The sequence below is a fragment of the Platichthys flesus genome, chromosome 16 (assembly GCF_949316205.1).
Source record: "Platichthys flesus chromosome 16, fPlaFle2.1, whole genome shotgun sequence".
NCBI lineage: Eukaryota > Metazoa > Chordata > Actinopteri > Pleuronectiformes > Pleuronectidae > Platichthys > Platichthys flesus.
The window spans coordinates 18,566,950-18,676,217 of NC_084960.1; the positions used below are offsets into that span (position 1 = coordinate 18,566,950).

At 41.2% G+C, this 109,268-nt stretch overlaps 6 protein-coding genes across 7 annotated transcripts in view; 2 read left to right on the forward strand and 4 right to left on the reverse strand.

Moving 5' to 3' along the window:
• LOC133971439 (pyruvate dehydrogenase (acetyl-transferring) kinase isozyme 2, mitochondrial-like) overlaps positions 1 to 1,416 on the reverse strand; it is a 9,291-nt gene extending 7,875 nt beyond the window's left edge. The window contains exons 1-2 of the mRNA XM_062408792.1: positions 1,161 to 1,416; positions 283 to 424 (exon numbers count right to left, since the gene is read on the reverse strand). Of these exons, the coding sequence (XP_062264776.1) occupies positions 283 to 424; positions 1,161 to 1,290 (272 nt within the window). The 5' untranslated portion in view covers positions 1,291 to 1,416. The remainder of the gene's footprint in view (positions 1 to 282; positions 425 to 1,160) is intronic.
• A 14,088-nt stretch (positions 1,417 to 15,504) lies between these two features.
• LOC133971434 (TANK-binding kinase 1-binding protein 1-like) lies at positions 15,505 to 35,209 on the forward strand. The gene is made up of 13 exons (XM_062408787.1): positions 15,505 to 15,613; positions 23,153 to 23,387; positions 23,543 to 23,674; positions 25,491 to 25,595; positions 25,722 to 25,872; positions 26,841 to 27,034; positions 27,800 to 27,867; positions 27,972 to 28,078; positions 29,178 to 29,368; positions 29,476 to 29,763; positions 31,298 to 31,378; positions 31,458 to 31,676; positions 33,150 to 35,209. Exons 2-13 carry the CDS (start codon positions 23,160 to 23,162, stop codon positions 33,276 to 33,278), a joined length of 1,893 nt encoding a protein of 630 aa, XP_062264771.1. The 5' UTR covers positions 15,505 to 15,613; positions 23,153 to 23,159; the 3' UTR covers positions 33,279 to 35,209.
• Positions 35,210 to 36,532: 1,323 nt separating this feature from the next.
• LOC133971433 (oxysterol-binding protein-related protein 7-like) lies at positions 36,533 to 54,854 on the reverse strand. The gene is made up of 23 exons (XM_062408786.1): positions 54,643 to 54,854; positions 51,052 to 51,268; positions 49,710 to 49,853; positions 49,553 to 49,606; positions 49,293 to 49,406; positions 47,027 to 47,194; positions 45,674 to 45,815; positions 45,424 to 45,542; positions 45,084 to 45,173; positions 44,818 to 44,974; positions 44,087 to 44,220; positions 43,100 to 43,192; positions 42,481 to 42,661; positions 41,060 to 41,134; positions 40,314 to 40,528; positions 40,085 to 40,222; positions 39,931 to 39,994; positions 39,754 to 39,832; positions 39,513 to 39,657; positions 39,253 to 39,403; positions 38,531 to 38,657; positions 38,081 to 38,203; positions 36,533 to 37,524 (listed from the first exon to the last, which is right to left on the reverse strand). Exons 2-23 carry the CDS (start codon positions 51,214 to 51,216, stop codon positions 37,416 to 37,418), a joined length of 2,787 nt encoding a protein of 928 aa, XP_062264770.1. The 5' UTR covers positions 51,217 to 51,268; positions 54,643 to 54,854; the 3' UTR covers positions 36,533 to 37,415.
• Positions 54,855 to 62,656: 7,802 nt separating this feature from the next.
• Positions 62,657 to 74,699, forward strand: LOC133971432 (NACHT, LRR and PYD domains-containing protein 12-like). Of its 2 annotated transcripts, XM_062408783.1 has the most exons (9): positions 62,657 to 62,766; positions 65,797 to 66,105; positions 68,487 to 70,356; positions 70,483 to 70,656; positions 71,455 to 71,628; positions 72,043 to 72,216; positions 73,024 to 73,197; positions 73,299 to 73,345; positions 73,694 to 74,699. In XM_062408783.1, exons 2-9 carry the CDS (start codon positions 65,826 to 65,828, stop codon positions 74,293 to 74,295), a joined length of 3,495 nt encoding a protein of 1,164 aa, XP_062264767.1. In that variant the 5' UTR covers positions 62,657 to 62,766; positions 65,797 to 65,825; the 3' UTR covers positions 74,296 to 74,699. The 2 variants fall into 2 exon arrangements, with proteins under 2 accessions (XP_062264767.1, XP_062264768.1); XM_062408784.1 differs by lacking the exon at positions 62,657 to 62,766 and having other exon boundaries at positions 65,602 to 66,105.
• Positions 74,700 to 75,624: 925 nt separating this feature from the next.
• On the reverse strand, positions 75,625 to 85,645 carry ube2z (ubiquitin-conjugating enzyme E2Z). The gene is made up of 7 exons (XM_062408793.1): positions 84,771 to 85,645; positions 84,146 to 84,218; positions 80,933 to 81,120; positions 80,685 to 80,796; positions 80,413 to 80,525; positions 79,336 to 79,426; positions 75,625 to 78,865 (listed from the first exon to the last, which is right to left on the reverse strand). The coding sequence occupies exons 1-7, from the start codon at positions 85,226 to 85,228 to the stop codon at positions 78,683 to 78,685; spliced, it is 1,218 nt and encodes a 405-aa protein (XP_062264777.1). The 5' UTR covers positions 85,229 to 85,645; the 3' UTR covers positions 75,625 to 78,682.
• A 4,867-nt stretch (positions 85,646 to 90,512) lies between these two features.
• atp5mc1 (ATP synthase membrane subunit c locus 1) lies at positions 90,513 to 95,922 on the reverse strand. The gene is made up of 5 exons (XM_062408327.1): positions 95,770 to 95,922; positions 94,303 to 94,350; positions 92,785 to 92,865; positions 92,424 to 92,602; positions 90,513 to 90,960 (listed from the first exon to the last, which is right to left on the reverse strand). Exons 2-5 carry the CDS (start codon positions 94,339 to 94,341, stop codon positions 90,846 to 90,848), a joined length of 414 nt encoding a protein of 137 aa, XP_062264311.1. The 5' UTR covers positions 94,342 to 94,350; positions 95,770 to 95,922; the 3' UTR covers positions 90,513 to 90,845.
• Between the last annotated feature and the right edge of the window lie 13,346 nt (positions 95,923 to 109,268).

A 109,268-nucleotide genomic window follows, 5' to 3' on the forward strand; every position in this document is an offset into this window, starting at 1 on the left:
TTTGCTCAAACATGACAATATCAAAGTGTGCAAAGTTACATTAAAGTATTAAAACCAATAATTCAAATGTGTTTTCAATGTTTTTTAGTGATCTCCTTTTGGAAAGACAAAAGGAAGCATCAAGTAACAGTATTTTCAGAAATATGAACTGGGAGTTCTTTCCAGGACAGCAGGGACACATCAGGTCTGTCAGTAAACAAGTCAGTAAAACCTTTGCTGTTCAATCAAGTGTTCTCCTAAACATTTAGGGCCAGCGCTCAGTAGTAAGTTGCTGTTTCTCACCAGGTCTGGACCAGCTGGACGGAGGGCGTGGCCAGCAGCCGGTTGGGCAGCAGGTTGATCTCCTTCATGATGTTGGACAAACGAACAGGTAGCTCCTGGCGAAGGAAAACAAACGACGTGCGCTCACAGGCATTGGTTGAACCTGAAGGGAAGAGACGAGCGGGATAAGAAACAGGGGTAAAAGTTATGACTGGTTTACATAACGATTTGATTCACATTCATCTAGAATCATGAGGTTTGCAAAAGTTGCATGAATGAAACTGTGCATTCAAGAGACAGGCTGCTAAACAAAGAGCTGAGTCCATGCTCCATGAATTTTGTTTTTTATGTAGCCAGTTATGTAACTATTAATAGTTACAAACTTGCAAATACGGGTGGCAAAACTGTTATAAGATACAAAAAAACAACATGACTTCGCCTCACAAATCCTCACATGCATCATCATTGTTTTCACTGTCTACTGCATTAACACAAGCAACGTTCATTGTTTCTAACTGCAAACATCATCATTGGACATTAGGGAGGTCACATCTGAACTGAATCCTTCAGCTTAACTGAAATGATAATGAAATCAAGCCAAGGAGACACATTAAGAATCATATAACAGGACGGCTCTTCCTGCTGATAACCTGTTGAAGTCTGTGCCCCCTACTGCACCACTGAGATTGTAGCTTAAAGATGCAACTGAACTTCAGAGTTTCTCAACAAATCTTTCCTCAATCATATTATCATTTTGTTTTAAATTGTAACAAGGACTATCTCTATTAGGCGCACTTTATTGTATCTCTTTTATATTAAATGCACTATTATATCAGCATTTCAACTTGAGTAGAATCAATCCAATGAAGGTAGGTGGGTGAAAGATGGGTCACACTCACCAAAGTCCAAGAACTGCTTCATTGACAGAGGAGATGGGGAGAACTTGGAGAAGTGGTCTATGTGTTTGGGCACGTTGGCCAGAGCTGCAGCCTTCACCACAGAGCGCAGCAGCTTCATCCTGCTGGCCATCCTCAAACAGATGGATTATCAGAAACAACAGGGGCAAAAGAAAACAGGTTGTGAAATCCTCTGGAGTGAGACGACTTCGTTGACAGTCACTGAGACGATCCCTTACGAGCTGCTGCTGTTCCGCACGAGATTCTTATTTAACACACGACGTCAGCCAATGGCGAGGCGCTGTGGGCGGCGGCCGGCCAATGGGATTCGAGCACTCCCGTCCGCGCTCTCTGCAGGAAGATAGTAAACAAGACGTGACCCCGCCACACAGATTTTTACATAACATCCATTCTGAAAGATAAACAGCCCAGTCAATGACATGTCGCCATGTGTGCTGTCATCACATCGACACATGATAAGCGTAGAAGCACAAACACTGGATGTGACTCTGTTATTACTTAGTACAAGTACACAATCCACATAACAACAACACCGTGTCCGGTGGCTGAAAGTACTAGACAAAAGAGCTGTTCATCTGGCTTTCAGCTGTGATGGCAAAAACAACTGGATCAAAAATACACTGAAAAAAGTCCATGATGTAGATCGCATTGTTGAATAAATTAAATATTTGACATTATACACACATTTGTTAAACAGATGTGGATCATTTATGAACATTTAAAGATTTGATTTACTGTTTAAATGTTGAATATATTTAAGTTCCTTACGTTAAACCAACATGACTTTGTATGTCAATATACAGTTTTTGATATGTTCAGTATATTTAATAATATACATTTAACATAATAATTGAAAACTACAAACAGTGTTGCCCTGTTACATATATTAAGGCTTATACACAAAGTGGACAATCTTAACACATTTTGAGTTTTTATGACAACTGAAGTCAACCACATGTTCGCTATCATGTTTGGAAGAGGAGGGTTTGGTGAGGGGTATTCAGCTGCAGCATGCATTTCCACCACTAGATGTCACTGTAGATTTCATGGGCTACTTTGTTCTGGGCTGATTGCTGTAAAATGGTGGCAGTGGCAGTTAGGGTTTGGCAACAAGACTTTAACCGGTATATTTTAAATCCATCATTCTTGCTGATTGTGGACCTATGCTGTCGATGTCTGTTCACCCAGATCTGTTTACCTAGGCTCATGCAAACTGGGTTTGACACGAGGTCAGCAGCCGTGCTTGGGTTGACTTATTTCCTCTTACCTGCGACGTTGGTTCTTAAATAAATCTACCATCATGATTTTATAGTGCAGCTTTAGTTTGCAGTATAAGATGTAACAGAAAGGTACGGATTCAACAGTTTAATGTTTCATAATCACTATTTATTTCACAACCCTAGAAATAATGCATATTTGGGAACATTACAAATATACAGAATACCAGGCTAACTGGTAATCACAAAGGACCTGGATTTATGTAGCAACGTTTCTAGTCTTAAAGACCACTCAAAGCACTTGAATTGTATTCACCCATTTACGCACATATTTAGCTCTTCTGCTGCACTTTTCTATCCTACATCATTCACACAGAGCCATCAGGGGAAACTTGGGGTTCAGAGTCCTGACCAAAGATGCTGAAATTGTGCATCCTACAGGCAGAAGTCCAACAGTGTATTCGCTCTGCCCACGTGAAGTCATTTTCCCATCCAGTAAAAATGTTGACGAATGAACTATCGTGAGGCAGCAGAGAGTGATTGTACAACACAATCTCCCACTAGCAAATGAAACAACAGAACAAAATCTTTCCATCACAGTTCTTACATCTGAACATTATAGAGGGAGGAGCTACTGGGAAGCCTTCTTTCTGATTGTAAGGTTTTTTTCTTACATTCTGATCTTATTGTAGGAGTTAGAGTGTATTGGATTTGCTTGTGTTATTGAATCTTTCCGGACTTAATTAATAAAATCAGTTTGATGAAATCACAAAATGTGGTTTTCTGAAGTTTGAGGAAAACATTCATACTTAGTCGGCACTAAAATGAGAAAAAAATGTCTCTTATTCTCTTATTTAGTCTCATCTCTTAGATGAGACTAAAATATCCAGTCCATTCAAAATGGACAAAAAATTAAACATGAGGTAATTTAATCACATTTATCACAGTCTCATTAGTTAATCTAATTAATCTAATAAGGTCATAGCAAGGACGCACGGCCATCAGAAGTGAATTGGTCATTTTTTTACATTATTATGTGACCCTGAATCAATTAAACAACATTTCCTCAAAATCTCAGGTATGTTTGAAAAATAACATGACATGTGTCACACCATCAGAAACTATTTTCACAACTGTTATCAAACGTCTGTGACTAACATTAAGTGAATGTCGCAGGATCCAAAAGTACCTTCACCACAACCTGAAATATAATCTTTGCTTGTGTCAGTACCGTTTATGTTACACATGTATTATCTCAAAGGTTGAAGAGAAGTGTTTCATGTTTGTTTATTTTTTTTCAATATTTTCAGAAATGAGTAGTGATGTGAACAAAAAGGTGCTGAGGACATAACATAAGGACACATGTATTATTGTGTGAATTGGACATATTTTCAAAATTGTAACTGATCTCTTTAGATCAACAGTTGAGTCACTTCATGGAACTTGAACTCACCCAGTGGAAAGTGTCTGTGTGTGTTTGTGTGGAGTCCCTGGCAGTGATCCAAACTGAAATGCATTCCTCCCCCTTGTGACCTTCTTACGCTTCCACACTGTAAACAGGCTATTTTTGGGGATGCTGAAGTGACAGGGGAAAGTTTCACAAACAGGCAGATGAAAACCTTCAACAGTAGCTACAGCTGTGGAGGTATGGTTTTACTCAGAGGGGAAAAGTTCGACATCACCTAAAACCACAAATCACTGGAATTCACTTCTTCTCGTAACCTGATATCTTCATCAAATATAACAGAACTTTACTTATTTGTCTGATGTGTTTCCCAAATAATAATCATGATGATGAGTCAACCTGTTTTCAGAAAGACAGCAAATATGTATCTAATGGTGATCCACATAAACTGATATTAATTGTATGAAGCTGATGTTATCATGATGATATTTTACACTCAGAGCTGCAATTAGAAAAACGCATGCAGGAAACACTTGTGGCAGAGAGCAACAACAGGTCATCAGTCACAGCAGGACTGTTTCCAGGCATAGAAGGCAGACACTTCACTCCAGGAAAAGCAGGAGTCAGGGCAAGATAGTTTCCGCGCCCAGATAGTTGATCTTCCTCTCAAGCGGCAAGGTCAGTTCAGGTGACTGCTGCAGTGGAGACAGAATAGCTTCATATGTTATTAACAGTTGGTGTAAAACCACGGTTTAGAAGGCTAATGTGGTATATTTACCGTTTACTGCCATCAGCGAAATACACTTCTACTGAAGTTTAAAGGCATCTGTTTTTTTATGCAAACAACATTAACAACAGTTATTTTCAATTGGACACTTGTATGCCCTGGATATGTGACATGAAAAATGTGTAAACGTCCCAGAAGCGGCTTTAGTGTTAGCATTGCTCTGTTTCTCCCATAGATAGCAGTGTTGTGTTTTACACAGTAACTTCCTAACCTGCTGCGGCTCACCAACTCAGTATAGATTATTATAAATCAGCAACAATTGTTGATTTTGACTAAAGCACCATATGTATTTCATCTTCAGGTGTCTGGTATAATAATGGGGCAAAATCTGTGATATTATTAAACTCTGGTTTTTTCATCCCCATTTCCTAGAAAGACAGAAATTGAGGGAATCCACACAGATAATACAAAGTATATTAATTTTAATAATTCGAATAATTTCTAAAACATGTGCTTTCCTGACATTTATTTACATATTTTACTACATAAAGATTAAGATTAAGATATGTTTATTTATACCAAACACATGCACAACACACTCATGCAATGGTAGGTAAATTTAACCTCTTCATTTAACCCATCTGTGTGGTGCAGGACACACAGAGCAGTGAACGACCATGTACAGCGCTCGGGGAGCAAATGTTGGGGGAGTAAGGTGCCTTGCTCAGGGGCACTAGACAGGGTAGGGAGACTCTTGGATTTTTGGACAGATCAATCAAGGTTCGTCTTTTGTTGTCTCTCCGTGGAGTCGAACCAGAGACGAACCAGAGACCTTCTCTGCCCATAGTCCAAGTTTCTGCCACTAGACCACCGCCTCTCCTGTCACTAACTTTGGTTTTTTCCTCCTCACACACTCGCTCTCTCTCTCTGTGGTCTGTGAAGAGTAGCGAAGAACACTCCAATGAGTCACCATCACAACAAATGTTATGTATGACTTTTACAGAATGGCTGGGCTCAGTACTCAGGACCAGGTGAGGAACTTGGATTAAAGCTACTGCTCTCTTTCCATTAGAAGGACCCAGTTTATTCAGGCATTTGATTCTGGTGGCTGTTGGGTTGCTCCAGTCCATGTCCCAATATAATCACAATCTCAAGTGATTATACTTTTTTTTTACATATCATTTGGCCCCGGAACCCCATTGGACCACCCAGCAAGACCGGGAGGATGTGGTTTGGAGAGCAACGTGTGGGCTACCCTGCTTTACCTAATTCAACTTTGTACTGACCAGTTCAGACCAACTTTAAATGTGTGTCCGTGTGAGGTAATTCTGTCAAACTCTAATGAAAATTTGGTAACAAAGCAGTTGGGTTATTTGCTTTTTTCCATGATTTTTAATAAGAAGGGTCAGGGTACTGTAAATAATGGTCAGGTGCTCACTTGGTGCAATGAGGCAACAGATGAAAGATGGTTTATCAAGGACTCCTGACTGAAACTCAGATTCATTGTGAGATAATAAGACTACGATACGGGATCACACAGTCTACGGCATGATGGGTATGCGCAGAGCACGCTGCGCATCCCTGCCGACAGTTCTCCCTCAGACAGGTCCATCTATCTAATAGATACTTCCACGATGCTTCAGTAAGAATATCAAGAATAACTTAAGAAATTAATATATCCAGAAACACCATGTCTGTCTATTTACCTTATTACATACAGCAACCTAACATCTAGTTGAATACTTGAGCTGCCCCTGCACTACAAAGTAGAGGAGCTGGAGCTAGATAATTATCTGAAGTAAATTATCAGATAAACAGCAGATGAACTGGTTTCACAGCTGAATGATTTGTTATCAAGTTATGTTCAGGGACTTTTAAATATGGTTAAGTGTTTTCTGCTTCCAAACACTTACCAACCTCCACCAAACATGAAGCTGCTGCTGACTGTCTGTCTGACCTGGGCTCTGCTCTACACAGGAAAGTGACTTTCTCTGGGCATCTGATTTGTCTTACGCTGTTGTCTGTATCCACACAGAATAATTCTTTTGAAGTGTCATAGGAGTGGTAATTTGTTAGAAAAAGCCATTCACTGTTCAATCATGCATCTTTTTTCCACCTGAATCAACTATAAAGGAATTTCATTAACGTGTACTCCAAAAGGCAATAGATTAAACATCTGTGAAAATATGATAAACACAGTACTACTTTGCTACAGTAACACTACTGTACTGTACCTCTATCACCTCATGTACCTCGATTATGATTTGACTCACAAAATGATACAATCAGCATCTTCAAATTCAAATTCAAATGTTGAGGTTTAGTTCTATTTTTATGATGTTTATATATATTTTCTGTCATTTGAACACAGTGTAGGGTTTTGGGGGATGTTTTATTTGTTAGTGATAATTATTAGCAGTCCTACTACAATTGTTTGCCCGTGATAATTTGATTCAGGTTTAGATACATATGACTTTTCATGACCAGCTTAAATTTCTGATGATAAATTGAGATTCTTTGATGCAAGAAGGGTGGTTCAATATTTCCTGAGTTTTAAATGAAAAAAAAAAGTACTTGGTACATGCAATACACAGATATGTGCAATACAAGTGAAAATGAACATGCCATGGAACACATGTCCATGTGTGTGAGATGGTGGAAGCTTAAACGTATTATTCTCTATCTGTACTGAAATGAAACACAAATGCTGTTTTCTTTGCATTCAAGCTGAGTCACTGCACTGCCATGTGTGTACAAATGAAAAGTGTTCCAACACAACCTCTGTCCAGTGTCCTGCCACAAGGTTAATGTTCCAAACTATCACTTCAGGTGGGTGCCAGTAATCTAATCTATAGTACTGTGAGTCAAGTGCTTTTACATGAGCATAGTTAAAGGTGTATAGTCTGCCATGTGGCACCACCATGTTTCTCCAATAGCCTACAACAGAAAACCCCAATACCTGCCGAAGGGAAGGGCCTTGCAGGTTTTTCTGTGACCCGAGACCCACTCTAGGGGACAGGTGAGTGGAGGGGTAATGAGTTGGTTGCATCTGCCACTAAATCCTAAACAAGCTTTTAATGAAGTATCAGTCAAACCGAATCAATAATTCAATCTGCTTGTAATGAGATAAAGTAGGTTATTGTTACAGGAGTGACTGAATCAGTTAAACCATTAACATTTTGTTTATTTACCATTCCCATATTTTGTATTTCTTCCCTCCAGTGAGGGGAGCCGGTCATCCGCTACTGTGACAGTGAATAAACAGTGTTCTTCCCTGCTGTCCTGCTTCACTCCGCTCGGCGTTGAGACTGAATGGTCAGTGAACCTCGGCTACTCACGGGAGGCCCACACTCAGATTTGCTGCTTGACCAAGAACTGCAACTCCGAGACGCTGCCCATTAAGATTTAATCCAACTCTTATAAAAGGTCATAAAGCAATTCTGTAAAACCTTTATCACTTGCATTTCCAAGCCCAGGGCAAGTTTAAATGTGTCACAAATGCACTTATTTGATATGTGTCTGAGATTGAGAGAAGACACCAGTATTGTTGCCTATGGAGCAGGTGACAGGGTTTGGTTAGCCTAGCTTAGCACAAAGACTTTAAGGAAGGGAAAAAGCTATCATGTGTCTCATAAGCTGAAAAATGTTTCGACACAAAACTCACACCCTTGTTTTGTCTACCTTGTTGTTGGGGTTTGTTTTGAGTCTGCCTCCACCTGCTCCCTATTATTATGCCAAGCTAGGCTTAGGAACTCAGTTGTGTTTAACACAGACTTGACATGGATATCACAATCATTCTTTCAGTGAGCTTTTAAGCAACAGTTCAACATTGTTAGGAATAGACTTTCACAAGAGTTAGATGTGAAGGTTATGAAACTATTATTTATAGCCATTTGGTGTAGTTTAGCCTAAAGACTGTAAACAGGGTAAACGCAACATTTCATTATTTGGACCTGAGCTCGGCAGAGACCTTCCCCTACCCTGCCTCTTATTGGTTTAGTCTAATCTTCACTAATCCAAACCAATCATCTTTCTTCATTAAAAATAAAGTGGAACAGTTGCCTGCCTCTTTCCAAAGATGACAAAATCTACATATCAACTCCTCTAAAGCTCAGCACTTTTTATTGCATTTGTTTAATCTGTACAAAACTCATTGTGTGCTAGACCAGTGTCTTCTTATGTTTCTTATTGGGAGTACTACAGGAAGTTACTACTTCCTGGAGCTTTACAGGCACCGGAGTCTGGATTTTATAAAGCTCAAAAATGTGGTTAAGGATGTAAAAAGAAACATTATTTTTCTGAATACAGGTTTTGATTATTAGCCATAATAATGTAAGTAACCAAGGTAGACTTACCACAGGCAACCACATCGACAAACAACGTTATATGCTCCTGTAAAAGCCACAAGTCTGTACGATATCAACTGCATTTGAATAGTTTTTTTCAAGATGTTAAGAAGAAGGAGTACATTACCCTTAAATCTTTAGGTGTGATAGTGACATCGCTGATTGGTGGAAATCACTGTTGCCATGGAAATGTTTACCAAAACTGCGAAATTATGTTGGCTAGGATTGGTTACAATCAGGTATGATTGGATCGTAACTACGCTCCGTTGCTATAATATACATTGTATTAGACATTGTATATGTATAAGATACAAACAACACTATATTGAAACAAATTCAAGAAGAAGTGCTGGAAGTTACTGGTAAGGGATTAGCAACGGCTTATGGGATGCGTAGTTCCTTCAAATAATTTATTTCCGTTTTCTGATATGTTTTAATAAAATCGTTTATGGTCAGGATTCATCTGGTCAGCCTGGTTCCAGATTAGCTAAAATATCAAGGGAGAGAATTATGGAGAATCTAATCAGAACTTGAGCTATTCTAAAAGTGGAAGGTCCCTGTTGCGCTCTGTTGGCTTTGGACAAAGACAGGTCTCACATATAGTTACACTGCAGAGGTTCTTTTTACCAGTGAGGCGGAGTCTAGTGCTGCCACAGTGACGATTCAGTAAAGTCCATTCAGCTTGGGGTCTGGTTTTCTTACATGTACTAAAGACGTGCACTTTAAACATTTCTCCACTTTTTTTTTCTCCTCTTACATATTTCCAGCTCCCAGTTCTTTCATGAATGGGAAGGTGTGTCCGGTCTGTGCGAGCTCAGCTGACAGCTCGGCGGGGACCTGCAACAAAACATTGAACTGTGTGGGAGCTGAAGACAGCTGCTTCAATGGCAACAGTGAGTTCCTGCAGTAAAATGATGGTACAGTGATGCGTTTGGTAAAGTGGCCACTGATGTCCAAGCTAGAAACAGCAAACTTGAGCCTACCACGATAAAACATGTAATACACAAGCAACTAAAATAGATTCCACTTTGAGTATTAGATTCTATGATTGACCATGATTTCACATAACAGTGTATGGGAAATACACACATTCTAATTGGTCACTAGGTTATAAAAACACAGGACAATAACTTCCTCTATATCTGTTTTTCACAAAGAAAGCAAGGAAATCTATAATAACTACTGAAAATCCCATACTCGATAATGACATTTAAATACCACTGCACTGAAAGGAGGCCGAGGTCCTATTCATTCAAACTATTACTTTTTACTTAAAAGGGTTAATACTGAGTGTAAAATGAAACATGTAAAATAATAATAATAATCATAATTTACTAATTTAATTTACAACATGTCTCATTGGGCGAAGCCACGCTGCAATTTGCCTCGCCCACATGAAACAAATGTTTAATCGCCTCCTGGCTAGCATCGGAAGTGAGCATCCTAAAAGGATGTTTCGGAAATCACACACCTCGAAATGACCACGTGCAAATTGAAGAGAGGAAAATTCTAAACAAATCCAGACACATGGTTTTCAATGCAGAATTTTGCCATGCTGTAATTTCCGTGATATCTAAATGTGACCATTAAGTGCACAGTAGTGGTTTAAATGTCTTGATTAGATATTCTGTAGCTTATGTGATTGAAATGACTGTGCCTAATAGCATGACACTTTGAAAATGTCATACCCTTCTTTTCTCTCCACGTTTCTACACTGCAACTTCTGATGAAGGAAGAAATTCAGATAAAAGAGAAAGTTTAAACTATATGCTTCTATATCGCTCCAACGATAATTGTGATGCAATGCAACACAAAATAATGTTAATAGTTACAGGACTGTAGCCCTTTTATCAGCTTGCATGCTATCATGGTACCTTGTTTTGATCTAATGCACTTATCATTCATTCTTATATGTGTTTTATTTCTTCCTTTCTCATGTCCTTTCTCTGCAGCTACAGAGAACATGCTGCTGCTTGGCTGTGTAACCAGATACCTCTGCAGCCCAGGGGCTGCTATCTTGGCCATGCTTGCTAATTACCCCAGTATCACATGTGGAGCACCATGGAGAGTCAGCATCAGCGCTATGCTGTTGACCTTTGCTCTTACATTGCATAAAATCCTTGTTTAATTAATACATGTGCTCACACACACACACACACACACCCATACAGGAGGCAACCGCTACCTGAAATGCAGAAATAAAAAATATTGTTTTTTTTCTGAAAATATTTGTCTCTGCACTGAACACAATGGATGACAAAGATATTGTCTCAGACAATATCTTCTTAGATATTGTCTCAGACATCCCCTGTGCAACAACTCGTGTGAAAATGACCATACAGGGTACTCTCAGAACTACTACAAAACTAAAACTGTGCATTATTACCTGCAGCAGAAGAGGCTATGTGTTCATCTGCGTTTGTTAGTTAGCAGCATTATGAATCGGGTCGTTGTGGCTGAGTGCGAGAGAGGTCTTCCTTCCCCATTTGCATGCCGAAGTCTCCTTCGGTAAGATGCTGAACCATAGGGAAAAAGTAATGCCTCTAGATGCCCTGTATGAATGTGTGGTGTGTGTGTGAATGGGTGAATGGCAAGCTCTTTGAAAGGTCATCAGGACTAGAAAAGTGCTATAAATAAATAAAAAACATAAACCACTAGAGCTTTTTCTTCAATCTAGCCGTTTAATAATTTCTTGACTTGTGTGGGAACCATATCGATCAGCAGCTTTTAGAAGCTCGGCTCTAAACAACCCGGCATGACCGTACTCACAACATACTGCATTTCTCCAGTTATTTATTCACTATTTTATTTTTTCATGGTGTAAAACAGGTGGTTGCTGTTGTGGGTTGACTCAGCACTAAGCACACAACACAGAGATTTGATTCTCCACGTCCAGCCATGCCGCCACCTTTAAACACTGAGTGATTCACTAACTGCTGCACAAATTACTCCTTAGGCACAGCTGGGGGTGCTCTCCTGAGCCACCTCCACAGCCACCCTCATTCTTTATATGAAATTGGAACATTGATTCAAACGTTGGGAGGACAAGTTCACATTCGAACTGTAATGGCCGTCTCGAATTCAAAATATTCACTCTACAAGCGCATCAGACTGTCTGAAGTAATTTGCCTCAAGACACCACAGCGGGCGGTCGCTGTCGGCTGGACCTCTTGCCTCTCAGTGAAGTAAGCCAGTAATGGTATGTTGTTTTGATATGAAAATGGAGGACGCTAGAAAGCAAAGACGCCCTGATCGGACATTTACGACAGAAAAGTATCTGAGAAGCCGTGTCTGGAAGTATTTTGGTTTCTACACTGTAGAGGGGAAAGTACAGAGCTTAGGTTATGCCTGTTTGTCCACTTTGGACTATTTAATCTGTTGGCTCACTTCTTCGCTTTCCACCCAAGTGATGCAGCGGAGGAGGCACAACTGACAAGCAGAGTAAGGTCAGGTGTCAATGTCAGCCAATCATTGGCGGCGTGCACCCATGAAGGTCAATCAAACGCAACAGATTCATGTGACAGGTGCACAGACTGAAGAGTGGAAGATAAGTTCTCATGTTAGAGAAAGAATATTAGCTTGCATAGACAGCTCCTGGTCTTGACTCAGTAGTCTTTGGGCAGACGTGCATTGGGCAGGTACGGTGGCCCTGAGAGCTCAATTAACAGCAACTTAAGAAAACACATGCAAGTTGACAAAACACATGCAAGTTGACAAAACACAAGCAAAGTAAGAAAACATCTTCATCAATTTCACAACACAACGGAAGAGTTTCCGGAGGACAACTCTTCCGTTGTGTTGTCGCCTCTATTTGCTGCGCGTTCGTCTATTTGCAGCGCGTGTGTCTATTTGCTGCGCGTGTGTCTATTTGCAGTGCGTTTCTGTAATGTGTTGTGTTGTGTTGTGAAATTGATGAAGATGTTTTCTTACTTTGCTTGTGTTTTGTCAACTTGCATGTGTTTTGTCAACTTGCATGTGTTTTCTTAAGTTGCTGTTCGTTGAGCTCTCAGGGCCACCGTAGGCAGACATAGAGTCTGTCCTTGCCACTTGAAGCAGAAACCAAGCAGCCAAATTGCATCATACAGTCTGCCCGGGGCAATGTTTGGTAATTTGGGCTGTCATGGATAAAAAATCTGGAAGAAGACAGAAAAGACTGAGCTTGTGAGAGGTAATACTACACAGTAGGTAATCAAGTTTTGTTTATGTTTTGGCAGGAAATTATCTCCACACACAGACGAGTGTTAAAATCTATGGTGGATCTGTTATATAACTGTAAAATTGAGTGTAATGCCAATTAGTCCTCAGGGTGGCGCCAGGTACAAGGTTTACCAACTCCATGTTCATACAAAAGCCTCTCTTGTAACAGAACCGGTTAGGTCACAGTCACTGTAAACCACTACGTGCTGGTGTACACAGCATGATCGTCTCCCACACTCACTCAAAACCACAAATACCGCAAACCAGATTGAATTTTACAATAATGTAAATGACAAAACATCTATTTTCAATAAGTGTATCACCGAGAAACAGTCTTAGTACATATGCTTTAAAATGAACCTCTTTATACAGTAATTCTCTTATTTTACCAAATCAAATGTTTGGTTACTATACTATTTAGCAAATTAAGGCCCAATCCCATTTCACCCTTTGGCCCTACCCCTTGTTTTCGAGGGTTATCTTGCCCCTTGAAACAGTCACATGGGGGAGTCGTTGAAATCTCCCCCTATGAATTGGGACAGCCCTTCAAGAAGCTGTTACATCATCAGTAGTCTGTGCGAGAACGCGACACGTCATCAGTGGTCGATGCGAAAATACGCGATCGTAACAGTGACCATAAAACATTGAAATTATATTAAACTAAAATATTACAGTTATTATCTTAATTTTTAAAACTGTATTAATGGAGAATATACTCCCACCTTGCCGGTTATCGCAAGGCATTCTAGGTTTGTAGTGAGGGTTTGAGAAATGTCCGTTTGGAGGGCTATAGAGCCCCACCCCTGAGCCCTACCACTCAGTCCCAACAGGTATTGGAACACACTACCCCCACACGTGAATGCGCAAAAGGAAGGGGAAGAAATTAGGGGTAGGGCCGATGGGTGAAATAGGATCCGGCCTAATTGTTTAAGTTTTTGATTTTTGATTAAAATAGAAATGAAAAAGTTATATATGTATATATAGTTATATAATAAATCCCTCTTTTTTGGCAAATCATCAACATGTCACGCCACAGTCACACCGTTTGATGGAAATCATATACACCCAGGTAGTTCATATTTCCATCATGTTGAGATGACATTCACAGAACTTGAGGTTGATCTAATTAAAGCACTGCGACAAGGATAAACGCTTCACTTCCTGCGTCTGTCATGCATCGCTGGATTACGCTCACTAATCACGCATTACGGTCCACCCCATCAAGTTAGACCCCTAGTCAAAACTTTATCTAAATCGAAATTAGTTTGAAAGTGAGTCTTACCTCCTTTTGGCAGTAGGTGTTGCTATCACTATACTAGACTAATAGATCTGTTCGGGTAAAAAAAAACTATTTTCTCTCTTCTGATCGTATACATCTTTCATCTTTGCATCTAAGACATCAAAGGATTCTACCATAATGACACTGTGACATTAAAGCAAACTGGCAACCGACAAATGTCCCTACATTCAGGCGGGTGCTGTTGTTAAACAATTGTAATTTGAGGGAGACTGAAGCATGAACACTGACGTTACAGTTCATGAACTTTTGACACAGTTACACATGGTTGAAATCAATGATGAGGAGGAATACTTCCAAATGTAAGATTTTTTAAAAACAAGACATTTCCTGTTGCTACCAGGGGGCGCTGTGATTTTTAGTCATAATTTCTGTGTAGATGTCATCAGGTTGGGACTCTTGTCTTACATGTCTAGTTTGGAGTCGATTGCACCATTTATGTCTGAAATACAGAACATCGTGTTTTGATGGCGTGAAATCAAACTTTGACGCCATGCCACGATCACACCGTGTGATGAAAATTCGAAATTCAAGGTAAATCTCCCTCTTGTTGTGATGACACTCATGTCCATATGAAGTTGATCTGACGAAAATCCTGGGGCAAGTGCGTCAAAGATTTTTTTTTTCAAACGGCCAAAATGGCCATTAAATCCAAAATGGCGGGCTTCCTGTTGCGTTTTTCCCATTGCACTGCAAGACTTCATGATACACCTGGGCTTAAATTTTTGTGAAGATCGGTGAAAGCTATCTGAGGGCCTTCCCTTAGATGGCGCTGTTGAATCATTTTGCCACGCCCATTTCAAATTACTCCAGAATACAATTACTTATTAAGGGTTTTTTGAATTTCCTGCAAACTTGGTAAGATTTTGATCATGTCTAGGTCCTGAAAAAGCCCAAAAGGGAAATACAAATCCTTAGAAATACAATAGAGCCTCCCACCGTAGGTGCTCTGGCCTAATAATTGTGGCAGCATGCTATTGACCCGAGTTTAAAATAGATGTTTAAAAAGGTATTTCCTCAGTGATTTTATAATAGCGCTCAATGAAGAACAGAACCAATGTGAGCTGCTCTCCTGCTGATGAAAATCATCTCCTCCCCCCTCCCCCTCCCCTTATGGTCAAACGAGGGGAGGGGGCGCACTCACACACGCACACACACATTCACGGCAGCATCCACTGCTGATGTCAGACTCCAGTCATGTCGACCCTCGTCAGCACCATCATCTCCATGGTTTTTGTACTGAGATGTAAGTAAACCGGCTTCATCCGTCGTTTGTGTCCCTTCCTTAAACTTCGGACTGTGTGTGTGAGCGTGTATGTGTGTGTCTGTGTGTTCGCATGCTCTCTGCCACATTATAGGCAGGTTTACCGGTGAGAATCAGATGTCAGTGTTTCTAAGCGGGTCAGGATGGGACTGTTTGCGCAGGGATTGGATGGTGACGGGGGGAAGAGGCTCGGCAGTGACGCTGTAATGACCTGTTAAATCATTACAGTCATGCCTGGCCTGTGTGCAGGAGACCACAGATAGACAGAACCGACAGGGACACTGCACTGAGGACAAATTCCTCCGAACTCATCCGTCCCACAGACGCGCTGTGTGGGGACATGGCAGGGAGAGATGGATGCGCAGCCTGGTTTCAGTGTGCGTGTCCCGGTTTGGGGACCTGACTGTAACATGCAGAATGAGGACATGTTGTTTTCCCTCAGTGGATCGACCGAAAGCATGGATGCACGTGTTGAGTTCAGGTGTTGTCGGATTTTTTGAACACGTCTGAGCAATACAGTGATTTTCTGGAGCCATTATAACTCCTTGTTTATTACACACTGACGAAAAAAAAACATATGTTGTTCAGCAGAATATTATTTTCATTTTGTGGGTTAAAGGCATGTTTGAGGACTATAGTAACTGGTATGTTAAATGATCTTCACATACTGGTTTGTATGCTGGGCTGCTAGGGAAATAAAATAAAACAGCCATGTACAGTCTGCTGTGTGCAATGTGCTTAAAGGTGACGGGATACATCCACAATACACTTACACAGAGAAAGAGCTGTATGTCACAGTGCCTTCTAGTGGTAAACCCAGTCAATCTTATTTACTTGTGTTCCAGCTGACCCACCAATCTATTAACACCTTATTACCCAGGCTGTAACATGTAGAACATAATCAATAATTAATATATCAACAATATTAGATTTATTTATTTGTTTATAAGTTACACACCCAAGTGCTCAGATCAATAATAAGAACAATTTAACCTATACTGCTCTTGTGTATGGGACATGACCTAACAACAGCATAACACAGCTCTCTCTTTTGTAGTGTTTAGCTCCGCCTGCAGTTGTAGTGATTCAAGCAATGAAGTAGAATATTCACAGTTCATAGCCTAATACGCCGTTTTAAGTATATAAATGGATGTTCCCCATTCATAAACTGTCAGTGGCAGTTTGGGGATTCGTATCTTGCCCAGACACTTCAGAACGCAGACATGAAAAAAGAACTACAGACCTTCAGGTTGGTCTTTACCTCCAAGGCCACAGTCACCCTCCATCCAGCCTAAAAAAAAATGCAGTGGTCAAAGTTTTATTCACAATTAAGGTGTAGTGATTGAATTACAGCATCCACTCATGCATTGCATATTGGGCTGCTGACACAAAGTCTTGCATGCTAGATCATTTTAAATAAACAATCATTAATTTGATCATAACACGACGTATAATAAATTCCCTTCATACTAAGCACTGGTGCATCACAGTGTGAAAATACCTCTGTTCTGTATTAGGGTTAGTAGCCCATTTATTTTACTTATTTACAATAAGTAGAATTTTTCTTGGAACCCAGTGTATTTTCTGTGTAGCCTACAAATAGTGAAGGGAATGAACAGAGCTTTTAGCAGAGGGAAGAGTTGGTTAGGTATGTCTCATAAAAACAAATCTATAGTTGCTCAAAAGTCAAGTGCTAATATTGTTCATGCAATTTAACCTCAAACTAAAATCTTGTTTTGGTGCTACGTTGCATTTAATAGGAATTTTATAGACTTTCTCTCAGCACCTCCGACTCTGCATTTCACCAGATGAAGTTCTTTCCCCCAACTGCATCAGCAATACCTTTGATTTTCAAGAGGATGACTGAAACTTATTAGGCCTTACCTGCTGTTTCTTCTCTGCACACTGCATCTGAAAACCTAAAACTAGCTGGTGGTGGGTGGTCCGCTCAGTCATTCTCTACAGCAGCTGGATAAGGTCCAACAGGGCAAAAAGCATCACAGAGCTTTGCTTCACATGTGGTTGGCGGTAGCAGTGGCACTTCTTGTTTCAGAAGGTAGAGGGAGATCAAGGGGCTTGAAGAGCAAATGCTTCAAACTGGTATTTGTGTGTACGTGTGGGAGGAGAGGGCAGAGGATGCCCTACACCGTTTGTATCCAGTACCTGACTACAAATACAGAAAGTAAAGTAAGGAACAAAAATATGTTTGTTAGCCGTGATACAGTTTGGCTCATTCTTGCAGAAAGCATTTAATCAACTTCTGTCAACTTTCTTAATGTTTGTACAAACTAAAAGTTGAATTGAAACATTCCAACTGAAATCCAACAGCGGCTTCTGTTTCATGTCACATATCCAATATACGTGTTTGAAGTTTGCTCCCATCAGCCCCAATAACTTCCTCCTAATTCCACAAATGTCTGTATACCTCTGTCCATGTGGAACATATATATACCGTTCAACTTATCTGCTTGACGCTTGGCATGTGTATTGTTAACTGCCCCAGGTGCAGTGTCAGTGCGATTTAGACACAACACGTTCAATATTACAATTTTTGAATAAACAGACGAATAATCTTATTCATATTTGAATCATAACTGCCAGGTCATTTTTTTGTAATTTGATTATCTGTATTTTACCTGAACAGGCTGAGATACAGACACATAGCAGAGGTGCTGATCCTTGCATGCAATGTACGAGAAACAATAACAGCAGTTGAGTCAGTTACTCAAACTTAAATACAAGCCACACACATTAACAGTAATAAATGAATTGAGTTGCATTTTATGAAAAACAATGACTGTAAATATTTATTGAAGATGAACCAGGTAGGATGACCTCAAAGTTTTCTAACTTCACTCTGGTATACATACTGTTTATAAAAAGCTCTGCACACAACAACCAGCACGCAAACAAAACAAATTACAGTATATTGTACAACTGTTTGATGACAATGGAATAATTCTGATGTAGCTGAAGAGCATTAACACAGGACAAGGAATCTGACAGGTTTACAACGGGCTCTGCACTAGTACAACCAATGGCTCCTGCATGAGATGGTTCTAAGACAAAACACACATTAGTCTGTTCCAAAAGGTTAATATTTAGAAGGTTTACGATCAGCCAACACATGTCAGATGATTGACATGGACTTGTATCGCAAGGGGAAATTAATACAGTTAGTGTTCTCAGGATAAATATGTGTGCACATTTTGTACATGTAGGAAACGTCACATGTACAATGACGCTGTAGTAGCACAGAAAGTTCTCCTAGCGACCTCATTTCCATTGACTCTCCCACTCTTTTCTCTCTATCCCTCTCCACCTCTCTCTCTCTCTTTCTCTCTCAGTCTTTCATGTCATATTATGTCATCATCCTAATGCCCTCTCTCATATCTCTCTGTGTCTGAGCCTCTTATTTTATGTTGTCCTCTTTGTCTCTCTCTTTGTGGAGGGTATGTTAACCCAATGAATAATAATAATAATAATTGTATTGTATTTATTCCTCAGGATAATGAGCCCATAGATAAATGTAAAAACTAAGATATTGTAATGACTATTGTAAAATGACAGTCTGAAATTGTGAATAGGGTATTTAACAAACCTAAAAGATAAAAAGAATGGAAATAGCTAGATATAGTTAAATTGAAAAGAAGTAGACGGTTGGTCCTGCTGAATTATGTGGACACCAGAGGTGTGGCAGGGTCAGTGTACAGTCCATGAGCACACTAGGAAGCAGAGGGATTTCCCTGTGCTTCTGCTTGGTTGAAGTTCATGTGCTGTGGTTACTGATGTCCGGATGTTGAAGAGCAGTATAATCCCTTGATGAAGACGTTTGTATAATTGCATCAATCTAAAAGGCTCATTCTAATTGACCTCATGTTGCACGTCATATCATTTCAAAGCCGTAGGGACATACAGAGCAACATAATAAATTATATTGCTATATAATCAATGACTTTAATGCTTTAACCATGTAACATTTTATATTTTCATGCAGATTTGAACCCATCAGGAGAGTTTGATTTAATGTACTTACTCTACTGTGTGTGTATGTGTTTGTGTGTGTGTGTGTGTGTGTGTGCGTGTGTGTGTGTGTGTGTGTGTGTCCCACACACATTGAATTAGCCCTTAGCTGTGCTCAGAGATATGGTGCCATGACCTTAGGGACTGTCTGTTTTGTCATCTCTTCTCACTTTGCTTTTATCATAACCAGGCAGCTTTCTTTCTTTCTTTAACTTAATTGGGCCTTGGTGTAGGTAGACGCTCTATTGTCACTCTGTGACTGGGAGACAGTGGTGAATCATCAGATTCTCCCACGATAACGAACAGGTCTGGATTCAGCCTCACATCTCTCTTTCCCTCACCTTACACAAATCCTCAATGAAGGTCATGAAGGAATACAGTGAGTCTCTCAGTGTGGTATGGTCCAGCTGACAGTTTATGTAACAGCAGACCATCAGAGGATGTGACACCATTCTGAACTCGCTGCTGTTCTTTCCAGTGAGGTTTGTTGAAATCAGCTGAAATCAGCCTCATACACATAAATTATTATGTGAGCTGTTGTCCTGGCTCCAAGCTCTAAAATATATCATAATGAAACATAATAAATAAACCATTACAGTAGGAGATGTTTAGTTCCTGAGCATGGTTTGGTGAGGCAGGTCCTCTTACCTGGACAAACTGTTACTGAGCTCCTCAACATTTTCAGTGTTCATTTCAGAGAGGACAGGCTATCAGGATATAACCCTGATTCAATGTTTGTTCAGTGGTTGTCCTCTGAACATATCCAGATTCATCTGCAATCACTACATTTCTGAATTTTATTCTATTGTTGATTATGTCCATATCAGTTTCTTGTCAGCAGTTGAAGTCCTTCCATTTCTGGGGAGGGAAGTGCTACCTCCAGAAGCACAAACACCAAATTACACACAAATGTTCCATGTATAATAAGCTACTACTAAAATATGTTGTATAACTATTGATTATCTAGACATTTCTGCCAACTGATAATTCAGAATGTTGGATTTGGCTGCAGACCAGCCTCTCTCACTGATAAACGATATGATGAACAACATGATCAGTTCTGTTTCCTCTCTCATCAGGGACTATACCACTCTGAGTCTTGCTCCTCTTAGACATATACCCATCCTTTTACTGGTCACTCTCCTTCCACTTCCAGTCATTTCTCTGTGCCTGACCATGTTCAAATAGAAGAACTATTTCCAATACGGATGAAATTAAAATCAGCTTAACTGGGAATCTGCTGTGTTTGTCCTTTTCAGTTTTTTCCTGTTTTCTAGATGCATAGTTTAGTCCACACTGACTGCTGTTGTGCTGACTGTGTCACATGGTTAAAACATATACTCATTGTAAAGTAATGTGAGTTGGTATATTCTGGGCGTAATGCATGTTTCATTCATGCTCTAAGATGAATTTAGCTGAGCTCATGTGTGGTCTTGATTTCCATAATTTGTGCACAGGCAGCAAATTAATGTTAAATTTTATGTGGCTTAAGAAACCCAAGCTGACAGCGGATGCTGTACTAGCAGCTTGAAGTGCAGACAAACACAGTAGGTCTGCATATGTACATACAGCATACGTTCTGCATATAGTTAATGCTGTAAATTGTTGGATTCTACATGTCCCACGATGCATCTGGATGGTGTCTTTCATCAGACCATCTCTAAACATCTATTCCAAACCTCACCTGTGGTCTGTTATCAAGGCTTTATTTTTATTTTTTATATTTTATGTATCAAATCCCCCCTGAGCTGTAAAGAAAATATTTTATCAAACCAGCTGAGTATTACTCCTCGTGATGAGTTAGCTTTCAATTAATGAGTAAAATTGGTGGAGTGCCCCTTTAATTCAGGAACAAATTGTGGTTTTTCCCCTGAGTAGAATCTTTCTCCATTTTTTTTTTTTTACCGGAATCTCTTTGATGGATTTTGAGAATTTCTGCTGTTGGACATAATTATTAATCATGATCAACTAGAAACTGTTTGTTAAAAGTGGTTAACTATCTAACTAAGTTTGGAAACACAATCTTAGATGACGAACACAGTAAATTAAAGCAAATGCAAAATTTTGCATTGTGCATCAACGAAGATGTCTTCACTTCACATGCTGATGATGAGGCAAATCACTGGGTTTTGTGTTTGACTGCCAGGGATTGTGGGTAATGCGAACCGTCAGTCCATTAATAAATGAAACAACCATATGAAAAAGACATATGGCCCCTCTCTGATCTGCCCTTGGCTGACACACAGTATGTGCAAGGAAAAGGCAATCGAGCGAGTTTAAGTGAACCCAGTCGAAAAGTACGAGGGAGATAATAGTAGTATGTGGGCCGAATGTGTGTGTGTGGGTGTGTGCTTGTATGTATGTGTGTTTGTGTGTGTCTGTGTGTGTGTGTGCTTGCATGTGTGGGAGACAGCGTGTGGGCTGTAAGAGGGGGAGTTAAGTAACTGTGGAGAGATGTGAGACCTCTCTTCCTCTCTGCCACTGCACATGTCTTTAGGCTCTGCACACATGCACACACACACACTCACACACTGCTGCTGCTGAATCACATCAGCTTTTCTATTCGTTTATGTTGTACCATGCTGTGTTCTTAACTAGAACCTTGGGTGTCTGTCCGGATGTTTCAGATGATTTCATAGGTTTTTTCCTTTTTTTGTGGCATTGTGGCACCGGCCAGTTTCCTGCTGACGAACACACCCACAATGTGCAGACGTCAGCCTTGTAAAAATCACATTGCCTCTTTGTTAAGACAGCTTATTGTGCACATTCTCAGTATTGAGAAATGTTGCTGAAAGCCAGTCAAAACGCTAACACTATTAAAAGTAGAGTGTTAAGTAAAGTGTTAATAAACTGTTATCAGTTATTACTCACTCAATTGATAAAAGTTAGGATTCCAGTGCTTGTTGCTTTTCTTTTTTTTTCAACTATCTTCAAAGTTCCATTTAAACAGCTCCAAATCCACCAAACTCACAAGACACGTTTTTTGTATTTGAACAGAGAAGAAGCGGCCAGCATCCTTTATTCGATCCTCTCTCCTATTAAGAAACATGTAACTGCTAAATTAACGAATCGCCAACTGGGCTGTGGTTAATTTTTTGGTAGAATCTGCCACCTAATCTGCACGATCATCATTTCCCAGACCAGTCTACCCACTGAGCACAGAGAGACCTCCCTGATATATAACCAAGTATCGTTTCAACCCAGAGCAATGTCATACAAACATCCCCTACATCAACTCTGGACCAAAACACATCACTCTTTGCTGCTCATTAGGATTATTATTGTTAGTGCACAATAGTAACTCAAATGGACAGAGAAGAACTTATTAACCTTTTAATTGTCACAACAAACACACACACGCACGTACACACTTTCTGCTGTCAGCTCTGGTCAGGACATGCAGATTGACAGAGTGAGCTTGTGATGAGTCTCTCCAAAGTCCAGTCCAATATCTCACTGGATTTTCAAACCACACCTCCTTCTTTTCCTCCCTTACAGCTAACTGATGATGGATCTATACGGCAGAGGAGAGCTGGGGCTGCTGGGCGGAGGGGAGAGCCTGAGAGATGACATGGGCGGATCTGGGATCAGCTGGTCGGCTAATCGACTGTCAGAGGACATGTACCCATCATCAGGATTGGCCTTGGCCGCAGCCTATCATGACATTAAGACCCGGCTGGCCAGTCTGGAGAGGGAGAACAGCAGCATCAAGAGGAAGCTCAAACACTATGAGGTGACGGTGGAGAGCGGCCGCAGAGAACACGCACACAGAGCTTCCACCCAGATTTAAATGTACAACAAAGAATACAAATTAGGAGGATGAAGAATTTTTTACAGTTTGAATGAATTCTTTCCTGAAAACTCTTCTTCTCCTCTTATCTCTTCCAGTTTCCCATGATCAGTGAATTTGGAGAGGAGAGGATAGTGTGTTATTCTCGTGAGCCCATCATCAAGGATGCCAGTGACATTCAATCAGAGACCACTAACCTACAACAGAGGATCAACTCTCTCACTCAGGAGGTACGAATTAATATTATCATTGCAACCACTAGTTAGAGTGGATCTCATTGTTTCTCTCATAAATTGCACAAGTTATATAAATACTCTTAGTTCAGTGACAGTTGCTCAATAGAGATATGTAGTAGGTTAAAGGTCAAAGGTCACTGTGACCGAGGGCTGCACGATTATGGCCAAAATCATAATCACGATTAGTTTGATCAATATTGAGATCAGAATTATTTATCACGATTATTCAGTAATTTTAGGGACAACAAATGAACAAGAACACTGCTTCCACTTCCATTGTTGTGATACATTCCAGCTAATGTACACGTCTTTGCATCAAAATAAAACTTATACCGTTCTTATTCACCTGAAGCACAAAAGGCTGAGGCTAACTAAAAATAAATATGCCATCACAGAATGCAACCAGATGAAAACAATTCAGGCCTACAAAGCAAAAACAAGGTGTTATTGATAAATTATACTGTAACTGTTATAGTATTAATTTATCACCCTTAAGCATCATAATCTCACCTCAAGGCTTCATTTTAAAAGAAAGCTACAGTTATTGTTACTTGGCAAATTATTTAATGGACACATGTCTTTGGCCAAAGGAAATGCGATTGCATCCGTTATTTCAGTGTGTCTTTGGGAGGTGGATGGATACGCTGTCGCGCTATGCATGGTTGCTGTTGTGGTTTTCTGGGTTGACGTTGGACATGGACAGAGATTCAGTGAGGTAACGTTAGCTTTGGCCTTAATGCATTCGTCCTACTGTGGTTTGTGGTGATTTTTCAGGTGGTTGAACAAGTTAGTTGTATTGCTATAATAATAATGTAATAATAATGCGCCGCAGACACAACTCTAACGCACTCGGAGCATATGCTTTGTTTTCGTTAAATCCAAAAAACTTCCAGACAACGGATGATGATCCTTTTCGAGGGACTAGCTGCTCACCTTCTACTCCTGACATTTGATTTACCTTTCACACGACACCCGCAACCGTCTGCTCATTGTTCTGTCTCTCTCCTCTTCTAATAATACCGGAGTGGACTGCAGACAGAACTTTTTTTGAGGCTGCCGCTGCAGGCTGCGTGCATGACACCTCCCATCTCGTTCTCCCTCTGGTGGTTGGCTGACTTTTAGTTGAGAAAGGGCTTGATTTGATATGTAGCAGAGCACGCATTTTAAACGTCAATATCGTTGACGATCATGCTCATTTAATTTTGGCAGCCAAAATCGTGATCTCGATTAAAATTCGATTAATTTTGCAGCCCTACTGTGACCTAACATCCATGCCATTCTTGTGAATGTGATGTATCAGGGGCGGCTCGAGGAAATTTCATTACGTCTGGAACAAACGTTATCTCGGACTCAAAGACAAACTGATTAAATCTTGGTGGTTGAAGCATAAAGGTTCAAGTCAATGTGCACTAACAAACCCTAACTCAAGAAATCACATGCCAGTTGTGAAAAAAGTTCCCTTAAATGTCGCTGTGCTCATACCAAAAGCAGAGTGATGGCATTACATACAGGGTCAATGCAAAGACACGGATAAACGTGAATCGCAATAGTCCCAGAAGAAACACAAGCAGCCAGCTGATCGTTGTGAGAACTCAATTTCACATTTTCTGTAGGTCTTTTACTAAAGGGTGGATTATTCAAAAGTTGGAGGTCATTTTTTTGTGCATCAAAGTTGAGGTGGGTTTAAAAACTGCGGCATCTCCTCATCTGACTTTCTTGTCCTCTGATGTTTGACGCTGATGTTTTCATTGGTGGGGTTATGGTTTGAGTCTGAAATAATGTGTCTATGCTGACTGTTTACCTCTCTAAGCTTCAGAAGAGTAAGGACAGAGAGGAGAGGCTGGAGGAAGTCATCCAGGCATACGAGAAGATTCACTTGGAGAAGAGCAATGTCCAGAGAGACCTAGACAAAATGGTACACACACACACACACACACACATACACACACAGTCATGTTATTTGTTAGATAGAGCATTTTATGCCATCGTATAGCAGTTGTGGTGCCACATGTGCATAAGTGTGTGTGTGTGTGTCCCTCAGACAACTCTAGCGGAGCAGCATGTAGAGCGGATCTGCAGCTTGGAGTCGGCTCTTAGACAGAGACAGACCTCCCTTCAGAAACTCGGCACTCAAATCCGCAGCAAAGAGGCACGTCAGTCTCAACACCACGCCAGCCTGGGTGTACCCAGAGGTGAGTTCTATCTGGAGAGAGAGAACACTACAACCAATCAGATATGGAAAAGTAGGAGGAATAATGCAATTATGTAGTACTACTCGTATAATTAAGTATAAGTATTAGAGAGCCAGTCATAATAGTTGGCGATTACCAGACAATTATTAAGTGCTCATATCACTAGTTAAAGAAGCAGGACTTGATTCAACTGCTGCCTTGATCTCACCACTGAAGCTGTTTTGAAACAACCCCGGAGAATTGTGTCCAGACTTTCTCCAGAGGTTTCCTTTCACACATGAATAACGCAGCAGGAGATTCTCCTCCCAGCCGCGTTCACAACAACACAGAACTCTCCGGAGCATTCAGGTGAGGGGTGGTGCAGCAGGCAGAGACAGGGTGTCACTTGTTTGTGTATACAGCACATCTGAACAAACATTGGCCCTCATCACCTAAAGCTTCCTTTGTATCTTTGTCTTCTACATTTATGGCTCCGCTTTGTCATGCAGACATATTTGTTTTCTTCATTTTTGCATTTGTTGCGTGTTAGAAGCGTCATACACCCTCCCACCTGCTCACGGTGAATCCTGTGGAGGATCTCCTGCTGTGTTCTAACATCAGCTCCTCCAGACTCTCTTCGCCCGGCCCCCTATAAAGTCTTCAGGCTCTTACTGATTGGTCTCCTGTCACTGGCAGATGTTATCAATTACATCCAGCTTGCAGATTTAGCTAAAATCTCAATGAGGTGGTTCAAATTCTATCTCTGGTTTATACATTTGCCAAGTTAACAGTTACCCTGACATTAAGTAGATAAAATAAGATTTGACCCTAAATGTGGTAAAATGTATCATTAGCTACAGTTCAGTCATAACTACTAATTAATGATTGCAAACTCCTCATATATAAAATGACTGTACTCATGATTTAGGCATTGGCGGTCTCCAGCTTACTGGTGTCATTGTACTTGAGAGCTGTTTGGTTTTTATCAGAGGGCCGCGGGCCGACGCTGCAGAGCTCCCGTAGTCTGGATGCCCTGTCCGACCTGAAACTGCAGCGACTGGAGGCAGAGCTGGATGGGGCAAGGCACCATGCCGAGGGAGCCTGTCAGAGGGAGAAGGAGTTGAGGGTTGAGCTTCAGAGGCTGCAGCAGGAGGCATCTCAGCTGCAGGAAGCACAAAGACAGGTACAGCTGATAGGCGTGATACACGAGTCACCGTCTTCCATATCTCTGCAAATGGAATTTCATTGTCTGCATAATTTGACTGATATCCAATAAGTTGAGCATATAGGTTCTTGATCCTGAGAGTACTGTCGTTCTTTGATTTAACACTCAGGGTTTAATGTTGGATATATTTTATTTTATTAACAACATTTTAGATACATTTTACAAGAAGAAAGAGCTGCTATCAGTAGATGGTTGCAAAGGAGAGTGGCAGAAACTTGTACTATGGGCAGAAAAGGTCTCTGGTTCCGACTCCACGGAGAAAAAACAAAAAGACGAACCTGGATTGATCTGTCCAAAAATCCAAGAGCATTCTCCCTGCCCTGTCTAGTGCCCCTGAGCAAGGCACCTTACTCCCCCAACATCTGCTCCCCGGGGGCCGTACATGGTTGCTCACTGCTCTGTGTGTCCTGCACCAGATGGGTTAAAAGCAGAGGTTAAATTTCCCTGCAATTGCATGAGTGTGCCTGTGCATGTCTGTGGATGTGTTTGGGACAAATAAATGTATCTTAATCGTATCTTAAGTTGTCATAGAGGTGGATGAGCTGGTTGGCCATCAGTGTGGTAATTGTCCCGTTTGGGCTCCAATTTACAGATATAACAATTAATGTAATAGCTCTATGGAGAATTTAAAGCTTGGCCACATGTAGGAGACAAATAAGAATATCTTCCATGTATTGTTCAGTGCTGCCGCCCTAACCACCGCTCTGGGTCTGTCCCTCTCAGTCACAGGAGTTGCCCCCACACTGTGAGCACTGTGACGTAGAATGGATAAAGAAAGCTGGAGATGAACAGTGAGTCTTGTTTCTGACAAAAATATATTTTTGGAAGTGCTTGTCAGTTTGTCATTTATATGTATTTACTGTAATCATTCAATCCCTCTCTCTGTGTGCTGCAGGGTGAACCTTGCGTTAGCCTACACTGAGCTAACAGAGGAGTTGGGTCGGGTTCGCAGTCTGGCTGCAAAACAGAGTGACCTGCTACGCCACGTCTCCCAAGAGCCTGGTAGGTCACCTGACTAGGATACAGGTTCAGGGACGTCACTATGCATTTTGCATACAATTCAAGTTGGTCAAAACATTTTTGGACCAAAATCGAACCAGAAAGGTCACATATTCAAATGTTGGTGTTGCTGGTTAAAACAAAGAAATGTCAACACTGGTTGTGTCAAATGATAAACACATGGAGGGAGTTTGGAAAGTGTGTGTATTTCTGTTTGGATTAGCTTCACCACAGCATGTAGCCAGCGAAGCCATGTCAAAGTCAAGTGTTACATCGTCTCTAGGATGCTGGATGTCAGTCAGAGGGGTAGCCTACTGACAGGAAATATTTACATACTAAGTGCTGCTATTACACAAAATTCATAATTTTGGCAGTGCATTGAAATGGTCATGATGATTTATGATGATCTAATAGATATCAACAACATTTTAAACTCAAACAGAGAAGATTTCAATCCAAACAGAGAAAGGACAGCAGCTTCTGCACAAGGCGACAACACTGAAGTCAAGTATGAAAACTGAATGGATGGAAGGAGAGAGCGGACGGGGACGAGAGAGATGTAGCCCATGACCAGTTGATCATAGCTGATAGTGATAAAATAAATTGAGACTACAGCCATTTCATACAAGAGGAAGGTAAATACAGTAATCAACCAATGTGATGGCTGTTGAACCTCTTTTACACCAAGCAGGTCCATGTGGGTTAATGAAACTTGGCGATTTACTCCTTTGCCATTGTGGAGGAGTTGTCCTCTCAATTTGTTCCCTGGTCAGTCGTGTTCAACGTCACAAACACACAATCAACTGAGTCACTCTTTCACCTGTACACACATCACTTACAAGATTAGAGTTATGCAGACTTACATTAGTCACTCGTTGCCATGTGTTGTAAGATATTGTGGAAATAAAGCGAGGCATCTTTCCACTTCTAAGTGTTCATGTTACAAGGGATCTCTCATGGAGTCATTCCCTCCCAGCTTTGCTATGGAGAGATCTCTTAAAACTGAGGGCATCTGAAACAGGGAGAGGGGTGCCAGGGGGTGTGGTAATGAGATGAAAGCTGAATGTGTTTCCCATTCTCTCTTTTTCTCTTAATCCGTCAGGCTCTCGTCCTCCCGCAACTCCGCAGCGTCTCTCCCCCACCTCCCCCCAGCGCCCCTCACTCTCCCCTGAGAGGCTTCTGCCCACCCCGTCTCCTCCACTCTCCCTATGCGACAGCCCCGTCTCTCACTTTCAGCAGCCAACCAGCAGCCGCCTACGAGCAAAGTTCCAAGGTCGCCGCAGTTACTCGGAGGTGAGTCATTTGTGGGGTAATTGGACTTGGATTTATAATAACATTGTAATGAAATGGATTATTGCATCGTGGAGTCACTTGAACATTTGACAATCTCCTGTTCCCAGGTGTCCGACACATCAGCCATCCACAGGCCCTCAGCACGCTTGATGAGGGACCCGGTTTCCACTCTCCCCAAGCCCAGGCCACTGCTGGGCGAGACACGAGGCTACGGCCAAAACAAACATCAGCTCCGCACCGCCTTGCTGGGCCTCGTCAGACCAGCCTCAGCTCATGGAGGGGAGAGGGGGGGAGGAGGGGGAGGAGGGGGAGGAGGAGAGAGAGGTGGGGGCAGCAGTTTGACCAGCAGTCCTCATCACTGTGCACTGGACCTGGGATTTCCAAGGGCTGCTGAGGTGAGACATTTGGCTTGATTGAGTGAGTGACACCCTTATTGTGACAAACCTTATACAGCCCCCATCATTACTTTTAGTAAATGACTTACTACAAGAAGGAAAGACTTCCGTGAAGTTGAAAGAGTTCAGGGTGAAAAATTAAGACAAGTAGATTGATTATCAGGAAATGTGCTACAGATGTTGAGGTTCCTGTCAGGATGAATTCAATTACATTTGGTGCTCCTCAATATTTCCTCGAGCACTACCCTCTGCCCAAATGTTCAATCTGTCTACTGGGGCAGCATGGTGATATAGCTATGTCTTCAAAAATGATCTTGGTTCGAATCCTGGTCGGGTCGGGTCGTTCTGTGTGGTGTTTGCATGTCCTCCATGTGTCTGTGTGTGTGTTGTCTCTGGATATTCTGCCCTCCCACACTCCAAAGACATGCAGATTGAGGTTAGGTTGACTGCAGACACTAATTTGAGTGAACGTATGAATGTGAGTGGTAGTTTCTCTCTGTATGTTGGCCCTGTGGCCTGTCCAGGGTGTCCCCCCCACACACACACACACACCTCTCACCCAGTGTCAGCTGGGATTGGCCCAAGGACTACCACAACCCTTAAATGATTAGCAGTATAGATAGGTGGATGATTTTGGTCTATATCAAAATAAAATCTAAGTAATTCCTTGCTCTTTGTGGGAACTAGTGCGTTTCTTTTGTAATATTCTAAGCTCTTGACCTGATTTAAGTGCTTTAAGATAATGTATGTTGGGATTTGGGTTAGAGTTGAATGGCAGCATGCTAACATGCCATATTAAGATGGTGAAAATGGTAAACAGTATGTTTATACAGAAGTTTTTATTTATTTTCTTAATTATGTTTGAACCTGACTTAAGTCTGACACAATTGATGTAAGCTGAAGCATGTCCAGTTACCTTCTCATGCAGTTACAATGTGGCCATTGTTTTAGAAAGGTGCTGGGTAGATGGCCTTTCACCCAAATAGCCTTTCGAACGTTTAATGCCTGTGGATTTTTTAATGATTTGTCTGAACCTAGTACGACCCATTGGTTTCCATCGTACCCTGTCGGGTCTTGTTGGTCTGGAGTCAGGGATCCACCCACTATACCATGTGCAGGATGGGCTTGGGCACACTACTGAATGAAGGTTATCCACATTTACAAGGTGTCCATAGCCCAATACAAAGTTATTAGATTGACGATGGTAAAACAGAGGAAAATAAATCCGGAGCATACAAATACACTGAGGATGGCAAATAAAATATAAAATTTGATATCACCTCTTATGTAGATAGTTTGATTCTCCTCAGACCTAAATGTGGTGTATAGATTTGAATTTCATAGAGTAAGAAAAGCAAAGTACCAGTACAGAAGCTGAAGTTCACTTTCAACATGTTCTTTTTTCTGATAACTAATGTACAATAATGTACAATATGTGATTCATTTTGCGGGCTGTTGAAAGCATCACACAAATTTCTCTAATAGAAAGTAAAGAGTAATCATGCTGCTCTGCTTTACTTCTTCTTTCATTCAGGGTCATCACTTCTGTCGCCTTGATGACCCACCTGAACCCACCCCACTGGTGACACCTCCACAGTCCTCTGATGATGAAGAGGTGACAACAAAGGATGTTTGTGACTTTTAAGCTGAGTTATTTATTGTTAAAACTGTGTTTGTGTTGTGTACCATCACAGGATGTTTGTGCATATCTGTCGCCGGCTTCCAGCCCACCTCGGACTCTTGGGATTCTCTCATCATCACCAAGAGAACAGCCCCTACACCCCTCGTTCCCGTCTCCAAGGAAACAGCCCCATCATCCCTCCTTCTCTGCCCCCGAGGGCCCTGCCACCCTCTCCTGCCATCTGCCTCCCTATATGAACACAGAACATGCTCAGTCATGGCCTTCTATTAACGTGAGTAGAAGCAAGGATTACACTTAGCAGCACCTAGTGGGGAAAACGGGTCATTGCCGCAGCCAAAAGAGGATCAATAAAAAAATGATACACAACTTAATCATTAGAACTTCATCATCATTATCTAAGACCACCACCCTGTAGCATTCGCTTCCATAATGTTACAATGCTTCGAGAGGCCAGTCAAGTGTCAGAAAGCTCAAGCCTTTGACCAGCACCCACGTGTGTACGTGCTCAGTGATCGCTCCACTGATACAAATGTGGGGAGTAAGAAGAGTTATGTCCACATGGTTTCCAATATGTGTTCATAGTGATCCAGAGAAATTAAGACATGGGGTAGATTTAATATTACTCCGAATAATCCCAGATCGAGTTGAACCTGTCCTCTACTCAGCAGAGATTGGCGACTGGGTCAAAAGCTGAATTACATAGCTTTTATTTTGAAAAGTTGTAAACTCGGGTCTGATGATTGTGTCGATGGCTCAACAGACCTCTGCGATGTCCCACATGCAATGTATTAAAAAATAAAAGCAGTTCAGTAAATCATTCAAACTTAGAGATATGACACACCGGTGTCCAGTTGTAAAGCAAATGAACAGGAAGGCATTAACACAAAGTTTTACGACTTTTCTCTGCACCTTAGATCGTCTTCTCTAGGCACCTTAGCACACAAACAATTAGAAGTGACGGTAAAGAACAGTTGGAGGCGAACTCACTAATGACAAGGAATATTTCTTTAGTAGCTCCAGAGCTTTACCACATGACAAGAAAACAGGCAGGTTTACAACGAGCGCTGCACAAGTTAATGAGAAGGTCACATTGAGCCGTCGCTTTAACCCCTTACTGCCTGAATTAATTTCCAATTATAGAAAATACAATTATTTGTGTTTTTGGCTGTCATAAAGATGCCAAAATAGAGTTGAGATTGTTAATTTCAATATAACATTTACAGTAGATATAAAATTAAGCTATGAGGCAAATTAGCGGCATTAGGCATAATTAGGGTTAGGTTTAGGGTTAGGGTATAACCTTAATTTAACAAATTTTCCAGTCTCTTGTATGTAGATTGATGCTGCTTTTGACTGAAATTGAATAAAAACATATGTTTCTGTTTAATCATTGCTGTTCCATCATCATAGTATTTAAATACAGCTTAATACCTCAAAATAAGTTTGCTGCACAGTCCCAAGGGGCTAGTATGTATTTTCCATTTCGACCACTAGATGGTGGCAGAGTGCTTCCAATACCTTCCTAGGTATGCGTAGTATTTGCACCATCAGGCACAATCGTCACCTCGGCGGCATTAAGACCGGAATGGGGTTTGAGGCAAATTCGCGACATACGTCTACAAGGGGTTAAAAGACAGATCAAACTAAGCAGAGTCACATTCTCCATATTTGTTGATTCGATTTGGGGATTTCACTCTCTCTTCAGGATCAGTGGTTTCACACCTGTGTCTTCCTCTGTCTGCAGCTCTGGATGGAGTCGGAGGAGAGCGCTGTTCGCAGCTGCCCTTTGTGTCAGCTGACCTTCCCAACTGGTTACCCTGATGACGCCCTCATAAAACACATCGACTCACACTTAGAGAACAGCAAGATCTGACTTGTTGTTTTTTCGTCTCCACCTGATTTCCCCAGAGTCGATCTTGACTGATTTGAACACGGTAAAGATTTGGCGAGCCTGCATGCTTCTTTCAGGGCTCCCAGTCAAACTTCTACATGGAGACGGAGCAAGTCGGTTTTTCTACACTCCAGACTCTTCATCTTTGTTCACCAGACATACCTGTATTGCCTAATCTCTCACAAAGCACCACATCACTGTTCTTTATCAAATGGTGTTTTGTTTCTCCTTTCATAACCAAACTCTGCATTTGTACACAACTGAGTGCTGAGGAAATAGCAGGTATAGAAAAGACAGTACCTTATATCTTATTGCTAGATTCCACGACGCAGACAAAAGCTGCTGATGGTGTGAAAGAAAAACTGTATGGTGGTCTGAGAGCAGCTGTGGACACATGTAAGGTCACCTGTTGCTTTCATGTCCCAGAATGCATCAGAGCACCTGGATATCCCCTCTCACGTTGTCTTGAAGGATTCAAATTAAGATTTAGTGAAGATTTCTGGATCCAAAGTGAACTATTTAATGAGGTGAAGAGTTAGATAGTAGAAAGTTGTTTGAGTTTGTTGAAGATGGGATGACAGAATATAAGCACCATGTGATCTGGAAAAGACATAAGGGCAGTTTAAACAGCTATATAAGTCTGGACGCTGATGACAGTTCATGGGGCTATAGGCTGGAGTTTCAAAGCAAAGTATGTGTCAAGTAAACTGAGTGAAATGCTCCAAAGGTAAAAATGTGATTCATAGAAAAAACATCATGTACTGCCATCCTTCTGGTCTGGTGTGGTGATGAAAGTGCCTTGCTCAAAGATCAATTCCAACTCACAATCATGTGTTGAATGATGGATGAGACAAGGCCTTTCAAGTTTCTCATGATTATTACTAACTGTCCAGAATTCCTATTTCTAATAATATAGTACAAGTAAGAATAATTCTTGTTTCTCATTTCTATAATGGCAAAGGGAAAAAAATAGGCGTGGTTTCCTGTTTTTAATCACATTTTTACACTAGAAATATTCCACATACGCGACTTTACCCACAGGGTTCCTGATGAACTGAAGCTACAGAATAGAGCAACTAAATGAAGCAAACCAAAAAAAAATAATCTCTTCGTTTTTACACAGTGAGTCAATCCAGGGACAGCAGAGATTAAACATCTGGCTCTTGGTGGATTTGCATTGTCATCAAGCAAGGGTTCACTGCCTTGCTTCAGGGCACTTCACCAGAGCTCTAATCCGTGGGTGGACGTCCACTGGCTGCTGGGAAATCCAGCTGGAGGGATTCTGAGTTCTCCCTCGCACGCTGAGATTTTCAAAGCTAACAGAGAACTATGGGAGAACAGAGCTGGCTCTAGATCAGCCTCTGAGGGAATACAACCTCCTCATTTTATCCTAACCGTCGCTCGGAAATCATCAACATCAAGCTGCCATGTTGATCTGTGTGTGTGGTGTTGTTAGCGTACATATAATACACTTTCACAACCTGTGTAGCTCAGATAATATCAAACTTTGCGTTATTCGACACCATCACCTGCAAAGCTCAAACTGCTGGCCACTGTCATTTTCAAACAAGGGATCAATCCTTCAAGATGCTCGACCTGAGACTTTCAGGTTTGGTTCATCCAAAGAATAAATAAACCCCCGGTGGTATTAAGCCATGAAGATACAGTAGTTTTGTTTTATATAATGAAATAGTCCAAATTGAAGTTTTGTTTTCCAGCTTGTACCTGAGCTTGTAACTGCATCACATAGCATTAAGTCAATGGCTCTAGCTATTTCTGGCTAATTGTGCTAATGAAAACAATGTGATACAGCTGAAAGCCCCAGAAACTGCTGGTACGTGGATTTCAGCAAGGATGGATTTTGTCAGATGTCTACTGAAGATCAAGAATAAACTTTCACGTTGGTTTAACCTGTTTTGACTTATGTCATATTTTTCCTCTGCTCCATTATAAATGGGACTAGATGCTACTAGAGGTTGGTGAGAAAATGTAGCTGTGTAAATTTGCATGATCTCAGATTCTCTGCTCTGTTTGAATGCTGCCATTAGCGTCAGTGTGCTGATCTACAACCTTCTGCATGCAGCAATCATTACGAGTTGTTCTGAAAATATGGACTTGGCACATTTGATTTTAACTGCAGATGCACTAGTGTATATGGTTACATAATGTGCAATTTTACATTAATTGAATTAATATATACAGGCCTACTAGGTAGGGCTAAAATACGTTTTGCGGAGAGATGTCACTTTAGCCTCTTCATTACTTTTGTTTTAGTTTGCTTCTACTGTCCCAGTGGATTCTTAGCCATGTTATTATTGTACTGAACTTAAATTGTTAAGTTTTTTGTCAACAAAGTGGTGTCCTTAACATCAGACCCACCTCTACAGCTTGCTGCTAGGAAGATTAAGATTAAGATACATTTATTGAATCCCAAACACATGCACAATCACACGACATGCAGAGTAGGGAAATTTGTCCCATCTGGTGAACGTCACAGGACACACAGAGCAGTGGGCAGCCATGCACATCGCGAGGGGGGGGGGGGGGCGATCTTATTGTACAGACGATCCAGGTTTGGCTACCTAGGCTCCTGGGTACACTTTGATTTCTTAAACTTTCAGTAATGCTAAAGGAATAAAAGACGGTGTTATTGAAGTTTTCTTGATGCTGGTGAAATCAGAACTCAGGCAACAGCTGATGTCTTACAGAGGTTTTAATGTAGACTTGATGCATCAAGGAGACCAGAGGGTGAAAAAATATACAAACGCTTACACCGTTTCATGAGCAATTGTCACCTCCAAGTCTGAAGATGTCTCCCCCATAGGCTACATATATCTTGCATCACCCATTCTAACAGCACATCCATGAATTGCTAGAATTGCTGTCACTCTATGTTACATGTAGGTGTTCGCCTCCTATTGATTAGCTAAGTCTAAAGTATGCATAACTAAATCCCATTGTGTCCTTACGTCTTGCCACCGGTGAAATAGCAAAGAGTTGAAGTTGGTACCTCTGTCTGAATTAGATATGAAAATCCCCAAGCATATACAATACAATGTGAGTTCTATTTTGATGATCTGTGGAATTTAGACACTATTCGTGAGTACATAATAATAATCAGATTGCAATCTAAATGTAAATTTATACAATTACCTTTTTACAACTATATTGAATTCGTCCAGATTCTACTTAAAATGATTTACAGAATGTGAAGATTATTTGAACAAGAAACAATGTTGATTATGGGATTTTTTATTTGAAACAAAACCAAAGAAAAAAATATTTGATTAAACAGTAGTCTCTTTTCCTTATTAAAATCCATTGTTGAAACATCAATAAAAAATATATTTCATTGCATCAACTAAGAAAAGTTAGCTGTCAAATTTATGTAACCGTTGTGCCAGAACAAATCAGAGAATAAAATACGCACCATTTTTACAAATCAATAGGAGTTTACACATTAAGACTCACTGAAAAAAGTAGCAGGACAGCACCAGTTCACCTATTACATACACCACAAGCACCCGATTAGTCCTCCCCGTGTGCTGAAGTCCTCAGTAGGAAAATATGCATCGGAATTTATTTCTGAACTCTGTCATACAAAAAGAGCCCGACTACTATTTTTATAGAAATGTTAAAAAACAAATAAAATAGTATAACAAACTATGGTATTTTCCCCACAGATATGATACATGAACTTTACATGATGATAGGCCTCATCAGTCCTGAGAGGGAAACTCAACAATTTTACCAACATTTTTCTGGAGGACAGTGATTACATTTTACAGTGGATTGTTAAGATTTGATTTTCAATTGTGAATGATCATAGTTACTGTTATTGCTATAGGCAGGCGAAAGGCTGCAAAGACATCCGGCAAATTCAGAATCAGTCTTCATTTGTTCCACTGCGGCACCTCACCTCAATGAGAGGTTGACGGATGCATTCTAACATCCCTCCCCTCCACACCATTCACTTTACAGTATATTCAGGCATTTATTACTGGACTTACATGAACACAAATGGTTGTTTTTACCAATAGAGGGCTGCTTTCCCAAATTCATCTTCTCATTTTAGCTCCTGGTGGGTTTGACTGAGCCTCACATAACAGGTGCAGTATCCTACCACAGGTCCAGGTTCTCCATGTTGGAGAAACCTGGGTCTTTGCGGAGCTTCCAGTAGGTACCGTTGTACACCCACGCTTCTCTGCCGGCCTTATCAAGAGTTTTCCTGGAAAACGAAAAAAATGAAATCACTACCATTTCTTACTCAGCTGGTCAAAAAGTAACGTTAAACCTTCCAAAAGGAGTAGTTTGAGTCATATCTGTACAGCAGGGGGGTTCAGTTAAATTCAGAGAGGTCCAGATAGAACTTTCCCTGAAGGTAACTTCCAGAGCATGATGAAGTCCAACTGGGGTGCAATATATTAAAATATTAGATGTATCAACTTAGGTGTGTCAACAACTTGAAATAATATTTTGACATTATTTATTGTCAGTTTTCTTACTTAATTGGAGTTATAAGAAATAAGTTATTTTCTCATGTTAAAAATAAAATGCATACGATTAATAAGTAAAGGTGTAATTTAAGTCTCTTATTTTTGTTGAATTTTCAATTAAGTCTCAACCCATTTTCTAGCTTAAACATATCTTAACAAGTGAAAATCTTTGAAGCCCACACTTTTCTTTACCAGGATAATGACGATGAGGCACCTTTTAGTTGTGTCTAATGTACACCGGTTTCATTCGAAAATTTTCATCCAGTGTTAAAAAGCATTGCGGCTCACCTGAAAAACTTGGGGATGTGCTCCTCCCCCTTCTTCTCCATTTCCTTCCTCCTCTCCCGCTGCTTCTCCTCCACCTCATCCTTCTTTTTATCTGCTTTGGCCGTTTCCCCATTCTCCAGAAGCCTGATGAAGAGAAACAGGAGTTAAATGGTGAGTGGGCCGACTGTATTTATATTCTTAGCATTTAATCAAGTGTTACACATCCAGTCACACACATGTTCATGCACAAATTAACTAACACACACTTGCACACAGATAGTACATCATTGGGGCAATTTGGGGTTCAGTACTTTACCCAAGCACACTTCTACATGCAAACTGTAGGAGATTCCAATTTACTGTATTACCCGCTCTACCTCTGGAGCAAAAGCCTCCACATAATTAAACTCTGCAACATGAAGATAGGACAGCAAAACATTTCTCTTGTTAAACAAGCACAAAATACTTTACCTCTGGTCTGGTCTGAAGCGTGTGTCGGTGGGTGGAAGAACAGCCTTCAGCTCAGGTGTTAGTTCGTTTAGCTCTCTGGCGTAATGTGAGAAGCCATAAAACTGGGCGTGATCATCAGGTTGCACATCTAAACAGGAAAGAACTTTGTCAATATCAAGAACTCAACCGCTGGACAATGTGGAGAAACCCACCATTTCAACTAGTATAGGTAAATTCTTTCTGTATCTTTGTATGACAAGATATTCTAAAAATGAACGGTTTAGGGAGGAAAGGATGTCCGCTCAGTGTCTGTAGAGCTCTTGATCTTTGACATTTGAGTTGACTAGATTGCTTGCACATGAAGGTGTCCTTGAATTATGTATCACGACTATAGCACCCATAGTCAAATTTATCATGACAAGTTTCCGAACATAATTTTTTACACTTCACATGACGTAACCAAGGAGAAATCAGAGTCCTTTCACTGTTATTTTTAAAACGTTTTTTGATGAACGTGGGTGTAACCACGCGAAAAATGAAAAGGGTTTGATGCAAAGAAACTTAAGTAGATGGTGTGGCCAGTGGCCGAATTTTGTAGTCAGTGTTTGCCTGAACACTGAAAAAACGATTATCCTGACAACCCTACCAAACACCTTACTAAGACTATTTACATACATCACTGTAGACAAGTCAAAAGCTGAATTTTTCAGGGCATTTACATGTTTACACAGGACTCTACTCACTGGGCTTCCAGATGCACGCTGGTGTAGGAAGGGTGTCGCAGAAGATGCCTTCATGCCAGAGGCCTCCAAAGCGATGGACCACCTCTCCAGCCTTGTCCAGAACCACACCTTGCACCTCGTTCTTACTGTTTTCTGAGCTCCAGTATCGAGACTAGAATATAAAAAGGGTCAGAGTGGTTAAACAGAGGAACAGGAACAGTCCATGTGCAGGATTTTGACTTTTCACTGATTAAGCAGCGAGAGTAGGCGGGTATCCTGACCTTGACAAAGGTGATCTTGCAGGTGCAGACGTCGCTCTTTGTGTTTTTGATGACCACCTCACCATAGTGTTCCAACCAGCGCTGCTGACTCAGGACATTGTGGATACATGTCACTACCTTGTTCCATTCATAGTGATCCCCATACCTTCACACACAAAACAAGTCAATCAATCAATAATGTCTATTTTCATTTCTCTACTGTATTTTGTGACTGTTTTTGTTAAAGGAGACAGTGGCTCACTTGGGCAGGGCAACGTTGACCAGTGCGCTAGAGATGACTTCCATTGATTTCCCCCAAAACTTGTTCTTCCATCTCTGATCTAAGAACAGACAGACCAACAGAAACTAACAGTGTTAGGTTTAACGGTGGTCACACAGAATAGGTGGATTAAGCACTTATCACACACACTGCTCCTACCTTGCCAGAAAGTGAAGTTTTCTGAATCAGCGTGGCAGGCAGAGATGGGTGGGTGATGGGAGACCTGTAAACAACACACATGCATACATCTTGTTCTAAACCCAAATGGTAAAGATTTTGTCAACATATTTTTTCCTCCCTTCCTGGTGGTTACCTGCTCGCTGATGTAATGGAAGCCTCGTTCTTCTCTGTGACTCTCATACGTTTCTCCTAGAACAGGATTGAAGGGTTTGTAATGATTCCTCCAGGACGCCCAGGCGTAGCCAGAGATGGAGAATGTTGCCACGTAAACCTGTTAACATACAGATCATTAGTAAAGTTAGCAATGAATTCAACTCCTTCACGGATCCAGCTGATTAGTGATCTTAGCAAACCAAACCCACCATTCGCTCATAAGGATCGTCAATGCTGTTGGCGATGTCTAGCAGCTCTGAGTACTCAAGCTCTTCACTGACTCTCTGCAACAGAGACAGTGGCTCATTTAGAGCGACCGGCATGGAGACTCTGGACAGGTCCTTGCCAATGTTGTTGTACAGGATGGTCATGATTCCAATTTGGCTGTTGTCTGCTCCTGGGGCAGGGAGGGTGGTGCGACGACCTGGACAACACAAACCAGTACAATTCAAGGAAATTTAAGATGTTAAAATGCTTCATGAGTCAAAAATGCATAGACAACAATTTTTTTATAATAGATATAAAAAAATTAATTTGAGGTTGAGAAAGAAAAAATACCAATATATTGAAACTATTACACTGAAATGTGTGTTCGTATATATATATTATATATCACTTACAGCAAACCGTATATGTCTAAATACATTTGTTTCTGAGGCTACACAGTTGAATGTTAAATACATAATTGAAGGGTAGGGAAAAGTTTGATGTATGCTTTAATGTTTCCATCAGGAAGCAGTGTGACTCATGACCAACACAGTTAAAGTAAGTGAGTCATGCTTGCAGATTAAGAAAGTAATAGCATTTTGTCTTCCTCCAATTAATGTTTTCAACTTGAATCTTCAAACTTCACCAAACATAGTAGTCTATTATTACAATAACTAAGACATGAGACTTGAAATCACTAAAACTGTAAATGATATGGTCCAAGTATAGTGTGAGTAGGTGGTGTTACCAGTATCGGTGGGCGCTTGGCTGGATCCGTTAGAGGCGTTGTTCAGACTGTCTCTGTAATTGAGGGTGGCAGCGGCTGGAAAAGGAGGAGGAGAGTCATTCATTCCATTCAATGTCCATCTTATGTCTTGCTGTTAAGAAAAAGTTGTGGTTGTGCAGGATTATTTCTGCACAAGAAAAAATTATTTATTTTTTTTTGTGTTAAAGAGAACGTGGAACAGTCTATTTTAGTTCTATACAGATTTAAGTGTGTAGTAATTTATAAAAAAAACAACAAAAAAACATTTATTGCTGTTACTGGCATGTGCGTTTGATCTGCGCCAATTTGATATTACGTCGCTGACCACATCATGCGGTTGGTTGGTTGGAGAGGAGGCATAACAACAACAGAAGAGAGGGCGTGTTTTGACCGGTAATTAGTGGAAAATATGTCAGAAGACTAGACCGAGAGGGATTTTGAGGAGATAAGTAGAAACTCGATGGAGTATTCATTAGAGCCTGTGAGAAGGAGGGAGAGAGTGCAGACACCCAACTCCATTTTAATTGGAGGAGCAGCAATCGGTGTCCACAGGAGCCCTGAGGGTGGGAGCTAATACAACCATGTAACGCCAGCAACATTTCTCAATTTGAAGCTACTTTTACATTTACTTTAAACCACAGATTTGGAGGTTATATTACCGAGTATGACACTGATTAAGGTGATTGTACCCTTTGTTTAACACTAAGCTAATGCTAGTAGGCCCTGATGTTCACAAGCTCAGACTTCTGCTTAGATGAATACAAATTAAAAAATTAAGAGTTGTGGTTATGTATTCCTTTGTGATTTATTCCTTTGTGATGTATGCAATGCTTATACTACATAACATTATTTGATATTGGGTAGTTATTATATTACATGTCACTTGGTAGATGCTTTTTCCAAATGACTTAAAATGAGTGCATTCAACATGGGGTCATTTAGGGGTTCAGTAACTTGCCCAAGGACACTTCGGCATGCAGATGGGGAAGAACCACCAAACTTTCTGGAGGACAACCACGCTATCCCTCAGCCGCCCCTATTAATAACTTTCAAAATGTTTTATTCATGTGATCAAAATATATGTTTAATAAATGTATATATTGCCGGTTAAGCTACACATAAGTACATAAAGTAATTGATATTGTATCCAGCAACATAAAATGCCTGTTATTATATTTCTGTTATATATATATATATATATATATATATAATTCTGGAAAAACAAATTCTGTAAAATAAGTACATTTCCGTTACTTTAAGTACTCATCCAGTGCTAGCAGAATATACAGATATTCTTGTGGCTTCAGCTTTACTATCAATATCTCTAAGGATTTTTAGAGCAGGATCCCCCTTTAAAATGATGCTAAATACATTAAGTGATTCATTTCCAATTTAACACTCACTGTGTCCCTCTTCCGGCTCAGAGTTGGTGGTGGTGGTGATGTCACTTAGGCCAGACTCATCCGAAGCCTCAGCCTCTGAAGAGCTCTCGCACACGATCACTTCACTGGCATCAAAATACTCTGCCATAGATTCGGCCACTGAGGGCGCACGTTGAACGTGACGACCCATAGATGGTGTCCTCTGTTGGGGGGAGCAGAGGAGGAGGGCGGGAGCAATGAGTGGAAGAGGATCAACACACTTATTTTTCTGCAGTGTGCAAAGTACAAAGAGGAGAAAGATCACCAGCCAACAGGCATGTGAGGAGACCCGTCATCAGACATAATCAGCTCCCACACACAATTAGATAATAACGGTACAACCCACCAAACGTCAACAGACTTTAGTGCAAGTGTGTAAACCACTACCCAATCATACGAACCACATGACAACTCATTCATTTGAATTGGCTTGTAGCAGATGTGCTCTGTTGTGATATGCTCTGGGATCATGTCAACAGTTTGCCCATAATTTTGAGACAAACATAAGACATGCAAGGTAAGGATGAATGCAGATGGCCGAATTGCCATACACAAAGGGACAAACTGACTTTCACATACAAAAGCACAACGCAGTACACACCTGGTCTGGACGGACTGTGCAGAAGGATTCTTCAGTAGAGTCAGAGGACAGGGAAAGCGAATGGACTTTGGTCAGATGTGACTGTATGTCAAGCTACAGATGAGCATGGACATGCACACATACAGAGCAGCCATGCAGGACACAAGAAGAGGAAGCAGAGAAATTTAGAAACATGCAGACTCCACATCACGTAGTGTAGCGCAACGTGTCACTATTGTCTACATGTTTATGCGGCCGGAGGATGAAACTACATCCTTTTATGTAATTCAATTATATTATTCCATCTAATCCACCCCTTCTAATAAACACTAATTACTTTATCTACAAGCTCAGTGCAGAGAAGAAAACAGGAATTTAAGTGACTTGTAAGCTGTTGCGTGCGTTGCTCAAAGTGAGAATGCAGGTCGACAGGCTGCTACCAAGCAACGAAGCAAAGCTCAAAGTCACAACAACACGCTAAAACACACAGCGCTATGCAGCACAGTAAGAAAGAAGACAGGCAGTGGAGATGAAACCTCACATAACAGCAAACTACTAAAACTGTTACCAAGCAGCGACAGTTTGACAGCAGGTATTAACACGCCCATCGACTGATGCAACTGCTCAATTTCAGTATGTGAAAGCGATTCTTCTATTGAAGTCTTTGTGTGTGGAAAGAGGGAGAGAAAGACTTGAGGTGTGTTCTGTCAGGTCAAACCTGTGACAACTTGTGTCTATCCTGTCTAGATACAGCCCAAACCTGCTAAACAGTTTCACACAGCACCTCTCCTACACACCGTGAGGGCCTGGCCCTAGCTGTCTTTTGCAGGTAGATACTAATATTTTGCGCAGGTATCGGTGTTTCCATTAGGAGATTCCAGCAGGGTAAGTGAACTGACACAAAATCGTATTAATTCATGTCATTCTGTTGTCGTCATTGGACGGTTTGAGTTTGTTTGTAGGTATCCCAATCTTGTCCGTGTTTGTGTGTATGTTTGTTTGTGTTACCTCTGACAGTGTGCTGCACAGTGTGGCAAGCTGGTGGGAGGTGTTCTGCCTCAGGTCAGGGCTGGTCCAAGCCTGCCTCAGTCTCTCTCTTTCCAAGGATAAAACATCATGAATGTTCCTGAGAGATGAATGAACTGCAGCAAAGATAAAACACTTTAGAAAAAAACCTTCAGAATATTACAACTTTATTTTCAATCTCAGATTTTGTCTTGCATTGTAATTTTACTCTTCCCTTAAGATTGTGATGCGTTAAAACGATTTAAAACAATTACTATTAAGATCAAACAGAAATGTAGAGCCTATTTAGCTCATTCTTTCACCAATAACAGATTTTGTCAGCCACTTAATGCAATTCGGTGGGAAACATTGGTCATTGACAGGTTGTGTAAATTAATTAAGTTAACTTACTGAATGTTCATGGGTATGCATTTCGTAGCTCCAACTAAAAACTAACATTTCTCCTTTCTTGGCCAAAAAGTGATGACAGATCTAGAAACATTTTTATTGGAACCTATATTAAAACTTAAACTACTTGCAAATACTAATAGAGATTCAATAAGGTATTGACAGAGCCGTACCTGATCAGTGTCTAAACTTGACAGATGTTTCTCTTAATCAATTTTTTTTTTTTATTGGATTTCAGAACAATCAAGTAGTAAATGCATTGACTATCAAACACTAACTCAAACTTATTCAAAGAAAGAGATATGTTCGAAGTCAGGAGTCTGTACCCCTTCGGGAGACAGTGCAGATGTCCTGGTGGAGTTTCTTGGCCTCGGGGGAAGTGACCTGAGGGTTGGACAACTGAGAGTAGACATGGTTTGGGATAGACTGAACCGATGCTCCCAAACCAGAGCTGGGATTGGTGCTCAGGTGGCTGGAAGTGAACTGTAAGCACAAGAAGAGGAAGAGGTGGACTCAACGTATTAACAAAAACACTGACATGATTCAATCATAACAAGAGCACATAAGGTTAAAGTAATGAAGTCAGTCTTACCATTCCCCCCATGGCTTCAACACGGGACAAAGTCCTGGAGTGACCAAACCCCTTAACAGTCTTCTTCTTGGGTTTTTCCAGGGAAAGATTCTGAAACGAAAGACCAAGACTGTTAAAGCCTCTTTCAAAGAAAATTAAATAAACCACAGTTATTCTGTTGCTGAATATGTATTCTTTTACTGACGAATTAATATCCCCCTGGAAGATCAGTAATGTGTTATCCTATACAGGGCATTGTTGTCAGCTGTTTCATAAACAATCTTGGGTGAGACATGCGTCAAATAATCTGACCCTGTTGTTACTTTTCCAGTGAGGTAGTCTAAGGAACCACAACACTCACCTGCATGCTGATTCGCATCTCCAGGTCTGAGTTAGTGACTGGCAGGCCTCCTTCCAGCCAATGGAGTCGCTGGATTAGCTGAGCCAGTTCGGTCAGTTCTGTCTGACAGCGAGCCAGGTCTAACAGAAAGAAGGTTAGAATGTCAGATTAGAGATCAAGCAAAAACGCATTCAAAGATTTGCTTCTGTTACGTTCATCCGTCACTAAGTAAAGCTTCCATATGAGGATCAGGATTTCTGGTGGCTCTCACCATTAGTGGTTGAATCAATGTTGTGGGTCTGCTCCAGCCATGCTGACACCTTGTTTGTCAATGCTGGGTGGGAGGCCATAGCAGGTGCGGGGCTTCCCATCTCCGTTTGGTACACTGAGGCTGAGCTGGCATAGTGAGGAGGCTGGAAAATTACACCCATCACAATTTCAGCTGCGATAAAAACCAATGACTGCTGTCTAGATTCTTCAATTTGATATGAATTTGAGTTACTTGGTGTATTAAGAATGCAAATCTCTTCACCTAATGAACTGCGACACTGGCACACGTGTGCAAGGTATAATGAAATTTGTACCATCTTATAATTGATAATTAAAAAGAATGAAATAAGCGTTTAGAATGAAATAACAAGGGAGATAAACTTTGGATATTAAAATACAGTCCCTTAAAAGTAGGGTTGTTAAGTTCTATGTTGTTTTTGAAACACTTAAGTTGAATTCCTCTTCACGTACGTATTGCCATCAATAAATAGTCATCTGAAAACAAAGTATCTTCGGCCATCACAGACCTGTAATAAAGTCCAAATGAAATGATTGGTTAGTGTACCCATTTGTCACCAACCAACCTGCCTTCACCCCGTTTGTGTTTTCACAAGCCAGAGACACATACACCAATGAAGCAGAGATAATACCCAGAAGCCTGTGATTGAGTCACAGAAAAGTCTGCCTCTAGCTTTTGTCAGACGGAACATGTTCATTTATTTTGGGGGAGTAACTTTGAGATGGGAGGGGATGGGATGTATTGGTTGTATTTTTTCAAAATGTAGTCAGCTCTGGATAGCTTTTGTGGGATGAACAACCCTATCTTCAAGTACAACTATTTAGGTTGAATGCATGAGATTATAAAATGTGTAAATGGAGCAGCTTCCTCAAATTTGGCTGAGCTGTGTTCAATGATAATCGTATCCACTACGGGTATAACGGTTAACAAATCACAGTTCGGATGTACCTCGGTTCGGTACATTTTTGGTACAGTAGAAAAATAAATTACGGTGATTTTTTTTATTTCTCTTTATTAAACCCTGGTTAACTTTGGCTACATCTTTCTTACCCAAGTGATTCAAAAAAGAAAATCGATTGTGCTACCAACGACATATCTGAATGCAATGTCGGCAAATGTCTTTTGTACGATCCACTTGTGTTGTCCGTAGTCATTATAGCGACAGTAAACTGAAGTGTTCCCACACAGCGGACTTTAATGAGGGAGGGTCTTCACACTACCGTTTGTCCTTTTGTCACTTAACTTAAAAATCTCAAATCTTACCATAAGAGGAATAATCATCAGGAATATGTTTTGTTCAATTTTGCATTAACTGCAGCAGGAATCTCTACTTACTGTTGATCTGCTTTTCTGGGCAAAGGTGGCCATGCCTGGGAGGGTACTCTGGCCCATGGAGAGAGCATGAAGAACGCCATGATGGACACTCATCGCCTCGGTTTTCCTAAATACACGATGGGCGCACAGCTTGGTCAACCAGATATAGAAGATATCGTGGGTCTTTGCCTAACAGAAAGAGGAGAGAATAAAGGAGGTTATACATGAATTAAAAAGAGGGGGAACAAGAAGAAAGTAATACACCTTTGTTTATATCAGATGAAACAGATAATGATCATTTAATTTCTTCATTTGGATCTTTAATACATATAGAAGGGATACAACATATGCAGATATGTAACATCAAGACCAGCTGCAGCATTTGCATGCCTTTCCCTTCAGAGCCAGATTAGACAAAGACATTGTCATTCGTGGAAATATTTGCTGGAACGGCGATATATGGTTTGTTATTCTTAAGTGCTCTGAGCCTCCCAAATTTTTTTGAAGTGGGGTTTCAGATGACTCTGAAGTGACAAAGTGTGCCTGGTGTTTTGGCATTGAGATAACTACACATTAGGGCTGCTCGATTATGGAAAAAAATCATAATCCCGATTATTTTGGACAATATCAAAATCATATTTAAACGATTATTAATATGTGCCCTTATTCTGAAGTCTATGCTTTATTTTTTTAATCACTTCCGGTTCCGGTAAACACCGATGACGGCTGCATGTCTTATTCATCCGTGAAACCAGGATATCGGTGCCTGGGGACTCAAACGCTTAATGATGGCAACACTCTCTGACCGACTGACCAGCACGGAGAAATGCGGGTCCGGTCTGAACAGCCAGGCGGGAGCACGCTTGAGAATAGCGGTGCGCGGCAAGGTCTCTACATGGTCTGCTGCTGTCCCTGCTTTTCCACTGTTTTTTTCACCGACGATCACCAGACACACAACTCGCCTCCTTCACTTTACTGCTGCTTGAGAGTGAGGGACAGTCAGCTGGGCCGCTGAATGCTTTGGGGGAAGGACTGAATTGCGCATGCGCGTCTCTTTTGGAAAAAAAAGTCAAATAATCGTTTCAACTCGATTATAGTAGTATGGAGATCGTTTGACCCAATAATCGTAATCACGATAAAATTTCGATTAATCGAGCAACCCTACTACACATTGTTTAATACCAGTGTTAATTTTGGCAGCTATTTTTGATTTAGTCTTAGTCTTTTGATGAAAATGCATATTAGTTTTAGTCACATTTAGTCATTTTTATCCTTCTTAGTTTTAGTGTAGTTTTTCGTTTAACGAAAACTCAGAACATTTTAGTCTTGTTTAGTCGACGAAAACTATTCCATTTTAGTCTAGTTTTAGTCACATTTAATAGCCACATTAAACTCCTTTTCTATAAAAACATATAGCTGCAGCCGAATAAGGAGAGCAGGTCAGACTGGAGGCGGACACAGATACTGCAGCTTGGTAGAAACCAACTGCAGCTTCTGCTCTGATCAAGAAGCTGCGGCGCTGATCTCTGATCAGCTGAGACCAGAGAAACTCTGTGTTTTCACTGTTTCCATAGTTAAGAAGCAGTCAGTCACTGCTCTAATCTCACTGTGTCTCTCTGAGCGAATGCGCAGGGCGGAGCTACGGACCGGAGCGCTATCTGGGAGGACACACACACAGACACACACACAGACTCACTCGCCCGCTCCTGATACTTCATGACGGCCTGATACTGATGATGGTTTAAAAATTATTGTGACTTATTCAACCACAAACAAAAATCATGTTTCTGCTTCAACTTTGCAAGAGGATGAAGTAACCGCTGCTCGCTCCACCTTGTACACAACACAATAAAAGACGCACAAAGAAGCTGAAAATTATATATGACTCGTCCGAGATTGGGGCAAGATCTGGCCTAAATTGTACAGTGTAAGCCAAGCTAAAGAGGGTTAGGTCAACTATACGTACTCTGAGCTTGCCGGCTTTCATTAAATTCTGGGCAAAGCAATGATTTACAATTAAACTAAATGTTTAAGCTATCAAATGTTATTCTTCATGACCGCCTCAGAGGATAAGAAAAAAAATATATATATTTTAACACTGCAATTCTGTCCGCTGTTCAAGGTGTTTGTATTCTTGCTTAGGTAACAGAGTGCGTTTACATTTGGCGGCTTAGATCTTAATTGTTTAACTTATGAGGCTCATAAGTTAAACAGTTTTGGAAATTGCATTAAACTGCTTTGTGCGTCCCTAAACATAATGTGACCATGTCTGCAGTGTGTAGGTTACCTTGACATGGTAAAGGTTGTCTCCAGCATCCAGGTCTATGCGTTTTGACTTCTTGTTAATGGACATAACAGCCAGACTGACGTCAAGGGAGCCATGGAGCTTCCCTCTTTGAATCTAAAACACAATAACAATGCTTGTTTTATACATTCCCTTTTTACCCATCAAACTAATTTACATTAATCTGAGGCCACACTGGAATTATTGTATTAACACAAGAGCTCAAGTTTGTGGGCCAGGAAGGTTCAGCTCTTTTTACTTACATCTTGCTGTGCTTTTGAGTACTTGAGAATTCCTTTCTCTAAAAGGAAGTATCTCTGAAAAGGGCGATCACAGTGAGATGTTAGAAAATAAAAGAGCAGACATGATTCAGTGCAATATTGACTTAACAAAACAGAAACCTGCACATGCTGTGCTCACCTTGTGCCAGCCTTTGAGTGGGTACTTCCTCCTCTTCATCAAGTAGCCCTCACAAATCCCAGGGATAGCAGGTTCCATAGAGGAGCCGGAAACTAGACCCAGATCCAGGGGCTGCATATCTTCCATCACCTCCCAGTTACGTGACTAACAGACAGAAATCGTAAAATAAACCATGTTCACGAAAGACACATATTCTGAGACGAAGGAATTCGATGAATCACATTTAACCACGTTCACGAAAGACACATTCTGAGACAAAGGAATTCGATGAATCACATTTAACTCATCAGAGCCGGGCTGATGGACAACGTGTTTGGACGAACATTAATGCCAAGCAAAGTGATCACTAAAACCCTAACACTATCAGAATTTTCATAGCCACAGTTTACTATTTTCAATTTCCTGCAATGCTTTTCCAATGTCGCGAAAAATCTACAGATAGGGCTGGGATAACATATCGAAATCATCAATAACATAATATATCAATTGTGTGTCAAGGCATGGTAAGGCGGGAGGTTTTTCACATTCAAAGCATGGATTCGCCTGTAGAGCAAGCTGAAGCCAAACAATATCGCCCACAATCATCTATAGCAGGGGTCCGGCTAAATCATAATGTCTAACTATTCAGTGCGATATACATTTAAGTAGCCTAGTAGTTGTATCAATATCTGCATGTACTAAATACCTGACTGTCGAATCAAATTAATTCAGTACGATTCAAAAACTGACAATATTTAATGTCATGTATGATTGCAGATATGTATAATATTCTCTCATTAACTAAATAAAAGTAAGGCTGCATGTTCAGATAAAGGGCTTTATTTCAGAAAAATAAAATAATCCTGTCTGTCTCTCTCCCTTTGTTTTGTCTACCTGTATCGCTATCTTTCTTTTTCTTTCTACCGCCTTTTCATGTTTAACTTGCCTCTAACTCTCATCTGTCTGCAGTGTCACAATGTTAACTGCCTGGAATGTAAAGACTTTAGTGATCCTTTTTTTAACTTGAAAAGAGTTGATGAAAAGAGAAAATGATAAGAGAAATTAAGTATTCCTGTGAAAAAAGTTCTGAGTCAGTTTGTTTTTTTACATGTTATTTGATAAATTCATTATGACTGATAAAAAAAATACATAGATTAATCAAAGAATTAATAGCTAGATGAATCGATAGGTGCATCGATGGGTAAACAATATTGAAGTTTGATTAGATATGAGCCAGTCTCTTATAATGTTTTACATTTTAGGAACAAAAAGACAACTCAAATACAGGAAACAATGAATGTGAAGGTGCCAAAATAGTGTAAAATACAATAAAATATTTGTTTTCCCTCTTTAGAGTGGTTACCTGCTTGGATTGCTTGGAGGAGCCAGTGCTGCTGCTCCGTGAGTGGGCAGGTTTAAACGTGCTGGCGGGGGACTTGTCGAGGCTGATCACAGACTGGCTACTGTCCAGTCTGAGGGGGCACACCTGAGGGTCCATTGATGTAACGTGAAAAGGAAGTCGCTGCATCGAAACGAAGGATCTTCAGGGCAGGAAGCGTCTCATGGCAAAGTACATGGGTCTGCACAGAACAACAAGTTACAGTGATGAATCAATCATGAAGTAAAACAATCCATAATGATCTGTAACTGTTGAGACTATGCTGATAATGTTATTAGCCATCTTGTGTAACAGTACATATACAGAGTAGTGTTGTCACGATACCAAAACTATGACTTTGATAATATACCTGCCAAAATATCACGATACCCGATACGATACCACAAACACGATACTATACCACAAATACGATACTGGTTTATCTGATAGTAATAAATAAAACATCTGTAAGGTTCCCTTTTTTTACCAGCCTGTTCCTGCCCAGCTTTTTGGACACTTAACAAATGGCATTCATATTACTATTAGCCTACAGGTCCACATAAGTGAAATTGTAGGCTATTTTGCATGTATAGCGTTTTCTTTCTTAAATTTCTTTCTTAATTGTTAATTGAGTTTAATTTTGACAATGAACTGGGCTACGTTCTTGCAGCCAAATTGAAAGCTAGATCAACGTCTTAAATGACAATACATGCAACAGGGCAAGAACACATTCAAGTGACTGGGGTGTAACTTTTTTAAGTGCGCAAAAACACACACGCGTAACGTGAAGGAACGTCACGCTAATTTGTCAAATCAGCATCGTATCAGGCCAGCATGATAAAACCAGGAGCCGTGACAAATTAACGTGACGTTCCCTCACGTTACAGCTGCAGGGCAGCGGCCCTGGCTCCGGAGAAAGAATGACTTTTTTACTGCTCCGCCATTAAAGATATGCGGACGTCAAAGCATTAGTTGCGCCTAACATGCACCCTCCCGGTCGCACGCCCCACCTTTTATGTCTCCGCCCGGTCGCACCACATTATTTCTAGATTTCACTCCGCGCATCTTTCTTTTCAATAATCCGAGGATGTGAGAGCTGGCAGCCCCGCCCCTCGCAGCGTGCATGGGTAGAGTGACAGAGTGACAGGGAGCGGAACAGCAAGTGAGCTCTTATTGCTACTATTTCAATGAAGTACCGGTACTAAAAATATGCAAAACCGTATCGTTTTTAACGTAAGGATACCGCGGTACCTTTCTAGTACCGGTACACCGTGCACTAATACAGAGTTAAATATAAATAAATGAAGATATGACTGAGCTCAACGGTTCCAGAAGTTAAATGTAGTCCATTTTCTGAATAGAGATTTGAATTATTAGCTATAATATTGTGACCACCCCTAGTAGTACAAGCTGCATAATTGTGTAAAACATTTATATAGTGCTGTAGAAGCCACAAGTCGTACGATATCAACTGTGCTCTAATAAAAAGGGGTTGTATTAGTCAAAGGGAAGAACAACACTACCCAAAAGCCTCATGTCTGGATCATCAGCATTACATAACGCATAACCGTGCTACAGTTTTTAGAGACGGAATCCAAAGGGGTGAAAATCACAAGTCGTATACTGGAGAGTAGTGTTACTGAGGGCAATTTTGTGGGTTGGCAATAGTTAATGACAGGTCGTTTAAATTTTTTTTACTTTTCAGTTTTTGTACCTTTGACTTTTTTCACTTCTAATATTTGTTTCCTTGCAAATTCATAACCTCATCCTTAGTTCCCGGCTTAACCCTTTTTTACAAGGAGTTTCTGAAATTTAAAAAACATAGATTAATCGAAAAAATGTGTTAGTTATAGATAATAAAATACAAATCGATAGGTGCAGTACTATTTAGGACAATTCTCTTTAAACTAAAAAATGGATAAAAAATAAAAAAAAAGGGTAAGCCTGTGAATACTTTTTGGTGTGCTCCAATTTGTTGGTACAGACACGTGTTTTTATTTTTTGTACTTCCATGTTCACGGGCCATTTTCAGCACATGAGGGCCTTCATCCTGACAGATATGGTAACAAGTGGGACTAAGAGCACCTCGATGGCGCCCTTGAGTCTCAACAATCGACATCACGGCTATGCAGCAGCATGGGACTTACAAATACTTTAAAATCTGTGAAAATGGTGAGAGAACAGAAAATGTTATAATTTCTATGTCGCATGGCATGATGTTCTACTTTCAGATGTGAAAGTAAAACGTCAATTCATAAGTCTTAAAATTTCAGGGCCAAGTAAGCCAAGCAGCCGGCAGATACTTTGGCAGCCAACAATGGCGGTCACATGTTGCGATAGTCATTTCCGTTGAGTGCTCAAGTGTTTTTGAACAGCACTACCCCATCGGAATTCAGGCAGTGTGCTGATCAGTACACAGTGTACTACACGTGAACGCAATGACTGCTGGGAGATACAGTAACAGTCAAAATATTTTTGGAATATATTTCTTGTAATTTCTCTGCACTCTGCCATAAATGTCCCCTATAATATATTCCTTCTTATCTGTTTTAATCAAATTGTTTTTTTGTATCTTGTCCTTCCCAGCTCAACGCTGTTAAATAAATATTTCAATCGATGCAAATGTCAAGGTATTAAACCATTCCATTTGTCAGAAAACTGAGACCCTTTTACTTTAATACCTTATTCAGCTTGTATTGGGTTTCATGATTTAAACAAAGTCTGTTAAACTGAAAGGATAATTGAGTTTACAAGATAAGGCTTGTAACTTCAAATGTAAGATACATTTGTAAAAGTAAAGTAAAAAACTACCTAAAATCTTCATGGTTATTTAGGAAGTCACCAAACAAACACAATGATGAAATAGGATAAGCATTGCTCATTGCAAATCTAGTGGCTCTTCCTGCTCCACTGGAAAAATAAATAAGCAACACACCACCCCCCCCCAACTGCTGGTATTCACGTGTCTCATTCAGCAGGTGACGATGGACTGTAAGAGGAAGAGTTTGCAGTTGACAATCCAGTTAAAGTTTTGAGCAGCCTGACCAGATTGTGGAAGCAGTTTGATATTAATGGCAGGAGGCAGTTACCACACAATCACAGGTTGTGTTTACAGAAAAACTGAGATGGTCCACTTCCGTTTAGCTGCTACTCCTGAACCAAACATCAACTGGGTTCTTCATGACTGCACTATCAAATGTCTTCCAGAGTGCAAAAGCTAAACTGCAGCCCTGAGCTACAATTGAAAAAATGTGTACATTACAAATGTATACAAATACTGTTGCAAACATTTGTCCACCTTCACAGATTTTATTATATCATAAATAATTTTTAGCAAGTAAATTGTCATTCTGGTCAACCTGGGTTAAAACTTAAATAAATTTACTGACATTTTAACATTTCATTTATCATGTGCCATATAACCCAGCCTTACTTTGAGTATTAATTAAAAAGTGCACAAGAGCAAGTAGTAATAGTGAAGACAACGTAAATAACCTCTATCACATGAAACCAAGCAATAAGGCATCAGCAGTTGAAATCAGAAGTCTTTGTAGCACAGTAACAAAAGAAACACACCTCTGATGGCCTGATGTCTCAACACGCCACTTCACCAATGGTTCCCATGAGATCACTTCAGCTTCCGCTCAAGAATTGCAAAGCTGTAAAATTCCTCAAAGTTCCTTGTCGGAGAAAATATTCCACAGTGGGATTGTTTTCTCCTTGTACGTCTCCTTCAGTATCTCAGTGTCCTTTGTAAAACTCTGCTCAGCTCTTCTTCGTGTTAGACAGAGCACTGCCACACCTGAATGAGCCTGTGTCATCAGACAACAGCATTTCAAAACCTGCAGGTATCTGGGCGGGGCTGAAAGTAGAGCAGCACTCTACCTAACCAGACAGGCCGGCCCGCTCTGTCATCATGAGGTGTACATCAGATCTGTTTTCACACTGGAAGTACATTAGAAACCTTAGCTTAAATTTGTAAAAAACTTGCACTATTAACTAGGGCTGAACGATTTGGGGAAATAATCTAATTGCGATTTTTTCCCCCAAAATTGCGATTGCGATTTAATATGCGATATGTTTTCTCCCAAAAAAAACATAATGAATGATTTAAATATGACCAACACATTATATACATTTACTGTAAAATATTCTTTCCCACATTTTTATTTAACTGCTCATTACAGCAACAAGAAAAACAAATCAGTGTGCATTTAAGTAATTTAATCAAGTCATTGTAAGTATAAACACAAGGATTGCACTTTCTTTTTTCATTGTAGGTGTCTTACTGCTTCCAAGTCAGTAACATTTCCAGTGTTGTGAAGTTTGAAAACGTATTCCGTTACAGAATACATGCCCAACCAATTTGAGTAACGTATTCTGAATACTTGGATTACTTCCACATTGAATTTATTTTTATAAGTGTTGGAAAGCGGCCTTGTTATAATCAGTGGAGCCGCAGCAGTTTAAGCTCTGTGTCCGTGGATGTGGCGGGCCAGCTGGATGCACCTTGCGGATCAGCAGCTCCGTAGATTCCCGTTCATGTCCAGGTGGTCGTGCAGCGGTATGGAGGCGCCGGGCCTCAGCAGGAACACCCCCTTGCTGAACACCACCGTCTCGCAGATGTGCATGTATGTGACCGGGGGGCTCTGGAGCCCCGCCGCCCCGGAGCACGGCTTGCTTTTCCGCGGAGTGATTTTCAGGAATGCCGCCCGCACCGCGGTCAGCATGAGCTCGCTCTGTGAGTCCGCCACGACGGCCAAAGACTTTATTACCCTGTAGGTGACGCAGGCTTGCTTCGTTATTCTCTGGATCAGAGGAGTTTTGTGGTCCAGCGGCACTCTTGCTGCGGGTGAGGACAGCAGCCCAGTGCCCTACTCTCTTTCGCACGTTTTAATCGCGCACGCTGCGATTAGAAAATCGCGTTTTATCAAATCGCGATTTTATCGCAAATGCAATTAATCGTTCAGCCCTACTATTAACTCTTAATACAGTAAAGTTTGTTCAATACTACAGTTTCCAAATGAACGTTACTTTTTCAGGCATTTAAAAAAAAGAAATTCTCCTCAGTACTAGGAACCCAAGTACGGTAATGAGTTTTTTTTACAAGGCATTCAGAAAAAATAAAACATCTTAATCTACAGTGGCTCTATTGGTGATATTTGTACATCTACCTATACTTATCTTCACATCCTTTGTTATGCTAAGGACCATCCTGTTTGCTTTAATATCGAATTGATTGACAAGGCCAACTGTGTATAGACTGTACCAAAATTGACATTCCATGAGTATTATTGTGCATTATGACTGCCTGGGGATGCTGTGAGCTGAAGGCAACAACATTCCCTGCATGCTTTGTTACAGAGTCATTATGTAAAACGTTCGTTACATAGAATGAAGTATTGTTGTATGCATTGACTGAAAAAATACCTTTTAGGGCAGTGTGATGCATAACCCGATGAGAAACATGACATGGACGTCCAGAAAACATGATAAGAAAGCATGTTGTTTACTATGCAGATGGAGGGGTAGACGAAGGGTTTGAGTACAGAAAACACTGAGTCTCAGAGGTAAACAGCATGGAAGCCAAATCCAGTACAAATTTAAGTAAACAGAATATCACATCATCCCTCCATTCTGCCCTTGGGGTGTCACCTAAAGCCTGAAACATGCTTCTGCGTTTTCCCGGGCCCGTAAGAGCAAGAGCCCTTCCGGGTCCCTTACGTGCTTATGTATCCCTCAGAATAAGTGAAGGGTCAGAATACTTACTGAAAGCACTGTTGAACTCAGGAGTCTACGATGCTTAAGCATAAACATGATGCACCACTTTAAGGAATTTCGATTGCAGGGGGAGACTGTAGGAATTTATTGTGATACACCTACAGTATATAGAAGACAACTACAAGGCTGCTATCTACAACTCAAATCATACAAATGATCATCTTATCTGCTATTTGGCAGGTATTTCAGAAATCACCGCTCAGTGATCCCAAATCCCCTTAAGCTGTAACTAATAAACATTGCCCACTAATTGAATAATTTGGTTAAAAATACCTTACAGCCGTTGTTGTAACCCAGATACGACAGACAAAGTGAGGTATGTGGTTTCACCAGAGAACCAGATCACAAGCAGGGGTGAGATTCATCCCTGACATAATCATTTACACAACCTTAACATTCCATAAGGTCTTGTGACAGTTCAGTCAAGAATTCTGCAATAAACCAAAAATGTATCGATACCAAATATAACCTCTAACAGACTTAATCTTGCTCATGTAGGTTAATACTTTCCCCAATGCGTGCATTCACGAACTGTCAGGCTCCCCTGCTTGCCTGCGCTCACCTCCCACGTTAACAATAAAAACTATTACTAATGAGAAGTTATTAGGACTTGAACTGTAATGAAGTTTACTTTGGGTTTGATTGTTTCGCTCTAGAGTTTATGACACGCATTTGTAACTTGAGACCCTAAAGCACACAAATAAGTTCAACATGCATACTTGCTGCATTTGTTCAATACACGTGCATACCAAACCAATACTGTCATACTGTCCTGGTTCAAGCTCACATTATCTGTTTCCGTATTTTACCATTACCTCTTGGTATAGGTGAACTACACTCCAGCTACATTTATAATGGTCAAAAGGAGGGAGAGAGGGGGATGTGTGTGTGTGGGTGTCTCAGCGCGTCAGCTTGTTCTTCCGAGCTGGTTAGCAACTCCAGCGGTGGTGGATATGAGGCTGTTACTTCAGTTCCCTCTTATTAACTAACGTTTCAGTAAAGTGGCTGACACAAACAAGCGCACACAGAGAACATGACTCACGAGAGGCAGGACACCATAGCTAAATATTAGTTTTTACAATTCTCACGGTTATGAAACTGTGACGTTAAGAAACCACGGTTATCTTAAAAATCTGTTAATCCAGTCCTCCTAATGTCCATATATTCGTAGTATGGGCTTCAGAAGTCACCATAAATACTAAAGTTTCCTGACTTAACACTTTGACAGGTCACCTTATTTCTGTCTCCAAGTCCAATGGGACTTAGCAATATAATAATTATTTTATCAAACAATTGTTCATTTCATGGTGTTATAAATGAACATGAAACCGAACTCAGACCGGCCAAGATAAAACAAGCGAATATCTAAAAACAGGGAGACTTCTGTCCCAATTAAATGGTTTCTGTATGAAAACCGCAATGGTAGCTATGGTAACTGAATGTAAGATGCAAACACTGTATCAAGGATTTGTTATTAAAGAGAATTACTGTCTAGAACAATATGTGCCATCATGTACATGCCTTTGTGATGTAAAAGACAAGCCTGAGACCTGAACAGACTGGTTCTCTCGCCTCTCTGCCTCCTTCTTCCAGGAATGTGCCAGAGCAACATGTCCACAGGTGACTGAGAAATTCTCTCAAAAAGGTTCACAACAAAACAGAAGAGCTCTGGTTGCAGTTTTGTCCTACAAGATAGGAGGGGGAATTCTAGAGCTTCATCTGGAAGTTCCATGACAAACTCAGTTTAGGACTGTCCATATTTTTCAAAAGTCCTTAAGCTTGAAGAGAAATTTACTTTTATAACTCAGTCTTTAACTTATGTAGACCTCATTTGTTTTGATCTTGCTGGCTCTGATCACAGCTGTTAAGTTACAAAAGACTTGTATCACTTTGCATTTCACACAATAAGACTTGATGTCTTATGATCTGAAGTCTTGTAGTTGTAACCACAGGAGGGTCACTTCTTAGACTATGTGATCTTTCATCAGGAGAAACTGCAGACTAGTCATCAAACTATTTTTAATCAAATAAACACCAGAGAAGAGACAAGGGGAATACAGTGATCCTCCTGCTCCGCTGTGGCATCCTGCTCAGAATGACACATCAGGGTGGAGGAGCAGGGAAACGCTTCAGACGACATTGCAGTTACATAGAACATTTTTCGATCCGAACATGACCTCAATGCAGTGGATAAAACCTCTTTCACCTGGTGGCTGGAGTTGTCACCTACTCTGACTAGATTTCCAGCAGGTTGGAGATCTGGTCAGAGTCTACTGAGTTTGCACATAGCGATTGGCGCCTGTTGATCAAGCCCGAATCTGTAGCTTTTCTTGGCGACTTCCAAAACTCGTCAGCGACTGGCAAATCAGGTTCTATTGTGGAGCTGAACCTGATCATTAACTCAGCCACTTCTCATGGTAAATTTAAGTTACATTGTGTGAGAGAGAAAAGTGAGTGAGCAGAGTTGGGATGGACTGAATAAATTAAATATTAATATGAATTCTCATGATTTCTTTAGTAACATCCTCTGAAACTCCACACCCTAACCCTGGGGGTCATCCTGAAAAATTGTGTGGTGAGAATGCTTTGTCACCTCAAAAGGATTTAAAAAAAAAAAATCCGATAAAGTTATCAGTAACATAATGAAGAAGTAGCTAACTTTCCCTGTCACTTTCTTAGGATTTCTAAAGTAGAATCTTCTGAAACTCCACATACTGACCCGTGGGGTCATCATGAATAAGACAGAGCTTAAATATATTGGTTACCTCATAAGTATTTTTGAAATAATAAATGTTTCTGCCGCAAGCAGCTGTTCCTTCAGACCAATCATGTTTTCGCAATCGCTGGATCACGTGACTTCAGTCTCTGGACGGTTTAGAGAAGAACAAACAAGTGCGTGTTTTGCGTTGTATTCACCTCGTAGCATCATTCAATTAGAGCTAACACACAATATAAACAGAAAATAAAGATGAGTCGGGTTGTTAATAACCGACACTGAATTAAATAGTCGGCAAAGGCTTAATTCACGAGTCAAATTAAAGACGTATTTTGCAAGATATTCCCTTTGAGAAATAAAAAGCGCACATTGAACAACATATTTTCCCAATCCACACAACCTGTGAAGTCACGGGCCTCTGACACAACAAACATTTCCCAACAGTGTCTCCCCTTTCCAAACAGTGGTGGAGTGAAGGGCCGGTTAACTGACCTGAGAGGCTCCTGAGGTGAAGCAGCGTGAGGCCGACAGGAGCAAACACCTGAAGGAGCGAAGCGCGGGGACTCCAGCAGCCTGTGCTAACTTCTACATCTGCGTGCGCGTGCCACACATGGCAGTTCAGCAGGTGCACCAGGTGCATCATGGGAACATCGTTAGTTCGACGACTTTTTCAAATTTAAATATTCATAAAATTGGACATTGCAAAGATTAAAACGAGTTGTTTTGATCAAACAAACTTTTATAACTATGCGCATAACAACAAATAGAAAATAATTTAGATGCACAAGAGGGCTGGGACCACGCGTCTAGGTAATTGACGTCATAGATAACGTAAAATACCTTGATTTGCGCAACGTGTGTCGACGCGTCGTATGGTAAGTGGCTGCGCACAGTCAAAGAATAGATTCACCTGAAGAGTGAGGTGAAGCATAAGAAATCGCCCATGATCCTCCAAAGAATAGGTTCCCAATAGATGGACCGCGGTCCGGACCAGACACAGGTGCCGTTCTATACGTACCAGGACCTATTATTAGATTTTGAAGGAGCGTTTCTATTAACCTGCACAGCTTTTTTCGTCTTTTCGGTAGTAAATCCTGTCAGCACAAGGTCGAGTTTTCTTTAAGAGAAAGTGGGGACCAAATAGAAAAGAAGTGTTAAAGCTGTATAGTTGTTGATATTTGTTGGAATTGTTTATAGGTGAAATTTAGATATACATATAGAAAAAAGAAGAAAAGGGAAAACTCTACATTTTTTTTATTTATGTTTTCTGAATTTAAGCACTTTATTTTAAGATGCCTTTTTCTTACGCTCTTTAATTACATTTTTTTAATGCAAAATATATTACTTTATGGTGTCTCAGGCCCTTGCTTGAGGATATTATCTCTCTGACTTCCCCTCATCTAAATTGTGGGAGTTTTTAGTCAGAGAGCGAACAACATGGTGCTCTGTAAGCTCTGCAAATCAGAAATGTCTTATCACAGCAGCACAGCCGCTATGCACGGGCAAGTTGAGGGAGGGAGAGAGAGGAGAAGAGAAGGAGAAAGGGACGAGGGAGAAGGAACTACAGTTAGGGGACCGGAAATTAAAGTAACTCCAGAAAGTTATTTTAAATTCTCTTTGGTTTTCATATATTTTGTTGTTGTAGCTTAATGGAGACATCTGATATATTCCTTTTAATTGAATGGAAGAACCTTTTGCACTAAATTTATTTAGGAGAGATTTTGAATGGGACTGTAAAAGGCAGATTAGCAGTTCAGACTGGGCTATATTTTGTTGTGGAATAATGACTTGCAATGCATACTTGTTTTTTGTCATATTATTTTGTTTATAAATTCATTATTATATTTATAGATTAATAAAACATATCTTTAGATTAATCAAAAATGCTGTAAAAAAGACTGTGTGAAACTCTGTCCTCTTTTATTTAACATTTAAACCCCCACTTTGCTGTAATGTGTTCGTGGAACTAAAATATAGTTTTACAATAATGTTAAAATGTCAATGTTTCATCTTCACTGTTATTGTGTAAAAACTCTTCAACAATATGCATCTGTAGCTGAACATAAACAGTTCAACTTTCTCAACCAGTGGACATTAATGAGCAGAACTAAGTCAGCACTAAAAATGAAGACAACGAGGTGCTGGCATTGAAGGTAAAGCCAAAGGTGAGTTCTTTGTGAGTTCATATTTCATAGCTTCTGCTGCTGACTTTAACCTTACCTTACCTTAAGTGTTACAATCACCCCCTAGTGGCTGGCAGCAATACAGGTAATTAACCATGTCCCCTTTAAGTGGGTGGAGGGGACATAGTACTCAGAAAATCTAAGTTCTCAATGATGGTTTCCGAGTTGATGGCATTCCAGTTGCACAGGAAAATGTTTTACGTTAGCCAGTTAGCCATTATTAGCAAAGCCACCTCATAATAATTCAATATGCACAATTGATGTCACTAACACTGTAGTAACACTTCCGCAGAGAGTGGGTTAGGGTTAGATAATTCCGAGCTCCGAGTTATAATGGAACGGGGCATCTGGTTGTTACTTACTTTCTTAGATGTGGTTAATGTGTTTCCTTTGGGATCTGGAAATTATTGATGGCTGGCTCATGAAGTAGAAATTGAGTTGCAATAAAAAGGAAGTTCTGCCTGTGAGTCTAAAGTCAGGGTTCTAATTTCCTGGAGCAGGAATCTAGGGGAGGGCAGGATGCTTCCTGTTATACAAGCAGCTGTTTTTTCAGTAGATGATAGTTCACCACCTGGTGGACAAAATGTAAAACTACATCGGCTCTGTAATTTGCCTGATCTCAGTCTACTAGGTGACAGGCCCTCCATTCTGTGTTCTGCAGGCAGCAAGATAGTGATTGAAAATACAAACACTTAATAATGACTCGATAAGATTGTTCGTTACAAACTAAGGTTTGGATAACGACCGTGTTAGAATACTTGCCTTTCACACGGGACGTAGAGGATGTAAAGGCATTTTGAGTGGGAGACTGATTTCGGGGGAAGTAAAACCTTTAAGACAATCCATTCCACCTCAGACTTGCGCAGCTCACACCAGTTGCTCCACACTGTCACGGGAGAGGCTTCTCAGATGGGAAAGCAAACATCAAGAGCAATGAGGCAGAGAGGACTGAGGCACAAACGTCAAAACGTACTGTGTGCTTCTTACACAGAGGAACAATGACAATCTCTGCATTTGGATGTAAGTTATCGTTGTTTTATAAGTATGTCATTGACCTTTATTCTACAGTTACGTAGAGGATGTGAGCCAGGGTAGGTTTCTATCTGAGTGTCCACTTTAGGTAAATGCAGTGACTCAGGGACCAAAATGGAGCTTCTTTAGCAACATTTTACATGTCCTTTTTGTTACTCTTAAGTTGCAACGTGTGGTATATGACAAAATAGCAGAACTAGTCTGCCAGGTCAGGTTCTTTTGACTAAAGGATATTTTTGATATCATTACTGATATTTCATTCATGGTTTGGATCAGTTCTCCTATGCAAGGTTAAGAGTTAATCTAACTACAACAAACTTCCACAGTGACATAGCAGAAGATTACAAACAACAGCAAATGCATTAGATCAGAGCTAACAGTCAAATATTTAAAAGACTATTTTATTTATCTCTTATCTATTCTCCTTATAGTTTAAGTGTCGCAGAAGAATATTTTATTAAATGATTGAAAACCTTGTGTTGCATATGTGAAATCTACTTGGAGTGACGCCAAAGGCTTTGGTTCCTGTTATTTTACTTCCCTTTTAAGTAACTTCTACTGACATATAGTAAAACTGGATTGTTACAAACAGGTTATGTAAAACACTGGCAAATCCCTGTGTTAACTACTCACCAAGACCTGACAGTTTTAAGGAATGACAAAAAAATGACATGTAATGTAACATAGTGCTGCCTGGTGATAATTATAAAAAAATGAGGTCTGAAAACTAAAGAGCATGAGCCTTTATAGACAGTTATACTGTTATCTGTGAATTCACAGTTTGGAACAGGCATTTTGCTTGGCCTGTGGTGATGCTGGTCGCAGTTCTCTCTGAAACTCTAAAAAGTTAAGTAAAGCAGTCCCAGAAACCTTGCCACACGTTGTGCCCACCACCTTGAACTTGAGAATCCATTCTCATAGAGGACGAGGCCCTTGTCATGAAAGCACTGGTGTCATAGTCCACAATATCACATAGGTTGATGAGTCCCAGCCATCATTGCTACACACCACTTGTCGCCTCAAATTGTATTATTATTGAACTTATCTTGAGACCAAAACATATGGAGGACCATACATGACATAAGTAAAAATAAATAAATAAATAAATGTATAAATAAATACAGAAATAAATAAATAAATGAATAAATAAAAATGGAAATAAATAAATAAATACAGAAATAAATAAATAAATATGTTAATACCAAAAGAAATGTCAAAAGAAATGTCTTAAATATATTTTAACATTTATTTTTTCCCTGATACATTTCCTTTGCATTTGCAGTGTCCTTATGCTAATGAGAAAGGCGGGCCTAACCGCAGTCTCATGCAGGATTGGTCACAGGAGTGTAATGATCCAGCCCTACTACTTCTGCCTTTCAATGCTGGTGTCCAGTAGCTGTTTGGGACGTTGAGCCAGTTCACACTTAAAATGAACTAGTTCAAGTTCAGAGGGTTAGTTAAGGTTATTTTTTATTGGGATGATTTAGCTGTCAGTAGTCCTGACTGTGAGCGTTACGTCTCGTGTTCTACTGAGCACAATGATCGAGCCGAGAGGAGGAGGAGGAAACAGAAACTCCAGCTCGGTACAAACCACCTGCCGCCTCTGCTCTGAACATGAAGCCGCTGATCTCTGAGCAGATGTGACCAGAGAAGCTCTGTGTTTCCACTGTTTCCACTGTTCCACAGAGTCACTAACTGCCTGCTTCACGGTGAAGAGCTCAATCTCAGTCACTGCCCGTGTCTCTGAGCGAGTGTGTGGCAGAGCGCAGGGGCTGTGTGTGTGTAGCTCAGTTGACCAATCCTGCTGGAGACTGAGGTTAGGCCCGCCTTTCTCATTAGCATAAGGACACTGAAATCGAAAAATAAAAGTTGGAATAAATGTGGAAATAAATAAATAAATATGGAAATAAATGCAGAATTAAATAAATCAATGTCTTAAACTTATTTCCACATTTATTTATTTATTTCCACTTTTATTGCAACTTTTATTTATTTCCACATTTATTTATTTCCACATTTCAGTGTCCTTATGCTAATGAGAAAGGCGGGCCTAACCTCAGTCTCGAGCAGGATTGGTCAACTGAGCTACACACACACAGCCCCTGCGCTCCGCCACACACTCGCTCAGAGACACGGGCAGTGACTGAGATTGAGCTCTTCACCGTGAAGCAGGCAGTTAGTGACTCTGGAACAGTGGAAACAGTGAAAACACAGAGCTTCTCTGGTCACATCTGCTCAGAGATCAGCGGCTTCATGTTCAGAGCAGAGGCGGCAGGTGGTTTGTACCGAGCTGGAGTTTCTGTTTCCTCCTCCTCCTCTCGGCTCGCTCCTTGTGCTCAGTACAACACGAGACGTGACGCTCACAGTCAGGACTACTGACAGCTAAATCATCCCAATAAAAAATAACCTTAACTAACCCTCTGAACTTGAACTAGTTCATTTTAAGTGTGAACTGGCTCAACGCTGCAAACAGCTACTGGACACCAGCATTGAAAGGCAGAAGTAGTAGGGCTGGATCATTACACTCCTGTGACCAATCCTGCATGAGACTGCGGCTAGGCCCGCCTTTCTCATTAGCATAAGGACACTGCAAATGCAAAGGAAATGTATCAGGGAAAAAATAAATGTTAAAATATATTTAAGACATTTCTTTTGACATTTCTTTTGGTATTAACATATTTATTTATTTATTTCTGTATTTATTTATTTATTTCCATTTTTATTTATTCATTTATTTATTTATTTCTGTATTTATTTATACATTTATTTATTTATTTATTTTTACTTATGTCATGTATGGTCCTCCATAAAATCATACCAAATTCAACACTGCACTTCCACGCCACAATATCAATGCACATACTAAGTGTGAAGCTGATAAGATAAAGGGCTCTCAACATATTGATCCAAATATAGACTAAAATGTATTCTTATTTTCTACCATCTTCAAACTTTAACAACAATTTTTCTTCAATTCTGATGACGTGTTTTTTGCCTTGTCAATCACTTTGTAATCAGAGATTTCAAAAGCACTCTAGTAGGAACCAATGATGGCGGCAGTTACAGAGCTGCTCCTAGAAACACTGGAGGATCTGACAGATGAAGAACTCAAAACCTTCAAATGGTTCCTGCAGCAGCCTGAAATCCTGGAAGGCTTCCCAGCCATTCCAAAGAGCCATTTAGAGAAGGCAGACAGGCTGGACACACTGGACCTCATCGTGCACACGTATCACGAGCACTCTATGGAGGTGACCATGAAAGTGTTGACAAAGATCAGCCGGAACGAACTTGTGCAGAAGTTGTCCTGCATCAGCTCAGAATCAAAATGTAAGTATAAAATATATCATGGGGATTTTTTTATTTAAATGAAGGTCTTAGGGCATTTATTTGTCTCTTTATCTCTCAGTACATGTGCATGATGTTGGAGAGATTTCAGAAAGCAGCAAAGTGTCTTCATTTGGAGCAAAGGCTGCATGTCTTCTTCACCCACCCACCAACAACAATGAAACATTGATAACATTCAAAAGGAATCAAGACATCCCACAGCCATTTGCAAATGTGAAATGGTCTGGAGATGCCAGGCTAAGCGTTGATTCTTACAGAGAGGCAAACTTCTCTACTGGAAATGGCAAAGGAGTCAATCACCTTTTTAGAGGGTTTATCCATCTTTAAAAAACCTTTAATAAATGTTGGTGTGAGGGGTATAATTGACTCATGACTTCTTTTTAAAAAATCCTTATACACATAAAAAGGTAGAGCAACTAGTTCCATGCGGTATCTCTTTAAGTGAACATCAGCCAGGCTCAGCAACTTCCAGGAGTCTGTCACAGTGAAGTTAAAGAGTCCAAATGTCCAGCAACACTCATATTTAAAGAAAAGCTTCATTGTGAAACTAGCGTTTTACTTTTTTAGGCCTGTACCCTGACAAAGGCCATGTGAAAGCATGGGCAGCAACAAGAGATGAGACCCAAATATACAGTGATGTGAAAAAGTAATTGCCCCTTTCCTGATTTTAAATTTTTTGCATATTTGTCACACGAAATGATTCAGATCATCAAACAAATTATAATATTAGACAAAGATAACCCAAGGAAATACAAAATGCAGGTTTTAAATTATGATTTCATTTATTAAGGGAAAAAAGCTATCGAAACCTACCTGGCCCTATGTGAAAAAGTAATTTCCCCCTTAAAGCTTTTAGAGAGCATGAGCCTTTACAGTCAGTAAGCTTTTTTTGAGCCATTCAGAGGTGGACTTGCTGGTGTGTTTTGGATCATTGTCCTGCTGCATAACCCAAGTGCGCTCGAGCTTGAGGTCACAAACCTATGGCCGGACATTCTCCTTCAGGATTTTCTGGTAGAGAGCAGGATTCATGGTTCCATCAATTATGGCAAGTCGTCCAGGTCCTGAAGCTGCAAAGCAGCCCCAGACCATCACACTACCACCTCCATGTTTGACTGTTGGTATGATGTTGTTTTTCTGAAATGCTGTGCTAGTTTTACGCCAGATGTAACGGGACCCAGACCTTCCAAAAAGTTCAACTTTTGTTTCGTCAGTCCACAGAATATTTGCCCAAAACTCTTGGGGATCATCAAGATGTTTTTTGGCAAATGTGAGACCAGCCTTAGTGTTCTTTTTGGTCAACAGTGGCTTTCGCCTTGGAACTCTCCCATGGATGCCATTTTTGCCCAGTCTCTTTCTTGTTGAATCATGAACACTGACCGTAACTGAGGCTAGTGAGGCCTGCAGCTCCTTAGATGTTGTTCTGTTTTTTTAATGACCTCCTGGATGAGTCGTCGATGTGCTCTTGGAGTAATTTTGGTAGGCCACCAACTCCTGGGAAGGTTCACCACTGTTTCAAGTCCTCTCCATTTGTGGATAATGGCTCTCATCGTGGTTCACTGAAGTCCCAAAGCCTTAAAAATGGCTTTGTAATCCTTTGCAGACTAATACATGTAAATTACTTTGTTTCTCAGCTGTTTTTGAATTTCTTTAGATCGAGGCATGATGTGTTGCTTTTTGAGAACTTAAAGCCTACTTCACTTTGCCAGACAGGTTCTATTTAAAGGATTTCTTGATTCAACAGGTCTGGCAGTAATCAGGCCATGGTGTGGCTAGTGAAATAAAATTCAGCTTTCCAAAGAATGTGGTTAATCACAGTTCATTCATGATTTATCAAGGGGGGGCAATTACTTTTTCACATAGGTCATGGTTTAAATAACATACTTACTACAGATGGTACAGACAATTCGTAGGAAAAACACACAAAAACTGGAACAAACATATTCAAATATTAAACAGGAAATAACAGAGTCATGTCAGGGAAGTGGTGAAACTGGTATTGGGCATCCCACTTTGTTGCAAGAGATGCTACTCACAAGTACCAGGGTGTGCTAAATTCACTCTACTTACATCAGAAAAGCAAGTCCTTGCTCAGGGATACATTAACAATTGGATAAGATTAAAAACTGCAATTAATGGTCAACCCACTTTCCCTCCTAGACCACAGCTGCTACTCTAAAATATGGTCTTGGAGAGAAACAGGCAATCTGTTTTGTTTCCAGTTTATATGCTAAATATATTTATAGTCATATTCGACCATATTCCATTATATACGGTATATATATATATAATGGAATATGATAGTTTTTTTTATATACTAAGCTTGATATTTGTTTTGATATTTATTTTCTCTGTATGTTAAATAGATTTCCTGCAGCCACAACCTAAACCTCCACAACCCATGGCATCGCACCAGCACTCACTCCAATCACACCTCCAGAACAGATTTATGTGTGCACAAGAAGGATGGACTCAAAGAATGGATAAGAAACAGTTAAATGACATCTACATCGAGCTCTACATCACATATGGGAGGGTTGTGAACATCAACACGCAGCATGAAGTCAGGAAAATTGAGATGGCATTAAGAGAACCGGGGCAAATAGAGGAAGCGGTCAAACTCAACAATATCTTCAAACACCCCTCTGGAAAATCCACACCTGTAAGAACAGTGCTGACCAATGGGATTGCAGGAATTGGAAAAACATTCCTTGTACACAAGTTCATTCTAGACTGGGCGGAAAGAAGAGCAAATCAAGATGTGCACCTCATGTTCCCCCTCACATTCCGCCAGCTGAATTTGCTAAAGGGGAGGATCATTTCTTTTGCTGAGCTTATTCACAAGTGTATCAGGGAAACCAAAGACATGAAGAAGGAGGATCTTAGTGAGATCTTCACAACCCTACAGGCCTCAGGAAACACCAACTACGACAAGAGTAACTTGAAACTTCTCTTTGTACTCGATGGTCTGGACGAAAGTCGACTTGAGCTCGACTTCACTGCGGACAAAACCCCCTGCATTGATGTGACACAGTCAGTGAAAGTAGAAGTCCTGCTGACGAGCCTCATCAAGGGGGAACTGCTGCCTTCCGCTCGCCTTTGGATAACCACACGCCCAGCAGCAGCCAATCAGATCCCTCCGGACATTGTGGACATCATGACAGAGGTGAGGGGATTCACTGACCCACAGAAAGAGGAGTACTTTAGGAAAAGGTTCAGGGACGAGGAGCTGTGTGGCCGAATCATCTCCCACGTCAAAGCATCCCGCAGCCTCCACATCATGTGTCACATTCCAGTCTTCTGCTGGATCACTGCTACAGTTCTGGAGGACTTGTTGAAAACCAGTGGGGGAGGAGAGCTGCCCAAGACCCTGACGGAGTTGTACACAGAGTTCTTGATGTTTCAGATCAGACAGACAAAGCAGAAGTATGGCACAGAGCAGAGCATTGCACATATACATTCACTGGCAAAACTGGCTTTTCACCAGCTGGAGAAGGGGAACCTCATCTTTTATGAAAAAGATCTTAAAGAGAGCGGCATCGATTTTGAAAAAGCATCAGTTTACTCTGGGGTGTTCACAGAGATCTTTAAAAAAGAGCGGCGGTGGAGGAGGGACAAGGATGGGGATAAGATGTTCAGCTTTGTGCATCTGAGTATTCAGGAGTTTTTGGCTGCAGTTTATGTCGTGCAGTCACTCATTAACAGGAAGAAAAATGTAATGGTGCAGCAACAGCTTAAGTTCCAAAACGTGCAGATGCTTTTTAGCAAACCGTCCATTGCCTCGATCCAAAAAATGGCAGTTGACAAAGCTTTGGAGAGTCCAGATGGACACCTGGACTTGTTCCTCCGCTTCCTTCTGGGTCTCTTCATGGAGGCCAATCAGAATAACCTACAGGAGCTGCTGAAACACTCAATAAGTACTTCAGAGGCCAATCAGGAAACAGTGCAGTACATTAAGCAAAAGATCGGAGAGAATCCATCTCCAGAGAGGTGCATCAACCTGTTCCACTGTCTGAATGAACTACATGACCGTTCTTTAGTGGAGGAGATCCAACAGTACCTGAGCTCGGGAAGGCTCTCCAGTAAAAATCTGTCTCCTGCTCAGTGGTCAGCTGTGGTCTTCATCCTTCAGTCCTCAGAAGAAGATAGAGATGAGTTTGACCTCAGGAAGTACTCCGCTTCAGAGGAAGGACTCCTGAGGCTGCTGCCAGTGGTCAGGAACTCTGTTGTGTTCTTGTAGGTATAACAATATACAATTTAATTAAATCAATTTCTGATTATATAGAGTATAAATCATTTTATGTTGGCCATCTTACTTCTATCAGTTGAGGTTATGTTATGTACTCACAAACTATTCTTCAGGCTGAGTGGCTGTAACCTGTCAGAGAGAAGCTGTGCAGCTCTTTCCTTAGTCCTCAACTCCCACTCCTCCAGGCTGAGAGAGCTGGACCTCAGTAACAACAACCTGCGGGATTCAGGAGTGAAGCTGCTCGCTGGTGGAATGAAGGGTCCACACTGTAGACTGGAAACTCTCAGGTCAGCTCACTTCCATTTTACAACCACTTGAATGTCACTTTTAAATACTTTTACAACTTCAGTCTCTTTTGCAGCATTAGCTAAACAGTTAGTTACCCCATGCCAGCATAGGATAACTGTCTGTCTGTCTGTCTGTCACTGTGTGTGTGTCTGAACAAAATAACTCAACAACATATGGATGAATTTTGCCCACACGTGGTGGGACTGACTGTAGGTCAAGCTCCTAAAAATACGGTCTGAAAAAACAGATTCTCCAAGACATTCTTGCAAATTATAGCGAAACAATAGATTATAAAGATCAGAAAATGATTCATCGTCATATGGTGTCAAATAATAAGCAACATGAATAAGTCACCATAAAGACAGAAAATTAAGATAATGAAATATTTAATATATTTTTCAAGGTAACTGTATGTCCATACAAAAAAACTAAAGCTTATATAGATCACGAAAATTATTTATGATATTATAGGAAGGACATCATCAAGTCAGCGTGAAATCAGAAAATTACATATAATATACATATAATGCAGTATTGCATTAACTTTTACAGCCAATTATTATACAGATTAACCAATTATTAATTAATATATGGTTTAAAGTAGCATTAATCCCCAAAAAAACATAGCCTTGTCTGATTGGGGTATATAAACAGTGTGCACACACAGAATGTGTCGCCCCTCTGATGCTATTCATCTTAACATAGAAAATGATACACAATGTGTGTATTTCTTTGTCAGCTCACAGGGATGTCAAGTTAAACTTTTGTGAGCAAACTTGTTTGTGACTTGTCTGCAGGCTGAGTGGCTGTGACCTGTCGGAGAGAAGCTGTGCAGCTCTGTCCTCGGTCATCAGCTCCCACTCCTCCAGGCTGAGAGAGCTGGACCTGAGTAACAACAACCTGCAGGATTTCGGAGTAAAGCTGCTCTCTGGTGGACTGATAAACTGCTGTTGTAAAATAGAAATGATCAGGTTGAGATCAACGTAACACAGAGTTCAAATTTCCCATGTGGTCCAGAACAGGACATTATTCAAATTGACCAACAGTTTGACTAATTGCATGTCCAATTAACCAAATGATCGGCACATTAACCTAAGTAATACAAATGTTGGAAGACTCCAGTGAGCACATCCCTGCTCATTTGGCTGTCATGTCAGTCAGAGGCAGTGTTAGGTAAAATTTTAGCATGACAACAAATCTGATTCTGGAAGGTGGCTTTGCTGAACCCGAACTACCAGAAGCAGACAGATTTGGATTAAGTGATGAATTTCATCAGGGAATACATTATATGAGTGACACTAGATTTCATAACTTTATCTTTGTTTTACGTTAAACTGCCTTTCTGGATAAATATATCCTTATTTTTTTTGTGATGAATGATTCAGGTTGGATGTATGCAAGCTGTCAGAGAGAAGCTGTGCAGCTCTGTCCCCAGTCCTCGGCTCCTACTCCTCCAGTCTGAGAGAGCTGGACCTTAGTAACAACGACCTGCAGGATTCAGGAGTGAAGCTGCTCTCTGGTGGACTGGAGAGTCCACACTGCAGACTGGAAACTCTCAGGTCAGGAATCCTATATTTGACTTGTAACGCTTTATAATGCTATTCCAAATAAATTAAAATTTTCAATCAAACTTTCCTCACAAATTTCTCTCATCTAAATTGCATTTTACAATTTATAAACATTCTTAGCATGGCTGACTCAAGGCAAGGAGGTTCTGGGTTTGAATCTGCCGGTCGACCTGGGCAGGTTCGCATGGTGTCCTTGTGTCTGTTTGGGCTCCGCTCCTTCCCACAGTGCAAGGACATGCTGCGTAGATTAACTGGGGATTGTTAGTCGCTGCATGTCGGCACCGTGACGGACTGGCGACCGCACCTCTCTCACCCAGTGTAAACTGGGATTGGTTCCACCACACTGCGACCCTGAAGGGATAAATAAGATAAAATAGAATGAATTAATCCAATTATTAATCAAAAAGTGTATTCAGAGTAAATGCAGACGCAGTACCTGGTAGAAATAACAATAGAAAATAATTTACATGAGATATTCAAACTAATACTAGGTGGAAGAGTCTTCATAACAATGATAAATGGAATAAGTAAAATGGATGTAAAATTGCAGATAGTTTTGGAATAATTTTCTGTGTTCATTTATTAGTGGTCCTCCCTGACATATATCTGGTAAGACTATGACTCTCGTGTGCATGTGTGCATCTGTTGGAATTAATATATGACATGAAGCTACAACAGATGTGATCATCAGTGACGATTGTTGATGCCTCTTCATCCTGATCTTCATGTTTTATTTTATTTACATGCACGTTCAATCTTTAGGTGCGATTTGATTCTAAGCACAATGTTTGTGTGTAGGTTGTCGGGCTGCCTGGTCACACAGGAAGGTTGTGCCTCTCTGGCCTCCGCTCTGAGCTCGAACCCGTCCTATCTGAGAGAGCTGGACCTGAGATACAATCACTCCGGAGACTCAGGGCTGACGCAGCTCTTTGCTGGAGTGAAGGACCCACAGTGGAGACTGGACACTCTCAGGTTTGTGGAGCTGAAGTCTGCTCGAAGGCTGGAAGAAACTGATATTGCTTGTAAAAAGAAAATACGATAAGTCTGCTCATCGTTTTTGTTTGTTTACCTAGTGTGGATCACACTGGCAAGCACTGGTTGAAATCTGGACTAGAGAAGTGTAAGTGTGTATTTGACTCAAGAATGTAAAGATTTTTTTTAATTAAGTCTATTCGATAATGATTCACTATATAAAATCTCTGGGAAAACAGAGCTTGAGTCTGTACAGCTGTCACTTTGATCTCTAACAGGGTGGAGGAGCATCACTGTGTCATCTTATAGTTGTTATTGTAGTCATGTCTCCTGTTCTGCAGACAAAATATCAGAAACACCTTCATTCTTATACTGCACAGAGTTAAATTTCATCAATTTGCAGGCCAGGATGCAACATGCTAAATAAATGTATGTTCTGATTTGTTCCTCCTGCCTCATTGCCTGCATCTGAACAGTTTCTTGTTTTCTCTCTCAGACACATGTGCCATCACCCTGGACCCGAACACGGCAAACGCATACCTCTCTCTGTCTGAGGACAACAGGACAGTGACACTGGTGAAGGAGAGGCAGCCGTATCCTGATCACCCAGAGAGATTCCTCCACTGGAAGCAGCTGCTGTGCACCAATGCTCTTACTGGCCGCTGTTACTGGGAGGTGGAGAGGAAAGGTTGGGTGTCCGTGGGAGTGACTTACAGAGGCATTAGACGAAAAGGAAAAGGTTCAGAATGCTGCATCGGTCTCAATGACAAGTCATGGAGCGTGTGCTGTTCTCGAGGCCGCTTCTCTGTCTTCACCAACAACAAAATCCACGCGAATGTATGCATATGTGATCCTGGCACTGTTTCAGAGAAAGTGGCGGTGTACTTGGACTGGTCTGCTGGCTCTGTGTCCTTCTACAGAGTGTCCTCTGACAGACTGCTCCACCTCCACACCTTCAACTGCACATTCACTGAACCTCTCTACCCTGCGTTCGGGTTTGAGCATCTGATCAGGCTCGACTCCACAGTGTCTCTGTGTCAGGAGGGAGAGTCACCTCCTGCGGACAGACAAGATCCCACAGGACAAGCAAATCCTTGACAAGAACAGGGAGTTTATAATATGTTATTAAATAGAAATCATGTTTCTCACTGAATTGTTTAAGATTCCTAGCTGTGACATTGTATCTTGCAACCAACCACCTCACCTAACCCGAGTACTGTATGTAGGGGAACCAAAACTTGTAACATGGCGGACTCCACTCCTGATGTAGATTAACATTCATTGAAATGCAACAAAAACACAACAATGTCAGGTAATTGTACACAAATTAAATCACCATTATATAAACCATGCTTCATTTCTGCCGGTAAATCACTGGACCTTTAAAAGATAAGGCTGACATTGTTTACCTTATTTATCTGTTTGTGTAATGTTTTTTAATCCTCTCCGACTTAATAAAAAAAATATGTTTCCCATTTGTCAATAAATACATTTTTACACCTCATAAATACAGTAAAGACGGTACTTTCATAAAACTGGTCAATGTCGTTTAACCACTGGAAGAGGTTATGTGTTTGACTGTGTTGGTTTGTTTAGGATTAGGCTAAACTAAACTACTGGACAGGTAAGCACAGGATTTTGCAATTTGAAGCAGATCCAAATAACACTTTGTTCGAGGTACATGCTCTCGGCCATTCTAGAAAACCACTGTGATCAGCAACTGGTAACAACAATCTGGTCTGAAGTCAGTGGTCCGGTATTTTATGGGAACATTATCAAGATTGTGACATGCACCTATATAAGGAAGTACATACCACACTGACACTTTGGCTTGTTACACAAATGACCTCCTGGTGCACAAAGGGATCTATTTCCTCTGCAGAGAATTGTTCCCTTTTACTACATGGCAAGTCCATCATTATTATAGCATTCTGCTATAAGTGCTAGCTCGCTTGAAGGGACAGCAGTCTGATTGATTCATGTCCACCGAGCCAGGATTAATTAAGACAAAGCAGTATAAAACTTCTGACCTATGCACAGATGCATCTTAATAGAAAAAAAATGTGAACGAATCTGGTTCCCTGGACATTTCTGTGCCTGGGATTTCACTGGTCTAGTTTTCTTAGCAGTAGTGGGTGGGTAGCTCTTTCCAGTGACAAAGCCCTGGTAGTGTTTGCTCCCCGCCTTGCAGTAAAGAATGTTAGTAGCTAACTGTTGAATAAAGAGAGCGGAATATTTTCTTAAGGAGTTGGTAGAGAACAAAAAAAAGGTTTATTGTTAGCAGCTGCAGCTTCTATGATAATTGTATCTTGTTTATAGTTAGATACTGACTATTCTGTGTCATGAAATAAACTCTATGGAATGTGGACTCGTGAAAAACATTTAAATTGACAGTGGGCCGACAAAAGGATTGACTTTCATTACAAGTAGGACTTAACATTTTATTCGGTACTTTCAGAACTTCTGTACAATAACCACACAATCAAGACCCGGAAATGATCACTTTTCTAAGTAATCCAGCTGTTTTGGAGCCACAGAAGAACCCTGCTTCGAACACATCACAAACAGACAGGAATATGGACTCTTCTCTTCAGAAAGTCTGATGCATCCACACTTTGACAGTCAGATCATTCTGCTAGGAGCTGCTTCTCATATTATTTTTCTAGAAAAACTATAAGAGAAAGAAACCGAAATGCCCTATATTAGTAATCCAATTTGAATGTTCACCAACCTCTATCAGAGGGAAACACACTGACAGCAAAGGCAGACTGCTTCTCTTCACCAACATGAAGCATGTAGAGAGCCACACTGGGAGGGGCAACAAAATACGAGGAGGAGCTACAACAAGCACAACAGGTGTTCATGCATCTGACCCATATGTCTCACATTGAAGAGCTTCTTTAAAAGAGTTTGAGAAAGGCTGAAGAAGAACGCAGTCAGATTAGAGTCTGATTAACAAACGTACCGCCGATGAAGAGACTCGCTTTTGGGGGACAGAGATGGCTGAAGCATCATTAGCTTCGGCTCAGCTGGAATGTGGCCGTTGGATTTTCTTGTACCTTTAACAGTCGAGTTAAAAAAGAGGGAGATCTGTTTATAACCAGAAACGATAAGCTGGAATTATTATGTAAAAATGGACCTGTGAGTACTCAATTAAGAGAGACTGTAAAAAATGAGCATCACCGGAGGCCATACAAACTCTGCCAGATCTGATTCTCACTTTTTTCCGAGAGGACACCTCTCCACTGTGTTAAGACTGCAAGCAATGCTGCCTGTCAGCAACATTTCATTTCCTGTAGTGTTGTTGCATGGACCAAATAATAAGTCAGCTCTGAAAAGTGGATCATTAAAGGCTGACAGCATATTTGCCCTTTATACGAGATTCTGTCACAATAGACGTGATCCGAGTCGAGTCCGACATCTAATGTTGAAAAGGATGCTTCTGAAATCACTGCTGTGGTTTATTGGGAGTTTATCTTCCGCAAAACCATTTGCATAATAATCCTGTGTACCTTTGCACAGATGCAACAAGGCCTTATTCAGACAGAGCAGAGCATCTTGAGTTACCCTTAGTGTAACAAACAACAGAAAGGTCCCCTCTTCTCGGCCTTCATTAGTTCCAATATACCTGCTGAAGAACAGCGTGATCTGTTTTTTATCTCACAAGCAGCAGCGATGGACACAGATAAACCGACACATAGAAAGTTATCATCTGTTTCAGCAATTTTTTTTAACAGCTTCTTTTTCTGCCAAACAGAGTCATTAACTGAAAGCTAAGCAGAACTGCATAATACACAGGAATCATTGTTACGAATAGTCCAGAGCTGCTGATTGAATGCGGCCTGCCGTGAGGGCAGCTGAAGTCCAGCCTGAAGAGGTGAGGTGTGGTTTCACCCTGGCCAGAGGAGACAAGGCACATGGCTCAAAAAGCATCAGCTAGTCTGAGAATTCCGCCGTTGGGTTTTGGAGGGTGGGTAGACCATGAGGAATAAAATTGGCTGATGCGTTTTGTCGGACAAAATATAACATGATAGGAAGTATTGAAATCATCATATATACTGCTGATTCTTTGAGGTTTGCATGGGGAGCTGGAGCCGAACCTAGCTGACATTTGGCGAGAGGCAGGATACACCCTGAACAGGTCGCAGGCGTATTACAGACCCAAAACAAACAACCATTCACGATATCACCTATGGTAATTTAGAGTCCCTAATTAATCTAAACCCAATCTGCATGTCTTCAGACTGTGGGAGGAAGCTGGAGCATAAAATAAAACCCATGCAGACACCTCACCACCCAAGTAATTCGATCACCAATGACTGCTAATTTTGCTCTTCTGCAATCAATTCAGGCAGGGGGAGCTAACGATTTTAGATGGCAGCGTAGAATAGAGACCTATGTGCTGTTAAGAATGAATGACGTGGGCTGGTGATCTCAAACAGCCATGCACATTGAGAGGACTGGACCGCATGCCTGAATATTAGCCGACGCCGTTCAGCTAGCCTGCCTGTTTGGATGAATCCCATCTCTTCTGAAGAGCAAAGCCCGATCACACAGCAACAGTCTATAAAATCCCTGTGGAGTGGAGGCAGGTTTGCACCCCTTGACCAAGGGTAGGAATGGGGCTAGAGACATGAAAACTAATTTTCCAGAAACATTTAACACCATAACGATTCATTTAGTTTTTAATGGGCTCAGACTCCTGACGAGATATGTGTTCAGCCCAACAAGCAGCGCTATTCTTGTGATGGAGGTCAGAAGTACGTTTGTCCAGGGGACGTGTGTTATGGTGTTAGTGCAGGGAGGAGATGTGTGCAAGCTGCCTGGACTGAGTAACCGGCACACCGACTATGATGAGGACGGCGGTTGAGGCTGAAGGGTCTATGTAGGGGGCGGCAAGATGGCTTCGGCTGAGGAAAACATCTTTAGCATCTGTTGACAGCTTCTTGAAGCATACTACGCTGCTTGGTTCCAGTCAAGGAGTAGCATGCAGTCTGATCTACTGTAGAAACGGGTGGTTGAAACGCAGAGGTGAAATGAGGAGCTATAGCTTGAGTGGATTCTGCTCAATCAAGTGGAAGTGGGATGGCAGTGGCATCACCGGGATGGACCAGAGCCTTATAAGTGACATGAAGCGGTGAGAGAGAACTAAAGGTGGAGTGGAGCAAATGGAGGGAGGAAAAATGTAGGACCTCTGACTATAATGGGTGGGAAGCTAGTTCAGTGCCGGTGTGTATCGAGGCTGGCCAGTGGAGGGCGGGCGCAGAGCCAAGACCAGCAGTGACACCAGGGTGGAGGGCGACAGGCCCACCGCGGCAGCAAGGCTGGAGAATTGCATATAAGAAGTATGCTTTTGTCTGGGCTGCCTTAGACATAGGTGTTGCGATCTCTTCTGTGATTTTGTTCCTCCACTGTAAATAATAAGAAAAAGGTCCCTTTGTCTTTAGTTATCGGCCTGGCATTGAGTCCAGAACCGTCCTGAGAGTCAGGGCAGGGTGCTGCCCTGGCTGTCAGGGTCTGTCCCTGAGGAGCTGGTGTCTGAGTCCGAGTCATCATTGTTGGGGTCGCCCTCTGCCAGGTTTTTCTCCCGTATTTGCCTGTGGGTGGTGCTGAGGCGAGCCTGCAGGCCCTGGTAGTTGAAACGACCACGCTTCTCACCAAATGGGTCCTGGGTAGAGGAGACAGAGAAGTAAGCAAACAGAGAGAGGTGAAACAGACAGAAACACCAGGTGCATGCTACTCCTTGACTCGAACCATAGCTGCTTACATCTGGCCACAGGTATAATCAAACATGCTACCGTTACATCATTTAAAACACAAATTGTGTTTTATCTACTTGTAAAATATTTCAAAATAAAAGACAATGATCTTCTATTAAATTGTTTTGTCCTTCTGCATTTTCATTTTTTTAAGAACCAGCCTGTGAGGACAAAACTGAGGTGAATACCAAACTGTGCTGACTCAGAATTGTTAAACACAGTAAAAGCAGTGATATACATCCATCCAACATTTCTGCTTGGATTTAATGGCTGATAGCATCAAATAAATTCCCACACTATTTGTATTTTTGAGATTTAAGTTGTCATTGATTAAAAAGTGTATAATGAGAAAAGGCAGATAAGAAACAAATGTAGTCACCTGCATGTTCTGTCCCTGTAGATGCAGTCTCTCTTTGCAGACTCCTTCATAGAAATCGTAGTATTCAAGGAAGGACTTCTCCATCACACTCCTAAAAACACAGAATGCATGCACCATTTCAGTTTTTGTTTTCAAGGCATGAACTCTAGAAAATGTGTTTTAAATAAAAATACAAGAGCTTCTCTGGTCAGACTGGCTTATAACAGGAACATTTCTGGAGCATGTGGCGTCTGGGTAGAGCATTCAGATGGCAGGACATGACTCTAAATTCCAAAGTGGAAATCATGTTTTTTATCAGCAACAGCTCTCGAATCTCAGGGTTTTTGCAAGCTGAAATCTTCATGAACTGCAAACTGTATATGGCCCCTCTTTTCATCCTGAGATACAAGTCATCTTTCTGGGGGGTTATCAGTTATTATTTGAAGGCTCAAAGGAGAAACTCCCAATATTGTCCAGAGCAACTAACTTGGACATTGTTGCGTTGTCACATACAGCCCCTCCAGATAATTTCAAGGGACTATCTGGAGTTCAGTGCATGTCTAAAAGCAGCTTTAGTTAATAAGCACAAAGAAGTTGTTTTATTTTGTTCTATGTTGTTGTTTTATGTACAGTACACCATGTAGAGTGACGATGAAATATAGTTAAAAATATAGAAGACATTTTACATTACACAAATAAAAGCATATTACAGGCGGAAGGACAAAAGGATGATTCAGACATTTATGTAAGGGCCTGTTCAGACTTTATATTAACATCATATCTTGAGTGATCAGATCACAAATCGAAGTTTGTTTGTTCACACTTGGCATTCGAATGTTTCTTAACAAGTCTCCAGGTGAGCACTTGCTCTTTTAAGCCAGTTTGAAAGTAGGTGTCTGTGTGTCATGGTAGGAGGGAGAGAGAGGAGCCAGGATGTCAAAAGTTATAATGTGTCAGTGGCCAAAAAACAATCAATGTATTTAGGTGGTCCATCAGTGTGGCCCAGGACACATGGGTGCATTGTAGAGCTGCTCACTTGGGATCGGATCACTCAGGATGGATATTTATATGAAGTCTGTTCAGGGGTGTAAGTCTCACCACAGAGCTTTTGGACAGGAGACTTTGCCTTCCAGCATGTCACACACTGCCACCCTCATGGTTTCATGGCGGATACACTCGTTGTAGTTCTTACTGTCTCCTGGGTGATGCTCCTGAGACACACAAACACACACATATAAATATATATATTTATATCAATAACAAATAAACAAACAACAACAAAAAATATATACATATACCCACTCATCAATTAAACCCTCGCCGGTTTTAAAACAATGTGCATCAACTCCATCTTAGGTCACACACACTACCTGTTCAAAGCCAGGTTCGTTGTGATAGGGGTTCTCTGTCATCAGAGACTGGATAGAGATGAGGACAGATGAGATGCTCTGAGCTGGACTCCATGCTGGGCCAGTCCATGTCCTAAACACAAACACACAACTTACAGCACCCTATAAAAGGTTAAAGTGAGGTAACTTATTTATCATCATGATGGACCATCCTTGATGGATCGTGGTGAGAAAAAAGAATCCAGACTTTGAAAAGAATGACCACTTACCCCAGGATGCTGAGGCAAACCTTGCCATTGCGGTAGAAGTTGGGGTTGAAGCGGACTGTGTTGTGTCCTGTGGTGATGAGCTTGACCCGGGGTGGGTGGATGGGGTAGTCAGGTGGGCAGCGGAACAGGAAGAGAAAGAAGCCGCCCTCATATGGAGTGTCAAATGGCCCTGTGATAAGTGCGTGGATCTGTAGGGAATAAAAGAAAATGTAAAGGTTAATTAGGTCGAGAAGTTGGTTTAATGGACAGAAGATAGGGAAGAATGTTAGGAGAAGAGATTGGTGGGTTGAATAATAGACCATGAGAACTGTACATAGGCAGAGAGGGATGCTGGGGACAAAGAGATCATGGGGCAGAAAATTTGACCTAGAAAAACACTGACAATATCCACATCATACAACTCTGAGAGAAACAAGGGTACAAATAACGACATTGACAAGAGTCAGTGATCTCCAGACCTAAAAATATCACTCCTTCAACAAGGATTTCCGGTCTGTTTTCAACACAAGTTGAACTGGAAAAGCCCATTGTGCCAGTAAAAGTGTGCGACATGCTGGAAAGCACCCTTTCACTGCTCAACAAACAAACATAAAGCAATCTATGAGGAATTCAAAGTAGATGAAATACAGGCCTCAAGTAACTGGACACGTGAAACTTGGGTGTGATTTCATTATTAATCAACGGTTCACTTCACTTACATCCTTTTTCAGGGAGCTTTCACATGCCATTCTTGGTCTTGTTGGCATAAGGATGGAGTTTGTTCTTTTGTCATGGGAAATGCTTGGTTATGTGCCAGGCAGTAGACCAGCTGACCTGTCTCCATGACAATAGGGCAAACTCCATCTGAAAACAAACTCAGGGAGATGTAGTAATTCTGTGAAATTCATCTTTGTATTTTTTTTATACAGAAGAAAAGGTTATTATTGCTGCAGGGTTTTGATTCAGGCTGCAACTGAAGAGACAAGGACACTGTTGGCCATTTATATAACTGTAAAGGATTTTTTTCCTGAAACTTAAATTTAACAGAAGATGACCAATCCCCCCCAGGACCCTCCCAGGTGTCAAGTACTGAGTGGTCATTTAGTGCTTGTGATAACAAGGTAATCCCTATAGCTTCAGACTCTGTAAACATAATGCTGTGTGGTAGCTTTCAATTCATTATTAGTGAAAAGTTCTGTGTCAAAGCCTACTGTTTGGCTCCATCTTATTTCACCCTTTCTCCTTACCCCTTATCAATCAAATTTTATTTGTATAGCCCATATTCATAAAATTACAATTCGTCTCATAGGGCTTTAGGTTGCTCACTGCTCTGTGTGTCCTGCACCAGATGGGTCAAAAGCAGGGGTTAAATTTCCCTACCTGCATGAGTGTGCCTGTACATTCACAGTCTTTTTTATTATTTCTTATTGTGTGGTCACTGTGAGAAAATCGGGTTAACTTTTCTTCTTGCTAATGTCAGACTGCACTGTAAAAGAAAACTGAGATATGTTTTTAGAAATGTCAATATGCGTGATGATAATTGCTGGAAAAACTTTTTGAAAGGAGAGGAAAAAAATGGTGTCCCACATTTCCATGCGGCAGCTACTTTTAGAGCAACAGACACACTTTTGTATATTTACCAGAGCAGATGCATGTAAATGTGGTACCAACAGCAGAGCACATATTTTACTCCATCAGCGCTTGGCTGAGCTCAATCCACAGCCAGGTGCGGTATTGAAGAACTAACTTTTATTAATTTAGTTTTTTACATATCACCATCTTAAAATATACAATCAATGAGTTTTTTTTGTTAAATCCCCTCCATTGTGGATTGCAATAAAAAGTATTTTCTCTACTTTATTCTGCAAGAGTTCACTTATGTTAAAAACATATTTACTCTGGCTCGCATAATTTCAATGGCTCAATATTGTCTACTTGTATCTGCCTTTGATGTTGTATTTTTAACATTTAAATTCTGCTTGTTTCATTTTTATTTTCGACAATATTTAATTTGTTGTCTCCCCGATTTTGAATCCTAAATTATATTTACAATTTTAAATCCAGTTAGTGTCCTTAGGATTATGGCTATAAACCCCTCACTCACTGGCCCAGCTTTACGTTTCCTTTAAATAGTCTCCTATTTTTTGCCTTCAAATACTCATTAATCCCCTTTTTACCATTGCTTCATGCGAGCCGCTGCACCAGTCTCTCTCTCTCTCTCTATTATTGTTCTTTCGTACAGATCTGAGTGTCTGTGTTGAGTCTATGCTGACCAGTTTCCAGAACCTTTAAAAGTCTTTTGGCACCAAATTCATTGTATGGTGTTGGTCAAGAGTCCTCAGGTTATAATACTCTCTGCACGGAGCAGACGCTTGCAGTTTCATTCAGTAAGGGTCTAAAACTAAGCTTGTCCTTTGACAAACAATGGCAAGACCAAATTTATGGATGTCTTTATAGATTCTTGCTCTTTTTCAGCTGCTGGTTCAGTGAGGTTTGGTTCTGGAAAGATAATATGATATCTTTGGAATCTGTGGAGTAGGCTGTGATTTGAAATAACTGAGTTACTAGCATGATCTTCAGTACTGGCTTTGTGGATATGTATAGTTTTAGTGTTGTGTTGACATGCTGATTAAGTCAGTTTAGGGTTAGAGAAAAATTGTTTGCACAGTGCTACCTGCTTGTTACAGTTACATCTGCATCTCAGATGCACCGTCTGTGACTCTGGTTGTGTCAGATAGCACAACACAATTTGATGACATTGAAACAGTGGCTAAACCTAAATGGTGACTCCCTGAGTTGGGTGAAAATGTTGTTACGGGCATTTAGCAGCGCTTCTGACCATTACGTATGACTATGTTGCTTCATATTTAACATGCTCTTTTGTTAACGGAGTTACAAACACCACTCAGGGTTAAGGGGTTACCATATGTAATAATCTATACAATTCTCAAGACCTAAGATGATCAATAGCTGCAGCCCTTAATTAAGTTTATTAGTAGTAGTAGTAGTAGTAGTAGTAGTAGTAGTAGTACATGCAATTTTTGTTTTGTTTAGATCAGTTATTTAAAATGTAAGTCATGGTAGTGTAGGCTGCTGATGTTCGACCATAGTGGCATTGCTACACCAAACTCAGATAAATGTTGATCAGTTGTGATCGTAAATGAGAGAACGTATGTTAAGACCAGGTCTGAACAGAGCCATAGTGTGAATGCTCTCTCAGACAGGACATGTTACCTTGGTCATGTCTTGAGGATCAGGAACGACAAACATCCCTGGGGGAGGTTCCTTGTAGATTGACATGATATCCCTGCAGATACAAAGAGAGAATGCGAGGGAGACGGATGAAGTTCCCACTATGGCAGTGTGATCATAGAGAGGAGTCTATAGATATATACATCACTGAAGCTTTTGGAAATAACAAATACTTTTCCACAAACAACTTGCTGTCTATGTTTTTCATAGGTACTAGCTCTTTAATCGAAGAAGTCACACTTAGTTCAAACTTTCTAATGGATTCTCCTGATTAACTTCCACAGAACTTGTGATACCTGGGTTGACACTACAAAGAGGAAGTGAAACACCTCTCTTTGTAATTTGGGTGAACTGACCCTTTAATAACTTTGTAGTTTTGTTCAATTAAGATCTGACATAACACATGTTGAATGTAAGTGTAGATCAAAACAAAGCAGGTTTTCCTGATATGACGTATTACTGTACTAGGCTAATTGATTCAAGTACGTGATCGCATAAACTGCTTTCACTTTCGCTTTTACTCGCATCGTTGAGTTTGCAGGCGTCTATACAAATGGAAATTGCTAAATGCGTGTTTTCGATTAACCATTGCACTTGTGGTTATTACCTCTTTATCCTCAGGATGCACTGCTGGGAAGCCTTCTCGTTGTCCCAGTCCGTACTGAGGGTCGGGTCCCAGGGCGTGGTGTGGATTTGGGATAGGAGGCCCGCTCCTGCCACCCCGCCGACACCCAGCGCGATACCGGGGAGAGGCAAGACGGTGTGTAAGGATGGCGACACGGCCACGACCGGTGGCAGGATGCCGGGGCTGAATGTGGTCCCAAACCCGGCAGCGGTAGCAGTGACAGCGGACATGGGTGCCATTACAGTGGTAAGGCCACTGTGGACGACCGCAGCGGGAGGGGGGAAGGCCGGGCTGGAGCTCGGGTGATCACCGATGGCTACCGAGGCCCCCCCGGGAAGAGAGTTGGTTAGAGTCGGCAGCAGCGAGGCTCCGCTGCCATGTCCGGTGACGCCTGAGCCAAGGGCACTGCCACTGGACTTCTCTCCGAAGCTGTCCGCCATGGCTCTGAAGCTAGCAGGCTAAAGCACAAGCTACGGTGTTGAGAGCCAGACAGTGCTTATGGTTTGCTAACGTTAGCTTAGATGACAGCTGAGTTACGTCTGCTAGTTTTCCGGTCCGATTGGATCAGAGAGCCGTCTGCCGGGGCAGGGGTGAAGCCACAAAACACTGCATTTCTTCCCACGACATGGTGGCTACTTGTGGTTAGCTGAACTGCACTTGTCCCAAGGCCTCCAAAAAGTAAGAGGTGGTCAGAGAAATGACTCAGTCTACCTCGCTTCGCCTCGTCAGCCACTCCAGGGCTCGGGGGTTGTCGGTTTACCGGGATGTGGTGTCAGTAGAAAGGGTTTAAAACCGACCGCATCCTCTGAAGTCCGTAAACACAACGTAACTTCAGGATCCGAGTCTCACCAAGCTACTCAACGATAACACACGCACGACATCCGGTGTGAACTTTCAAGTTAAAGGTTCCCTCTGGCTGTGTCGACTGTTGAAATGATCAAATCAAAAATATTAGTGACAAATTGTTATATAGATCGACTGAAATCCTTTCATATTGTGGCGATCGATGATCCGGATGCTCTGACTGGACAACATGCAGGTGCTCATGGGACTGTGATGTGTGATGTGTTTTGACTGATACTGGTACTATGGGATGTAGGGTCTGTGGTGGTGTCCATCCACTGCTCATGTGAGAAGTTTAATTAATTGTCCCCTGCTGTCATGCAGTGTATGGGATGCATGGAGAGTGTTGGATGAAGGTTCTCTATACAATCCCTGCATGAGCTCATGCGGTTGATATCTATGCCCTACAGTGGTGAATCTGAGATTTAGGAAAAGCTCCTGAGGCTATTGGGATATTGAACAAATCAAGTAATAATACTGAGGGGTAAATGATAAAACAAGAAACATAAACAAATAAAGTATTTGTTTCTATGACTGCCAATCTAGAGGACGTTAATGGTCAGCTCAGTTTTGAGACTGCACCCACACATTCAAATTCTCCTCAGTGCAGCCGGGCTAAGCAGGGCCTTGTTTAATCATTTCAGATCACATGATTTAATAAGGGGAACTTATCTCAGGAGCTCCCAAAATATAAACAGTTAATTAAATGCCCGACCAGGGGGGAGAACACCCTGGATCACTGCTACAGCACCATCAGCAAGGCTTATCATGCAGTCTCCCGCGCTGCCCTGGGTCTGTCCGACCACGCTCTCATTCACCTGATCCCGGCTTACAGACAGAAACTCAAGATTTCTAAACCTGCTGTGCTGAGATCAAAGAACTGGAGCAGCAGAGAAGCTGTGGAGGAGCTGCGTGACTGCCTTGAAAACACAGACTGGGACATTTTTAGAACTGCCACTTACAGCCTGGACGAATATACAGATGCTGTGACGTCCTACATCAGCTTCTGTGAAGACCGATGTATTCCAACACGCACCAGGGTGTGTTATAACAACGACAAGCCCTGGTTCACAGCAAAACTCAAACAGCTTCGTTTGGAGAAAGAGGTGGCCTTCAAGAGTGGGGACATGGATAGGTTCAGACTAATTAAATACTCGTTTGGCAAGGAGATTAAGGAGGCCAAACGACTGTATTCAAAGAAGCTGGAACAACAGTTTGCAGCACACGACTCCTCGTCAGTCTGGAAAGGCCTTCGGGTGATCACCGGCTGCAAGACCAAATCCCCCCACTCTGTGGAAGACTTGAGACTTGCCAACGATCTGAATGACTTTTATTGTAGATTCGATAGACCCTCTCAAACCCCCCCCGCATCTATCACACCTCTTCTCCCCAGCCTGGACAAAGACACTAGCCCCCCCCACAAAATGGCCCCAGACTGCCCCATCACCTCCATCCCCCCCTTCACACCTCTCTCAATTCAGGAGAGAGATGTAAATAAGCTCCTGAAGAAACTGAACCCCCGCAAGGCAGCTGGACCAGACGCTGTCTCCCCCTCTACACTGAGGCACTGTGCGGATCAGCTTTCTCCATTGTTCACGGACATTTTCAACACCTCACTGGCTGAATGTGTTGTACCCGCCTGCCTGAAAACATCCACCATCATCCCCGTTCCCAAGAAGCAGAGGATCACAGGCCTTAATGACTACAGACCAGTCGCCCTGACCTCTGTAGTAATGAAGACCTTCGAGCGACTCGTGCTGACCCACCTCAAAACTATAACCAACCACCTCCTCGACCCGCTGCAGTTTGCCTACAGAGCCAACAGGTCCGTAGACGATGCAGTCAACATGGGACTCCACTTCATCCTCCAGCACCTCGACTCCCCCAGCACCTACGCCAGGATCTTGTTTGTGGACTTCAGCTCCGCATTCAACACCATCTCTCCAGCTCTTCTCCGGGACAAGCTGACCCAGCTGAGCGTGCCTGACCCCACCTGCAGGTGGATCACCAACTTCCTGACCGACAGGAAGCAGCGCGTGAGGCTGGGGAAGCTTGTCTCTGACACCCGGACCATCAGCACTGGAGCCCCTCAAGGTTGTGTGCTCTCTCCTCTCCTCTTCTCCCTCTACACCAACAACTGCACCTCCAGCCATCCCTCTGTCAAACTCCTGAAGTTTGCCGACGACACCACCCTTATTGGATTAATTTCCAATGGGGACGAGGCCGCCTACAGAGAGGAAGTTAACAGCCTGGCTTCCTGGTGCAGCCAGAACCACCTGGAGCTGAACGCTTCAAAAACTGTAGAGATGGTGGCAGACTTCAGGAGGAGCCCAGCCCAAACCGCCCCCCTCACCATGTGCGACTCCCCAGTTAAAACAGTGGAGTCATTCAGATTCCTGGGGACGATCATAGCACAGGACCTGAGGTGGACGGAGAACATCACCTCCATCACCAAGAAGGCCCAGCAGAGGATGTTCTTCCTGCGGCAACTGAGGAAATTCAGCATGCCGCGGAAAGTGATGGTTGAGTTCTACACAGCCATCATTGAGTCCATCCTCACCTCATCCATCACCGTTTGGTTCGCTGCCTCCACTGCCAAGGACAAGGGCAGACTGCAGCGGATCATTCGGTCAGCTGAGAAGGTCATCGGCTGTGACCTGCCGGCTCTCCTAGACCTGTTCCACTCCAGGACCAGAAAGAGAGCAGGCAAGATCATCGCTGATCCTTCCCATCCCGGTCACCACCTGTTCCAGAGACTTCCATCTGGGAAAAGGTTCCGGGCCGTCAGGACTAAAACCTCGCGTCACCTGAACAGCTTTTTCCCCATGGCAGTGGGGCTCACAAACAAGCCCCCCCCATCACACTGACTCTGCTGACCCCCCCCCCCCCACCCTCGCACATAATTTATAACACTACATTATTGGCACTACCACCAATCTTTGCACCTTAAAACCGCACACAACACATTTACTGTATATATTATTTTTTCGATATTGTTGTTTTTTATATTGATGTTTATATTGCTCTATATTGTTGTTTTTATATTGTTGTTTGTAAAGTGCACCAACCACACCAAGGCAATTTCCTGTATGTGAAAATATACAAGGCAATAAAAAGAATTCTGATTCTGATTCTGATTCTGATGATGAACTAAAATCAGCTCAGGATATAAGGACTTGTTTGATTCCCACCATGCACATAGATCCTACCAATCTATCCATCGGCTACTGCTCATACTTTTGAGGGTCATGATGGGAGCTGGAACCAATCCCAGTGGGCGAGAGAGGCAGGATACATCCTGGACAGGTCACCAGTCAATCACAGGGCCAACACACAGTCAACTTCTCGCTTTCAATCGTACTTAATTTAGAGTCTACATTTCTCATAACGCCAATCTGCATGTCTTTGAGATGTGGGAGGAAGCCAGAGTAGCCAGAGTAGAGAAAAGACCATGCAGACAGGGAGAACATGCAAACTCCACACAGAAAGACCCCAGCCAAATCAAGAATCTAACCAGAAACCTTTTTACAGTGAGGCAACAACGCCCGATGACCATTATCTAACAAACACCATTTATTGTAATTCAATTTTTCGCCTTAAGTCAAAACCAGGTCTCCACAGCTACACCACTATTTCACAGTCATAACTTTGGAAAATCAATAATGTTGATGTTGCCTTTTTTTATCATTGAATACGACAATCATACATCCATAGTATGAAGGAAAACTGTAATGTTTTGCTTTGTCAACGCTTACCATTAACATACCACTTTTCAAGATTCACACACAGTCGTGCCTCCTGTAGTATTTTAGGTTTAAATTTGTGCTCTGCTTATAACCCATCTGGTGCAGGAAAATACTGAGCAGTGGGCAGCCATGTACGGCGCCCGGGGAGCAGATGTTGGGGGAGTAAGGTGCCCTGCACAGGGGCACTAGACAGTGGGGTGGGGAGAATCCTCTTGGATTTTTGGACGGTCCAAGTGTTGTCCATCCAGGTTCGTTTTTTGTTGTTACTCTGTGGAGTCAAACCAGAGACCTTCCAGTCTGATGTCATCCCAATTTTCTGCCCAAAGTCCAGTTTTTTCTGCCACTAGCCTCTCCCTTATTTATTTTTTTAAATGTTCACATTACATGTCAGCTTAGTGATTAATTCCTCAACTGAAGGGATACCCTTTGCCAACAGGGAATCAAATATTTGATCAACTTTAAGTAAGATTTGCCACCCAAATTAATTTAGACATTTAGGTTTAGGAGAAAAAACAACCATTTGAACGAAAACAATCTTAACAAAATGCCAATCAAGTTTACAATCGCTACAAGCTTTTTTTCTTACAGCACACTATGGAACATGACCGCTTGCTCTCATAGGAGGATTTTTTTTCCCCCTCAAATGTGAATTGTTATAAAGAGGCTTAAATTCGCAGTGTAGGAATTAGTGACATCTAGTGGTGAAGTTGCGTGTTACAGCTGAATACCCCTCACCTCAACCTCCCCTTCCAAACATGTAAGTCATAAAAACTCAAGGAGTTTAATTTGTCCAGTTTTGTCTACTTTAAAAACATTGCTGTGTCCGCAGAGGACCCACTCCAAATGAGAATATAAAGTATGTAAATATAAAAGGGCCCAATCTATGGTAAAGAAAACGATTTGTATAATTTAGATGAAACACTTGTGATAACATCAACTGGATTATTTTATATAACATTTTTGTCAATATATCCACCAAATCTTACACACTGGAACTCTGAATTAAAGACAGACAAACATTGGTAGATGACCACATGAAAGAGACCAAGAGCTACAGATGAATTTCAGTAGTAGTAGTAGTAGTAGTAGTAGTAGTAGTAGTCTTTGTTAAAAAAGAGAAAGAACACAACAGATATCAGTTATTCCAACCATTTATTCTGGACAGATTTTTTCAACCGAAGTGAGGTCTTACATACAACTTCAGAAAAAACAAAAATAAGTGTAGGAACATAAAAATGTAGGATTGGAGGTTTGTTAATCTCAGATCTTTAATATTGTTTTTCCCCCTGTTGATTGGAATGGCCCATCAGCTCGTTCAGAGTTCCCGTTCTGGAAACCCTCCGCCCCAGCTCTTCAGATGGAAGGAAGGGAGGGAGGGAGGAAGAAGGGAGCAGGGAGGGGATAGGAGGCAGAAGGAGGGCAAGGAGGTACAAGTGAAGGGAAGAGAGGCGTGGGTGTGCTTCCACATTTACATGGCGAACAGGATGAGGAACGCCACCATCAGACAGAAGAGACCCATAGCCTCAGACAGAGCAAAGCCCAAGATGGCATAGGAGAAGAGCTGCTGCTTCAGGGAGGGGTTCCTGTGGAGGAAAGCACAGAGGAGTCAAACATATAGTCAGGCTATCAGGAAAATAGAGCCACAACTAATGCACTGTAAACGCAGCGAGAAGATTCAGGCTATCAGGTACATAGAGCCACAACTAATGCACTGTAAACGCAGCGAGAAGATTCAGTTTCTGTTGAATCTCATCCATACTACTACTACTACTACTACTATATAGCCTTCACGGATTTGTCAGGCTCCCATCACATGACCCCCTTTAAAGAGAAAACAACCAGTATCAGCCTTAGCAACCAGTATACAACACAACATGGATTATCAATTACAGGTGTTACTGACCCGAATGTCTATGCAAACATTAGTTGTGTATTAAAGTTCATCATTTTACAATCGGTAACATGTGTATGAGATGAGCCATTGTTCGTTTGTAGCCTAGCTCTCTCTGAATCTAACAATAAAGTGCTTCCGGTGTACGCAAGTGTTAGTCATACACGTTAGTATGGAAGGGACCTAAAACATAGGAGCCAAAATGTTCATGTGGATGAAGCCTTGGAGGAGTTGTTTCATTTTGGAAGCTGCAGTTGGTTTTGCAGAGTGTCTGCTGTTTGGACTTTCATTCATTTGAACAGATTAGACAGAACAACTGTCAACATGATGCAGTGCAGTTCAACAGTACTGCAGCTTTCAACAAGTTGAAAAATGAATTGCATTAAATCAAACATGGAACTCCGTCGATACAAGGCTTTCGTTTCATGCATGTATTGTGCTCAAATGTTTATCATAAGGCCTCACTGCGTTTACACTCACTGGCAGTAACATCCATAAGAGTGCCCCCACCCTGTAAGCCTTACAATCCACAACTCAGGGGCCATTCTATTGAGCCCTTACGTTGGTATCATGTTAGAAACAACTCAAGTTTAGGTAACAGTTTGTTGTGGCCATTCCTTTCACAGATATTGGTACATTTACAGCTATAAAAGGTAATTGCGTTCTTTCTTTATACTCCTTTCCCCTCAGAACAGCTGAACATGGATGTAGAACTAAACATGATGTTGCAGCTGTACTGTCAGCAAATTGCTGCCACTAGGAAGGTTTTGATATGACAGTAGCATGCAGCTTTCAGGCAATGTAGTTTATATGAAAAGACTGGATAAAATGCAGTTTGTTTTGGACAAATACTGGTTTGACTTCAGTCTGCATTTTTAACAGCACTTTAAGTGTTAATATCCTTTATCATTATATTTACTAATTATTAATCTGAAGGAATTGGGTTCTTTCCAGCACTTGCTGGACTACATACAGACAACTTTCATTTAGTATTGTGCTTAATTTGCCATTACTTTAACAAGTAGGCTGATGATGCAGATGAAGTCACTCCTGTAATTATCCAACCTAGTTTGATTTAGAGTTTCAAAAGCACGAGAAGCACCTCAAAGTGCTGTGGACCAAATCATCCAAATGGCTGATGTGTAAAATTGTTACCTGGCATAGCCAATGATGAGGCTGCCGAACACTGTTCCGATTCCAGCTCCTGAGCCGGCCACACCCACTGTGGCAGCACCAGCACCAATGAACTTGGCGGCGGTGTCGATGTCTCGGGAGACAGCGCTGGTCTGGAAGGAGCGAGTTGCGACTACAGATTGACTCAGTGGCAACAAGGCCTGGGAGAGGAGAAAGTAGTTATTAATTGCCTCTGCTACGCATCAGCAAAGAGCCAATGAGTCAGACTGATGTTGAGAAACAGAAAATAGTTAAAAATTAAAGACTCTTTGATTTATTCAGATTTTTTCAAACCAAAAGATACTAGTGTTATATCGGAGTGGAGAATGTGAAAAAAACCAACCTGCTGCTCTACTGAGGCTTCAGGTCTGTTGAAGAGGGAGACTGAGACTGGCCGGGCGAGGACTCTGGACCCTCCACGCAGCTACATTCACAACAGAAAAAGAAGAACACATTAAAACTCACAATGAGAAATTGTGCATCCCCCAATTTATTTTCTACAGCCAAGATCAAAATAGAAGAGGCCTTAACAACTAATCTCAACTAAATTTGAAGCCTCTATAGGCACTTTAATGTCGTATCGAAATTAACAGAGTGTAGCAGTAATGTGAATCACAGGACGTTCTCAAACATGACTTGCAGTTAAAATCCTGAGAATTGGCTCGGCGGGAGGCTCTCTACACCAACAAGGCCACAACAGGTGGAGCAGTCAGAAGCAGGAAGCGATGTATTAACTACTTAACACACAGACACCCGTGTCGGCTCTTATCACCACAATCTCTCCTGACCTATCTGTATGCGTCTTCTCCATGTCTGACGCCACTTTTTCAACGTGAGATTGTGCGACTTCAAACTAGGAGGCCAGTCGGAGAAGTTCGCAAAGACTGCAGGGTGTCGCAATCTGACATTCACACATGCACCTCCTTCAGTGAAAATATGGAGGTACTGTGTAGTTATATGCATGTCTTAAGCAGCTATACAGAGTTTAATGAGTTCAGGAAGCGCTCGAATCTGGCGGTAAACACTTGTATGACTACTGCAGGCCAGCAGAATTATTAGCCACACTAGTATTGAAATCCTCGCAAAGATTAATTTAAGTAAAAATAGTGATTCAGAGAGTTAATTTGCTAATGCATGTGTGTAAATGTCATGTAAATAGATTTACATAGTTTTAATCAAGTAAACTGCAAAGCCCTTACATTTGAGAAGCTGAAATTAACCAAACAAAATTTAAATTAATAATGATTTACCAATTCATTTGCAGATTAGCTTTTTGTTTATTGATTGAAAAGCTTATTGTCTCAGCTCTATTACCTTGTCTTTTAAATCCATGTTGGCAAATTGCATTTGATAAATCAAAATTAGCAAGATAACTAATTTCTACAATCAGTGTATCCACTCAACCCAGCCCTGGCACTACATTATGGCAAATATGTACTGTGGTGTTCAGCAAGTCAGATTTAAATTTGGAACTGTGTCCTCCACCACTTGTCCCTGACTGGGATGGCCTTCTGGCTGCAGTGTCAGCTGACATGGAAATGCCACAGCCTATGCAACAGTCTCCAAGCATCAACCCAGTGTGGCCACCCCCCATTGACAACTCGCTCAAGTTGGAAGTGTGTCCTTGAAGTCAATGATGGCAAAAAGTTTATGACTCCCCAGGCATCTATGTGTCATCCTTTGGAGTCATGACACTGACATTTTAAGATTATTGTTTCAATGGGTTGTTTTTTAAAATGCGTGTTTAGTGCTTACTCTTGGTATATTAGGGAATATTAGAACCAAGTTTCAAAGCTACAATCTTCAACGTTTTCTCAGCTGTACATGTCATTAGATGTTCAAAGTAAGACAGCTTACATACCAAAGCAGGTGAGGTGACAAACTTGGCGCAGGCGTACATGGCTGGAACCTGGGAAAGAAGAAACAACATTAGTGTCTTCAAACACAGCGGATGAAGCAGTTGATTCAGTGACCTGATTAACGTCAGTCATGTTCACATTAAGTAAACCTGGAACTTTTCAAGTTGAAAGAAAGAATGACATATTGTTGTCATACAGACCTGCTTGTATAACATACACTTACACAAAAGTCTACCAATCTTCATAAAAGTCTTAGATCAACAGAATGTGTACACTACATCAATCCATGTCCCAAGGTTATGACTTCAGATTCTTTTCAAATCTGTGTGCTGCCTTGAAGTCTGAACAGATGATTTAAAGAGTGAGAGCTAAAGCTTCAGTACATGGCTGCAAGGTTAACTTGTATATAGCTCAGGGTCAAAGTGACACACATGCTCGTGGAAATAGATTTCAGGTGTATAAAGTCCTGATTCCAAAAACTTGAATTATATACCACCGGGTGACAGTAATCTTAAGTATGCAAATGTCTAGCAACAAGTTCACAGATGAGAAGTGGATCTCTGGTCAATGGCTCCTGACCAGTTCAGCCAGGAAGCTAATCCAATTTCATCGACTACTGCGAGGATCAGCTCCAGACTAAACCGCTAAACGTCCACACATGCTGCAGAATGAATGGCTTCAGCACTCCCACTCTCAGACGCCATTAGCTGCGACCTGGAAGACATGTCCGATTGCAACGTTCAGCTGTTCCAAGATGTGCAGTTTGACCATTGTCATCATGTAGAGGAAGGACAAACACGATTTTAACTATATCAAAAAAGGAAAGGGGGGTAGCTCGCGTCGATCTGTCAACTGTTTGGCAGACTGTCAGCGTAGAGGAGAGCTAAGTTGCTAAGCTAACCAGCTAGCAGCGGTGAAGGTCAAAAAAAGAGCCGCAGACGGTCAAATGGGGCCTAGAAAGCAGGGTCAGTGCACCCCCTGCTAGAATGACCCCTCGCCGGGTGGGAGTGCAATGACATGGCGTGAGACGCCCCCGCGTGTGTCCGACAGGAGTGTCCTTTCAGCGTGAGACTCCCACGGAGCACGGAAGGCCCATCGTGTCAGACATTTTACGTTCAGCCGCCTGTCAGCGGAGCCTGGCAGCGCTGAGCCCGGTGCGACCCGCCGCTCGCACAAGATGTACCCCGGTCTGTCCCGACGCTCACTCCCCATGTTAGCGATGCTCCCCTCGCTGCCTCGATGATAAACCGGGAAAACACGCACTGCTCAGATCAATAAGTCATTCCCAAGAACCCAAGTCATTGAATGGCCGACCTAGCTTACTAGCTACCGTTAGCAAAGACAGCTAGCTTCCCAATATGTACTGACACTTCACACGCAGCCGGTTAACCGTCACACACACAAATGCATTAATGAAGCGGTCCACGGAGGTTACAGAGAGGAGCAGCCGCTGAGGGATACAACATTACCGGTTAGTTCGGGCTTTCGGAGGGTCCGGGATAATCTGCTCTCGCACAGCGGCAGTCAATGAATGTAGGCTGAGACGAACTGTCACCTTGTACTTTATAAGCTCAGCCTCTGCGTCCTAAACGTCCATTGGTCCTAGAAAACCCTCCTTCGTTCATAATTGGCCCATTGCCACTTCACATGCGTCCTTCCAGCCTATAGAATTGAGCTTTACTAAGGCACCAGGCTTTTGACTGGCCAAAAGGTTTGCGAAGGCGGGACCAATGGAACTTTCATTAATTTTATTGGACAGTATTGCCGCGAAGGACGGGTTTACTAGAGGCGACCTTTCAAAGCACATCCAGTGTCCTATACAGCTATTGGTTAGTCTACGGGAAGTCCCGCCTACACAAGAATATAACGATAAATGTCAGTATTCCTTATGCAAATTATATATCTATATATTGTATAATAAACAAATCATATTTTTTGATAATTGTTGGTTCAATTGTAGATTGTAGATCTTATTTTTTTAGAATATAGGACGAAAAGGTGAGTACCTTGTGTACGTTTGAAGGTCTTCTGCTCAATTTAAGTTGCCAGCTGCCAGTTGATGTAAGCAGGTGTTAGCGGCCAGCAGCGAATACAATCAATCTGTCATTATCATCAGGGTATGTACCACAGTCCTTTAAAATAACAGTAATCAAACCCCTTCTCAAAAAACCACCCTAGACCCAGAGGTTTTAGCCAATAACAGACCAATATCTAACTTCCCCTTCCTGTCTAAAATCTTAGAAAAAGTTGTAGCCAATCAGCTTTATGAGTTTCTCCAGAAAAATAATATATATGACTTCAGTGTGGGTTTAAAGCTAATCACAGCACAGAGACAGCCTTGGCAAAAGTCACTCATGACCTTCCAATAGCTTCAGATCAGGGATTTGTGTCTCTCCTTGTCCTGTTAGATCTCAGTGCAGCATTCAACACAATTGACCATCACATTTTATTACAGATTAGAACAGTTAAATAGCATTAAAGGAACCGCCCTAAACTGGTTTAAATCTTATTTTTCTGTTAACCATGGTGTTCCAGAGGGCTCTGCGCTCGGCCCAATTTTATTCTCATTATATATACTTGTACTAGGAAACATTATCAAGACACACTCAGTAAATTTCCACTGCTATGCGGATGACACCCAGTTATACTTGTCAATAAAACCCGCAACAAAGTAATCAAATAACTTTACTTCAAGCATGTCTCAAGGACATAAAAACCTGGCTAACTCGCAATTTTTTCTTATTAAACCCAGATTAAACAGAGGTTATAACACTTGGCCCTAAACACCTTAGAGATACTTATCTCATGATATAGCTGCGCTAGACGACATTGCCCTTGCTTCCAATGAAACAGTCAGGAACTTGGGAGTGATTTTCGATCCTGATTTGTCCTTTAATTCACATTTAAAACTAATTTCTAGGACCGCCTTTTTCCACTTGCATAATATATCAATAATCAGACATGTCCTTTCGCAAAAAGATGCAGAAAAACTAGTCAACGCCTTTGTTACATCGAGACTGGACTATTGTAATTCATTACTATCAGGCTCCAGCAGTAAGTTGTTAAAGACTCTACAGCTTGTCCAAAATGCTGCAGCAGGTGTCTTGACGAGAACCAAGAAAAGAGAGCACATTTCTCCAGTATTAACATCGCTACACTGGCTACCGGTTCATTCTAGAATAGAATTCAAAATTCTCCTCCTCACCTCCGAAGCCCGTAATAATATGGCGCCATTTTACCTTAAAGAGCTCTTAGTACCTTATCAACCCACTAAAGAAATGCGCTCCCAGAATTCAGGCCTACTTGTCATCCCTAAAGTCTCTAAAAGTAGAGTAGGAGCCAGAGCTTTTAGCCATCAAGCCCCTCTGCTGTGGAATCATCTACCACTTTCAGTTCGGGAGGCAGACACCATCTCTACGTTTAAGAGTAGGCTTAAAACCTTCCTTTTTGATAAACTTTATGTTAGAGCCGGTCCAGGTTTGTCTTAGACCTGCTCTTAGTATGCTGCCAAAGGTCTAGAAGGTCGGGGGACAATGACACACAGAGCTTCTCTTTCCAGCTTCTCCTTCCTCTTCTCAATCTTAATTCATATCTCATCAATACATGTTACTGACTTCCCCAGAGTCCCTTTGCCTTATCGTCCGCAGATCCAGGGCCACGGCTGCGGCCACATCGTGGATTGAGATCTGTGGATCGCGTATCAGAGATCGTAATGGTGGATCCAGTATGGCGGATTATTTATCGTGCTGGCTGATCGGGATAATAATGACGGATCCTTTATCGTGTTGGCATCTGCTAATGGTGGTGGACCACGATGGAGGTGGCAGCTGATGATGGATCCTAATTGGCGGCAGTGGACAATGACTGTGGACTATAGTGGCATCCCGTTCTTGATAGTGGATCATGATCTTGCTGGCTGTTGATCATAGACTAAGATTGCAGTAGGACTGCTTGATACATGGTATTTCTCCTTAGATACTCAACCATTACTGACAATAATCCATCAATTCATTGACCTTCAGTTATGCATAAAAATGTTTACCCTCATCAATGCTGCTAAAACCTTTATCTTGATGAATCTCTCCTTTACACGTGACATCTATTGCACTTCTGTCCATCCTGGGGAGAGGGATCCCTCACATGTGGCTCTCTCTGAGGTTTCTACGCTCTTTTACCCTGTTAAAAGCGTTTTTAAGAGTACTTGTTAAGGGTTAAGGTCAGAGGAAGTTATACCATTTGAAGGCCCATGAGACAAATTGTGATTTGTGAATATAGGCTATACAAATAAAATTTGATTGGTTGATTGATTAACTGCTGATCATCGATGATGGCAAATTTCATCACAAGCCTATCAAGGCTTGCCTCAAACTCTTCGGTGTACTGGAGAGCAAATGAAACGAAACGTTAGCTTATTCAAGATAATGAACTGGATGATTACTGCAGACTTTTTACACTTTCACACTTCAGTTGAATTCAGTTGATCAATAGAGACGTTACTTATTCTATTTTAACCCTTTTATAAACACACATACCCAATAATCCAAATAGCTTAAATAGATTGCATCAATAAACATGAGAAAAAATATTGTATCATTGAATTCAGTCATTATCTACTCACCACTTTGCTGATGGAGGGGTGGTGAAGAGTTAGAGTCCACAAAACACTTTTGGAGTCTCAAAGTCTCACTATATGGCCTTGGACCACCCCAACCATCATCTCACCGGCTCCGGGGAGAGACGGCCCGGCTCCGTCTCCTCGGCTCCCAGCCTGGCCTCAGTATGCTCGCCAGGTAACGCAAGCTAACACGAACCAACGCGCTCCACCCTCTCTCCAGGGTGACTGCGCCGACAGAGCCGGGCCGGTGGAGCCCAGGCTCCATCGTTTATGAATGTCGGGGCTTGCAGACACTTGATGACACCCCGGTAGCTGTGTGTTTCATATCATGTTTTTTTCTGAAGTTTTTTTTACAATTAAAAAATGAATCACCATTTACTTCAATTGTATTTGATTTGGCTCAAACACTGTTTATCTGTGAAACATAAATGTTTAGTGGAGTCAAACACTTAACCCCACCCCTCCATCAGCAAACTGGTGAGTCGATAATGACTAAAAATTGACCTCAACCCAAGTTTTAATAGACTATAAATATACCTTTAATAGTATAACTTCAAACGTTACATTTTTATTGGTTGAAGGATTTCTACATTCTTTGATCACATTTGTTCTCTCTTTGCTCTCTTTGAATGCACAACAACAGTTGCAGCATGTTTAGGTAACTTCTGACTGATTTTCATTCAAAAATTATACCAATGGCTGCCTGAAGATATCGGAAAATCAATCAAAAATGTAGTAAAATGGCGATCAAACAAATGGTTTTGTATTTATACAGCGCTTTTCTAGTCTTGATGACCACTCAAAGCGTTTTACAGTACAGTCTTACATTCACCTATTCACACACACATTCATAAAATGCATCTCATCTCAGAACTTTGTTATTCTATGGGGGGGCCATTCAGGGTTCAGCATCTTGCCCAAGGACACTTCGGCAAGCAGATGGGTCAGACCGGGGATCGACCGCCGACCTTCAGGTTTGAGGACAACCACTCTACCCCTCAGCCACAGCCGGCCACGACAACCAATATCACTCTTTTAAATTCACAATACATAGACTTATATTAGTAAAAAACGTACCAGAGTTGCATCAAATAATGCAGGGCATCGCTCCTTAAAGTCTCTGATTACAGGGGCCTCATAAATGATTTCTTGCCTAAAAAGAGAGAACTTTGTGGCCATTTTCTTAGCAACCAATTGGGATTTTACCCTCTTTTTCACATCACATAAGAGGTTTGATCTCTTTTTGTCCAACTTTATCAATCCAGTACAATTAATACATTTATTTTTTTGATTTTACTCGTAAATGAAATGATACTTGCCTTGAATGTTCTCATCTTTCAGTCTTAACTGTTTGAATCCGTCCAGGCATGTCTAGCTCCTGTATCACCCTAATAATGTCCTCGGAGTTCATGCCCAGTCCGGGGCTGCTGTGGCTTTGAGTGCTAACTTGATCTGCCACGATGTTATTAAATTTCTCCTTCAAGATTAAGATTAAGAACCATTTATTTGTCCCAAACACATGCACAGACATGCAAAGGCACACTCATGCAGGAAGGGAAATTTAATCTCTGCTTTTGACCCACAGGACACACAGAGCAGTGAGCGACCATGTACGGCGCTCGGGGAGCAGATGTTGGGGGAGTAAGGTGCCTTGCTCGGGGGCACTAAACAGGGGAGGGAGACTCTTGGATTTTTGGACAGATCACTCCAGGTTCGTCTTTTGTTGTCTCTCCGTGGAGTCGAACAAGAAACGAAGCAGAAACCTTCTCTGCCCATAGTCCAAGTTTCTGCCACTAAACCACCACCTCTCCCCTTTTTTTTCCGATGTTGGCATTTCTTCTTCTCTCTTTTGGCTCCTGAGGTTTCTTCTCCCACGCCTTTATCCTTTTCACTGATAAATGTTGAGTTTTCGAGTTATTCTGTGGGTAAATTGCGATAGGTCTGGATGCACGGTTCATCAGTGTCTTCTCTACTCCATTGCAAAACGGAAGTCCCCACCTAGGCATGTTTAGGGGACTAAAATCCTAGACTAAGTTGGTGAAAAAGTTGTCCCGCAAATTTAATGAAGTGACCACAATTTAAATTTCTTTTCAAATCATTATTTACATCAATGAATTAAAAAAATTGTTAGGCTACTAACAGTTCCCCTGAATCATTTTTTAGAGTGTAGCAGTCATATATATATATATATATGAAGGCTAGATGTCTCATCCGTGTTTCCGGTCAACGGAGTCGAACGTCGCGGCCATCTTGCCACAGGCAGCTTGCCCACCCATAACATTGTGTTGGTAGTGATACATGTACTTTTTAAATTATTCAATTTTTTAGAAAATAACATAATTATTCATAAGTATGCAGTGTCATAACTACATCTCTGTCGTTTGTAACAAACCGAACCATTTAAAAATCGGTTGAGAATTTAGCAAGTTGTGGTTATTTAAAAAGTACGTACCACTACAACACAATGTTATGGGTGGGCAAGCTGCCTGTGGCAAGATGGCCGCCATGTGCGGACGTTACGGAGACTTTATATATCTATGGTAGCAGTTCTCTTTGGTGCAAGGCATTTGAGTACCTGGCTGTGTCTCATTGTGCACCTACCTTGGGAATTACTTATTTTGCAACCAGTGAGGATGTGCCTGAGGGTAGCTGAGGTTGAGCATAGTGGGCAGGATGGATCTTTGTTCAGCCACTGCTGTATGTATTTGGGTGAACGAAGGACGTCCTAGGTTGCCTTAAGCAGGAAGCTAGTTCTGCTTGTTTCCATTCCCAACAGGTCCTTCCAGCTGATATTTCTTTTCTCTGCGCTCTCCCATTTATTCTAGCCCATGTTTTGTTTGAGTGACAGCCTTTGAACATTTGGCTGCCTCTTCCTGACTCCTGATTTTCTGGATGACCAATTTCCACCGCTCTGAAGGTGTTATTCCACAGGGGTTTACGCTGACCTACGCCCAAACCTCCTCTTCCCCGTTGAACATGGTCCACATTGTCATCATGTTGGCAAGCTGCTTTAGCCTGTTGAGTGGCTTCTTTTGGTTTCCATTTCCTGCCTGTTGTCATAAATGGTCAAGCATACAGATTTGTCTCAGGACTCCCAGAGGCTCATCTCCAGCCATGTTTTGGTGGATTTGAACTCCTCTACAAGACTTGAGATAGGCAGCTGAAGGATGCCGGGTTCATACAGGCCGATGTTGCTCAGACATCTCATTCCCCCTCAACCACTTTCTGATATGAGTTGAAAACACACACACAGACACACGCCCATTGACCCATTAACATGTTCTTTTCCTAATCTCATCTGTTAGGGGTCTACAATAAGTCTTTTCACTGTCTTCATGTATTTCAAATATTTTATTTGGAAATTTGACACAGTATTTTAACTTTTTATATCCCTATTTTCCTTAACACAACCTGTCACATTGAATTTCACTAGACACATTACTCATGCATATGACAAATAAAGCTTTAAACCCTCAAATAATTTCACTTCAATATTGGCATTCATAGACTCCCACACTCTCCAGCCCTTTCTTCATCCCTCCATTCAACCCATCATTAGGCAGTGTGACCTCTGACCCTTGTATCCCCTCCTCAACTCTTACATTGTCCAACCTGTCTCTGCACTGCCCTCCACCAGTGCACTCATTTCAGCTTTCTCCAGATGAAAACGTCAGCTAATGTTAAAAATGTACATGTAAACAGCTCAGGGACATTTACTGCCACGGAGAAGGCAGGATGTCAGCTGATTTATGCTTACAATGCTGTCGGCTGATTGGGTAATATCAGAGAAGGACCTGCAAATAAATATTCATTATATCTTGTAAAAATAGATAGATTTCTCTATGGAGATGCAGAGAGGGGCGGATGGAGCACTTTCTTTTAGAATCCGTACCAGCAGAGGGCGCTAGAACACAATACGTACTAAAGTCCACTGCTTTTTCTTTCTTTTCACAAATCCTATAACAAATCATTTACTAATCAATCAATAGCAACATCATTACATAGATGTTACTCAATGCTGTTACATTCTATTTTCGTTATAGGTTTTCTAACATATCTGCTTTACTGTGGTGCGTGCATACAGATTTTTAAAATCTTACTTCAAACCTCTTCATCTGATATAAATAATAACATCGTCTCTTGATTTTCAGGCAACAGTCCATTTCTGGATTTACACACAACCAATAATATTTTAAAGTCAACCAAATATTTAAGTTTACACACAAGCCTACATACAAGGGTCTAATATTAATTGTATATGTGTTGCCCCATGCCTCTGTGCAGTAACCTGAATATGGAAGAATAAGTGAACAACACAACATGTGAATAGCAAAACATGTTACACATACAGACACATACAAATACATATGTACAACTTTGTCCATTTTACTACAATGCTATTCTGGTTTGTTTTAATTTATTCTATTTTTTCCTTCTAACCTTGGGTTATATTGTTACGTTTATATGAATATTATTGTTATTATTATTGTTATTATTGTTATTGTTAATATTAATATTATCATTATTATTATTAACTCAACAGACACAAGTGAACCTAAAGGGAGGGTCCTGGGGCTCTGAAAGATAAATCAAACTTGAATGTATGTCAGCTAACAAGTTAACTCTGAGACAGATTGAATCCTCCCTCTCTTTGCTGTTCACACACAGCGAGAGAGAGGGAGAGGGAGAGAGAGGAAGAGGGAGAGAGAGGGAGAGAGAGAGAGAGAGAGAGAGAGAGAGAGAGACTGCCATCTTCATTAGTGCTGAGTGCCAATGTGGCCTCTGGATTTATTGGCAGGCAGGGGCAAGGCAGACATGCACGCACACACATGACTACACTTACAAACATTCAAACACACACATGCACAGATACGGAGACAGACACACCCACACATACAAACACACACAGCTCCTCAGCATTCCACACCACAGTAGCCTAGTAATGAGGACCTACCTCCGTGGGATCAATAGACTGGAGACATATGATCCTGGTTAACACACACACACAAAATTATAATTCTAAACCTAACCTTAAAACCAAGTTTAAACTCCGTAAGGTCAATGCTCAAAATGGTCCTCACAAATATATAAGTACAACTACACGCACACAAACACATCTGTGAAAGACATGGTGGAGACATGACTGGTTATTCCTTCCTCTGCAACAATTTAAGTAAGCCCTTTGTGTGTCTTCTCACTACACTGTGTTTGTGTGTGTGTGTGTGTGTGTGTAGAGGGCAGAGGCCTGTCTTAAAATAAACTCTTTGTTGGATAGCTGTTAGTCTCTGATGTCACCAGAGGCTAGGACAGAGAACACCCCTGACAGATAAGCTGTGCTAATGGAGCTCAACAGTGTGGTTCCAGAAGTAAAACTCTAATTCATTTTCTGAACAAAGATTTTGATTGTCGCAATAATACTGAAATCATCCAAGGTTGCCTTGCCACAAACTACGAGATTTTTAAATCAACGTTTTTACTCCTGTAGAAGAGAAAAATGATATCAATTGCATTTTCAGAAAACCTTTGCAATATCAAGGAGAAGAACTAGACGAACTACCTCAAGGTGACATAGGCCCTGACCTTCAAATTTGACTCAAAACAGCGTAACTTGCACCATGTTTTTTTTTCTAAATGTCTGCAGTCCCTTGAAAATCAAAGCAAATTGGAAATATTAATTGGTCTGGTGATGAAAGCCGATATTTAATCCCTAAAAGTACAGTGAAGAATGTAAATATTTTGTACTAGACTGTGGTATCCTCTTGATCAGAAAAACAGAACGGAGATAGAAGCTTTGTTTATGTACAAGGATAAATAAACTGTGCATGGGTATTTGTCATAAAAGGTGGCTAAAATGATGTCCATGAATTAAATTGAAACTGGTAGTCCTGTCTTGACCATGATGTAAGGGTTGGCAGAATGCTGGAAGTAAAGCCTGCTGTTGTAATGTTTTGCTGAGGGGACGTATTTATACGCCTTGCTTTGCAGGCACCCATGAGACATCCTTATTGGATGTGCACACCACCTCATGAAATCTCTATAAACAGATTCCGCATGTGAATCATGTGGAATGTGTAGGGACAGGATTTGAGGCCTAGAAGCCTTCTGGTTTCAGTTACTAGTTGAACAAGCTGCCTACAGGTAAACAGTGAAAGAGGTGGAATACATTGATTGAAATTCATCAGGTATCTGCTTGTTAATTTAGCTGAATTCCTGCAGTATGTAGATGGATGAGATTAGCATAAAGGAAATCTATCGGCCCAGATATCTGCTGTTTACCCAGGAGGACTGAAAAAAGGACTGTTACCCCCGGAGGCTAATTTATCCTCAGGCGATATATGATGGGTTCCGAGGTTACACCTCATGAGAGTCCTTTTGATGTAAAGAAGCAGCAGTTTTACGCCAAGCTCTTTCCAGTCCTACTGTATGTGAGAACAACAAAGTGATAGCCTCTTGACTTTCGCTGGAGTGTTTCCTGCGCCACCGGAGTTTTTCCTCTGAATAATGTCCAAATGAGTCCATGTGAGGATGCAGCAGCAGGATTCACCTCGAGCGAGTTGGTGTGTTGATGACATTTCCAACATCTCCGGAGGTCATGTCTGAAAATGGCTTAATAGAGAAACACAACAGATCCCCCAACGACTGTGGAGAGGGAAAAACTCTTTCCTTTTAACAGAGACAAATCTCTACAGCCAGACTCAGTGTGAGTGGTGGAGAAAAGAGAGATAAAGACGTCGGGTGAAGCAAAACATATTTCAAAGGGAATCAACAGCCACAACAGGGAAACATGGCGCTTTCAAGGAAGGGCATTCAAGTCATCGAGGACAATAAATCCCCAAGGTGACGTGCACCTTCTAGATGCACTGAACAGCTTATGTGCTTGATTTGACAGGTAAAATAATATGCATTCTCCCACCGATGTCAAGGTTCTGCATGTGACTGCACACGCAGTAAAACAAATCAAAGTGACTGCTTCTACAATGCCTTCTCTTCCTCAGTGACTATTTCTGCTTATCTTCCACCCTGTCAACAAACTGTATAAGGCCACTATTTTTCCTTGCATGTGTCTGTTTGTGCATGCATTTAGGGATATGTTTTGCTTGTCCACTGGATATGTGTGTGTATTTGTGTGTGTGTGTTTGTTTGGTGCTGCTTTTACGTCTCGTCCCTTCATGTGCATATGTGCGTGTGTGTGGTGCCTGTGAGGGAGTTTTACAGGCAATCTCTTTACTGCTCTGTGTGGTGCACACCTACTTTTACTACCCTACCACAGTGAAGAAAGAGCATTGCACACCACACACACATACACACAAACACGCACACACACACTCGCACACAGTTCCAGTATGTGAATGATACGGGCCGGTTGGTTTGGTATTGAGTTCTCTCCAGCCCAGTTTATGAGGAAGCTGCAGTGGGTGTGGGTGTGGGTGGGTGGGGGTGGACGGAGACATTAGTTTAATTGTAGTTGGGGTCTGTGTGATCCCAGACTCATAGAGGAGCCATGCGAACGGAGCAGAGTCTCTAACCCACACACAGTGAGTGAGATTAACTCTACTTTCTTACGCTGACAGGACAAGGGGCTGGTAATAAAGCGCCAGCGGTGTAAGTCCTGATCAAATATGTTAAACAAAGGGTGAGCATTAAAAGGCAGGTTCACTCAAATTATGAAAATCGTCACGCATGCAGGGAGTTTGGGTTGTATTTGTACTGCTGTGTTGAGAAAGTCTCCAACAAATTTGATGTTGCTTACAGCATTTAAAATGCAAACAAAATTGTTCCATCTAAGTCAAATTCGAAAAATATTTATTAATATGTAATTATAATCTACAAGAAAAATTAATTTCTATTATCATTCTATTGCAAAATTATTGTAATGCTTGATTATTTGTGTGTTTCTTTATTATTTATATAAATTGCATTGTTCTCGGATGAATTATCATCATTGTCATTATTATTATATTTATTGAGAAGAATCATGGAACAGTGACAATACATTAAAATAGCAATTTGGTTTAAGACAATAAGGTGATGATGAACAAATATAGTGAGGATAGTATAGTATAGGAAGGAAGGTGAGGTGGATGGGAGCATCGACATTGTTTCTTTAAACCAGGACCATGATCATTAGAACCATCAGTTTATTGTAATATTTGAATAATGAGATAAAACAAATAAAATCGTTATCACTGCGCAACCATATTGTGTAAGGATAAATCTTACCTAATGCCATATTGTGGACCCCTGTATCAGGAGTTAGAGTGAATAGAAGAACAGGCTGCTGTGAAAAAGGTTTGTGGATTGATCAGATCGATGAAACCCGGTAGATCAGGGTCAATTTGCTCCACTTAATCTCACTCACCCACATAGTTCACTTTACCAACATCAGTGGCTACATTAACATTGTATATTCCAGTTTACATTTTACAGAGCACAGTCTGATTATGACTCAAATCTTTACATCCACTAAACCATCTGGGCATTATTCCGCCAGTTTTAAAACCTCATCATGAAATAGTTATATATACGATGCCATTTACCATTTTGGGGGTTTTCTTTCTAATTTGTTAAAAGCTACAATTTTTCTTTTTAACAATCTGTTAAAGCCCAGAGAATGTGCCGAAAAACTCACATATCAATGTCATAAAATACTATGAAAACTCCAATAGGACGTTATAATGCAAATGAGTCATATATAGGCTTACATGTCCCCATAATGTGACTATGGTCGGAATACTCCACATGTCTTCATTTGATTATTATTTATTATGATCTCATCTGGGTCAAGGTAATCAGAAGATGTTGTTTACATGACAGTGTCTTATTCTGACTATTGGCTTAATGTGGTTAATATCAGAATATTGGTTTCTATGTAAATGTAGACGATTCCAAGAATAGTTTATTTTAATTAAATGATTTCAGCAAAATAGTGCTGTCAAACAATAATTTTATCCCATCAAAATATATATTAGCATTCAATGGTTATTTCCAGAGTAGAGAGAAAACCAGTGGGACTTGCGTTTTACCGCATTCTATTTATTGAATACACTAAATATTCTACACTTAACTGTCCTCACGGTATTGTGAGTTCTTAAATCCTCAAACGAGAGCAAATTGATGATTATGCATCTCAACGCATAACAGTATTGATTTCTGTTTTGGACTTGAGACATTTCCTGTTTCAATCACTTACTGAGTTTACATTTGTCATAATGCTGGAGACCATAAAACATGAAGCAGGAATGAGAGCACCAAGACAGAAGAGTGGAGCATACATGTTGTTTTCTTATCAATCTAAGGGGCAACCGTTCACTTTAATATATAAACATTAATCTGTAATTCCATTAGGTCTTGTTGTTTTGACTCATTCATTAGTGCAGCTTTGTTAGTTAAAACAAATGTGCTATTTGTTGGTTGTGGTTGTGGTTGTGTGTGAGCTTTATATGAGATGAGTGTGTGTGTTTGTATGTTTACAGGTCCTTCATGTGGCTTTTGATTTGCAGCCTTCTCCATCACAGGCATCTGGTCCCACAATAAAGAACAGTTCCTTGATTAACTTAACCGTCACCGTGGTAATTAGCACCAAAATACTGCTGCACTGAAATAAGGAAACAACACAACGAGAGAATGTACTGTGGTATGAGCTGTAAGCGTCAGACCTGTAACCTTTCTTGATATGACTGTAGCTCACAGTTTGATCAGTCAGGGCAGAGGAAGAAGTTAACATTTCCTCTCAAGAAAAATAAGTCTCATAATATGTTTCAATTAAAATTTTTACGGGGGGAATGCACAATAATTTTACTGCAACCCAAATAGATATTACATTTTAATTATATACTCCTAAAAGTGTATTTTAGTACAAGTTGTAAATTTTGCTTTCCTACTGTCCATTGCATATTTTGGGTGCGACAGACAAAGGTAGGAGTAATTTTGAGGTACTTTCTACTTCACGAAAAATACTTAAAATAGAGAATATAAAATAATAATGTTTTTAATTAAGATTTTACAATTAAACAAATTGCAAAATTTTAAGGTAGACTAAAAGGTTTCCGACCATTTTGACATGTGACACGCAATTAAAACAACTGTGTGTAGTTGTGGTCCATGGTCCAAGATGTTTATAAGTTGTGGGCCGCTCCACTGACAAATCTCAGTTGGCTTAATTTTAAAAACTGAGTTGATTCAACAACTATGTGATCGAGCTTATTCTTATTTTTTCCCTCATTAATTTTGTCATGACCCTTCAGATTTGACCTTTATAGGTTATGATCCAGTAGACTTACATCTCCAGGTAAATTATTTCAGAGTACATCACTTTGAGCAGCTGCCACAGTTCAAAACTGTGGGCAACGTTCA

What these genes read in the sequence shown, in the direction of transcription:
- atp5mc1 (XM_062408327.1), bottom strand. Translation starts at nt 94,341, where the DNA reads ATGTACGCCTGCGCCAAGTTTGTCACCTCACCTGCTTTG. An exon ending in AAGCCTCAGTAGAGCAGCAG is followed by an intron (nt 92,603 to 92,784) that starts GTTGGTTTTTTT and finishes CTCCTCTCCCAG; the next exon opens with GCCTTGTTGCCACTGAGTCA. An exon ending in CTCATCATTGGCTATGCCAG is followed by an intron (nt 90,961 to 92,423) that starts GTAACAATTTTA and finishes TTTCCTCCACAG; the next exon opens with GAACCCCTCCCTGAAGCAGC.
- ube2z (XM_062408793.1), bottom strand. Translation starts at nt 85,228, where the DNA reads ATGGCGGACAGCTTCGGAGAGAAGTCCAGTGGCAGTGCCCTTGGCTCA. An exon ending in ATCCTCAAGACATGACCAAG is followed by an intron (nt 81,121 to 84,145) that starts GTAACATGTCCT and finishes TATTCCCTACAG; the next exon opens with ATCCACGCACTTATCACAGG. An exon ending in TACAGGGACAGAACATGCAG is followed by an intron (nt 78,866 to 79,335) that starts GTGACTACATTT and finishes TCCTCTACCCAG; the next exon opens with GACCCATTTGGTGAGAAGCG.
- LOC133971432 (XM_062408783.1), top strand. Translation starts at nt 65,826, where the DNA reads ATGATGGCGGCAGTTACAGAGCTGCTCCTAGAAACACTGGAGGATCTG. An exon ending in TGTAGACTGGAAACTCTCAG is followed by an intron (nt 70,657 to 71,454) that starts GTCAGCTCACTT and finishes ACTTGTCTGCAG; the next exon opens with GCTGAGTGGCTGTGACCTGT. An exon ending in GAAATCTGGACTAGAGAAGT is followed by an intron (nt 73,346 to 73,693) that starts GTAAGTGTGTAT and finishes TTTCTCTCTCAG; the next exon opens with ACACATGTGCCATCACCCTG.
- LOC133971433 (XM_062408786.1), bottom strand. Translation starts at nt 51,216, where the DNA reads ATGCAGCGACTTCCTTTTCACGTTACATCAATGGACCCTCAGGTGTGC. An exon ending in GTCAACGTTGCCCTGCCCAA is followed by an intron (nt 39,658 to 39,753) that starts GTGAGCCACTGT and finishes TTGTGTGTGAAG; the next exon opens with GTATGGGGATCACTATGAAT. An exon ending in CGCTTCAGACCAGACCAGAG is followed by an intron (nt 38,204 to 38,530) that starts GTAAAGTATTTT and finishes TCTCTTCATCAG; the next exon opens with GCTTCTGGAGAATGGGGAAA.
- LOC133971434 (XM_062408787.1), top strand. Translation starts at nt 23,160, where the DNA reads ATGATGGATCTATACGGCAGAGGAGAGCTGGGGCTGCTGGGCGGAGGG. An exon ending in TGCAGGAAGCACAAAGACAG is followed by an intron (nt 27,035 to 27,799) that starts GTACAGCTGATA and finishes TGTCCCTCTCAG; the next exon opens with TCACAGGAGTTGCCCCCACA. An exon ending in AGTCCTCTGATGATGAAGAG is followed by an intron (nt 31,379 to 31,457) that starts GTGACAACAAAG and finishes GTACCATCACAG; the next exon opens with GATGTTTGTGCATATCTGTC.